The 126,202-nt window shown below is 43.2% G+C and overlaps 8 protein-coding genes and 1 pseudogene across 13 annotated transcripts; 4 read left to right on the forward strand and 5 right to left on the reverse strand.

Moving 5' to 3' along the window:
- Nucleotides 1–227: 227 nt before the first annotated feature.
- Nucleotides 228–5,089, forward strand: LOC311129287 (DEP domain-containing protein 4-like; the record flags this gene model as incomplete). Its single annotated transcript, XM_084161573.1, has 7 exons — nucleotides 228–661; nucleotides 810–955; nucleotides 1,196–1,412; nucleotides 1,513–1,754; nucleotides 1,894–2,030; nucleotides 2,230–2,355; nucleotides 3,086–5,089. The coding sequence occupies 7 exons, from the start codon at nucleotides 228–230 to the stop codon at nucleotides 3,149–3,151; spliced, it is 1,368 nt and encodes a 455-aa protein (XP_084017699.1). The 3' UTR covers nucleotides 3,152–5,089.
- A 228-nt stretch (nucleotides 5,090–5,317) lies between these two features.
- LOC311129457 (SCY1-like protein 2) lies at nucleotides 5,318–26,589 on the forward strand. Its single transcript, XM_084161747.1, has 18 exons — nucleotides 5,318–5,434; nucleotides 7,748–7,949; nucleotides 8,197–8,354; nucleotides 14,147–14,291; nucleotides 15,413–15,562; nucleotides 16,986–17,207; nucleotides 17,542–17,658; nucleotides 17,986–18,111; nucleotides 18,378–18,554; nucleotides 18,952–19,074; nucleotides 21,256–21,369; nucleotides 21,552–21,684; nucleotides 21,857–21,975; nucleotides 22,059–22,159; nucleotides 22,915–22,987; nucleotides 23,165–23,254; nucleotides 23,896–24,015; nucleotides 24,351–26,589. The coding sequence occupies exons 2-18, from the start codon at nucleotides 7,773–7,775 to the stop codon at nucleotides 24,969–24,971; spliced, it is 2,766 nt and encodes a 921-aa protein (XP_084017873.1). The 5' UTR covers nucleotides 5,318–5,434; nucleotides 7,748–7,772; the 3' UTR covers nucleotides 24,972–26,589.
- Nucleotides 26,590–27,602: 1,013 nt separating this feature from the next.
- Nucleotides 27,603–33,565, reverse strand: LOC311129459 (uncharacterized protein). Of its 4 annotated transcripts, none has more exons than XR_014613280.1 (14): nucleotides 33,469–33,565; nucleotides 33,218–33,249; nucleotides 32,880–32,943; nucleotides 32,625–32,757; nucleotides 32,206–32,350; nucleotides 31,812–31,932; nucleotides 30,895–30,982; nucleotides 29,924–30,035; nucleotides 29,668–29,773; nucleotides 29,508–29,586; nucleotides 29,206–29,275; nucleotides 28,962–29,076; nucleotides 28,282–28,583; nucleotides 27,603–28,009 (listed from the first exon to the last, which is right to left on the reverse strand). XR_014613280.1 is itself a non-coding variant. In XM_084161750.1 (13 exons), coding segments are annotated over exons 1-13 (1,125 nt in total). In that variant the 5' UTR covers nucleotides 33,470–33,560; the 3' UTR covers nucleotides 27,603–28,524. The 4 variants fall into 4 exon arrangements, 1 of the variants encoding a protein (XP_084017876.1); XR_014613281.1 differs by having other exon boundaries at nucleotides 28,199–28,583; nucleotides 33,469–33,560; XR_014613282.1 differs by having other exon boundaries at nucleotides 28,177–28,583; nucleotides 33,469–33,560.
- A 5,610-nt stretch (nucleotides 33,566–39,175) lies between these two features.
- On the forward strand, nucleotides 39,176–42,509 carry LOC311129288 (annotated as a pseudogene). The gene is made up of 4 exons: nucleotides 39,176–39,478; nucleotides 39,682–39,753; nucleotides 40,885–41,470; nucleotides 41,502–42,509. The product of its transcript is annotated as an uncharacterized misc_RNA (transcript).
- Nucleotides 42,510–47,719: 5,210 nt separating this feature from the next.
- LOC311129458 (uncharacterized protein) lies at nucleotides 47,720–60,579 on the reverse strand. Of its 2 annotated transcripts, none has more exons than XM_084161748.1 (9): nucleotides 60,482–60,579; nucleotides 56,476–56,636; nucleotides 55,907–56,192; nucleotides 55,104–55,248; nucleotides 54,754–54,889; nucleotides 54,350–54,470; nucleotides 49,244–49,322; nucleotides 48,873–49,096; nucleotides 47,720–48,677 (listed from the first exon to the last, which is right to left on the reverse strand). In XM_084161748.1, exons 1-9 carry the CDS (start codon nucleotides 60,501–60,503, stop codon nucleotides 48,622–48,624), a joined length of 1,230 nt encoding a protein of 409 aa, XP_084017874.1. In that variant the 5' UTR covers nucleotides 60,504–60,579; the 3' UTR covers nucleotides 47,720–48,621. The 2 variants fall into 2 exon arrangements, with proteins under 2 accessions (XP_084017874.1, XP_084017875.1); XM_084161749.1 differs by having other exon boundaries at nucleotides 47,721–48,677; nucleotides 56,491–56,636; nucleotides 60,482–60,557.
- Nucleotides 60,580–66,952: 6,373 nt separating this feature from the next.
- On the forward strand, nucleotides 66,953–74,612 carry LOC311128986 (uncharacterized protein). The gene is made up of 4 exons (XM_084161218.1): nucleotides 66,953–67,120; nucleotides 67,392–67,485; nucleotides 67,624–67,711; nucleotides 73,155–74,612. Exons 1-4 carry the CDS (start codon nucleotides 67,018–67,020, stop codon nucleotides 73,767–73,769), a joined length of 900 nt encoding a protein of 299 aa, XP_084017344.1. The 5' UTR covers nucleotides 66,953–67,017; the 3' UTR covers nucleotides 73,770–74,612.
- A 288-nt stretch (nucleotides 74,613–74,900) lies between these two features.
- Nucleotides 74,901–89,842, reverse strand: epyc (epiphycan; the record flags this gene model as incomplete). Its single annotated transcript, XM_084161574.1, has 7 exons — nucleotides 74,901–75,071; nucleotides 75,378–75,473; nucleotides 75,690–75,892; nucleotides 76,007–76,165; nucleotides 79,626–79,788; nucleotides 89,350–89,548; nucleotides 89,796–89,842. 7 exons carry the CDS (start codon nucleotides 89,840–89,842, stop codon nucleotides 74,901–74,903), a joined length of 1,038 nt encoding a protein of 345 aa, XP_084017700.1.
- A 10,433-nt stretch (nucleotides 89,843–100,275) lies between these two features.
- On the reverse strand, nucleotides 100,276–101,480 carry kera (keratocan; the record flags this gene model as incomplete). The annotated part of the gene is made up of 2 exons (XM_084161575.1): nucleotides 100,276–100,445; nucleotides 100,613–101,480. The coding sequence occupies 2 exons, from the start codon at nucleotides 101,478–101,480 to the stop codon at nucleotides 100,276–100,278; spliced, it is 1,038 nt and encodes a 345-aa protein (XP_084017701.1).
- Nucleotides 101,481–111,549: 10,069 nt separating this feature from the next.
- Nucleotides 111,550–115,909, reverse strand: lum (lumican). Its single transcript, XM_084162123.1, has 3 exons — nucleotides 115,517–115,909; nucleotides 113,653–114,533; nucleotides 111,550–113,217 (listed from the first exon to the last, which is right to left on the reverse strand). The coding sequence occupies exons 2-3, from the start codon at nucleotides 114,524–114,526 to the stop codon at nucleotides 113,063–113,065; spliced, it is 1,029 nt and encodes a 342-aa protein (XP_084018249.1). The 5' UTR covers nucleotides 114,527–114,533; nucleotides 115,517–115,909; the 3' UTR covers nucleotides 111,550–113,062.
- Nucleotides 115,910–126,202: the final 10,293 nt, after the last annotated feature.

Raw genomic sequence — 126,202 nt, forward strand, 5'->3', positions numbered from 1 at the left:
AGTTAAACGACCATACTAGAGGCTAGTTATTAACATCATTGGAGTGAGTGGTAGCTAACTAACTTGCAAGGTGACGTCGTCACACAGCGGGGCGACATGAACTGACAACAGCGGGAACTGACAAGAGCCAACAGTGGCTGTATTGGCAGATTTTTAACGCTTTCGTGGTGTTTTTTTTGCATGCAGTCGCCATACTGTTAATGATATATGACTGTCTACTATCTTGAATGTGTCATCACATAGGATTATCGTGGCCCTTCCACGCTACACAGCTGTGGCATAACATCATCCAGGCGCTGCAGGCACAGGTGGAGGTGCGACGACGGCGGCGCCACCTGCGTGTCCACCCTGACTGCTTCACGGGCTCGGATGCTGTAGATGCTGTGCTCAGCTACCTGATGCAGAACGTCTTATTCTGCGCCAGCGAGGTGTCCCGCCTCAAGGCCGCCAGGCTCTGCCAGGCGCTCATGGAGGCCAAGGTGTTTGAGGCGGTGGGGACCAAGCTGTTCCGCTGGGACAAGGAGGTCTCTTTCGAGGACACGGGCTGCAGCCTCTACAGTTTCCAGGACTGCGGCTCGCTGCCCGGCTCAGCCAGGAAGGATGGGGACACAGAGAACATGGCCCCCGAGGACTTAATGGGCAAGAGGAAGAAAGGCTCCAGGTTTGTCTGAGTCACAAACATGCACACACACATACATTCTTATTCTTTCTGTGTTTCTCTCTTACACACACACACACTTGCTTTTACTGTACCTCACTACATCATCACTGCCCTTGATGTCGATGATAATCTCTCCCTCTCTCTGCAGACTGAATGAGCTGAGGACCATCTCCAACCCCCTGGCGCTGGGCCCCTCAGACCAGAGGGTGGAGAGGCTGCTGAAGACCATCAACCTGCAGCTCTTCCTCCCTAAGGCCATGACCAAAGCCCCCACCACCTTCCTCTCAAAGACGGGTGAAATGTCAAAGCCTGGCTGTCTTCACCTGGCCATGTTGAAAAGTACTATATTGAAAAAGGAAAAGTTAATGTACTTGCTCACTAGTCCTGTCCCCTTTTCCATTCTCTGTATCCCTTCATCCCTCTTCCCCCCCTCCCTTTCTCTCTCTTCCTCTTTTTTTTCTCGCTCCATTTTTTTCTCTCCCACTCTTGCTTCTCATTCTACCCCCCTCTCTCTCCCTTCCCCTCTGTCCTCAGTGGTGGTGGAGGAGGTGTGGAAGCAGCAGACGCTGCTCCAGCTGCTGCAGACGGTGGATCTGCCCGTGCTGGACTGCATCCTGGCGTCCCTGACCCGGGGGGCCCAGCCCCACCCCCAGGCTGCAGCCCTGCAGCCGCTGCAGAGCCACCACCAGGACCTGGTCATCTCCAACACCTGCCTGGACCGCGAGCTGCCCCAGAGCCTCAACCTCCCAGAGTTAGTACCTAACCAGCCGCCATAGAATGACTGACATATTGAGCGTACCCATGAAGGTGCAGTCAAATTGCTGTGGTGTGAGGGCCTTTTGCCGTTCAAGTTATTCTGTTTATATGTGGCTGGTGGCGGCCGCTGACTGCCTGGAGCTCTTCCCTGACCAGCTGATCGTGTTGGCGGGGGAGCACCTCCTCCAGCAGGGCGGTACCACTGGGGCAGAGAGGATGGCCGGCCAGAAGAGACTTCTGTTTGACACCATGGCTAAGCACTACGGAGGCCAGGAGAGGTCTCGGCTGCTCACCGGACGCTACCTGGACATCCACACGGCCATACTGGACCTGCTGGGTGAGACTGGCTGGTTGAGGAAGTATGGTGGGGTGTAGCGTTAGTGTGTTTTCATCATGTAGATCCCTGCGTGTGTCTTTGACACACACCCACTCACTGTCTCTCCCTATTTTTCCTCTTTGTGTGTGTGTGTTCTCAGACGGTGGGAAGGTGGATGATGCTGTCAGGGCCTATCAGCTGTGTCTGCTGGAGCCTGCTGGGAGAGATGAGCTGAGGAGACTCCTGGCCTTCATGGCCACAGCAGCCCATCCGGATGCATGCCGCCTGCACAAACAGGTAATCTCACTCCATACACACACCATTTTAAAACGATTGTTTCTCAAATAATGGGTCAGGGCCCAATGATAAATACTATATACATCAGTGGTGGGCAATCATACCATGCGACGCGGCTGTGGGTGCAGGCTTTTGCTTCAGCCAAAGTGGTAACACTGGTGGTCCACTGTGTGACTGACCACTCTGTATGTCCCAACAGACAGACAACAGGGCCCTGGTCAGCAGGACATTTCTGAAGGCCATCGTGCAGAATAAAGAGCTATCTCGTACCCAGAGCGAGAGGCTGCTGCTGTTTCTGATGGACAACTACACTCAGCTCTTCAAGGTAGGCACATGAAATCCCTGATCCTCTTCCCTGGCCCTCTTCTGACAGATCCTCGCCTGCAGTCCTCCAATACCAAAATAAACAAGTTGTAGGGCCGCATTGTTGAACGGAAATAGTAGCTACAGAGGGAGGAAGCTTTAAAATCAGGATTCGGACACCCTGCCTTTTTTAAAGTCAGGCATCTGACCCTATTCTCAAGGGTGTAATCTGTACTACAGTAGGGAGGAGGTACTACAGTAGTTTCAAGCTCTTTTGTTGTCTTCAATTTGTTTGCTGTATTTCTGACATTGCATGATGCATTAAGTGCAGCATGTATATGATTTGTTTATGTGAATAAAATAACCTTTTTATCAACCCTTCTCTATCCATAATGGGAATAAACCCCCACATCGCTGATTTGAAGCTGTGAGGAGAACGCTGCAAATCCTGCAGCAAGTCCCACTTGATACATAATTTTAGGACTTGGTGATATACAGTATATGCCTTTCTGTGCTGATGCTATTATCATAACAGTACTACATAAGATAATGCGTCATCCCTAATCCTCAATAATGGAATAAACCACCATCAGTGTCGTGTTCACTAGGCACGAAATGAAAGAAAACCGACTGAAACATGCAGGGACTACCAATGAGAAGCTAATTTCCTTTTTCCGTTGCAAAATGTTTTCTGATGCATTCCCTAATAAATACACCCCCTGTATTGACTCCCTTCTCCTCCTGTGTTGCAGTGTTCACGTTCTGCCAGCAGGTGTCGCTGCAGCAGTATGGGGACCAGCGCGAGGCAGCCAACCTAGAGAGCTTGACGCAGCTGATCAGAGACATCAGCCTGAGCGAGGCCCTGTCTATCAAGGAGAGGAGGAGGCAGGTCAAGGACTTCCAGAAACACCATCCCATAGTCTTCCTCCAGCACTTCTCCTCCACCTTCTAGGGGGGAAAGAAATGTAATGAGTGGTGGTAAACCCAATCCAAAATCAAGCCTTACCCCTGCCATGCATTTGTAGATTTGAAAGGATTGGATTAGTTATAAGCAATTCAAGGTATTAAGTATTCCACTTACCCAATCAGAGGGTAAGGTCATTCCAGGGCCATGTTCAGTTGCAGATTGAGATGTGATTCCTTATTCTACATGTCAGAGGCATGTTTGATCTACATAGTGTATTTATATCTAAACGTTCAATCCTGTTGAACATGCCCCTGGTCTACACAAGGGCATACTGCATAGGGGGTGGGCCTAGGGGTTGATTTTGGAATTGGGCAGTAAGGGATCCTTGCCGCCTTTAATAAGTGCTTTTGTTCTTTGTTATGCAAACAGTTGTCACAGTGCTGTGTGCTTTACGTGGGATGAAATATCTATTTTGATTTGATGTAGGCCTAGTTTGTGTCATATTTTAGTGATGTTACTCTCACGAGGCTTTGCTTTTCAAGAGTTCTTATGCATCCGGCTTCCTAATGCATTTGCACTAGTTCCTAGGCCATAGTAAGTTCTCATCAACACTAGATGCTAGTGGTATGATAGTAGCAATTGTTTTGTTCTAACAAGAAGAGATGCACTTACCCAGGTGCCTCAAGAGTTTATTTCTGGGGAATGAGAGCATTCTCTGCTTTCCTTAGCTGATGCCTGTCCGGAAAACTCTTGATTTCATTGAAATCTACATCTAATGTTGGTGACACATTTGCACATATATTTGTTTCCAACTAACAGGCATAGGATCTGGGAATTAATTCAAGGGTTGTTTTGGTATCAAGTAGCTAGTTTTCTCAGGTAGATTTTTATTTAGGTACTGTGAATAGAAGTTTAGACTGTAGATTAAGCTTGAAGAGAAATTGCTTTAGACAAATAAGCATTACACTATTTCTATACCTTAATTGAAATGTAACACTTTTATTGTGTTTTTAAGACAGTAATTTAGCAAATCACGTATTGTTTTGAATTTCGTCAATTGCATCTTATAACTGGTAAGGGAATAATGCTGGTAGCACTACTTTTATATTTGTACATTTTCTGTAGGGGACATTTCTGTTGAAATGGTATTTATCTACTGTAGTTATTTGTGGAACTGTTTCCCACACTTATCAATAACCTATTACATATATGTTGATCACATAGTTGACACTAACTATTCTAATAATATTGACTTGTAATAGGCTTTGAGCGTATGCGTTTGTAAGTTGAATCATGAATTGGTAAATGAAGGTGCAATGTTTAACATGCAGCCAAGCTTCAAGTCTTTACTTTTGTAGTTTATTGGTGGTCTTACAAATGGATGATTTGTCTCTAAGTGCCATATGTTTTTAGCTCAACTTGAAGGTTGAGTGAATTAACTTGTTGAAATGAGTGTAAATCATAGAATCCAGGGGTGTATTCATTAGTTGCACACCCTAGCAAAAAGTTGTGCAACTTAAACTTTTCGCAACAAAAATGAGTTTCTATTGGACAAATTTAAATAGGTCCCTCCCTGTTTGGTTCTTAGTGAATACACCCCAAGTTACTTGTTGTGAATGTTACATTGTTAATTAAGTTGTTGCATCATTGGTACTATGTTTTAAATTCAAGAGCATTTTCTGTTTACTGTGCATGTTGCTGCCTCCTTTGAGGTTTACATATCTTAGTCAACAGAATAGTATACATGACATGATCTGTAACGTTGCCTATTGAGGTTTTATGGTTAATGCATTGAATTGTTTTGAAATGCACTTTATGTTGACTACAGTACAATCAAATAATTTTATTGAACATCATTGGAAGTTCCAGTAGTCATTTGAGCAACCATTGGACGTATGGATATGCATGAAATATACAATATTCAAACACTATACAGAACAGAAATGTGCTATACAGAAGGGTATAATAATGAGAAAAGTACTCTTAAATCAACACGCAGCGCACGACTTATCTGCTAGAGTAGCCGGAAGTGACGCTAACAGTAAGTGGCAAGCTAGCTTAGCAAAGAAGCCAAACAGAAATTTTGACTCTGGAAGAGATGGAGGCTGTGTACCACAGCAATCAGTGACAGCTGTTTTGCTATTTAACCGCGACTTGGAATCGTAAAACCACCTACATCGCCTTCGTGACACAGGTAAGCGTGATACAGTTGGTTTCAGACCCAGAAACACCACACGGCATTTCAACAAACATGTCAAAAGTTTCGTCCCCCTTTAACTAGTCTACTGCTACGCGATAGCTAACTAGCTAGCTAACTGGGTAGCCACATGAATAAAAACAATTTGGAAGTCGGGTGAGGCCCAAACCGGTTAAACAAACAGGACAGGTATTGGTTTAGCCAATACGGTAGCTAGCTAAATTATATGGTGTAGCAAGCTAGCTAACCATGTCACACAACCGTGTTCCTCCTTCAGCAATTGCTCAACTGGCCTCTGCAGACTCACTGGTATGGATAGCCTATCATAGGAGCCAGCTAACGTTTGCTAGCTGCTTGTGTTTGTTCAGCTTCAGCTACCCTACCAGAGTCACGTGTATTGTCTACTTAGCCTGCTACTCAGACGGTGAGGTGAGGAAGTGGAAAGTCACTGTTATTGGCTCTTTCACATTTCCAGTAGGAAATGCATCCAACCAATTGTAACAGCTTATTGATTCCACTTTTATAATAAAAAGGACCATATTGAAACGGAGAATGTTACATGTAGACTAACCTATGCAATATCCAGAGACCGAGAGAGATACACTTTGGCAATATCATATTCCAACGTTACATTGCATTTTGCTTAGGATCTAGCTAGGTCTCGCAGCTTGCAGACATACATTTTGGGCTAATTCATAAATTCATTGAGCGCTATTTCAATATCTGTCATCAATGTGAGAATCTCAATAGTACAGTGCTGGTTGAATACAATCGGTCAGCTCTTCTCGCCACTTGAATAAGGGCCAGCCATTTGTATGCCCAGTCATTCTTTTTACCTCACTTGCTCGCCTGCTTTTAAGGAGAGATTCTGGGAATTGAAATACTGTGTATTGAAATGACAGGACTGCATACAGGAATAATACTGTGTGATTCATTTCTCAGCAGACAGACCGAGACTTTGATACTTTTTAGGCAACATCAATCTTGATTAAGGAGGGGATTGAATGTCTCTGCTGTAACCAAGAAGCTTGATCTTGACATGTAGCCACTTAGCTAGCAAGTTAGAAAACCAAATGCATAGCTGGAGCCCTGAGCTGGATATAATTTGATTTCTTATAGTTTATATTTAACTTACAGTTAGTTATAAGCAGTGGCATAGCACCCCAACCCCCACCCCCGTAAACAAAAAAAGATATATATTTTTGAACGGTTTTTTAAATCATACTGTCTGTATTTCAAAATACCTTGGTATATTTTGTTTGGCACTGAATTTTCAGTTCTTTGTTATGGCAACCGATGTGTGAATCATCAGTTTGTTTGTTCAACAATTTATGTCAGGAGGGATTTGGCAGCAATGAGACAGAAAGTCAGACACACAGAGAGAGGAACACACTGATTAAGTAATGGGTTTTATGGACCGGTTGGTTTCCTCCCTGCTCAAGATTAAAGCCCTTTGCTTTGTCCATGTCAAGCAGTGTCCACTGACTCAATTATGGCTGTTGGCAACTACATCAGCGCTAGGCCCAGGTGTTGAGGAGAGCAATGACATTATACCCTGCCTGCAGGAGACCGACTTGTACAGATACAGGCTTCAGACAGTAACTCAATGAGGTTTATAATTAAACATGGGATCAATGGCTTCCTCACTAGTCTGTTGTTTGGGGTGCGAACCCACATTTCCAGGCTGCGTCCCAAATGGCATCCTATTCCCTATATAGTGCACTACTTTTGTCCAGAGCCAATAGTGCACTAAATAGGGAATAGGGTGCCATTTGGGACGTAGACCCACTGCTTGATATGCTAATAGGATATTGTGTCTGAATGTGTTCATTCACTCTGATTCTATTGTTGCTGTGCCGGGGTTTGGATAGCGCTTGTCGGGATTTGTCAGACGCGAGTGCAGACAATGCATACTAATAATACAGAAATATTGACTCTGTTTCGGATCTGTCTCTCTCACTTCTAAGTCACTGTGATTTAGGAGATTTGTTGGGATTTGTTTGTTTGTGTGTGTATGATCGCACATGCCCACTGTGTGTACTCTGTAGTACTGTGTAGGTGGATGTGCATATTGTGTGTGTGTGTGTGTGTGTGGCACACATCAGAGACCTCGACAGCTCTGTCTACAGCCATTACAGGACACTTTCATGTGTGATTTTGCTCTCTGTGGCAATCTGGCAGGTGCGTCAATGTGTGTTGCTAATAGACTAGTTTTTTTCCCATACGAAAGTTGTGTGTGTTTGCAGCCTCTATTTCAGTACACCATATAGTTGAACCCTCTGTGACCTCTTTCTCTCTCTTCACCCCCAGGGGTCAAAGGTCAGGCTGAGTCACCATGGAGTCCATGCTAAACAAGCTCAAGAGCACTGTCACCAAGGTGACGGCCGACATGACCAGCGCCGTCATGGGCAACCCGGTGACGCGGGAATTTGAGGTGGGCCGCCACATCGCCAGCGGCGGGCCCGGCATGTGCTGGAGGATCTACAACGGAACCAAGAAGTCGACCAAACAGGTGAGGCTGCCTGGGGGCTTCATGGACTGATAAATATAGGCCTGTTCTATACTTAACTTGCTTAACTAGAGCAGTGTCTCCCAACCCAGTCCTTGGGCTCCCATAGCCTGAGGACTTACACATGTTTGTTTTCCACCATTTGTTCAAAGGATGGATGGGACTCATTTTACCATCTCCAACTGACACAAACTGTCAGTGGTTGTCCTGATGCAGATGGTCATTCCTGTTTTATTCTTTGTTCTTCCAGGAGGTGGCTGTGTTTGTGTTTGAGAAGAAGATGGTGGATAAGTATCAGAAGTTTGACAAGGACCAGATCATTGACTCTCTGAAGAGAGGCGTGCAGCAGCTCACCAGACTGCGCCACCCTCGTCTGCTCACTGTCCAGCACCCGCTGGAGGAGTCGAGGTGGGTTAAGCTTACTGTATGCTTCCCAGTCGAAACAGTTTGCGCGTATATTCAGACTACGTTTTTGTTCATTTTGGTGTTTGGCAACGTTTGGCAGTTTTTTTTTCCGTCAGTTCGAGCACATTCTTTTCTTTGTTGAGGCTTGTCCAAGTTCAGTAGCCGAAGTCTATGCCCTTTCGTCTGTAATTGGTCAACATTAGGGATTCTTCATTGAAGTGTTTGTTGTCATTCAACGACAGACCACTCGTTTTCATGAAAATTCTTTCACTTGAGAAATACTGTATCGAACATCTTGGTTAGATGTAAAATTGCGCGACTAAGACCGCCTCTGCAAAAACATACAAATTATAATTACAGACCTCTTGAGTTATCTTAGATGAATTCAGACTATTTTAAGGATGTGTACTAGTTGCTACGGTGTCTCAAGAGGGACAAACAGTATTATTGCTGCTTTTTTTCAAGTTTTTCAAGTGAGTTACAGACGTTCACTTCGCCTAGCTGAGTTCTGCTAGGAGCCTTTACACACTGACACACACGCATAACACACACACACAAACGCAAGTCATGCATACACACTCTGAGGCATATATCTGTACCTGGGGCAAAAGTTCAGGATACCACCGGGTTGCTTCCCGAGGCTGTGAGTCTGTTACCGGGGGCTGATACTGTCATGGTTCATGTGGGGTCAAATGACATTATGAAGGGCAGCTCAGAACAGCTGAAGATGGATTTTAAAGAACTAATTGGGTCTCTACTTGACACCAACAAACGCCCCATAATATCTGGCCCTCTGCCCTCCCTAAATCGTGGCATTGAACGGTTCAGCAGACTTTTAGTCCTCCTTAACTGGCTACGGGACTATTGCAGCTCAGTGGGTGTAACATTTATTGACAATTTTGATACCTTATGGAAACAAAGCTTGTATAATAAGGAGGATGGGATCCACCCAAATATTTTGGGTTCCTGGATCCTTTCACAGCATTATAAGGCTGCGTTGAGTCAATGACTCAAGTCCAGCTCATTTAATCCCTACCATTGTGTCGCTGAGTTGTCATAATGATTCAGCAAATGTACATTATCCTAGGGGCGTTGGAAGACACAATGTAAATAACCTAATTTATGTCCATCTAACTGCCCGGAATGCCTCTGCTCATCCTACAGCTATTGTATGCAGTAATCATATGCCTATGAACCAGAGTAATACTGTTAGCACTGAGGTGGTGTGCCCTAGTAGGAAGTCCACTGTGTGCAGCTCACCCTGCACTAATAAAAATAACCAGAGTATGTTTACCTCTGCTAAACTTCCCAGTAAAGCAAGACAAATAATCAAGCATCCCAGAAAAGTGTTAGAAATAGCCCACATTAACATATGTAGCTTAAGAAACAAGGTTCATGAAATCAATAATTTGCTAGTAACAGATGACATTCATATTCTGACAATCTCTGAAACTCACTTAGATAATACCTTTGATACAGTGGTAGCAATACAAGATTATAACATTTACAGAAAATACAGAAATGCCAATGGGGGCAGTGTTGCGGTCTATATTCAGAACCACATTCCTGTAAAGCTTAGAGAGGATCTCATGTTAAATACTGTTGAAGTAATATGGCTACAGGTTCACCTGCCTCACCTAAAGCCCATTCTGGTGGGAAGCTGCTATAGACCACCAAGTGCTAACAGTCAGTATCTGGATAACGTGTGAAATGCTTGATAATATATGTGATATCAATAGAGAGGTATACTTTCTGGGTGATTTTTAAATATTGACTGGCTTTCATCGGGATGCCCATTCAAGAGAAAGCTTCAAACTGTAACTAGTGCCTGCAACCTGGTTCAGGTTATCAATCATCAGCCTACCAGGGTAGTTACAAACTGTACAGGAATGAAATCCTCAACATGTATTGATCATATCTTTACTAATGCTGCAGAAATTTGTTTGAAAGCAGTATCCAAATCCATTGGATGTAGTGATCACAATATAATAATAATAATATGCCATTTAGCAGACGCTTTTATCCAAAGCGACTTACAGTCATGCGTGCATACATTTATTTTTTTGTGTATGGCTGGTCCCGGGGAACGAACCCACTACCTTGGCGTTACAAGTGCCGTGCTCTACCAGCTGAGCTACAGAGGACATATCTAGGAAAACCAAAGTTCCAAAGGCTGGGCCTAATATTGTGTGTAAGAGGTCATACAAGCAGTTCTGTAATGATTCCCATGTTGTTGATGTGAAGAATATTTGTTGGTCTGTGGTGTGTAATGACTAGGAACCAGACGCTGCTCTTGACACATTTATGAAATTGCTTATCCCAGTTACTAATAAGCATGCACCCATTTAAGAAAATGACTGTAAAAACTGTTAAATCCCTGTGGATTGATGAGGAATTCAAAAATTGTATGGTTGAGAAGGATTAGGCAAAATATATGGCAAATAGGTCTGGCTGTACAACCGATTGGCAAACGTACTGCAAATTGAGAAATAATGTGACTAAACTGAATAAAAAGAAGAAGAAACTACACTATGAAACAAAAACAAAGATAAATGACATGAAGAATGATAGTAAAAAGCTTTGAGCACCTTAAATGAAATTCTGGGCAAATTGAATCAGATGAATCAGATGGCTCATTCATCACAAAACCCACTGATATTGCCAACTACTTTAATGATTTTTTTCATTGGCAAGATTAGCAAACTTAGGCATGACATGCCAGCAACAAACGCTGACACTACACATCCAAGGATATCTGACCAAATTATGATAGACAAGCATTGTAATTTTGAATTCTGTAATGTAAGTGTTGATAAGGTGAAAAAAGTATTATTGTCGATCAACAATGACAAGCCACCGGGGTCTGACAACTTGGATGGAACATTACTGAGGATAATAGCGGAGGATATTGCCACTCCTATTTGCCATATCTTCAATTTAAGCTTACTAGAAAGTGTGTGCTCCAGGCTTGGAGGGAAGCAAAAGTTATTCCTCTACCTAAGAATAGTAAAGCCCCCTTAACTGGCTCAAATAGCCAACCAATCAGCCTGTTACCAACCCTTAGTAAACTTTTGGAAAAAATAGTGTTTGACCAGATAAAATGCTATTTTACAGTAAACTAATTGACAGCAGACTTTTAGCACGCTTATAGGGAAGGACATTCGACAAGCACAGCACTTACACACATGACTGATGATTTGGCTGAGAGAAATTGATGATAAAAAGGTTGTGGGGGCTGTTTTCTTAGACTTCAGTGACATTATCAATCATAGTCTGTTGCTGGAAAAACGTATGTGTTATGGCTTTACACCCCCTGCTATATTGTGGATAAAGTTACCTGTCTCACAGAACACAGAGGGTGTTCTTTAATGGAAGCCTCTCCAACAAAATCCAGGTAGAATCAGGAATTCCTCAGGGTAGCTGTTTAGGCCCCTTACTTTTTTCAATCTTTACTAACGACATGCCACTGGCTTTGAGTAAAGCCAGGGTGTTTATGTATGCGGATGACTCAACACTATACACGTCAGCTACCACAGCGACTGAAAGGACAGCAACACTTAACAAAGAGCTGCAGTTAGTTTCAGAATGGGTGGCAAGGAATAAGTTAGTCCTAAATATTTCAAAAACTAAAAGCATTGTATTTGGGACAAATCATTTACTAAACCCTAAACCTCAACTGAATATTGTAATGAATAATGTGGAAATTGAGCAAGTTGAAGAGACTAAATTGCTTGGAGTAACCCTGGATTGTAAACTGCCATGGTCAAAACATATTGATACAACAGTAGCTAGGATGGGGAGAAGTCTGTCTATAATAAAGCGCTGCTCTGCATTCTTAACAGCACTATCAACAAGGCAGGTCCTACAGGCTCTAGTTTTGTCGCACCTGGACTACTGTTCTGTGGTCAGGTGCCACAAAGAGGGACTTAAGAAAATTGCAATTGGCTCAGAACAGGGCAGCACGGCTGGCCCTTGGATGTACACAGAAGAGCTAACATTAATAATATCCATGTCAATCTCTCCTGGCTCAAAGTGGAGGAGAGATTGACTTCATCACTACTTGTATTTGTGAGAGGTATTGACATGTTGAATGAACCGAGCGGTCTGTTTGAACTACTGGCACACAGCTTGGACACCCATGCATACCCCACAAGACATGCCATCAGAGGTCAAGAACAGACTATGGGAGGCGCACAGTACTACATAGAACCATGACTACATGGAACTCTATTCCACATCAGGTAACTGATGCAAGCAGTAGAATCAGATACTAAAAAAAATAGATACAAATACACCTTATGGAACAGTGGGGACTGTGAAGAGACGCACAGATACATGCATACACACACACAATAACATACACACGTACACATGGCTTTTGTGTTATAGATATGTGGTAGTAGAGTAGAGGCCTGAGGGCACACACTTAATATGTTGTGAAATCTGTTATGAATGTATTGTAATATTTTTAAAATGTATAACTGCCTTAATTTTGCTGGACCCCAGGAAGAGTAGCTGCTGCCTTGGCAGCAGCTAATGGGGATCCATAATAAATACAAATACATGCAAAAAATGGATACGTACATACACACAACAGGTGACGCATAAACACATGCAGCAAGGTATGATCAAAAGCTTTGGGCCTCGCTCTACAGACTTGGCACTGAATAATACATACACCTGCCAGAGGAAGTGGAACGAGAGATACTCACTCAGTCTTTCTCTCTCTCTCTCACACACACTACATCTTTCAATTTCAATTCAAAGGGCTTTATTGGCATGGGAAACATGTTTACATTGCCAAAGTAAGTGAAATAGATAATAAACAGTAAACATTACACTCACAAAAGTTCCAAAAGAATGAAGACATGTTGTAATGATGTGCGAATAGTTAAATTAACATAAATATGGGGTGTATTTACGATGGTGTTTGTTCTTCACTGGTTGCCCTTTTCTTGTGGCAACAGGTCACGAATCTTGCTGCTGTGATTGCACATGGGTATTTCACCCAATAGATATGGGAGTTGATCCCCCCCCAAAAAAATTGAATTCTTTGTGGGTCTGTGTAATCAGGTGTGGGTCAGGTATTCTGCCACTCTGTTTACGGCCAAATAGCATTTTAGATTGTTCTGTTTTTTTTTGTTAATTCTTTCCAATGTGTCAAGTAATTCTCTTTTTGTTTTCTCATGATTTGGTTGGGTCTAATTGTGTTGTTGTTGTCCTGGGGCTCTGTGGGGTCTGTTTGTGTTTGTGAACAGAGCTATAGGACCAGCTTGCTTAAGGGACTCTTCTCCAGGTTGATCTCTCTGTTGGTGATGGCTTTGTAATGGAAGGTTTGGGAATCGCTTCCTTTTAGGTGGTTGTAGAATTTAACGGCTCTTTTCTGGATTTGATAATTAGCGGGTATCTGCCTAATTCTGCTCTGCATGCATTATTTGTTCTGTACGCAGTCTCAATTTGGTGTTTGTCCCATTTTGTGAATTCTTGGTTGGTGAGCAGACCTCACAACCATAAAGGGCAATGGGTTCTATAACTGATTCAAGTATTTTTAGCCAGATCCTAATTTCTCTCTCTCTCTCTCTCTCCCTCCCCCTACCTACCTACCTTCTTTTATTACTCACCTTCCTCTAGTTCACCATCATCCCCCCTCTCTCTCTCTTTCTTTATCTAACTGTTCCTCTTCTCTTCTCTGTCATTCTTAACACACTCCTTCTTTCTTCATCTTTCTTTGTTTGTAATAATTGACACACTAATGTGAGCATTGAAGTTGAATTCTCTCTCCCTTCCTCCTTCAGGGACTGCCTGGCGTTCTGTACAGAGCCAGTGTTTGCCAGTCTGTCCAACGTGCTGGGCCAGTGGGACAACCTGCCCAGCCCCGTGCCCACAGACATCAAGGACTACAAGCTGTACGACGTGGAGACCAAGTATGGCCTGTTGCAGGTGAGACCCAATACACACGCAAGTGTGTAGATACACATTCACACACACGTCTTGTTGCTATGTGTATTGCTTGGCAGATGTTTCAAACCCAATTGGACTAACCACATGTTTATTAAGTTGGGTCCCAGGCATATTTTTTTTAGGATAATTGATTAGATTGTGCTCCCATGCCAAGTCACACAGCTACTTAAAAGGGCAATCTGTGATTGCTACTTCAATTTTTGGACTTTTAAATTAATTATATGTACCCATTGATTCTTGAAGAATATAACTTAATGCCTCATGAGCTTAGTTCAACTGTCGTACACCTTCAGAACCCAAAGCTTGTTTTACTAATTTGTTTGTAAACAATGTTATTGTAAACAAACACTAGCCTCAAAACATGGTTAAAACTATGTTGATTTCATGGATGGTCAGTTCTTGCATCCATAGCTCTGTCTAGGAATTTGGGAGTGGTAAAAAAATCAAGCTCCACCCTTCAGCTTTTTACAAAAACATTGGTATGAAAAAATGTATGCACTCACTAACTGTAAGTCGCTCTGGATAAGAGCGTCTGCTAAATGACTAAAATGTACATGTAAAAATGTGGGGTTTCACTGTTTGAACCGCAGATTGCCCCTTTAAGGAGGAATGCTGTGAAATGTCACTGCTGCATAATTGATCTGGGTTGGAGAAAAAAAACTGTCAAGTACAGCTTGAATTTGTGTGTTATGGTGTGAATGTTTTTCTTTGTAAGTGTTATAAAATGCCTGGAACAAGCGAGATGAGATGAAATAATTAGACTGTACTTTATTAATCCCCAAGGGGAAATGAGTTTGTCAGTAGTTAGTATCACAGATTGTCTTTCTGTTTCTCTTGTCACTGTTTTACCTCTCCTGTATTTTATCTGCTTCATGCCTCTTTCTTCTCCTCTGACTACTCTCCTCTGACTACTCTCCTCTCTCTCTCTCTTCTCCCTCCCTCTCTCCCCCCCTCCTTCTTTTCCTCTCCTCTGACTACTCTCATCTCTCTCTTCTCCCTCCCTCTCTCTCCCCCTCCTTCTTTTCCTCTCCTCTGACTACTCTCATCTCTCTCTTCTCCCTCCCTCTCTCTCCCCCTCCTTCTTTCCCTCTCTCCCTCAGATCTCGGAGGGCTTGTCGTTCCTCCACAGTGGGGTGAAGATGGTCCATGGGAACTTGTGTCTGGAGAACGTCATCCTCAACAAGAGCGGAGCCTGGAAGATCATGGGCTTTGACTTCAGCATCTCCTCCACCAACCCCTCAGACGCCGAGGTGAGATGGTCAGCACAGTACAGAGAGAGGGAGAGTGTGTTGGTGTGTGTGTGTGTGTGTGTGTCTGTTGACCTCCTGTAGTTGAGTGTGTGTGTGTGTGTGGCCTGTGAGCACCTGTATGTATCTCTTCCTCTGTGTGTGTGTGTACAGTTGAAGTCTGAAGTTTACATACACTTAGGTTGGAGTCATTAAAACTAGTTTTTCAACCACCACACATTTTTTGTTAACAAAATATAGTTTTGGCAAGTCGGTTAGGACATCTACTTTGTGCTTGACACAAGTAATTTTTCCAACAATTGTTTACAGACAGATTATTTCACTTATAATTAACTGTATCACAATTCCAGTGGGTCAGAAGTTTACATACACTAAGTTGACCTCAGAATTTTTTTTGTAGACCTCCACAAGTCTGGTTCATCCTTGGGAGCAATTTCCAAACACCTGAAGGTACCATGTTCAGCTGTACAAACAATAGTACGCAAGTATAAACGCCATGGGACCACAGCCATCATACCGCTCAGGAAGGAGACGAAGACAAAGATCGTACTTTTTGGAGAAATGTCCTCTGGTCTGATGAAACAAAAATAGAACTGTTTGGCCATAATGACCATCGTTATGTTTGGAGGAAAAAGGGGGTAGCTTGCAAGCCGAAGAACACCATCCCAACCGTGAAGCACGGGGGTGGCAGGATCATGCTGTGGGGGTGCTTTGCTGCAGGAGGGACTGGTGCACTTCACAAAATAGATGGCATCATGAGGAAGGAAAATGATGTGGATATATTGAAGCAACATCTCAATACATCAGTCAGGAAGTTAAAGCTTGGTCGCAAATGGGTCTTCCAAATGGACAATGACCCCAAGCATACTTCCAAAGTTGTGGCAAAATGGCTTAAGGACAACAAAGTCAAGGAATTGGAGTGGCCATCACAAATCCCTGACCTCAATCCTATAAAAAGTTTGTGGGCAGAACTGAAAAAGCGTGTGCGAGCAAGGAGGCCTACAAACCTGACTGAGTTACACCAGCTCTGTCAGGAGGAATGGGCCAAAATTCACCCAACTTATTGTGGGAAGCTTGTGGAAGGCTACCTGAAACCTTTGACCCAAGTTAAACAATTTAAAGGCAATGCTACCAAATACTAATTGAGTGTATGTAAACTTCTGACCCACTGGGAATGTGATGAAATAAATAAAATATGAAATAAATCATTCTCTACTATTTTTCTGACATTTCACATTCTTAAGATAAAGTGGTGATCCTAACTGACCTAAGACAGTGAATTTTTACTAGGATTAAATATCAGGAATTGTGAAAAACTGAGTTTAAATGTATTTGGCTAAGGTGTATGTAAACTTCATACTTCATCTGTATCTGTCCTTACATACCTGTCTCCACCCCCTTCCCCGTCCTTCCCTCTCTCCCCCAGCCCAAGTATTCCTGTAAGGAGTGGGAGCCCAACCTGCCTCCGCTCTGCCTGCCCAACCCAGAGTATCTGGCCCCCGAGTACATCCTGTCGGTGAGCTGTGACGCTGCCTCGGACATGTACTCGCTGGGCGTGGTGATGCACGCCGTCTTCAATGAGGGCAAGCCTGTGTTCCAGGTCAACAAGCACGACATCTTCAAGAGCTTCAGCCGACAGCTTGACCAGGTGAGGGGAGGGTGGGAGAGATAAAGGCTTGATGGCCAAAACATGTCGACGTGACTGCTGATCAAAATACAAATTAATCAAAATTAAAATGAAGTTGAGTGCTGGTCCTCTTCATAAAGTTAGATTTCTCTTGAGCGACAGCACCAAGGACTCATTCAGGCGACAGACCTTAGTTAGAATGTATCACGTCTTATTTAGCATTGTTGAGCGATATTAACACCATAGTTCACTGCAATATCTGTAATGCATCATTGATTCCATACCTTTTTAAATTAGTAGATCTCACCCGCTCTCTCTCTCCCCCCCTCCCCATCCCCTGTCTGTCTGTCCATAGCTCAGCAGACTGAGCCCCACCATGTTGAATAAGATTCCTGAGGAGGTGAGGGAGCACGTCAAGATGCTGCTGAGTGTCACGCCCAACGTCCGGCCTGACGCTGACCAGATGACCAAGGTCAGATCACCCCAGTGTCACCACATATGACCTTAAGTCACTAATACATCAGGATACACTTTACTTTTCACATATATTAAAGCAGGATCACCAAGTCAGCTAGCTAACTTTGATAAATATTTAGAAATACCTTTAGATTTTCTGATTCATTTAATCAAGCTAAATTTGAATATGGGTTTTTGGTTGAATCAATCCATGCCCGTATCAAAATCTTCTTCCTAAAAGGTTATTTCAGAGCATTTAAGCAAGATGAACTCATTGATCCTGCTTTATGACATACCACCCAGTTCAGTTTAATAATCCCTTCTCTCCATCTGGGTGCTTCAGATCCCCTTCTTTGATGACGTGGGGGCAGTGACGCTGGCCTACTTTGATTCCCTCTTCCAGAGGGACAACCTGCAGAAGTCCCAGTTCTACAAAAACCTGCCCAAGGTCTTGCCCAAGCTACCCAAGGTTAGTGTTCACTGTGTGTGTTGCTCTTACAGTGCATTTTAGAGTGGCCTAGCAGTACATTCCTACAGTAGAATGCTTCATGCTCAGTGTACAGGTAGTTTGGAACGCGGTCTTCAATAATCCAGTCAAATTGTGATTTGCCATTTTTTGGTTGTCCACTTTATTCAACCGCAAATATGCGTTCAAAAGTGACCTAATAAAAATCATTCTGATTAAAGCCACTATTCCTAACCCCTTTGCGTCCTGTCTCTTCTTCTCGACCCCAGAGAGTGGTGGTTTACCGTATCCTCCCAGCCCTCACCTCAGAGTTCGTGAACCCAGACATGGTGCCGTTCGTCCTGCCCAACGTCCTGCTGATTGCAGAGGAGTGTACCAAGGACGAGTACGTCAGACTCATCCTGCCGGACCTCAGCCCTGTGTTCAAGCAGCAGGAGCCTGTCCAGGTACACACACACACACACAGTGTATCCCCATACCCAGTTTTTAGGCCTACCTTCTATGTTTGCTTGATGTGTGTTACAGGGATGGCATGGTTAGATAACAGACTAGAGGATGCTGTAAACTTTATCTGGTGACAGGGCTGTATGTATCATACTGTTTCTCTCTGTCTCCTTTCCATGCCTTCAGGCAAGCAATATGGTGAGTGGTCTTTGCTAAGCGTAGTTGCTAAGACATTGCTTGTGCGTCGCGCGCGCGTGCGTGTGACACCCTAATGCTTAAAAAAAGAGCTCACTTTATTCCTAGTTTCAATTCACTGGTAGTTACACATCTCTCTTTGTATCTGTCACTCTCCCATCATTAACCCTGGATGAACCGCGTTTAACCCTCTGTGTCTATCAGATCCTGCTGATCTTCCTGCAAAAGATGGACCTGCTGCTGACCAAGACCCCACCAGAGGACATTAAGAACAGCGTTCTGCCCATGGTCTACAGAGCCCTGGAGGCACCCTCCATCCAGATACAGGTACCACAGACAACCACATCATGATTGTACGACGTGTTTATTCCACCGGCAGAAAGAGAACTGCAATACAGTTGAAATGCAAATGAAATAAGGTTAGGTTTAGGATTGAGGTTAAGGTTAGGTTTAGTTTGAGTATGATTAAGGTAAGGGTACATTAGCATACTGTTGTCCGTTGCCATTCATTTTCTGCCGGTTAAATATACACTGGCTTGATTTAATGCATAATTTGTTGGCCGGGTACTGTGCATTGTAAAAGAGATCTCTATTTACCTATCCAAATAAGTCAGTGATGTAGTGAAGGAAGTAAAGGGAGGTCAATTGCGGCGTTAACGACTAACCACTGACCCCATATCCTGAACGTACACTACCGTTCAAAAGTTTGGGTTCACTTAGAAATGTCCTTGTTTTCAAAAGAAAAGCAATTTTTTTGTCCATTCAAATAACATCAAATTGATCAGAAATACAGTGTAGACATTATTCATGTTGTAAATGGCTATTGTAGCTGGAAACGGCTGATTTTTTTTAAAATGGAATATCTACATAGGCATACAGAGGCCCGTTATCAGCAACCATCAGTCCTGTGTTCCAATGGCACGTTGTGTTTGCTAATCCAAGTTTATCATTTTAAAAGGCTAAACCCTTTTGCAATTATGTTAGCACAGCTGAAAACTGTTGTTCTGATTAAAGAAGCAATAAAACTGGCCTTCTTGAGACTAGTTGAGTATCTGGAGCATCAGCAATTGTGGGTTCGATTACAGGATCAAAATGCCCAGAAACAAATAACTTTCTTCTGAAACTCGTCAGTCTATTCTTGTTCTGAGAAATGAAGGCTATTCCATGCGAGAAATTGCCAAGAAACTGAAGATCTCGTACAACGCTGTGTACTACTCCCTTCACAGAACAGTCTCTAACCAGAATAGAAAGAGGAGTGGGAGGCCCCGGTGCACAACTGAGCAAGAGGACAAATACATGAGTGTCTAGTTTGAGAAACAGACGCCTCACAGGTCCTCAACTGGCAGCTTCATTAAATAGTACCCGCAAAACACCAGTCTCAACATCAACAGTGAAGAGGTGACTCCGGGATGCTGACCATCTAGGCAGAGTTGCAAAGAAAAAGCCATATCTCAGACTGGCCAATAAAAACAAAATATTAAGATGGGCAAAAGAACACAGACACTGGACAGAGGAAGATTGGAAAAAAAGTGTCATGGACAGACAAATCGAAGGTTGAGGTGTTCGGATCACAAGAAGAACATTTGTGAGACGCAGACCAAATTTAAATGATGCTGGAGGAGTGCTTAATGCCATCTGTCAAGCATGGTGGAGGCAATGTGATGGTCTGGTGGTGGTAAAGTGGGAGATTTGTACAGGGTAAAAGGGATCTTGAAGAAGGAAGGCTATCACTCCATTTTGCAACGCCATGCCATACCCTGTGGACGGCGCTTGATTGGAGCCAAATTCTTCCTACAACAGGACAATGACCCAAACTATTTAGGGAAGAAGCAGTCAGCTGGTATTCTGTCTATAATGGAGTGGCCAGCACAGTCACCGGATCTCAACCCTATTGAGCTGTTGTGGGAGCAGCTTGACCGTATGGTACGTAAGAAGTGCCCATCAATCCAATTTGTGAGAGGTGCTTCAGGAAGCATGGGTTGAAATCTCTTCAGATTACCTCAACAAATTGACAACTAGAATGACAAAGGTATGCAAGGCTGTAATTGCTGCAAATGGAGGATTTTTTGACAAAAGCAAAGTTTGAAGGACACAATTATTATTTATATTAAAAATCATTATTTCTAACCTTGTCAATGACTACATTTCCTATTCATTTTGCTATATTTCCTATTCAAACTCATTTAATGTATGTTTTCATGGAAAACAAGGACATTTCTATGTGACCCCAAACTTTTGAACGGTAGTGTATAACTAACCATTGAGAAGATAAGAAAAACCTGACCCTAGACCAGCGGTTAGCAGCAAATTCAACCAACTTTGTAAAGCTCACATGGGAACCTCCATAGAGATTCTATAATACGCCTGACCAAGACAGACAATATTTTGCCGTTGCTATGATCCCAATGTCCATTCGAGAGTTCTAGGCTATATGTGATTCTATGGAAACCGCTGCCATTAAGTCATCACCAATGCTGTGCCCTATATTTGTGTGCCCCCCCCCCCCAGGAGCTGTGTTTGAACATAATCCCCACGTTCGCCAACCTGATCGAGTATCCCTCCATGAAGAACGCACTCATCCCCCGCATCAAGTCTGCCTGTCTACAGACCACCTCACTTGCAGTCAGTCTCTCGCTCTCATTTGACTCTCTCTGTCTCTCTCTCTCTCTCTCTCTCTCTGTCGCTCTCTCCCTCTGTCTCTCTCTGTTGATCAAATGCACATGGTTGTTTTTGACTGACCATTGATTGCCAGTTAATTGTACAGAAATATTCTGATTGTGTGTATGTTTGACCTGTGTGTGTAGGTGAGGGTCAACTCCCTGGTGTGCCTGGGGAAGATTCTGGAGTACCTGGACAAGTGGTACGTCATTGACGAGATCCTGCCCTTCCTGCAACAGATACCCTCCAGAGAACCAGCCGTACTCATGGGGGTTCTAGGTAACGGAACATCTAGAACGTTTTAGAATCTAGATGATAGTCCTAGGGATAGTTCTAGGCTAACACTTAAAAACATGAACTATCCATTTAACAGTATTGATACATTTTCTGTTGATGTTTGTTGTGGCTCTGATCTATTGTGGAATGGTTGTATGATTGTTTCCACCCATAGGGATCTATAAGTGTACCTTCTCCCATAAGAAACTGGGCATCCCCAAAGAGCACCTAGCTGCCAAGAGTCTGCCTCACCTAGTCTCGCTCAGTATAGACAACAACCTCAACCTCAACCAGGTAGGTAGATAAGCGCGCACACACACACACACACACACACACACACAGAGGTTTTATTCAAACCCTCTCTCTGTGTGTTTCAGTTTAACTCCTTCATGGCTGTGATCAAAGACATGCTGACTCGTATGGAGGCAGAACACAAGACCAAACTGGAGCAGCTACACAGCATGCAGGAACAACAGAGGTATCAATCAAATCACTCTTTCCCTCCTGTCTTCCCCCTCATGTTTTAATGTCAGGTGCACAACTACAGTGAAATGCCTTTCTTGCAGCTCTAACCCCAACAAAGCAGTAATCAATAACAATGTAATACTCAAAATAACAAGGTAGAACAAACACACATGAGATATAAAAATAAGAAAAACACGATAAAGTAAGTAAGCATACTATATACAGGGTTAGTCAGTTCCAGTACCATATTTACAATGTGCAGGTATAGTGGTTCAATAGAGGTATAGGGGTAAGGTGACTAGGCATCAGGATATATGATAAACAGAGTAGCAGCAGCGTATATGATGATTGTATGTGAGTGGGTGTGTGTAGAGTCAGTATAAATGTATGTGCATATAATGTGTGTGTGAGTAAATGATGGAGTGTGTGTTGGAGTATCAGTGTGTGTAGTGTGTAAGGCCCTGTGAGTGTGCATTGAGACAGTCCAACCTTTTTGTATTTTATTCTTATTTTTGCACTGTCAATGCACACTCACAGGGCCTTACACACGGTATAATGTTTTAGACTGTTCTGTTCTTTCTGTATTTACTATATCTTCCTACTTCTCATTTTCTTAGTCAACAATGACTCAGGAAATACTGTCTGTGATGCAAATTAATGTTCAGAATCTGATTAGAAAGATGAGGGTTGAGTAATGTTTGATTCTGTTTGTGTGAGACAAATTCCCTTGAATGCAATAGTTTGAGCTATTCTGTCTGTCCTCCTCAGGAGTATGAATATCAATACCAGTCAGACGAACCACTCAGAAGAGACGAAGCGCACCCCCAGCCCTGGCAACCAGGTGAGAGGTCATTTCCTTGACAACAATGAGAGAGGCGATTGCCCAGATGAGGCAAAAACGTGTGCATGAAGGCTTGATGTATGTGATTTCATATACTTGTAGGGCCAAATGTATAATAAAAATGTATCTTGGCATGGGTTGGTGTTATGGCTTATTGAAACCGTTGTCTTTTTCCAGATTGATGATGTCTTTGGAGGGAGTTCTGGGAGTGCAGGGTTTAATGGGAAAGTGAACGGAAGCTATGCACCAGCTCCCCAACTCAACAGAGTACGTACTCAGCATCTTATTCAGTAGGCACAGACCGGAGCAAACGTATTGCAATGGAAGTCAGTTAACATTCCTATTAAATAAGCTTGGGTGGTGCATGTTCTGTTTGACTCTCTTTTTGTGATTGAATGTTACCAAACCCATCTTATCTATCCTAACCTTGTATAGCTGCTAGTGTATATTTCTGTTCTCTCTCTCCCTGTCCCTCTCTCTCTCTCTCTCTCTCTCTCTCTCTCTCTCTCTCTCTCTCTCTCTCTCTCTCTCTCTCTCTCTCTCTCCCCGTCTCTCTCTCTCTCCCCGTCTCTCTCTCTCTCCCCGTCTCTCTCTCTCTCCCCGTCTCTCTCTCTCTCCCCGTCTCTCTCTCTCTCCCCGTCTCTCTCTCTCTCTCCCCGTCTCTCTCTCCCCGTCTCTCTCTCCCCGTCTCTCTCTCCCCGTCTCTCTCTCTCTCTCCCCGTCTCTCTCTCCACGTCTCTCTCTCTCTCTCCCCGTCTCTCTCTCCACGTCTCTCTCTCTCCACGTCTCTCTCTCTCTCCACGTCTCTCTCTCTCTCCACGTCTCTCTCTCTCTCCACGTCTCTCTCTACGTCTCTCTCTCTCTCTCCCCGTCTCTCTCTCTCCCCGTCTCTATCTCTCTATCTATAGATGTCTCTGACTCTGGAGGAGAAGCAGCGGTTAGCCAAGGAGCAGGAACAGGCAGCCAAACTAAGAAACCAGCCAGCACTAGCCCCCCAGAGTATCAAACCAGCTACTCCTTCTACCCAGGTAGTAGACACATACATATACACATACATACATACATACATACATACATACATACATACATACATACATACATACATACATACATACATACATACATACATACATACATACATACATACATATATACATACTCGTGTGAAAATGTATAGTTTCTTACTTGGTAGCCATCCATGGTTACACTTTTTTAACTCCTCATATAGAACAGTCACAATTACATCTGCATCATTTATTAGTTTGATGTTTAGATCGATGTAATCTGCTTTAGTTTCCACTTCAAACCTGCCACCTATTTGTCATTGAGATGATAAGCTGATTTGACCTGATGTGTTTGGCAGGCCAAGGACCTGACTAGCAGCCTGCTGAACAATATGACACCCCTGGGCAGCCTGTCCCTCACCTCTCCCCCCAGACCAGGCATCGTCCAGGGCAGCACCATCTCCTCCTCAGCCTACCCCTCCACCACCCCCATGGGCTCTATGGTCAGCAACGGTTACAACCCAACCATGGGCTTCCAGACAGGGGGGATGGGCATGCGGCCCCCTGGCCCCGGCCTCTACGGAGGGATGGCCACCACCACCAGCACCCCTAACTTTGGTGCCCTGACCCAGAACCAAGGGTGCACCAAGACCCCTGACATGTCTGCCTTGGACTCCTTATTCACTTCCAACAAGCCCAAAGTCGGCCTCAACCAAATGGCTCCTCCCAAGCCCACCCCCGGGACCACCGCCACCCCCTGGCTTAATCAGTTTGGTTCGGCCCAGCCCAGTCAGACTGCCCCGATGCAGGGCGCACCATTAGCCATGGGAGGGGTGGCCAGTGGGTTCGGGATGCAGGCCAACCCTTTCTTCAGCCCGCAGAACTTCTCTCAGCCCACGGCCGCTCCCGGAATGAATGCTGGTGGTGGGCTCAGACACAGTGCGTCCGTCAACAACGACCTGAAAGACCTATTTGGCTGAAAACAACTTTCCCCACTTTTAATGACGACTGATGGAAGGGAAGTTGGACTTTTGAACTGCAAACAAGAAGAAAGAAAAATATACTTTTTGGACCGACTGTGAAAATTATGATGAATCCACTTGATATTTGTTGCTATTTGTATTTTAATCTGCTGTGGTTTGGGTTGCAGTGTAGTTCTTAAGCTCCCATCGGACTGGACACTGAAGACCCAGCTTTTCGATCTGCACGAGGATTCCAAAACTTGACTGGAGAGAGAGGGAAAAGACTCATGTTGTGTGCTGCTCTCAGTAATGCTTGTGGGGGTTTCATATCGTTTCTTACCTGAGACACTGGGGTGAAAGGTTTATTCTAGAATACATATCTTCTCCATAATCCCTATTCTATGTGATGGGATGAGCAGTGGCATAGAGAGCAGTCTTTCTCAATCCATTCCTTTTTAGCCCAGCACTAACACATCTGTTATTCATGCTGCACATCTCAACAGCCTGCTATATCATATCAATGTGGTTCCTGAGACATTCAACACTTCTCCAGAGTGGACTGCAAAAAAACAGTACCCAAAATGCCACTCTTGATTCGTTGAATCAGTTATTAGTGCCGGTCTAAATCTAAAATGTGTGGGTCCTTTTAGTGGGGTCCTGTTGTCGCTTTGAGGACGACAATCCAAAAGAGCGGTAGAATCGCCGGCTAAACCGCACGGCCGGAAAGGCCAAGTCTCCATGGAAACGATCTCCGCAGTAACACCCCACTCCATTTTGGGATTTTTAGTACCTATGCTTTCTGTTCTCTGCCTCGAATGAGATTATGAATAAGGATTCGACAGTGATGTCATAAATGTCAAGATTCTTAAAGTATAAATTAATCCAAATAAAACTGGATGGAAGTGAAAATCAAATCTAAGTTTATTGGTTGCGTACACAGTTTAGCAGATGTTATAGCGGGTGCAGCGAAATGTTACTAGCGCTTCTGCGGTCTCTACATCTGACCTAAAGAAAGGGTATTTTCCGAGCAGAAATCCAATTCAACGAACAGTTTGAAAAGGGAGGGGTTGCTGTCCACACAGAATTCTGTGCGTGAATACTGTGAGGGTGACCGTTACATACGGCTATCTTCTTAATTGAATGAAGTAACTCACCTGTATATGTACTGAATGGTTTGCTGTAAGTGAGTGATTGGTCAATATATATATATATACTGGGAATTGTGAATGAATGTGAAGGAGTATACGTAAATGGGTACATAATGAAATGTCAGTGCAATCATAATCCATTTAGTTTGTTTGCCCGGTGTCTGGTAACTTTAACCTTACGTGTCCCTGTCTTGTAATACCCCCTCTTTCCTTCCATCATGTTACTGACCTGACCAATGGGAGACCACAAACGATTTGTTTTATCCACTGACTGCACTGCTAAATCAGTGATTCTGTTGAAATGTAGTGAATTTAGTAATTAATGATTTTATTCCACGCATCAAACCAGGCTGCTTTCAACAAAGCAAGCAGACCATGTATTTTAAGTTAATCGTTGGACATATCAAATGTACTATCAAATGAAGGTATATCAGTCCTTTATTTATATATATATATGAGTTGAACACTTTTTCATTAAAGGGGACCTGTCCTGCATTGTTGATATATAAAGCTATTTAAAATGGGAGCTTAAAGGGGCTCTTGTATTGTTGTGCTCTTGTGATGATGAATGAGAGGCCTTAGAGGAGAGCTGTGTGCAATAATAATCCATGGGGGTGGAACTAAGTCTGGGGCTGCATCTCAATAGTAAAAAAGTAGCCTCCTTTCCTCATCCCCTTTGCTTATCTCCTTCCCTTCATCTGCACTGATCTGAAATCCCAGGATAGGTGAAAACCCTATGGGCCAAATGGGACAGGAGAGTGTCATCTCACCTATCCACCTGTTGCAGACTAGTGCAGGTGAAGGAAGGAGACGAGGAAAGGACGCCGTTGTAGACTTTTGAGACCAACCCCCTTGTGTGAATCCTCACTGAATGCTGTTTGCTGACTGGGAGACGTAGGTTTCGTTAGTTAACAGAACACATGCTAACTTATATTCACAGGCCTTTGTCGGATAGTAAAAAAAAGAAGAAGCTTACTGTCCACGACTAGGTGAGCTGTCACTGAGTTGGCACAATGATAATGTCATTGGCTAGTGTATAACAAAAAAGCAGGGGCCTTCTGGGTTCTAAACCTCTTTCTATTGGACACAAGTGATGGAGGTCTGTCCTGTTTGGGCAAAGACCTCTTTGACGCCCATATTTCACGAAAGGTAGCCGCAATGTTCATGCGATTGTAACTATAATGACGGAAGCTTTTTGAGGGCGAGAACTGGATTACATTTCCTGCCATCGTGACTCGTGCGCTTGGACGCGAGGACAAAAAACGAAAGCCTATTCTTCTACAAGAGTTCTGATCCTTTGTATACTACTGCTGTCATATGTGTAGTGTGGCCTCTATGAACTTTGTATTGTGTGGTGTTTTCTGAGGTGGTTCAAAGAAAATCTGTACATATATATGAAAATACACAATCTAATATTCTCTATGATGTCTGTATTTGAGTCTGAACCAGAGATTTGAAGAGTAACTTTGAATTCTGGAATAAGATGACCTCAATCAGTACATACTGGAAAAGCACCTTTATTGGAAATAAAGAATGACAATGAAAATGTACATGGCAGAACCGGCTCAAAAGGCTTGTTGCTTTTGTACCATTGGCAGTGATAGGGGGGAGTGTTATTTTTCCAGTTCACATTTCAAAAAATATTGTGCATATTGTCAGAAGCTACTTTTATAATAATAGTATTGGTTTTTAAGTATATGCACAATGTCGAAAAAATTACAGTAATTCCATGAATACATATGGAAACACATTTTTTTCTTTCAGTATCTCATCTTTAGGAGGAAGTGGAATAGAAGGGGTTCCATCTCAGTACTCTAAAGTGACTTCATCTTCACTGTGCACATGAAGAAATGGAGTTGAGAGGAAGCCACTTTAGACAATTGCGATTCACCCAGGGTACAGTGGAGGCTGGTGGGAGAAGCTATAGGAGGACGGGCTCATTCTAATGGTTGGAATGGAATAATGGAACGGAATCATGTGGTTTCTATATGTTTGTGTTTGATACCATTCCATTGATTCCATTCCAGCCATTACAATGAGCTCGCCCTCCTACAGCTCCTCCCACCAGCCTCCACTGCCAGGGTATTGGACAGAGACAGAGGATTAGGTCAGTTAGGAAAAGAGGAGTGTAAGGTTGAGGTCAGAGGTCACCCACTACCCCCATCAACATAATAGCAGGCTGTGTCTCTACATTCTAAAGTAGTCTCCTCTCCTCTATGTAGTTGTACTGATCCAGAGGGCCTGGACAGCCAAAAACACACCCACCTGTAGTTCTCTGCATTTCTCATTATAAAAGAAAGGAAGCTACTTTAGTGTATTGTGATACAGCCGCAAAGCAGTTTTTGGCTGAGTGGGACAATCTCAGTCGTCATATCATACAGGGAATCTTCGCCCCTGACAGAGGACAGTGTCGTGGGCAGTGACTAGTTCAGACGTCGAACAGATCGGGTGGTCTGAGTGGACAGGTTTCTTTGGGTCAGGGCTACAAAAGACAACAAATCAAACCAACCAACTGTTAGGTCCTGACAATAATGTTCTCCAACACAGGAAACTATATTGGTTTGGAGTTTGGATTCATCAAATCAATTAAACTACTCCTAAATCTTCAATCAACCGCTATCCTTCACCCGCTAGGCACTTGTCAAACTCGTTCCACAGAGGGCCGAGTGTCGGCGGGATTTCGCTCCTCCCTTGTACTTGAATGATGAATTAAGGTCACTGATTAGAAAGGAAGTCCCCTTACCTGGTTGTCTAGGTCTTAATTGAAAGAAAAAAACAGCAGACACTAGGCCCTCCATGGAATGAGTTTGACACCCCTGCCCTAGGCCCTTGTGAAGTTCTGAGAAGATGACATATTTACCCGAGAAGTCCAGTTGATAGCTGAAGCTCCTGGTAGTGAAGTTCATAGTTCCATTTGGGTTCTGCTGGTACTGGGCTTCAATGTCCTGGCTGGATACACTGCAGGTGCCGCTTCTCTACAGGATTAAGTCAACACACCCACACACACTGCTTGGTCATAAGAAAGTATGTGTATTTAATGTAGTGGTATGAAGACTTCTCTTATGGAGTCTGATGAGAGAGACCAGTAAAACGGTTCATCTTACTTTGGCAAAGTCTTTCCAGCTTCCATCCACGTCTTGAAATTGCCAACGGGACTGTAAATCCATTCCTCCACTGTGAGAGGAGGACACAGTTTTTCATTATTTGTCACATTGCACAATTGTTACACATGGGTTCTCTAGCAGGTCAGAAAGGCCTTGACTAATGGCCAGGACTTCTTCCTGACCACATGACCAGACCAGGAAAAACTCTTGGCCCTAACCTATAGGGACAATACTTTTTCCTGGTTAGGTTACATGGTCAGTAAAACTCCTTGCTCTAGGTTCCCAGCCTGTTTTATCCATACCTGCTCATTTGTTGAGCTTCACATTGAGTTCTCCTCACAGTTCTTTTGGTCCCGATGCGAACGTTGGTCTGACACATGCCTGGAAGAGACAGAGAAAACTTCAGGAGTGTTCCTAGACAGGTCACATGTTATGGTACACCAGTATTTAACTCTGTCTTACCTGAGAAGTCGAGGGTGTAGGAATATCTCCCAGCTTTGAAGCGTATCTGTCCCTTGGGGTTCTTCTGGTAGTGTCTCTCAATCCCAGCACTGTCCAGTGAGCAACTCTGGAAATAGCCACATATTACATGCTGCTATACCATGATTGTCTCCCTCCTCCATTCTCACCTTAATGAGGGCCTGAGTTGAACATATACAATCTGTCTTGTAGTGTGCTATTTGCAAGGGTTCAAGGAATAAAATAATGTCCCACTCACTGGAGTCTGGTATTCTGTCCACACCCCCTCCACACCCATGAATTCCCAGGTGTAGCCAGCAGAGGGAGGTGGTGAGGCAATTACAGTGGGGGCTGATGGGGAAATGGATACACTGCAAAGAAATAGACCCACAAATACTGAATTACACTTACATTTACATTTTAGTCATTTAGCAGACACTCTTATCCAGAGCGACTTACAGGAGCAATTAGTGTTAAGTGACTTGCTTCAATGTTGCTGTGACAAGAAAGTAGGTATGAAACTATAGATGATCACATTTGCATATGTCAGGAATGTATGTAAAGTTATCTTGACACTGAGTTGAGGTCGAAGGGGAAACCAATCACACTAGAGAGAAGCTGGATTTTGTTGTTGTTATAAATAATGTATATTTAATGCTATTATTATGTTGTGGCTATATTGTTTTTGGTGTTTGTAATTTTTTCTGTATAGATTTGATGAAGATTTCGATTTAATAACATCTACAAGATTCCTATAGGCCAGTTTGTATACAGAAAGGCTGCGTTCCAGGCTGACTACATCGCAGACGCCTTCCAGATCTCACAACACCTGGATAGGTGTTTAATTAATCAGCTAACCACATCATATAATACAGCTGCCTGACTGCGCAGTCGATGATGCAATACAACGAATGCAATGAAGTTGGCCTGGAGCTCACCCATTCAAATAACTTTGGCAACACTACCATCACACAGGTTAAATTAATGAGGCAAGTGCCTAACGGTGTATATAGATGAGGCATCATAATAACTGCTGTTCATCGTAGGCCCTAGGGGCAGAGGCTAGGGGCCAAAATACCTGCTGTTCACCGTAGGCCCTAAGGGCAGAGGCTAGGGGCCAAAATACCTGCTGTTCACCGTAGGCCCTAGGGGCAGAGGCTAGGGGCCAAAATACCTGCTGTTCACCGTAGGCCCGAGGGGCAGAGGCTAGGGGCCAAAATGGAATAATACCTGGCATTCCCTGAGACGATGGAGTTGAACTTTGGACGCCGCCGGACGTTTCTCTGTACCCGGGTGGCTGAATTGGTCTGTGTCATAGCTGAAGAAGACATACATATGGTAAGAGAAACCATTGTATTGTAAGGGAAAATGCAGTCTGGCAGGACATGCAGAGTATTGTCAATTGCTCTACAAAAAAAAAGCTTAAAAGTGGCAATCAGCAGTTGAAACAATAACAAATCGTTCTCCACGCCCCTGTTTTGGTAAAAAGGTAAGGGAGGAAGCTGGAGAAATGTGACCAATCTCAAATTCATAGACAGAGCTATGATTGCAAGGACTGACCATCCATGATATCAAAATTATAGTTTTAACCATGTTTTAAGGCTATTAAATGTTTCTTTACATTTCCTTTGTTTACAAACATTGGAGTAAAGCAAGCTTATATTTTGGGTTCTGATGGGGAACAGCAGCTGAACTAAGCTCATGAGGCATTTATAAGATATATTCTTCAAGAGTCAATAGGTACATATCATTAAGTCCAATAATGGAGGTAGCAACTGCAGATGTACCCTTTAAGGGCTCGATTCAATCCATAGCCTTGTAGCACGGTTGACATTTAAAGGTCATTTATGATTGAGCCAAAATATGCAGTGTTTACCGTGAATGTAGTCTCCGCGAATGTGGTAACATTGCCTTTAAATGTAAATCACGCTAAAACGCAGATCTTCCACGCAAGGGATTGAATCAAGCCCCAAGTGCCAGATCTCAACCCCGGTGTTCCCTATATATGCTACTGGCTACATGCTCTGTCACATCACACTGTATGTGTTGGGATAAGGGGTAAAACAGTCCATAATTGGGAGGTATTATCTGAACTGCACGTTTTGCTACAGTGTGACCTAATGAATACGGCCCTGTGTGGAGTCTACCTGTGAAGTCTAACGTGTAGCTGGTGCTCCCCACAGTGAACTGGAAGGTCCCCTGAGGTCTGAGGATGTACTGTTGTTCCACATTACCACTACTGACTGAGGACGAGCCCTGACCTGGACCCTGGGGTTAGGAGAGAGATGAGGGAGATTGGGTGGGGGGGAGAGAGGTGACAAGGGGTGGGTGAAAGCAGAAAGAGAGAGTGCGCGAGAGAGAGAGAGAGAGAGAGAGAGAGAGAGAGAGAGAGAGAGAGAGAGAGAGAGAGAGAGAGAGAGAGAGAGAGAGAGAGAGAGAGAGAGAGAGAATTGAAATATGCAGGGAGAATTTCATTTTTATTTAATTCCAATTTAAAACTTTGTATTATAGGACCATTTGGGAACTTTCAGATTCACTCACCAAAGAACCGTATTCACGCCATATCCGATTGTCTTTGAAATACCACCCGATGTCTTCACTTTGACCCTGAGGTAGGAACGTGAGTCGCCGTACACCCATGGCAGCATTTTGAGCCTCAATCTGATCAAAATCTATATAGACCTGCCTAGAATACACAGAGCAGAAAGGCTACATACACAATCCACCTGTGTTAGTTCAAAAACACGTCAGACCTTAGGTTACTGAACTATACATACAGTATAACAAATAAATCATCAGATCCTAGGTTAGTCTTAATACTCTTAAAATGCTTCCTCTCCTGTTCACCTCCTTGAACCAACATTATCTATCAAGGAAAGGGGACAAGGAAAGAACACCATTCAAGACTATTGAGATGCAGCCGTATAAAAAAATTGCCACTAAACATCTACAGTACAGACCCCATGTGTGATGGGTAGATGTTCATTCCTTTGGCCCCAGGCTGGCAGTAGTGGGTCTCGATCACATGGTCATTGTCAATACGCAGCCACCGCTGTCCTTCATACAGCTGCCACTGAAAGTGGCTCCCCCTGGCTGTCAAAATGAGGAATAGCAATTGTGCATAATCTGTTGTGTAGAAGGAAGTTGCCCCTATAAAGTTGCCCCCTTTGCACTGATCTAAGGTCAGTTTATGTAGCTTTTGCCCTTTAACTTACCTGAGGCAGACTGGCTAGGTGTGCTCTGCCCAAAGAAGTCCTCTTCCTCCTCCTCCTCATGTTCCTTCAATAAGGATTAGACTGGTAATAAACACGTCTGAAACTATTTCTTATACATAATGATCTACCGGCAGGTCTATGGGTTCTTATTCATTGTTAAATACTTGATTTTTTGCTGTGGCCTATTTATTGCTCAAGTAGTCAGCGGTGACATCAGCATTAGGCATTTGACAAGAAAGTGTATTGTTGGTGTGTTATTTACAATAGCCTATGCAAGCAATATTGTAGATAATGAGGTGCAACTGAGCAATTTTGACCTGTAATGCTCGTAAACTTACCAGATAACTATTGCCAAACCCACGTAATGACACTGTAATTAACAGATATAAAATGTAATCATTATAACAAACAAACTGAAAAATCATCTACTGTAAAGTAACGAGACGACTTGCTTGCTTTAGTACGAAAGAAAAACTCCCAAAAGCTTAAATGCGAATTAAATCATGTCTAGAAAAACGTTTTTTAAAAGGCAAGTTATTTAAATATAAATACAATAGTAAAATAGTTTTATATAAATAAAACGTCTTACTTTTAGTTGAAAATGTAGAGTGGAAGTTTTATTCGTCTTGACACATCAGTCATGACTTTCTTTTGTATTGTTTTCACTTTCGTTTCTTGGGCAGGACGGGCGCGGCTCTGTTTTGCATAAAACATACCCTTCCAGATTGGAGAAAGATAAACAAAGGGATGATGAAACGCAGACGTAGTAGAACCAAGAACAAACACGCAAACTACCAGAACACAAAAGCATTCAAACATTTCAGATTTTATTCTGCAATTGATCAAAACATTATTTTATCGAAACATACAGTTTTTATCTTTAGTCATTGTGTACAGTAACAATATATCAGTTTAAGCTTTCAATCATATTGAGGTATATAGGACAAGCGTCACCCCATTTTCAGGAACATTTTAAGGCAGTGGATGTTATTCCAACATTCACACCACTGTAGATTGCATTGCATTGATTTTTATGAAACGTAAAATATTTGTCTTGAATTAATCAATTAATTATTGCAAAACGTCTAACTGTGCGTTACAGGATTTGTTTACTCACAGTTCTTCGGAAAATGTATTGCACCAATAAAAAATTCACTCATCTAGGGGTAAAGTACAAGGCAGTCAGTGGGCTGTTTATTTAGAACAGCCATGTTAGAAATTAACACAAGCGAGATGACGAATGATGTATACAGGTAAAAGTCAGTAAATTAGAATATTTTGAAAAACTTGATTTATTTCAGTAATTGCATTCAAAAGGTGTAACTTGTACATTATATTTATTCATTGCACACAGACTGATGCATTCAAATGTTTATTTCATTTAATTTTGATGATTTGAAGTGGCAACAAATGAAAATCCAAAATTCCGTGTGTCACAAAATTAGAATATTGTGTAAGGGTTACATTTTGAAGACACCTGGTGCCACAAAATAATCAGCTGATTAACTCAAAACACCTGCAAAGGGCTTTAAATGGTCTCTCAGTCCAGTTCTGAAGCCTACACAAACATGGGGAAGACTTCAGATTTGACAGCTGTCCAAAAGGCGACCATCGACACATTGCACAAGGAGGGAAAGACACAAAAGGTTATTGCAGAAGAGGCTGGCTGTTCTCAGAGCTCTGTGTCCAAACACATTAATAGAGAGGCAAAGGGAAGGAAAAACTGTGGTCAGAAAAAGTGTACAAGCGATAGGGATCACCGCGCCCTAGTCAAGATTGTGAAAAAAAACCCATTCAAAAATGTGGGGGAGATTCACAAGGAGTGGACAGCTGCTGGAGTCAGGGCTTCAAGATCCACCACCAAGAGACGCTTGAAAGACATGGGTTTCAACTGCCGCATACCTCGTGTCAAGCCACTGTTGACCAAGAAACAGCGCGAAAAGCGTCTCACCTGGGCTAAGGAAAAAAAGAGCTGGACTGCTGCTGAGTGGTCTAAAGTCATGTTTTCTGACGAAAGCAAATTTTGCATTTCCTTTGGAAATCGAGGTCCCAGAGTCTGGAGGAAGACAGGAGAGGCACAGGATCCACGTTGCCTGAAGTCTAGTGTAAAGTTTCCACCATCAGTGATGGTTTGGGGTGCCATGTCATCTGCTGGTGTCGGTCCACTCTGTTTCCTGAGATCAAGGGTCAACGCAGCCGTCTACCAGCAAGTTTTAGAGCACTTCATGCTTCCTGCTGCTGACCTGCTCTATGGAGATGGAGATTTCAGGTTCCAACAGGACTTGGCGCCTGCACACAGCGCAAAATCTACCCGTGCCTGGTTTACGGACCATGGTATTTCTGTTCTAAATTGGCCAGCCAACTCCCCTGACCTTAGCCCCATAGAAAATCTGTGGGGTATTGTGAAAAGGAAGATGCAGAATGCCAGACCCAACAACGCAGAAGAGTTGAAGGCCACTATCAGAGCAACCTGGGCTCTCATAACACCTGAGCAGTGCCAGAAACTCATCGACTCCATGCCACGCCGCATTAATGCAGTAATTGAGGCAAAAGGAGCTCCAACCAAGTATTGAGTATTGTACATGCTCATATTTTTCATTTTCATACTTTTCAGTTGGCCAACATTTCTAAAAAATCCCTTTTTTGTATTAGCCTTAAGTAATATTCTAATTTTGTGACACACGGAATTTTGGATTTTCATTTGTTGCCACTTCAAATCATCAAAATTAAATGAAATAAACATTTGAATGCATCAGTCTGTGTGCAATGAATAAATATAATGTACAAGTTACACCTTTTGAATGCAATTACTGAAATAAATCAAGTTTTTCAAAATATTCTAATTTACTGACTTTTACCTGTATATACACATCATTGGAGATGACCCTCGATTTAAAGTGCTAATATTTTAAGTGTGTATGCAAATTCCAATAAATGATTAAATTAAAATACTTTTGAAGGCTTATTTAATTATGGCTTTGAATATTCACATATTTTCGAACAACACCTGAGATAAAAGGTATTATTACCTACATTTCAACATCATGCACACAAATGTTATCTAACTAAATGTCCCAGTTACTTGAGCATGGCAGTCTGCTTCAGCATTCATCATATACAGTTTAAGTCGGAAGTTTACATACACCTTAGCCAACATCATTTAAACTCAGTTTTTCACAATTCCTGACATTTAATCGTAGTAAAAATTCCCTGTCTTAGGTCAGTTAGGATCACCACTTTATTTTAAGAATGTGAAATGTCAGAGTAATAGTAGAGAGAATGATTTATTTCAGCTTTTATTTCTTTCTTTGGAAGTATGCTTGGGGTCATTGTCCATTTGGAAGACCCATTTGCAACCAAGCTTTAACTTCCTGACTGATGTATTGAGATGTTGCTTCAATATATCCACATCATTTTCCTTCCTCATGATGCCATCTATTTTGTGAAGTGCACCAGTCCCTCCTGCAGCAAAGCACCCCCACAGCATGATGCTGCCACCCCCATGCTTCACGGTTGGGATGGTGTTCTTCGGCTTGCAAGCCTACCCCTTTTTCCTCCAAACATAACAATGGTCATTATGGCCAAACAGTTCTATTTTCTGTTTCATCAGACCAGAGGACATTTCTGCAAAAAGTACAATCTTTGTCCCCATGTGCTGTTGCAAACCGTAGTCTGGCTTTTTTATGGCGGTTTTGGAGCAGTGGCTTCTTCCTTGCTGAGCAGCCTTTCAGGTTATGTCGATATAGGACTCGTTTTACTGTGGATATAAATACTTTTGTACCTGTTTCCTCCAGCATCTTCACAAGGTCCTTTGCTGTTGTTCTGGGATTGATTTGCAGTTTTCGCACCAAAGTACATTCATCTCTAGGAGACAGAACATGTCTCCTTCCTGAGCGGTATGACGGCTGCGTGGTCCCATGGTGTTTATACTCACATACTATTGTTTGTACAGATGAACGTGGTACCTTCAGGCCTTTGGAAATTGCTCCCAAGGATGAACCAGACTTGTGGAGGTCTACAATTTCTTTTCTGAGGGCTTGGCTGATTTCTTCCGATTTTCCCATGATGTCAAGCAAAGAGGCACTGAGTTTGAAGGTAGGCCTTGAAATACATCCACAGGTACACCTCCAATTGGCTCAAATGACGTCAATTAGCTTATCAGAAGCTTCTAAAGCCATTACATATTTTTCTGGAAATGTCCAAGCTGTTTAAAGGCACAGTCAACTTAGTGTATGTAAACTTCTGACCCACTGGAATTGTGATACAGTGAATTATAAGTGAAATAATCTGTCTGTAAACAATTGTTGGAAAAATTACTTGTGTCATGCACAAAGTAGATGTCCTAACCGACTTGCCAAAACTATAGTTTGTTAACAAGAAATGTGGTTGAAAAACGAGTTTTAATGACTCCAACCCTAGTGTATGTAAACTTCTGACCTCCACTGTATATCTGTTAACTATAAGTCTTTGGATAAAATCATCCGCTAAATTACCATATTGCATGATATCATATTGTTCACACTTTTTTTCCCGCATACTATTTAGTACGGTAGTATGGGTATTCAGACATGGCCAGGGTCTTTCTCCCCTTTTTTTTAAACATCTAAATGTTTAATTTTAGCTCCAGATTGTATCTACTAAAATAGTAGCTTGATATATTGACGGGCTTAGTTCTGGCCTTCTGACACTGGGCTGAGGTAGATGGAGTGTGCCCCTGACGGTTTCCTGCTGCATCACTGTCTGATTCCTCTTCTGTAGCACTACTCTCAGAGTTACTCTCAGAGCAGCTGAAGTCCTCCTGGTAGCTATTCCCTTGACTAGGGTCTGGACAGGGAAAATAGAATAGAATAGAATAGAACAATAGGAAATAGAAGAGAAGCTGTAATTACAGTGTGATATTGGACCAGTGTGATATCAAATTGTGTTTTGTAAACTGTAAAAAAAATCCTGTAATTGTCACGGTAAATAACTGTATAATCAATAGTAACACACTGTATAAGCTGAATACAGTAGGCTACCGTAAATTACATTGCATTGTAGGGAAAAATTAAATGACTGGGAAATATTTTAAGTATTTTGTACCGTAAAAAATGCTACGTAAAACATTTCACATCATGCTTTACTGCAGGTAGATTTTTAATATCTGTGTTTTTGCATGTACATTGATTGATTCATTTTACGCTACACAAAGATGAATAACATACATGTTTCTAAACTAATCCAATTCGTTAATTAGATTTTTTGCACCCGTTACTGAAATGGTCATTTCAGATTAAATGTCTTAGGTAGTCACCTCACAAATGTTCCTAACCCTGACAATCATTTTGAATGCAGGTTGTGGGTGAATAAATTCCAACTGTTGGATATCCTTACTCTGGCTGGATTCCAGTAGGAATTACACATCACTTTGCAAATCAGCATAATGTTACATGCAGGTAGGGTTGCAAAATTCTGGTAACGTTTCCAAAATTCCCCAGGTTTTCCAGAAATCCTGGTTGGAAGATTCCTGGAAACGGGAGGGAATAAGCAAGAAATTCGGATTCGTTCAACCAGGATTTCTGGAAAATCTGGGAATTTTTGGAATGTTACAAGAATTTTGCAACCCTACCTACAAGTAACATTATAATAATTTTGCCACCCTACTTGCAGACCTGATGTGGCCTGTAAACCACACATTTCAGGCCTGTGGGGGCAGTTCACAGGGGAAGTCATAAAGGACATGTGCAGAATGTTGAACATTGAGCAGAAGTTCCATGTTGCATACCGGCCTCAGGTGGCGGGATTTATCGAACGCACAGATTTTCTTAAGGAATCATTGTCCAGACAGATTGCACAGCATAAAGGTCAGTGGATAGCTCTTCCCACAAGTGTTTTTTTTTTTTTTTTTTTTTTCACCTTTATTTAACCAGGTAAGCCAGTTGAGAACAAGTTCTCATTTACAACTGCGACCTGGCCAAGATAAAGCAAAGCAGTGCGATAAAAACAACAACACAGAGTTACATATGGGGTAAAACAAAACAAAGTCAAAAATACAACAGAAATACATATAATATACAGTGTGCAAATTTAGCAAGTTATGGAGGTAAGGCAATAAAATAGGCTATAGTGCAAAATAATTACAATTTAGTATTAACACTGGAATGATGTGCAAGAGATGATGTGCAAATAGAGATACTGGGGTACAAATGAGCAAAATAAATAACAATATAGGGATGAGGTAGTTGGGCGGGCTAATTTCAGATGGGCTGTGTACAGGTGCAGTGATCGGTAAGGTGCTCTGACAACTGTTGACGGTGATGAGGGCCACACCCTCCAGGGCCACAGGAATCAGCCTGTACGAGTTGATGACAGGAAGAACCATGAAACTTCCCATTGACCCAGATGTGAACACAGCTGAGCTGGGGCCTATGATGTTTGCAAAGCAGCAGACTGTGTTGACTCACTTACAGGACAGGCTCAAGGTCCAGTATGCACAGGCATCTCTGAGGCAACAGCAGTCAGACAGAGCAAACAATGCACTGTTCAATCTTGTGGTTGAAACCAAGTTCACAGAGGGGGACATGGTCATGGTGAGAGTGAGAGTGACAGTGAGAGTGAGAGTGAGTGAAAGAGAACGCTTTTGCCCCAAGATGGCATGGTCCTTACGAGGTCAAGGCTGCATGTAACAGCTGCCTGGCTGTTAAGGCCCAGCAAAGGTTTAAATGGTTTCACATGACACAATGTAAACCATACCGGGGTCAAATGCGATGAAGCAATGTTTTGACTTGTATGATCTTTGTTTTTTCTATTTCTGTCTTAACAGAAGGGTGGTAGCTGTTCCCTGGACCCCAGAGGCCAGGACAGTGACGTGACCAACCTGCATCGAATTAGGACAGCGAGTAGAGCTTAACCATGCTCTGGGGTGCCAGAGATGGGTATGGAAGTATAGTGGGCCATACACAAACAACCAGATTCCACTTTATCCTAAACAGATAGATACATGGCCCCCTGGGGTTACCTCAGGACCAGATTGTGCCATGCAGATCTGCTGTAACATAGGATCCAGCCATCTTCCCGACCGCATAGACAAGAGCTTTCCCATTCACAAAGGTATCAAGATTAATCCTGACATTTGTTTCCAATACAACAGAACAATCTGGTTCCAGTTATTGGATACATCAAATACACCCATAGACATACTGAACACATTTTATTCTGTTTATAACAATGGCAGAGATCCCAAAAAGTGTTACAACACGACAGATCTACTTCCTGACATCTATAGGTGCAAGCATGTTGCACCTCATAACAGGACGCATCATAACATTATTACTGCATTGTTTAATCTAACTTTTCCTATAGGTGACTTCTACAGACCCAGATCTTTCATCTGGACAGAACGAAGGGAGGGTATGTACTGTGTTGGTTCGTGTGCTGCTAATTTCACAGCCTGGACAAATGCAAGAATTGTTCATGGTCAACTAAGTATTGTTTTAACCTTACTACATGCACCTATCACAAACCAACACTGTTCAAAACCATATCCAGTCTCTAAACGTGGTCTTGTTAAAGGAAACATTAACAAGATCCTCTTGCATGATGTTAATCCAGTTATGGTCCATGTGTCCTACAACATATCTGATGTTCTGTCAGCATTCCAGGCTCGTTGTAGCAGTAATGATAGAACATGCTAATGGTAGCAGACACCTACTGAGGATTTAATTTCAGATTACAAGGGCAGACTTGATGTCCAAGCCACAGACACACGTACAAGGCGTGGCTTAACCACCGGTGTGACTTGCCTCTTTGGGTGGTAACTCCGGGTTTAACACATATCAGCTGGCTAAGCATTCACAATACACTGCATGGATTTCAAATCAAGTAGTGACTGGTTTTCAGCACCTGAAGCTCGGTGATGATAGTATCATCAAGGCAGTCAAGTCAGAAGCTGAGACATTATTGAAGCTTAATCATGCTTTTTGACCAAACGCGCACTGTGAAACATAATATAGCTTGTTGAACTTAGGCACAGGTCTTGTTCACAGCTGCACGGCAGGAGATATTGGATCTCGGCCTGGGTAAGGCACCACGCCATGCGCTGAATGACCTTATTGGCCTGGGTAAGGCACCACGCCATGCGCTGAATGACCTTATTGGCCTGGGTAAGGCACCACGCCATGCGCTGAATGACCTTATTGGCCTGGGTAAGGCACCACGCCATGCGCTGAATGACCTTATTGGCCTGGGTAAGGCACCACGCCATGCGCTGAATGACCTTATTGGCCTGGGTAAGGCACCACGCCATGCGCTGAATGACCTTATTGGCCTGGGTAAGGCACCACGCCATGCGCTGAATGACCTTATTGGCCTGGGTAAGGCACCACGCCATGCGCTGAATGACCTTATTGGCCTGGGTAAGGCACAACGCCATGCGCTGAATGACCTTATTGTTTCACTTGGACTAGAAAAATGGTTCAAGTCAGACAATATTCCGAATATTCAATATGCTGAACTGTTAGCCACTGTGATGATGTACAATTCTAAAGAATGTGCAATATGCTGAACTGTTAGCCACTGTGATGATGTACAATTCTAAAGAATGTGTTGGTTGTATTGGTTAATATGTAACTTTCCCTTTTATTCTTCCGGACCAAGTATTTCCAAACTCAAGCTCCATTGCCCCCTTTGGGAGTGGTCGTTAAAGACCAAGTCATGAAATGGGATCACTTTACTGGCTATTTTTGTGTGAATGGTACTGATACGTTGATACGTTGTCATGAGACTTCAAGTTATGTAATTTGCAACTGTAATACATTACAATCTGTAACTTTTAACGCTACCAAACTGATGAGTGTACGATCATTGCGCGGCTATTCTGATGCTATCCAAGTATCTCATACCCAGTGGTGTGTGATAAGTGAGATGGACTATTTCTCCAACGGGGGCCTGTCCGGCTAACCTTTCTGCTTGGAAGTGACTGAAGAGTTCACAATGCGACAGCTGAATATTCTAGGCAGGGAACCCCTGGACACTGACATTGCAACCTGGTGGGAGGACACCTTCTATGAGGAGAGCACCAGGTCACTGACGGACTCCATGGCCATGGTACAGGAACTTCTGCAGGATACCAGCTACTATCTTGCACACGCCCAGGTCGAAGTCAACCTGGCCAAGAAGACAGCCATTATCCTGACCAGCGCCTCCACTGCCTCGGCCAAAAACGCATACACCTGGTGGGACTGGGTGTCTCGCGCGTGCTTCTTGGCGAGCCTGCTCGTGGTAACTACAACTTTAGTACAGTGTTGCTATTTTAGACATTTGATCACCTCTCTTGAGAGTGAACAAATGTGAAGAATGAAGGCCAGCGATGAAGATGAGTCTAGCGACTTGCTGGCCCCGAGGCCCAGCGTGATGACTCAATCACGATTTATTACATTGTTTGGATGGCTGACCACCTGTGGGCTATCATAGGGGGACTGTGGCTTTCTCAGTGCCATGACCTTCCCATAGAACCCTGGGAACACTGACACCATTGGAGGTGTGAAGGCTGATGAAAACTTTTATTGACGAAATGAATGTTACTGTGTGAATTAAATGGTCATGTTTGTATTGTTTCAAGAGTTACAAACTTTGATATGTACAGTGGGGGAAAAAAGTATTTAGTCAGCCACCAATTGTGCAAGTTCTCCCACTTAAAAAGATGAGAGAGGCCTGTAATTTTCATCATAGGTACACGTCAACTATGACAGACAAAATGAGAAGAAAAAAATCCAGAAAATCACATTGTAGGATTTGTAATGAATTTATTTGGAAATTATGGTGGAAAATAAGTATTTGGTCAATAACAAAAGTTTCTCAATACTTTGTCATATACCATTTGTTGGCAATGACACAGGTCAAACATTTTCTGTAAGTCTTCACAAGGTTTTCACACACTGTTGCTGGGATTTTGGCCCATTCCTCCATGCAGATCTCCTCTAGAGCAGTGATGTTTTGGGGCTGTCGCTGGGCAACACGGACTTTCAACTCCCTCCAAAGATTGTCTATGGGGTTGAGATCTGGAGACTCGCTAGGCCACTCCAGGACCTTGAAATGCTTCTTAAGAAGCCACTCCTTCGTTGCCCGGGCGGTGTGTTTGGGATCATTGTCATGCTGAAAGACCCAGCCACATTTCATCTTCAATGCCCTTGCTGATGGAAGGAGGTTTTCACTCAAAATCTCACGATACATGGCCCCATTCATTCTTTCCTTTACACGGATCAGTCGTCCTGGTCCCTTTGCAGAAAAACAGCCCCAAAGCATGATGTTTCCACCCCCATGCTTCACAGTAGGTATGGTGTTCTTTGGACGCAACTCAGCATTCTTTGTCCTCCAAACACGACGAGTTGAGTTTTTACCAAAGAGTTCTATTTTGGTTTCATCTGACCATATGACATTCTCCCAATCCTCTTCTGGATCATCCAAATGCACTCTAGCAAACTTCAGACGGGCCTGGACATGTACTGGCTTAAGCAGGGGGACACGTCTGGCACTGCAGGATTTGAGTCCCTGGCGGCGTAGTGTGTTACTGATGGTAGGCTTTGTTACTTTGGTCCCAGCTCTCTGCAGGTCATTCACTAGGTCCCCCCGTGTGGTTCTGGGATTTTTGCTCACCGTTCTTGTGATCATTTTGACCCCACGGGGTGAGATTATCAGTGGTCTTGTATGTCTTCCATTTCTTAATAATTGCTCCCACAGTTGATTTCTTCAAACCAAGCTGCTTACCTATTGCAGATTCAGTCTTCCCAGCCTGGTGCAGGTCTACAATTTTGTTTCTGGTGTCCTTTGACAGCTCTTTGGTCTTGGCCATAGTGGAGTTTGGAGTGTGACTGTTTGAGGTTGTGGACAGGTGTCTTTTATACTGATAACAAGTTCAAACAGGTGTCATTAATACAGGTAACAAGTGGAGGACAGAGGAGCCTCTTAAAGAAGAAGTTACAGGTCTGTGAGAGCCAGAAATCGTACTTGTTTGTAGGTGACCAAATACTTATTTTCCACCATAATTTGCAAATAAATTCATAAAAAATCCTACAATGTGATTTTCTGGATTTTTTTTCCTCAATTTGTCTGTCATAGTTGACGTGTACCTATGATGAAAATTACAGGCCTCTCTCATCTTTTTAAGTGGGAGAACTTGCACAATTGGTGGCTGACTAAATACTTTTTTCCCCCACTGTATGTAGGGGTAAAGTGACTGCACAGATAATAACAGTGAGTAGAAGCAGTGTAAAAACAAAGAGTTGGGGGGTGTCAATGTAAATAGTCCGGGTGGCCATTTGATTAATTGTTCAGCATTCTTATGGTAGAAGCTGTTAAGGAGCCTTTTGGACCTAGACTTGGCGCTCCAGTATCGCTTGCCATGCGGTAGCAGAGAGAACAGTCTATGACTTGGGTGACTGGAGACTTTGACCATTTTTTGGGCCTTCCTCTGACACCGCCTAGTATAGAGGTCCTGGATGGCAGGAAGCTCTTGATGGTGCAGCTGTATAACTTCGTGAGGATCTGGGGACCCATGCCAAATATTTTCAGTCTCCTGAGGGGGAAAAGGTGTTGTCGTGCCCTCTTCATGACTGTCTTGGTGTGTTTGGACCATTATAGTTTGTTGGTGATGTGGACACCAAGGAACTTGAAACTCTCGACCCGCTCCACTACAGCCCCGTCGATGTGAATGGGGGCGTGTTCGGCCCTCCTTTTCCTGTAGTCCACGATCATCTCCTTTTGTCTTGCTCACGGTGAGGGAGAGGTTGTTGTCCTGGCACCACCCTGCCAGGTCTCTGACCTCCTCCCTATAGGCTGTCTCATCGTTGTCGGTGATCAGGCCTACCACTGTTGTGTCGTCAGCAAACGTAATGATGGTGTTGGAGTCGTGCTTGGCCACACAGTCGTGGGTGAACAGGGAGTACAGGAGGGGACTAAGCACGCACCCCTGAGGGGCCCCCGTGTTGAGGATCAGCATGGCAGATGTGTTGTTGATGTGTTGTAGACAGAGACAGAATTTCTAGGACTGAACATCCATGGATATCAAAATTATAGTTTTAACCATGTTTTGAGGCTATTAAATGTTTGTTTACATTTCCTTTATTTACAAACATTGGAGTAAAGCAAGCTTATATTTTGGTATCTGATGGTATACAGCAGCTGAACTAAGCTCATGGGGCATTTGTAAGATATATTCTTCAAGAATCAATAGATACATATCATTAAGTCCAAAAATGGATGTAGCAACTGCAGATGTACCCTTTAAGCGCTCGATTCAATATAGAGCGCGGAAGACCTGCCTTGTAGCGCGGTTGACGTTTTAAGGTCATTTATGATTGAGCCAGGAGGGAGAGAGGGTAGTGGGGAGAGAGGTGACAAGGGGTGGGTGAAAGCAGAGAGAGAAATGAAATATGCAGAGAGAATTTATTTTATATTTCATTCAATTTAAAACGTTTTATTATAGGACCATTTGGGAACTTTAAGTCAGAACTTACAGGCTACTGAACTGTTGTGTAACAAACACATTTATCAGATCTTAGGTTTGAATCTTAATACTCTTACAACGCTTCCTCTCCTGTTCACCTTTCAACAGGATATGCCAATTAACAGTCTAAAAACCACTTGAGGGCAATTAAATCAGGTTTGACTGTTCAAACACAAGTCACATGGCCAGGAATCAGATTTTTACCTGACAGAGGGAGGTGGTGAGGCAATTATGGTGGGGGCTGATGGGGCAATGGATACACTGCAAAAAATTGACACACAAATACTGAAATGTCAGATTCCATGTGCTTTTTGGCTGTTCAGACTGCAGGGAAAAAGTACAGATTGGAATCGGAATTCTATTCTGCTATTGATCAAAAACATATTTTATGGAAACATAGTTTGTCTTTATTCATTGTGTACAGTAACAATATGGCAGTTTAAGCTTTCAATCATATTGAGGTACATACGACAAGCGTCAATCCCCTTTTAGGAACATTAAGGCATTGCATCAATTTTTATAAAACATATGTAAAATATGTCTTCAATTAATCAATTAATCATTGCTAAAAGTCAAACTGTTCGTAACAAGATTTGTTTACTCACAGTTCTTCTGAGCATTTATTATTGCACCAATACATTTTACTCATCTAGGGGTAAAGTACAAGGCAGTCAGTGGGCTGTTTATTTAGAACAGCCATGTTAGAAATTAACACAAGCGAGATGACCAATGATGTACTCTACCGTTCAAAAGTTTGGGGTCACTTAGAAATGTCCTTGTTTTTGAAAGAAAAGCAATTTTTTTTGTCCATTAAAGTAACATCAAATTGCTCAGAAATCCAGTGTAGACATTGTTTATGTTGTAAATGGCTACTGTAGCTGGAAATGGCAATTTATAATGGAATATCTACATAGACGTACAGAGGCCCATTATCAGCAACCATCAGTCCTGTGTTCCAATGGCACGTTGTGTTTGCTAATACAAGTTTATCATTTTAAAAGGCTAATTGATCATTAGAAAACCCTTTTGCAATTATGTTAGCACAGCTGAAAACTGTTGTGCTGATTAAAGAAACAATAAAACTGGCCTTCTTGAGACTAGTGGAGTATCTGGAGCATCAGCAATCGTGGGTTCGATTACAGGCTCAAAATGGCCAGAAACAAAGAACATTCTTCTGAAACTCGTCAGTCTATTCTTGTTCTGAGAAATGAAGGCTATTCCATGCGAGAAATTGCCAAGAAACTGAAGATCTCGTACAACGCTGTGTACTACTCCCTTCACAGAACAGCACAAACTGGCTCTAACCAGAATAGAAAGAGGAGTGGGAGGCCCCGGTGCACATGTGAGCAAGAGGACAAATACATTAGAGTGTCTAGTTTGAGAAACAGACGCCTCACAGGTCCTCAATGAAGCTGCCAGTTGAGGACCTGTGAGGCGTCTGTTTCTCAAACTAGACTACTTTCAGGGTGATGAACCATCTTACATTAAATTATAAAATACTGAATTTCCCCTTTAATGAAAATGATGTTGCATTTTTAGAGGATGTTCCTATTGTATAGTGAAGAAAAGTTGGTTTGTGTTACACCTGTGATGTTTGAACTGATGTCTAGTTTGAGAAACAGACGCCTCACAGGTCCTCAACTGACAGCTTCATTAAATAGTACCCGCAAAACACCAGTCTCAACATCAACAGTGAAGAGGCGACTCTGGGATGCTAACCTTCTAGGCAGAGTTGCAAAGAAAAAGCCATATCTCAGACTGGCCAATAAAAACAAAAGATGAAGATGGGCAAAAGAACACAGACACTGGACAGAGGAAGATTGGAAAAAAGTGTTATGGACAGACAAATCGAAGTTTGAGGTGTTGGGATCACAAAGAAGAACATTTGTGAGACGCAGACCAAATGAAAAGATGCTGGAGGAGTGCTTGATGCCATCTGTCAAGCATGGTGGAGGCAATGTGATGGTCTGGGGGTGCTTTGGTGGTGGTAAAGTGGGAGATTTGTACAGGGTAAAAGGGATCTTGAAGAAGGAAGGCTATCACTCAATTTTGCAACGCCATGCCATACCCTGTGGACGGCGCTTGATCTGAGCTAATTTCCTCCTACAACAGGACAATGCACAACTCCAAACTATGCAATAACTATTTAGGGAAGAAGCAGTCAGCTGGTTTTCTGTCTATAATGGAGTGGCCAGCACAGTCACCGGATCTCAACCCGATTGAGCAGTTGTGGGAGCAGCTTGACCGTATGGTACGTAAGAAGTGCCCATCAAGCCAATCCAACTTGTGAGAGGTGCTTCAGGAAGCATGGGTTGAAATCTCTTCAGATTACCTCAACAAATTGACAACTAGAATGACAAAGGTCTGCAAGGCTGTAATTGCTGCAAATGGAGGATTCTTTGATGAAAGGACACAATTATTATTTATATTAAAAATCATTATTTCTAACCTTGTCAATGACTACATTTCCTATTCATTTTGCTATATTTCCTATTCAAACTCATTTCATGTATGTTTTCATGGAAAACAAGGACATTTCTAAGTGACCCCAAACTTTTGAACGGTAATGTATATATACACATCATTGGAGATTACCCTTGATTCAAAGTGCTAATATTTTAAGTGTGTATACTAAGGCTTATTTAATTATGGCTCTGAATATTCCCATCTTTTCAAACAACACCAGAGATAAAATGTATTATTACCTACATTTCAACATCATGCACACAAATGTTATCTAACTAAATGTCCCAGTTACTTGAGCATGGCAGTTTGCTACAGCATTCATCATATATGTATACCCTATAAAGGCAAAGTGCACTATCTGCTTAAAATAATAAACTTCAAAATCTGACTTCAAAGTATTTTTCTGTCCAGACATACAGCAATTTCTGGTACTTCATGATATATTCTGACTAGCTTGTTCTTGTCAGGAAACTAAATGCCTTATTATCACATATTACACCAGGCCATTACAACAGATAAAACATTTTTTTTTACCACATTTTCAGATACTGCACTTTGCTTTTGCAGGGCAAAAAAATACACACAAAAAAAGGTAAACAGTTTTTTCTTGTGTGTGTATGTTGTTTCATACACAGTGTCTACAGGAGTATATCCAATATCTGTAGTCAAAAAGTATTATTGTTATTATTAAGTACAGTACAGTACAATACTGTAGGCCTTTTCTGCAATAGACGTGTATTTCGTTAGTGAGCTAATGGCAGGTTCTTGCATGTAAACAATAGCAACCCAACAATTCTACTTCCGCCTGATGTTGCGGGTCACCCTTGTAGACAGGTTGGTTTGCTTCATGGCTGCAAAAGACAGAGACATATAGAGAATGCTTCAAACAAGGCCTAAATACATATTGTCATTCCTTTTCTAGAAAATACTAGGCCTAAATACTACTATAAGAATGACTACCTTCAGAAGTGATCACACTAAAGTTGTCTCCTCGAACATGAGTTACACATCGTCTGCAAGGCTACACACATCTTGAGGCCTCCTACCTGAGAAGTCCAGCTTGTAGGCCTGTCCATTGACAGTGAAGGACATGGATCCATTGGAGTCCTGCTGGTACTGGTCTTCAATGTCAGCACTGGACACTGAGCTTGCACTGTCTTTGAAGGTGTGCCATCGCCCACTTTTCCCCCCAAACTGCCACTCTGGAGATCCACTCTGGCCCGCTGGGGACATCTTTATTCTCTGGAAAGCAGACGTCACTCGACCAGTTCTGTTCAATCAGAGAGACCGTTCCATTTACCTCAAGTAAATTATCAATACATTAAAATCAGCATATTCAAATAATGAGGGTTTTATCTATGGCACAGTCAATGTCTTCTCCTAAAGGGTAAATCCGTTCGATTGTGCTAGTACTTACAGATTTCCGCTTTGGGGTGGTTGGTACTTTGGACGACGGACAACTTTTCTCTTCCTCTTGCCGCTCACCTGTCTCATTTCTGACAAGCACACACACAAACAAATAATGAACAAAGAAACTAATAAGCAACGCAGAAAATGTAATCTTATTCACATACTTTCACTTTGCCAGTTACGTTGAGTCTTTCTGTTTTGAGTGAGTCACAGACATGAGTGAGTCACAGACTGGCATAAGCTTGGCATCGACCACAAGACGCTACAGAGGGTAGTACGTACTGCCCAGTACATCCAGGAGCTCTATAACAGGCGGTGTCAGAGGAACGCGCTAAAAATGTGTATACATACAGTGGGGGAAAAAAGTATTTAGTCAGCCACCAATTGTGCAAGTTCTTCCACTTAAAAAGATGAGAGAGGCCTGTAATTTTCATCATAGGTACACATCAACTATGACAGACAAATTGATTAAAAAAAATCCAGAAAATCACATTGTAGGATTTTTAATGAATTTATTTGCAAATTATGGTGGAAAATAAGTATTTGGTCACCTACAAACAAGCAAGATTTCTGGCTCTCACAGACCTGTAACTTCTTCTTTAAGAGGCTCCTCTGTCCTCCACTCATTACCTGTATTAATGGCACCTGTTTGAACTTGTTATCAGTATAAAAGACACCGGTCCACAACCTCAGAGTCACACTCCAAACTCCACTATGGCCAAGACCAAAGAGCTGTCAAATGACACCAGAAACAAAATTGTAGACCTGCACCAGGCTGGGAAGACTGAATCTGCAATAGGTAAGCAGCTTGGTTTGAAGAAATCAACTGTGGGAGCAATTATTAGGAAATGGAAGACATACAAGACCACTGATAATCTCCCTCAATCTGGGGCTCCACGCAAGATCTCACCCCGTGGGGTCAAAATGATCACAAGAACGGTGAGCAAAAATCCCAGAACCACACGGGGGGACCTAGTGAATGACCTGCAGAGAGCTGGGACCAAAGTAACAAAGCCTACCATCAGTAACACACTACGCCGCCAGGGACTCAAATCCTGCAGTGCAGACGTGTCCCCCTGCTTAAGCCAGTACATGTCCAGGCCCGTCTGAAGTTTGCTAGAGTGCATTTGGATGATCCAGAAGAGGATTGGGAGAATGTCATATGGTCAGATGAAACCAAAATATAACTTTTTGGTAAAAACTCAACTCGTCGTGTTTGGAGGACAAAGAATGCTGAGTTGCATCCAAAGAACACCATACCTACTCTGAAGCATGGGGGTGGAAACATCATGCTTTGGGGCTGTTTTTCTGCAAAGGGACCAGGACGACTGATCCATGTAAAGGAAATAATTAATGGGGCCATGTATCGCGAGATTTTGAGTGAAAACCTCCTTCCATCAGCAAGGGCATTGAAGATGAAACGTGGCTGGGTCTTTCAGCATGACAATGATCCCAAACACTCCGCCCGGGCAACGAAGGAGTGGCTTCGTAAGAAGCATTTCAAGGTCCTGGAGTGGCCTAGCCAGTCTCCAGATCTCAACCCCATAGAAAATCTTTGGAGGGAGTTGAAAATCCGTGTTGCCCAGCGACAGCCCCAAAACATCACTGCTCTAGAGGAGATCTGCATGGAGGAATGGGCCAAAATACCAGTAAGAGTGTGTGAAAACCTTGTGAAGACTTACAGAAAACGTTTGACCTGTGTCATTGCCAACAAAGGGTATATAACAAAGTATTGAGAAACTTTTGTTATTGACCAAATACTTATTTTCCACCATAATTTGCATATAAATTCATTAAAAATCCTACAATGTGATTTTCTGGATTTTTTTTCCTCATTTTGTCTGTCATAGTTGACGTGTACCTATGATGAAAATTACAGGCCTCTCTCATCTTTTTAAGTGGGAGAACTTGCACAATTGGTGGCTGACTAAATACTTTTTTTCCCCACTGTATATATATATATATATATACAGTGCCTTTGAGTTTTTCCACATTTTGTTACGTTACAGCCTTATTCTAAATGGATTGAATAAAAAAATGTCCTCAGCATTTACACACAATACCCCATAAGGACAAAGCGAAAACAGGTTTAAAGAAATGTTTGCAAATTTATTAAAAACAGAAATACCTTATTTACATACAGTACCAGTCAAAAGATGTGGACACCTACTCATTCAAATGTTTTTCTTTATTTTTACTATTTTCTACACTGTATAATAATAGTGAAGACATCAAAACTATGAAATAACACATATGGGATCATGTAGTAACCAAATAAAGTGTTAAACAAATCATTTTATATTTTAGATTCTTCAAAGTAGCCACCCTTTGCCTTTGCTTTGCACACTCTTGGCATTCTCTCAACCAGCTTCATGAGGTAGTCACCTGGAATGCATTTCAATTAACAGGTGTGCCTTGTTAAAGGTTAATTTGTGGAATTTCTTTCCTTCTTAATGCGTTTGAGCCAATCAGGTGGTATACAGAATATAGCCCTATTTGGTAAAAGACCAAGTCCATATTATGGCAAGAACAGCTCAAATAAGCAAAGAGAAACGACAGTCCATCATTACTTTAAGACATGAAGGTCAGTCAATCCGGAAAATGTCAAGAACTTTGAAAGTTTCTTCAAGTGCAGTCGCAAAAAACATCAAGCGCTATGATGAAACGGGCTCTCATGAGGACCGCCACAGGAATGGAAGACCCAGATTTACCTCTGCTGCAGAGGATAAGTTCATTAGAGTTACCAGCCTCAGAAATTGCAGCCCAAATAAATGCTTCACAGAGTTCAAGTAACAGACATCTCAACATCAACTTTTCAGAGGAGACCGCGTGAATCAGGCCTTCATGGTCGAATTGCTGCAAAGAAACCACTACTAAAGGACACCAATAAGAAGAAGAGACTTACTTGGGCCAAGAAACACAAGCAATGGACATTAGACCGGTGGAAATCTGTCCTTTGGTCTGATGAGTCCAAATTTGAGATTTTTGGTTCCAACCGCCGTGTCTTTGTGAGACGCAGAGTAGGTGAACGGATGATCTCCACGTGTGGTTCCCACCGTGAAGCATGGAGGAGGAGGGGTGATGGTGTGGGGGTGCTTTGCTGGTGACACGGTCAGTGATTTATTTAGAATTCAAGGCACACTTAACCAGCATGGCTACCACAGCATTCTGCAGCGATACGTCATCCCATCTGGTTTGCGCTTAGTGGGATTATTATTTGTTTTTCAACAAGACAATGACCCAACACATCTCCAGGCTGTGTAATGGCTATTTGACCAAGAAGGAGAGTGATGGAGTGCTGCATCAGATGACCTGGCCTCCACAATCACCTGACCACAACCCAATTGACATGGTTTGGGATGAGTTGGACCGCAGAGTGAAGGAAAAGCAGCCAACAAGTGCTCAGCATATGTGGGAACTCCATCAAGACTGTTGGAAAAGCATTCCAGGTGAAGCTGGTTGAGAGAATGCCAAGAGTGTGCAAAGCTGTCATCAAGGCAAAGGGTGGCTACTTTGAAGAATCTAAAATATATTTTGATTTGTTTAACACTTTTTTGGTTACTACATGATTCCATGTGTCATTTCATAGTTTTGATGTCTTCACTATTATTCTACAATGTAGAAAACAGTAAAAATAAAGAAAAAACCTTGAATGAGTAGGTGTGTCCAAACTTTTGACTGGTACTGTAAGTATTCAGACCCTTTACTATGAGACTCGAAATTGAGCTCAGGTGCATCCTGTTTCCATTGATCATCCTTGAGATGTTTCTACAACTTGATTGGAGTCCACCTATGGTAAATTCAATTGATTGGACATGATTTGGAAATGTACCTTTCTATATAAGGTCCCACAGCTGACAGTGCATGTCAGAGCAAAAACCAAGCCACGAGGTCGAAGGAATTGTCCGTACAGCTCCGAGACAGGATTGTGTCGTAGGCAGAGATCTGGGGAAGGGTACCAAAACATTTCTGCAGCATTGAAGGTCCCCAAGAACACCAATCAGGCCTTTATGGTAGAGTGGTCAGACGGAAGCCACTCCTCAGTAAAAGGCACATGACAGCCCTCTTGGAGTTCACTAAAAGGTACCTAAAGACTCTCAGACTATGAGAAACAAGATTCTCTGGTCTGATGAAACCAAGACTGAACTCTTTGGCCTGAATGCCAAGCGTCACGTCTGGAGGAAACCTGGCACCATCCCTACGGTGAAGCATGGTGGTGGCAGCATCATGCTGTGGGGATGTTTTTCAGTGGCAGGGACTGGGAGACTAGTCAGGATCGAGGGAAAGATGAACGAAGCAAAGTAAAGAGAGATCCTTGATGAAAACCTGCTCCAGAGCACTCAACCTCAGACTGGGGCGAAGGTTCACCTTCCAATAGGACAACGACCCTAAGCACACAGCCAAGACAACGCAGGAGTGGCTTCGGGACTGGCCCAGCCAGAGCCCGGACTTGAACCCGATCGAACATCTCTGGAGAGACCTGAAAATAGCTGTGCAGCGACGCTCCCCATCCAACCTGACAGAGCTTGAGAGGATCTGCAGAGAAGAATGGGAGAAACTCCCCAAATACTGGTGTGCCAAGCTTGTAGCGTCATACCCAAGAAGACTCAAGGCTGTAATCGCTGCCAAAGGTGCTTCAACAAAGTACTGAGTAAAGGGTCTGAATACTTATGTAAATGTGATATTTCAGTTTTTAATTTTTTATAAATTAGCAAACATTTCTAAAAACCTGTTTTTGCTCTGTCATTATGGGGTAATGTGTGTAGATTAATGTGGGGGAAAAACAATGTTAGAATAAGGCTGTAACCTAACAAAATGTGGAAAAAGTGAAGGTGTCTGAATACTTTCCGAAGGCATTGTATCGCCTCGTTATTGTTATTTTATTGTATTACTATTTCCTTTCCTTTTCTTTAGCAAATGTTTCATACTTTTTAACTCATTGTTGGGAAAGGGCTCATAAGTAAGTATTTCACAGTAAAGTCTATACCAGTTGTATTGGGCGCATGTGACAAATAAAAATGGATTGATTTGATTTGACATTAAAGTTTTAATGTCAACATTGGCGTAATGTCAATATAAGCATTTGTCTTAGGTTTCTTTCAGTCTGACTCACGTCTGAATCGGATCTCGAAGGTATCGGAGCCGATGTTGAACGTGAGAGAACCGTTATGGTTGCTTTGGAATTTCTTCTCGATCTCAGAACTCTGGATGGGGCCTGGGTTTCCCTTGGGATCCTGAGAGAAAAAACAAACTATCTTCCTGTCACTCAATAATGGTTTCTGTGACACTTTTTTTTCTCTCAATAACATTACATGTCATATGATATTACGTTTATAAGCTTAATTAAGTCTGGAGTAGAGGATTCCAGAGTTCCAAAATATGTTTCCATGGTTCAGTTTACTTCCTGAATTGACTGAATTGAAATGGATGGAATTGACCTCAACCCTGGTATCTTCCAAAGTTCAGCTTCTTAAGATAACGGTACACTTGGGGTTGTTGCCTAGTCTTCTGCTGTACCTTTTCTCCATACTTGGTCCAGCCTTTGCTATTAGAGTAGAACCAGATCCATTCTGTTTGCTGACCATCCAAACGCCTCACCCTCAGATTCTTCTTACCGCGGACTCTGATCGCCTTGAAATCAATACTCACTGCCCTACAGAGAGAGAGAGAGAATAGAGAGAGACAGAGACAGACAGAGGGGGAGAGAATGCGTCTCAATTACCAAAAGTATTCTTTCAAAGTCCTTGAAAGACTTTTGATCAGTCAACCAAACCATATTTGTCTGTATATATAGTATATACAGACAATGTATGTAGGCCCATCTGGCTCTGAACTAAACTAATACCACCAGGTGTACTTCCTCTTACCCATAGGGGGTGTTGTAGATATTGATGCCCTTGGTGTTGGGTTGGGAGTACTGTGCCTCCAGGATGTGATCGTTGGCTATGTCCTTCCAACCATGTCCATCGTCCAACTGCCATTTGTAGGGCCCGCTAAAGTCAAGCTGAGTCCCTGACAGGGTGGCACAAAATGGATACTAGTAAATTATACTCCCAACACACTCATTCATTGCATCCATACATATCTCTATTCATGGTCACAAACATATTAGCTTGATTATGCCATTGTTGGACTTGGTCAATGAACATTTCTAAACGTTTCAAGGTTTATGGATTGAATGGAAGCAAACTATTTTTTTCTCTTGTCCCATCGCTGCAACTCCCGTACGGACTCGGGAGAGGCAAAGGTCGAGAGCCATGCGTCCTCCGAAACACGACCCTGCCAAGCCGCACTGCTTCTTGACACACTGCTCGCTTAACTCGGAAGCAAGCCGCACCAATGTGTCGGAGGAAACACCGTACAACTGGCGACCGTGTAAGCGTGCATGCGCCCGGCCTGCCACAGGAGTCACTAGAGCGCGATGGGACAAGGACATCCCGGCCTGCTAAACCCTCCCCTAACCCGGACAACGCTGTGTGCCGCCTCATGAGTCTCCCGGTCTCGGCCAGCTGCGAAACAGCCCGGACCGAACCCGGGTCTGTAGTGATGCCTCAAGCACTGCGATGCAGTGCCTTAGACCGCTGCACCACTCGGGAGGCCGAATGGAAGCAAACTTGTCGACTCCCTCCCTCCCTCACTTGACCCTATTACAGCCTAGTACACGTCTCACCTCTAGATGAAGACCTTTCCCTGGCCCCGTCTCTGCTCGCTCCAGATAAAGACCTCCTCCTGTCCCTCCTTCCACCTCTTCCTCTCCCTCCAGATGAAGACCTCCTCCTTTCTCTCCTCCCACCACCTCCATCTCTGTCAGAGGAGGAGCTGGGGTGCTTGAGGCGACACTTGGTCCCATTGCGACAGTTGCCTTTCAGGGCGTATTTGCAGACGTGTAGGTAGTGGCACCTTTTCCCATCCTGGCAGTGACCACTGTTGTAGAACCTGCAAGGCTCTTCCTGATCCTGATCAAATATAACATAATCAATCAAACTGAAATAGATATGACAGTATGAATTACACAGAATATATCTTAACTATAAGTCTTTGGATAAAACCATCCGCTAAATTACCATATTACATGATATCATATTGTTCACACTTTTCTTTTTAGAAGGATTTATATGGGGTGCCATTTGTAAAGTTGAACAGGTAATTTGTACAGGCTATTTTATTTATTTTTTACATCTAAATGTTTAATTTGAGCTCCAGATCGTATCTACTAAAATAGTAGCTTGATATATTGACAGGCTTAGTTCTGGCCTTCTGACACTGGGCTGAGGTAGATGGAGTGTGCCCCTGACGGTTTCCTGCTGCATCACTGTCTGATTCCTCTTCTGTAGCACTACTCTCAGAGTTACTCTCAGAGCAGCTGAAGTCCTCCTGGTAGCTATTCCCTTGACTAGGGTCTGGACAGGGAAAATAGAATAGAATAGAATAGAACAATAGGAAATAGAAGAGAAGCTGTTTTTACAGTGTGATATTGGACCAGTGTGATATCAAATTGTGTTTTGTAAACTGTAAAAAAAATCCTGTAATTGTCACGGTAAATAACTGTATAATCAATAGTAACACACTGTATAAGCTGAATACAGTAGGCTACCGTAAATTACATTGCATTGTAGGGAAAAATTAAATGACTGGGAAATATTTTAAGTATTTTGTACCGTAAAGAATGCTACGTAAAACACAGTAGCAGTTCACTTACTGTATTTGGGAATATTCAAAATAGAATGTCACACAAAAAGCAAATGGGCAACAAAATCAAAGCACGTCCTCTGAAGCAAGAGAGAAAACGTTTTTGCAAATTATAATACATTTTATATTTTATTCCTAGTTAATTGTTACCTGTTTTGTTATATTATATGCATTACTTTGTTTATGGCAGTACTGTTTTATATTATACAAAAAATATACAATCAGAAAGGCACATCATACAAATAAATCAGTTTCCATTGTTAAAAGTAAACCACAAAAATAGGAGCTACATGTAAAACGTAGGGCCCTTGTGGAAATTAGGTGAATTACAACATCACTTCGCCTGAATTCAAACAACTCTCCTCCTTCCCTCCCACACAATAGATTACAGTACCAGTAATGGATTCCAGCCAGTGAGTTGCGGTGAAGAGAAGTGGACAGCTCGTGAGTTCTCTGAAGCCAAGCTACAAGTTGCTCCATGTTTCAGCTGTATTTGTGCGTGCATAATATGAGTGAGTATTTTCAATGTGATGTATACTGAGTGTACAAAACACTAGGAACACCAGCTTTTTCCAGGTGAATCCAGGTGAAAGCTATGATCCCTTATTGATGTCATCTGTTAAAGCTACAATATGTAACTTTTTTGGGGACCCGACCAAATTCACATAGAAATGTGTGTTATTGATCTTTCATTCGCATTGAAAGCAAGTCTAAGAAGCGGTAGATCTGTTCTATGTGTGCTATTTCTATGGTTCTCGTTCTTAAGTTTTGTTTTTGCGTCTTTTCCTTTCAGTTTTGTACACCAGCTTCAAACAGCTGAAAATACAATATTTTTGGTTATGGAAAATATATTTCACAGCGGTTTAGATGGTACAATGATTATGTACACTATACTTGCTTGTTTAGGTCACATAAATTGAGATTTGGCAAACTATTCAAATTTTAGCAATCAGGAAATGGCGTTGCGATTTTTGCATAGTGCATCTTTAAATTGAGACATGGATTGTGTATGTGTGCCATTCTGAGGGTGAATGGGCAAGACAAAAGATTGAAGTGCCTTTGAATGGGGTACGGTAGTAGGTGCCAGGCGCACCGGTTTGAGCGTGTCAAGAACTGCAACGCTGCTGAGTTTTTCACGCTCAACAGTTTCCCGTGTGTATCAAGAATGGTCCACCACCCAAAGGACATCCAGCCAACTTGACACAACTGTGGGAAGCATTGGAGTCAACATGGGCCAGCATCCCTGTGGAACACTTGACACCTTGTAGAGTCCATGCCCCGACGAATTAAGGCTCTTCTGAGGGCAAAAAGGGATGCAACTCAATATTAGGAAGGTGTTCCTAATGGTTTGTACACTCAGTGTATGTATTTATGTAAAAACTAGGGACCACAATATAAATAAGTCCTCGAATTCATAGTGCAATCCCAGTCACTTTTTAAAATATTTGTACTGTGTGTATATGTATAATTTCATTGTATATTACATGCTGTTGGGGGGGGGGAGAACTTTGTAAGATAATTATGTGCATTGTCATTATTAGCTTCCTAGCCAGTTAGCCAGGCTAACTAGCTACCTTTCCCCTGTGTCATACACTCTCTGTATTTTAGTCGTGATTGTGCCTTACTTGTAAGATGGTAATAGCTTTGTTAAAGTAGTTCCATTCTATGTAGAGTTCCTGTTATACTGTACTGCCTGCTCACTATTGCAGCAGCTTAATAACCATGTATAGCATGTTTAAGTTGGTTAATGAGCACTCTCGCTCTGTCCGCCATTAACTTGGTTTAGTGACAGTTTTCTCACTGTGCGGTGATCACGTGTACTCTCGGGCCACATTATACTTCACAGTCTATGTCAGCACATTGGATCTGTGTTATGTAGCAGTAAAGACAGCAGATTTATCCTGCTATTGTCATTCATATTTTTATATGCTGCATTATCATTCAGTTAAGTCAAGTTGTGTCTGTGTATAGCCTTACCCCTTTTACACATGATTGTGTATTATAATGTGTAGTTTATTTTCTACCCTTGTAGAACCACTATCCACAGTTATTACTGGTCTGTGTGTGTGTGTGGATCTTCAATAAACCCTCTTAATCTGGAAATACTGCCTCCTCAATGTTTTGGACGGACATTCTGTAGTGGTTACTACCTAATACCAGCACCTACGTTTTGCCCTATTTTAATGGTCCTTTGAATCTACAACCTAGCCAAATTTGCAGTCTGCAATTCGGGGCTTTTCTTGATGTGGTCGTTCCTTGATATCAGGAAACGCTCATTGGTGCCTGCCATTGGTCAGTTCCGGTGTTATGAGACAGATTGTTTCTCGACACAGATGATTTGTTTACATAGCTGGGTAGGATAACTAACGTGGCAGGTTAGGATCATTAACGTGGCAGGTTAGGATCATTAACGTGGCAGGTTAGGAAAAGGGTTAGGGTTAGGCTTAGCTACAATGCTACAGTTGTCAACAACTGTTGTCCCCGACGCGAATGAAGCGACCATGGACCAATGGCGAGCATCAATGGGTGTAACTTGATATCAACAAACGCCGATATCAGAAAACGCCCCTAATTGCGGTCTGCAATTACACCCTTCTCGCTGAACTGGAGGAGCATGTATTACTCCAGCCGCACACAAGCCTAAGATCACCATGTGCAATGCCAAGATTCGTCTGGAATGGTGTAAAGCTCGCCGCCATTGACTCTAGAGCAGTGGAAATGCGTTCTCTGGAGTGATGAATCACGCTACACCATCTGGCAGTCCAACGGACTAATCTGGGTTTGGCGGATGCCAGAAGAACGCTACCTGCCCCAATGCATAGTTCCAACTGTAAAGTTTGGTGGATGAGGAATAATGGTCTGGGGCTGTTTTTCATGGTTCGGGCTAGGCCCCTTAGTTCCAGTGAAGGGAAATCTTAACACCACAGCATACAATGATGCTTCCAACTTTGTGGCAATAGTTTGGGGAATGCCCTTTCCTGTTTCAGCATGACAATGCCCCCGTGCACAAAGTGAGGTCCACACAGAAATAGTTTGTCGAGATCGATGTGGAAGAACTTGACTGGCCTGCACAGAGCCCTGACCTCAACCCTATCGAACACCTTTGGGATGAAGAGTGGAGGCTGTTATAGCAGCAAAGGGTGGACCAGGTGTCCACATCCTTTTGGTAATGTAGTGTAGCTGCGTTTAGGCATCCTTCCTTGTTTATAGTCTACCAGTCTAATTTTAAGTCTACCAGAAATGAAAGTGAAAGCATGTTAGAATTTCCAAGAAACAAAATCCTACTATTATAGTAACTTTACCATAAAGACATCATACCTGAGAACAAAGTAAACATAGAAACGTGAGTTTTATATAAAACGCCTAAATTAACTTTAACGTGTTGTCAAGTCGGCTAGGAACTATTGAATCATAGCCGTCCGTCCGACACGAAACAACAACAATTCACGCATCATACCGCTTGATATGAAACATAAATATTACAAGGGAAGGGGATATAATAAAAGAAAACATTGTAAGGAAATAATCGAATCAGTTCATATTTAATGCGTCTTACCATTTACGTTGCTGGACGCCATGGGGAGAATAGTAATGGCTTTCGTTTTCCATTGAATAGCCTGCACACCAGTAAAGCTCGCTCAATCAGTTTACATTAGGGACAGGTCGAAAGTTAAGGGGCGGGGGTTGTCAAACTTTTTTATTTTGCTTTGGGGAGGGTTGTGTGTTTTTTTTAATTGGGCACAGGGGATGGTAGTGCGTTTTTTCCCCCTAGGTTTACATTCGCTCTTTTGCTATTTTTACTATATAATTCCTCCATCTTAGCCAAATGTCCCCATCTGCTTGCATGCGCCTCCCCTATAATCATGGTGTGTTGGTACTTCCCTTATGCACTACCCTTTTCCTTGCACTAACTTTGATTATAAACTGGGTGGTTCTTGCCCTGAACGCATATCAGACCATATACCACAGGTATGACAAAACATTACTTTTTACTCTTCTAATTATAAAAATAATAATAATAATATGCCATTTAGCAGACGCTTTTATCCAAAGCGACCCATACATTTTTACGTATGGGTGGTCCCAGGGATAGAACCCACTACCCTGGCGTTACAAGCACCATGCTCTACCAATTGAGCTACAGAGGACCAATTCTAATTATGTTGGTAACCAGTTTATAATAGCAATAAGGCACCTCTGGGGTTTGTGATATTTGGCCAATATACCACGGCTAAGTGCTGTATCCAGGTACTCCGCGTTGTGTCATGCTTAAGAACAGCACTTAGCCATTGGCCATATACTGTACACAGCCCCTTATTGCTTAATTATAAACTGGGTGGTTAGAGCCCTGAATGCTGATTGGCTGAAAGCAGTGGTATATCAGACCATATACCAGGGGTATGACAAAACATTTATTTTTACCCTTCTAATTATGTTGGTAACCAGTTTATAATAGCAATAAGGCACCTCAGGAGTTTGTGGTATATCAAATCAAATGTTATTTGTCACATGCGCCGAATACAACAGGTGTAGACCTTACCGTGAAATGCTTACAAGCCCTTAACCAACAATGCAGTTCAAGAAATAGAGTTAACAAAATATTTACTAAATACACTAAAGTAAAAAATAAAAAGTAACACAATAAAATTACATAACAATAACAAGGCTATATACAGGGGGTACCGGTACTGAGTCAATGTGCAGGGGTACAGGTTAGTCTAGGTAGTTTGTTGGGGGTAAAGTGACTATTCATACAGTTGAAGTCGGAAGTTTACATACACCTTAGCCAATGTCACGCCCTGACTCAAGGGACTTGTATTTGTTGAGTCAGGGTGTGTATTTTCTGTGTTGTGTTTGGCTTTGTTGATTGTCTATGTTAGATTCTAGTATGTCTAGATCTATGTTGGCCTGTGTGGTTCCCAATCAGAGGCAGCTGTCGCTCGTTGTCTCTGATTGGGGACCATACTTAGGCAGCCTTTTGGCACCTGTTAGTTATGGGATCTTGTTCCGTGTAAGGTATGTTGGTTGTTTGCTACCTTGGACTTCATGTTTCGTTTCATTTGTTATTTTGTCGTTGTGGTGTTTATTCTATATAAATAAACATGTACGCATATCACGCTGCGCCTTGGTCAGTCCCGTTCATAAACGATCGTGACAGCCAAATACATTTAAACTCAGTTTTTCACAATTCCTGACATTTAATCCTAGTAAAAATTCCCTGTCTTAGGTCAGTTAGGATCACCACTTTATTTTAAGAATGTGAAATGTCAGAATAATAGTAGAGAGAATGATTTATTTCAGAATGTATTTATTTCATCACATTCCAAGTGGGTCAGAAGTTTACATACACTCAATTAGTATTTGGTAGCATTGTCTTTCAATTGTTTAACTTGGGTCAAATGTTTCGGGTAGCCTTCCTCAAGCTACCCACAATAAGTTGGGTGAATGTTGGCCCGTTCTTACTGACAGAGCTGGTGTAACTGAGTCAGGTTTGTAGGCCTCCTTGCTCGCACACGCCTTTTCAGTTCTGCCACAAATCTTCTATAGGATTGAGGTCAGGGCTTTGTGATGGCCACTCCAATACCTTGACTTTGTTGTCCTTAACCATTTTGCCACAATTTTGGAAGTATGCTTGGGGTCATTGTCCATTTGGAAGACCCATTTGCGACCAAGCTTTAACTTCCTGACTGATGTCTTCAGATGTTGCTTCAATATATCCACATCATTTTCCTTCCTCATGATGCCATCTATTTTGTGAAGTGCACCAGTCCCTCCTGCAGCAAAGCACCCCCACAGCATGATGCTGCCACCCCTGTGCTTCACGGTTGGGATGGTGTTCTTCGCTTGCAAATACCCCCCTTTTCCTCCAAACATAACGATGGTCATTATGGCCAATCAGTTCTATTTTCGTTTCATCAGACCAGAGGGCATTTCTCCAAAAAGTAAGATCTTTGTCCCCATGTGCAGCTGCAAACCGTAGTCTGGCTTTTTTATGGCGGTTTTGGAGCAGTGGCTTCTTCCTTGCTGAGCAGCCTTTCAGGTTATGCCGATATAGGACTCGTTTTACTGTGCATATAGATACTTTTGTACCTGTTTCCTCCAGCATCTTCACAAGGTCCTTTGCTGCTGTTCTGGGATTGATTTGCACTTTTCACACCAAAGTACGTTAATCTCTAGGAGACAGAACGCGTCTCCTTCCTGAGCGGTATGATGGCTGCGTGGTCCCATGGTGTTTAAACTTGCGTACTATTGTTTGTACAGATGAACGTGGTACCTTCAGGCATTTGGAAATTGCTCCCAAAGATGAACCAGACTTGTGGAGGTCTACAATTTTTTTTTCTGAGGTCTTGGCTGATTTCTTTTGATTTTCCCATGATGACAAGCAAAGAGGCACTGAGTTTGAAGTTAGGCCTTGAAATACATCCACAGGTACACCTCCAATTGACTCAAATGATGTCAATTAGCCTATTAGAAGCTTCTAAAGCCATGACATCCTTTTCTGGAATTTTCCAAGCTGTTTAAAGGCACATTCAACTTAGTGAATGTACACTTCTGACCCACTGGAATTGTGATACAGTGAAATAATCTGTCTGTAAACAATTGTTGGAAGAATTACTTGTGCCTGGATTAGGACCTGTGCCGCTTTCTGTGTAAGGTAGGGTCGTACTCTACAAATGTTGTAGAGCATGAACCTGCAGGATTGGGTCACCGCTTTGATGTTAGCGGAGAACGACAGGGTGTTGTCCAGGGTCACGCCAAGGACAACACCAATGATCGAAGCTTGGCTGTCATTTGACAAATAAAAACATTCTCACACTTTTGTCCATAATAATCTCATCATGTAGTAGGCTATACCCGCACTGTATCTGCAAGCTGTTGACTAGAGTGCACCTGCCAATATCAGAGTGGGCACATTCGCTATACCTAAGCAACATTCTTGTGACAAAACCATCAGTTGGCCTAGAGTTGAAAATGTGATGGAAACCCATTTAACTTGTAATTTTTATGTATTTACACACAGACTTTTATCTAGAAACACAACTCTGATGTGAAAATGCGCATATTGCTTTTATGCAGATTTGGAATATTTGCATGAAAATCTGTAAATTGGATGGAAACCTAGCTATAGACACCCTAAAGCAGTGGTCACCAACCTTTTCTGAGTCTAGATTACTTTCGTAGTCAAAAAGCAAGCAGAGATCTACCACTCAGATTTATTTTTAAACATGACTTAAACAATGTAATATTAACCTAATAAAAACAGTTGTGTAGGAATGATGTTTGGGCAGTAGGCCTAACGCTTTGAACACACCAACTGGGTCATTGCATAAAATAGTATGCAGCATCATCTAGATATGTGTGCAACAAAAGTTGAACATTCACCTTCTGCTACCATTTCTGTCAACCCGTTTACACATACAATTTGACGCATAAATTCGATAAATCCAACGTCTGCACCACACAGAATGCACTGCAACTGCCTCTGCAACGCAATGCTGTAAGGCAAACGCAGCGTTCCATTGGAAATGAATGTACTTCTGGTGTACCAAAACCCAATGAGACAGTCAGTGTGTTCGAGGTGTAACGCTTTTTGTTGGTCGTTGGCACATCCGGTGGGTGGTTGTTTGAATAAATACAAAATATCTCAGTTGGTGTAGCACTTGGGAGGCACTGCGGACCATACATTGAAATAATTTGCTTTTTTATTTTACTGAACTGATGGTACCTGCGTTTGATGGTCATGGTGCTTCAAGACAACTGGGAACTGGAAAAAAACGAGGTCAAATCATGACATCAGTGAATTTCAGGTCGGAAAATCGAAGCTCTAGAAAGATTTCCGAGTTAAATTCCGAGTTGGATGACCGTTCAAAACGATTTTTCCCAGTCGGGTCTGAATCAAGTGCACCTACCTCCAACACGTCTTTTAACGTTGGGTTTTCTACAGAAATGTTTGGTGATCGACCGGTTGGCGACCACTGTCCTAAAGACTGGCAAGAGCGCTAGTCCAGTCATTGTCACTTTGATTACGCCAGCACATCCTGGGTCACCAGCAACCCCGAACATCTAAAGAAAAAGCTACAGACAACCCAAAACAAGAAGAATTGTACTTAACCCCCCCCCCCCCCCACCCCCAAAAAATTCATCTGGAGGTCGAGCATTCTATTGTCTGTATCTCTTTAATGTGTCTGTATCTATGTAATTGTATACACTCAGTGTACAAAACATTAGGAACACCTGCTCTTTCCATGACATAGACTGACCAGGTGAAAGCTGTGATTCCTTATTGATGTCACTTGTTAAATCCACTTCAATCAGTGTAGATGAAGGGGAGGAGACAGGTTAAAGAATGATTTTTAACCCTTGAGACATGTATTGTGTATGTGTGCCATTCAGAGGGTGAATGGGCAAGACAAAATATTTAAGTGCCTTTGAAAAAGGTATGGTAGTAGGTGCCTAGCGCACCGGTTTGAGAGTGTCAAGAACTGCAACGCTGCTGGGTTCAGTTTCCATGTGTATCAAGAATGGTCCACCACCCAAAGGACATCCAGCCAAATTGACACAACTGTGGGAAGCATTGGAGTCAACATGGGCCAGCATCCCTGTGTACCGATTTCGGCACATTGCAGAGTCCATGCTCCGACAAATTGAGGCTCTTCTGAGGCCAAAACGGGGTGCAACTCAATATTAGGAAGGTGTTCCTAATGTTTTATACACTCAGTGTATGTATTTATGTAAAAACTAGGGACCACAATAGAAATAAATTCCCGAATTCATAGTGCAATCCCGGTCATTTTTTAAAATATTTGTACTGTGTGTATATGTATAATTTTTTTAAACTGAAAAATCAAATCAGTCAATCAATCCAAACTGTGCAGCGGCCATTTGATGAATGGAAAGATACATATGTTACAAAACAGCCAAGCCTTAGACATTGGGTAGGCCTACAAAGTAGGGAGGGATGTATTTTCTGTTTGTCGAGATTGACATAGTCTATTTATCGTGGTGTTGAAAACGCAAACCATGATATTGGAGTGCCCGAAGTCGGTATGCTTTGTTTATTGGTTGTGTGGTGCATTGGCACAGAAAGCTGTTGGTGGACAATTAGTTGCATTTATATATATAGTACCAGTCAACTTTGGACACACCTACTCATTCCAGGGGTTTTCTTTATTTTTACTATTTTCTACATTGTAGAATAATAGTGAAGACATCAAAACTATGAAATAACACATTTGGAATCATGTAGTAACCAGAAAAGTGTTAAACAAATCAAAATATATTTGAGATTCTTCAAATAGCCACCCTTTGCCTTGATGACAGCTTTGCACATTTACGTCATTCAGCAGACGCTTTCATCCAGAGCGACTTACAGTTAGTGAGAGCATTCATTTTCATACTGGCCCCCAGTGAGAAACGAACTCACAACCCAGGCGTTGCAAGCGCCATGCTCTACCAACTGAGCTACACGGGGCCTTATTATTCTACGACGTAAAAAATTGTACAAATAAAGAAAACCCTTGAATGAGTAGTCCAAACTTTTGACTGGTAGTATATATAAAAAATGCCATAAAAATGTTGAATCTGATTTCCCCGTTATAGTATAATAACAATGGCAACAGATAATGTGAAAAACCCTAACCTGGGAACGAAAGAAATCATAGTTAGGTTACTTTGATTGGCCTATAGCCTACGGACGAGTAATCTAATTAGTAGAATTACAGAACAACGTTTTTTCTATTATATTTTAATTGGAATACAATACTTGGGTGGCAAATTATTTTGGAAAATGATAACTTCAAGCCTCCTACAGTGATTTCTGTGAACTGTATAACACAAAATTCGTCAAAGTTGTACATGAGCCGCTGCACATCTTACAGCTTTAGTAATAAAACGTTATGATGTAGGCAATGGCACTTGCGAACGTGAGGTGAGAAATGGTAGTATGTAGTGCGTGTGCACAGTCTGAACTGTGGGTGGAAGCAATACGCCTAGCGACTAGTCTGCGGCCGGAAACCAACACAAAGAAGAAGAGACGAAGGGCGGAAAAGACGAAGTGCACTCCATTGTGGTCCCTTCGTAGTGCTAGCTAAAATGGATGCTACCATGGAAAATATCGAACACACGCTACCGCTATACTCTAATAATGCAAAAAAGAAAAGTAAAAAGAAAGTGAATTCAGAATACACATACAAATGTAAGTAATCAAACTATCCTTTATATGTTTATTTCGGACTACAAATGAAGTAAGGAACTCCGAGCTAGTTAGCTAGCTAGTAAGCAAGCTGGCTACCTACAAAGGGGACATCATGGCGCCTTGTCTCGAATACTTGTTCTAGCAGATGCATGCGTAGAGATCAGACGGAGCGATCCACATTTGTCCTATTAGTCAGTTAGAAATGTGAATGTTATTTAATTTGAATTATATTATGCATGTTGTGATTTTCTCAAATGTTTCTTTATTTCAGTGTCTGAATATGAAACAATGGACTTTGTGAAATTGCGCGTATCAAATCGCTACATGTTTACGGGGAGGAGAAATGCCTCTCGATTGGCCTGGAGGTGAGATCAGGCTACTTAACCGAGATCCTCCCTGTACACGTTTTGTTAAATACGTTTTTTCGTTTTACCTGTCATTGAGACAAGTCAATGTGTATGTTTTTGAAATCTAAATTATCATTGTGTACCTTTTTGTTGCAGGGCCATCCTCAAACACATGGGCTTGCAGGGGAAGATGACTGCCAGTCAGGCAATGAAAAAATGGGAAAATCTCAAGAAGAGATACAAGGTAGCAATTGCAGCCAACATACACTAAATATCCAAAAGTATGTGGACACATGGTTGTCAAACATCTCATTCCAAAATCACGGGCATTAATATGGAGTTGGTTCCCCCTTTACTGCTATAACAGCCTCCACTCTTCTGGGAAGGCTTTCCACTAGATGTTGGAACATTGGTGCGGGGACTTGCTTCTGTTCAGCCACGAGCATTAGTGAGGTCGGGCACTGATGTCAAATCAAATTTTATTGGTCACATACACATATTTAGCTGATGTTATTGCAGGTGTAGTGAAATGCTTGTGTTCCTAGCTCCAAAAGTGCTGTAGTATCTAACAATTCACAACAAAACATACAAATCTAAAATAATGGAATTAAGAAATATATAAATATTAGGACGAGCAATGTCGGAGTGGCATTGACTAAAATAGAGTAGAATAGAATACAGTATATACATATGAGATGAGTAAAGCAGTGTTCCATTATTAAAGTGGCCAGTGATTTTATGTACAGTGGGGAGAACAAGTATTTGATACACTGACGATTTTGCAGGTTTTCCTACTTACAAAGCATGTAGAGGTCTGTACTTTTTATCATAGGTACACTTCAACTGTGAGAGGCGGAATCTAAAACAAAAATCCAGAAAATCACATTGTATGATTTTTAAGTAATTAATTTTGATTTTTTTGCATGTCATAAGTATTTGATCACTTACCAACCATTAAGAATTCCAGCTCTCACAGACCTGTTAGTTTTTCTTTAAGAAGCCCTCCTGTTCTCCACTCATTACCTGTATTAACTGCACCTGTTTGAACTCGTTACCTGTATAAAAGACACCTGTCCACACACTCAATCAAACAGACTCCAACCTCTCCACAATGGCCAAGACCAGAGAGCTGTGTAAGGACATCGGGGATAAAATTGTAGACCTGCACAAGGCTGGGATGGGCTACAGGACAATAGGCAAGCAGCTTGGTGAGATGGCAACAACTGTTGGCGCAATTATTAGAAAATGGAAGAAGTTCAAGATGACGGTCAATCTCCCTCGGTCTGGGGCTCCATGCAAGATCTCACCTCGTGGGGCATCAATGATCATGAGGAAGGTGAGGGATCAGCCCAGAACTACACAGCAGGACCTGGTCAATGACCTGAAGAGAGCTGGGACCACAGTCTCAAAGAAAACCATTAGTAACACACTACGCCGTCATGGATTAAAATCCTGCAGCGCACGCAAGGTCCCCCTGCTCAAGCCAGCGCATGTCCAGGCCCGTCTGAAGTTTGCCAATGACCATCTGGATGATCCAGAGGAGGAATGGGAGAAGGTCATGTGGTCTGATGAGACAAAAATATAGCTTTTTGGTCTAAACTCCACTCGCCATGTTTGGAGGAAGAAGAAGGATGAGTACAACCCCAAGAACACCATCCCAAGCATGGAGGTGGAAACATCATTCTTTGGGGATGCTTTTCTGCAAAGCGGACAGGACGACTGCACCGTATTGAGGGGAGGATGGATGGGCCATGTATCGTGAGATCTTGGCCAATAACCTCCTTCCCTCAGTAAGAGCATTGAAGATGGGTCGTGGCTGGGTCTTCCAGCATGACAACGACCCAAAACACACAGCCAGGGCAACTAAGGAGTGGCTCCGTAAGAAGCATCTCAAGGTCCTGGAGTGGCCTAGCCAGTCTCCAGACCTGAACCCAATAGAAAATCTTTGGAGGGAGCTGAAAGTCCGTATTGCCCAGCGACAGCCCCGAAACCTGAAGGATCTGGAGAAGGTCTGTATGGAGGAGTGGGCAAACCTGGTCAAGACCTACAAGAAACGTATGATCTCTGTAATTGCAAACAAAGGTTTCTGTACCAAATATTAAGTTTTGCTTTTCTGATGTATCAAATACGTATGTCATGCAATAAAATGCAAATTAATTACTTAAAAATCATACAATGTGATTTTCTGGATTTTTGTTTTAGATTCCATCTCTCACAGTTGAAATGTACCTATGATAAAAATTACAGACCTCTACATGCTTTGTAAGTAGGAGAACCTGCAAAATCGGCAGTGTATCAAATACTTGTTCTCCACACTGTATATAGGGCAGCAGCCTCTAAGGTGCAGGGTTGAGTAGCAGGGTGGTAGCCGGCTAGTGATGGCTATTTAACAGTCTGATGGCCTTGAGATAGAAGCTGTTTTTCAGTCTATCAGTCCAAGCTTTGATGCACCTGTACTGACCTCGCCTTCTGGATGATAGCGGGGTGTACAGGCCATGGCTTGGGTGGTTGATGTCCTTGATTATCTTTTTGGCCTTCCTGTGACATTGGGTGCTGTAGGTTTCCTGGAGGGCAGGCAGTGTGCCCCCGGTGATGCGTTCAGCATACCGCACCACCCTCTGGAGAGCCCTGCGGTTGCAGGCGGCGCAATTGCCGTATCAGGCGGCGATACAGCCCTACAGGATGCCTCATGAGGTTGAAGAGGTGCTGTTGCGCTGCCTTCACCACACTGTCTGTGTGGGTGGACCATTTCAGATTGTCATTGATGTGTACGCCGAGGAACTTGAAGCTTTCCACCTTCTCCGCTGCGGTCCGTCAATGTGGATAGGGCTGTGCTGTTTGCTGAAGTCCACGATCAGCTCCTTCATTTTTGTTGACGTTGAGGGAGAGGTAATATTCCTGGCACCACTCCTCCAGGGCCCTCACCTCCTCCCTGTAGGCTGTCTCATCATTGTTGGGAATCAGGCCTACTACTGTTGTCGTCTGCAAACTTGATGATTGAGTTGTAGGCGTGCGTGGCCACGCAGTCATGGGTGAACAGGGAGTACAGAAGGGGGCTGAGCACGCACCCTTGTGGGGCCCCTGTGTTGAAGTGGGGGTGTTGTTTCCTACCTTCCACCTGGGGGCGGCCCGTCAGGAAGTCCAGGACCCAGTTGCACAGGGTGGATGCTGAGCTATAGTCAATGAACAACATTCTGACGTAGGTATTCCTATTGTCCAGATGGGATAGGGCAGTGTGATGGCGATTGCATCGTCTGTGGATCTATTGGGGCAGTAAGCAAGTTGAAGTGGGTCTAGTTGTGTCAGGTAAGGTAAAGGTGACATGATCCTTAACTAGCCTCTCAAAGCACAGAAGTGAGTGCTACCTTTGCTTTCTTGGGTACTGGAACAATGGTGGACATCTTGAAGCAAGTGGGGACAGCAGACTGGGATAGGGAGAGATTGAATATGTCCGTAAGCACTCCAGCCAGCTGGTCTGCGCATGCTCAGAGGACGCGGCTAGGGATGCTAGGGTTAACGCGCTTAAATGTCTTACTCACGTTGGCCACAGAGAACGAGAGCCCACAGTCCTTGGGAGCGGGCCACGTCGGTGGCACTGTGTTATCCTCAAAGCGGGTGAAGGTGTTTAGCTTGTCCGGGAGCAAAACGACAGTGTCCATGACGTGGCTGGTTTTCCCTTTGTAATCCGTGATTGTCTGTAGACCCTGCCACATACGTATCGTCTCAGAACTGTTGAATTGCGACTCCACTTTGTCTCTGTACTGACGTTTTGCCTCTTACGGAGGGAATAACTACACTGTTCGTATTAAACCATACTCCCAGTCACCTTGCCATGGTTAAATGCGGTTGTTCATGCTTTCAGTTTTGCGCGAATGCTGCCATCTATCCACGGTTTCTGGTTTGGGTAGGTTTTAATAGTCACAGTGGCAACAACATCCCCTATACACTTCCTGATGAACTCAGTCAACGTGTCCGTGTATACGTCAATGTTATTCTCAGAGGCTACCCAGAACATATCCCAGTCCGTGTGATCAAAACAATCTTGAAGCATGGATTCTGATTGGTCAGACCAGCGTTGAATAGACCTTAGCATGGGTACTTCCTGTTTGAGTTTCTGCCTATAGGAAGGGAGGAGCAAAATGGAGTCGTGATCTGATTTGCCGAAGGGAGGGTGGGGGAGGGCCTTGTAGGCATCTCGAAAGGGGGCGTAGCAGTGGTCCAGTGTTTTTCAGAGCGATTAGTACAGTCAATGTGTTGATAGAACTTCGGGAGCATTTTCCTAAAATGTGCTTTGTTAAAATCCCCAGCTACAATAAATGCGGCCTCAGGATATGTGGCTTCCAGTTTGCTTAAAGTCCAATGTAGTTCCTTGAGGGCTGTCGTGGTATCAGCTTGAGGGGGAATATACTATAACCGAAGAGAATTCTCTTGGGAGGTAATACGATCGGCATTTGATTGAGGTATTCTAGGTTGGGTGAACAAAAGGACTTGTGTTTCTGTATATTATCGCAATCACACCATGAGTAGTTAATCATGAAACGTACACCTCCGCCTTCCTTCTTCCCGGAGAGTTCTTCATTCCTTTCTGCGCGATGTACTGAGAACCCAGCTGGGTTGTATGGACGGGGACAGTATAGCCCGAGAGAGCCATGATTCTGTGGAACAGAGTATGTTACAGTCCCTGATCTCTCTTTGGAAGGAGATCCTCGCCCTGAACTTGTCTACTTTATTGTTCAGAGACTGAACATTAGCGAGTAATATACTCAGAAGCGGTGGATGGTGTGCACACCTGAGTCGGACTAGAAGTACACTCCGAATACCTATTTCCTGCTGGTGGCGTCTTGGAGCAGCTTCTGGGATGAGTTCAATTGCCCTGGGGGGTACGAACAAAGGATCCAATTCGGGAAAGTCGGATTCCTGGTCGTAAAGCTGGTGAGTTACCGCCGCTCTGATATCCAAAAGTTATTTCCGGCTGCGAGCTTTACACCACTCCAGCTGACGCTTGGCATTGGGCATGGTGATCTTAGGCTTGTGTGCGGCTGCTCGGCCATGAAAACCAATTTCATGAAACTCCCTACAAACACTTATTGTGCTGACGTTGCTTCCAGGGGCATTTTGGAACTCGGTAGTGAGTGTTGCAACCGAGGACAGACGAATTTTACGTGCTACGCGCTTCAGCTCTCGGCGGTCCCGTTCTGTGAGCTTGTGTGGCCTACCACTTCGCAGCTGAGCCGTTGTTGCGCTTAGACGTTTCCACTTCACAATAACAGCACTTACAGTTGACCAGGGCAGAAATTTGACGAACTGACTTGTTGGAAAGGTGGCATCCTATGACGGTGCCACGTTAAAAGTCACTGAGCTCTTCAGTAAGGCCATTCTACTGCCAGTGTTTGTCTATGGAGATTGCATGGCTGTGTGCTCGATTTTATACACGTCAGCAGCGGGTGTGACTGAAATGGCAGAATCCACTCATTTGAAGGGGTATACACATACTTTCGTGTACCTCATGATTGAAACCTCATGAAATTGACCCTATAATAGGCATCCTTATATAGTTATAAATAACCCTGCCCAAGAGCCATCCTGTGCCTACTACTTTGTCCAAGCCTAACATCTACTCAACTAATCATCAAATCCTTCATTATCTGACTACCTACTAATACTGTTTATCCTTGTTTTGGGGACAGGAGCTGAAGTACCCTCCCCCAGGGGTGCAGGTGTTCCCCCACAGTTGGCGTTGGTATGATCTGATGAGTGATGCAATGGAGGGGCGTCTGGCAGGCTCAGCCCCCATCATCGGCCCACTACCCCCAGGCACCAGCGACAGTGATTTTCTCCCTGACGCCCGGCCCAGGAAGAGAGCCATGATGGGGGGGATAGGGGTGATGGGGATGCACTGCGACCTGGACGAGATGGACACCGAGAGGGCAACGCTAGAGACTGAACGGGCGGCATTGGAGGGCGAGCGAGAGGTGATGGGGAGAGAGCGGATGGCGCTGGAGAGAGAGCAAGCAGGGCTGGAAAGAGAGATGGCCAATCTGGACCGGGAGCGCGCCCAACTGGAGAGGGAGAAGGCGGCGGTGGAGAGAGAGAGGGGACTGATAGAGAAGGAGAAAGCGCAGGTGGCCAGGGATAGGCTTGCTGTGGACAGAGACAGAGCTCTACTGGCGGAGGGTAGAGCAGCGGCGGAGAACGGTGCGGAAGGACAGAGCAGTAAAACAGGAGGACAGAGGGTCGTTGGGTCATTGGAAAGAACCGAGAGATTCCTCAAGATGTTTGAAAAGTTGGTTGAACGTATGTGAAGAACAATTACATGTTTGTTTACACTAGACTAGGCTATTCAATTGAGAAGTAATTGGATATAATTTGTATTGGTTTTATTTTCTATGAATGTACAAAGTTTTCATTGACAAATCCTTTTTGTATTGCTGTTCAGAGATACCTGTATGCCTATTGTTAGCTGGGCTAGAAGCATTTGAACATTAACTGTCTAAACAGTTGTACTCAATCAGTTCATTTCAAAATCAGTTTGCAGTTACACACCTCACCGGTTAATTCTCAATGAAAAAGTTAAGCCATTGAGGTCATCAAAACAACTTTATTCAATTGTGGTATTTCCATACATAGCACACAATAGCAGGCTATTATTATTATTAACCCCATCCACACCCAACAGACCACCCCCTCCCCAGTCGTACAATAGTCTTGATCTTTATTGATATAGGCTATTGTGGTCAAAACAACAACTTTGAAATGTAATATACCAAATATTGCAGTTCATGTAAAAAAGTTACTTCAGAATATATTTTTATATTACAGTACAGACTTTACAACAAACGCTTGTTTAATTGCTTATTTTATTGCAATGATATTCAATTGACCATTCCAGTAAGCTTCAGCTTCAATTAGTTTATGCTAGTATAATTTTAATTTTTTTTTAAAAAATAGTGTTAGATTTCTGTAATATAATTTTTTTCCTTTACAAAAACATATTTAAACAATATTACTGGTTGTCATTGCCAGTCGTGAACAGACACGAAACAATGTTTGATTGTTGGATCAATAAAATGTCAAATTTTAATTGTCTCTTTGCATCAAGTTGCAGAACAGTTTGGCTTTTGACAAATAAAGTTATCTGGTGTGTATTTGTGTGTGTATGTGTAGGAATGAGAGATACACACCATTTCTCTCACTTGGTATGTGTTATGTATGCAATCAACAACCGATCAGGCTTAAATTAGGTAAGGTAGGTAGATTGTGTGTACTGGTATTTACTGTATGTGCAGATTGCCATTGAACTGATAGACGGGACAATTTTTAGGATCTGTCTCCGTAGGTAAGTGTGTGGTATGTACATATGTCTGATAGACAATGAGTTGAGCTGTGTAAGTATGCGTGTGTTAGAGTATTCACATGTATGTATCAGTGTGTGGTTAGATGTGGGCTCCGATGGGAACGCGGGGCAGACACACATAGGCCTGTGGGGTCCTGCTGAGGTTGATGGGGTTGCCGTCCAGGCGAATGTCCTCCAGTGCGTTCCTGATGTAGTTGAAGTCTTTCAGGTTGCAGAACGTGTCCTCGTGTATCATCTGAATGTTGTTGCGCTGGAAAACAAGGCATTGGAAGTCGGTAAGGAAACACCGAAACAACACATTCATTAAAACGATGAATGACGAGCTAATGCTTGTTTGAGATTCTGCACAGGTCTGACAGAGTGCTGGAGAAAAGTGCATTTTAAATATACAATAATTTGCCCAAATAACAAACTGATGGCAGAGAATTGGTCAGAATGTTTAGAAACAGCTTGCAGAAAGAGTGGAAAATCCCTCTAGTCACCACCAGTGTACAGTATGGAGGTAATCCTATAGTTCACCCACAAGAAGGCAGTACAGAGGCAGAAGTGCTGGTACCTGTAGGTGCAGAGAGCGCAGGCTATCCGGTAGGGGCACAGGGATGTGGTCGATGTGGTTGTCTGTTAGGTACAGGTACAGCAGACCAGTCATGTCCTAAACAAAACATAAGAAGCATCATTGTTTGCATTTACAGAGTCATTAATGCCAGACAGTCTTTCTCAATACATCCCTGTTTTTGTTTTATCCCAGCATTAACACACCTGATTCAACTCATCAAGGGCTTGGGGATTAGCCCAATAGTGGAATCAAGTGTGATAATGCTGGGAATAAGCAAATCAATTCTTTGTGATCGCTGTCAGACCTACATACCTTGAAAGCTTCTTTGTGGATGCCCGTGGCGCCAATGTTGTTGTGGCTGGCGTCGACGAGGGTCATCATGGGCGGAAGGGCAGGCAGCTGTGCCACGCCGTTCTCACGGAGCACCAGCTCCTCCAGCACCGGCAGGCCGGAGAACGCATCATCAGCGATGGACGCAATCTCGTTGGCGGTCAAGTCTATCCTCTTCAACTTGTCTGCAAGAGAGGGAAGGTAAAGTACTCCGACTGTTCCACATAGTTTCATTAATTGAAACAACCATTGAACAGCAGGAAATCTCATGGGCTGTGCCTTTAAAATGTTACACCTACTCATCTGAGCAAAGTCGCCCTTGTTGATCTTGGTGATGTGGTTGTAGCGGGCGTAGAAGTGAGTGGTCTCTTTGGGGAGAGGCGGCACGCTCGTCAGCTTCACATCATCACAGTAGACAGAACCACCCAGACAGGTGCACAGCAGGCAGGTAGGCATCCCTGGGACAGACGGAGGGACAGGAAGACAGACAGACAGGACAAGGAAGTAAGATGGAGGTAGGCGATACACTTGAAAGAACAGTTGATAGGTCTGACATGTTGTATGATGAAGTTTAGGCCACCAGCCTTAGATACAGTAACAATGGGTTTGGATAATGGTAGAGAAGTGTACTCAATGTTGATATGTTTGTTTTACCGTTTGCATCAAGAAATGTGTTTGGGACAGGTTACAACAACACATACGTTAGGTGAAGTTGATAACAGATGTTACAGACACATTGTAGAGCTACTTGAAAGTATACACATATGTTACAGACAGAAACATGATAGTGTTTGTGACAGGTTATGACAAGACATAAGTCGTGTAACGGACGTTACAGATACACTACCGTTCAAAAGTTTGGGGTAATTTAGAAATGTCCTTGTTTTCGAAAGAACATAAAAAAAAAAGTCCATTAAAATAACATCAAATTGATCAGAAATACAGTGTAGACATTGTTAATGTTGTAAATGGCTATTGTAGCTGGAAATTGCAGATTTTTAATAGAATATCTACATAGGCATACAGAGGCCCATTATCAGCAACCATCAGTCCTGTGTTCCAATGGCACTTTGTGTTTGCTAATCCAAGTTTATCATTTTAAAAGGCTAATTGATCATTAGAAAACCCTTTTGCAATTATGTTAGCACAGCTGAAAACTTTTTCTTTTCTTTCGAAAACAAGGACATTTCTAAGTGACCCCAAACTTTTGAACGGTAGTGTACATATGGCTTAAACACAGTTTGTGATCAGTTTTAATATGATGCAGATAAATATAAGATTCAACAACCCTATTCAATCAAAACCAGGGTTTCTGGGGTGAAATTAAAGAGACAACTCGTATGAAGATATGAGAAAATATGTTTCAATATGGGAATGTGATAGACCCCATATACTGTATAGTGAAGTAGAATAGACCCTATAACCCCAGAAGCCTGGTTACAGGTTTTGATTGAATAGTTAGCGTTTGTGCTGGATACTGACCTTTAATGTCCAAGTCAACCTCTGGCAACCCAGAACCCCCTGAGCCTACTGTACCTCCAGACTCCTGAGGGGTTTTTGGGGTAGTCAGGAGCAGTTCCTCCTCTTGTTAGAGATAGAGATTAGGTATTAAAGAGACAGGTTGGAAACAGCATGGACAGTGACACGACAACAAATGCTGTTTGCAACGGTGAGAAGTCACAAATAGCAAGGGAGTTATGTTGTTGTTGTTTATGACACATTTAACTGATTAAATTAAGTAATAGTTAAATGGAACCTTGTGAATGGATTTTGAGAGTTAATCAAATTATGTTATGTTGATATATGTTTAATATAAATAGGTACCTTGGAACACTATTCTTAGCTGGAATTGGAGATTATTCATACCACAAAGCCTATGAAAAGCATCTCTTGACCACATTATTTGGTCAACTTCCCTTGTCCAAATACAGACATGGCAGCAGAGCATGCTTTCTGCTCAAAGTTTTTGGGGCCTTTACCCCTGTTTTCCTTACACATATGGTACAATGGGTTGGTACCATAGAGATCTGTTTTCTTAGAGTTTCTTTATTTGGTGGTACTGACCTTCTTCAGGGTCAGGGATTAATATGACCTCTGACCCACCAGAGTCGGAGCCCCCAGGCCCTGAGGCCCCGGACTCCCCAGAAGCACCCAATGCCTCCTGGGGGATAATGTCGGGAATGAGGGGCAGCTCCTCCTCTTGTTAGAGCCAAGGGGAGGGGTTAGGAGACAGGTTAGTGCTTCTCATGGGATGGGATGGACTGTCAATCAAGCAATCATTTAATCAGCCAATCAATCAATCACACTCATATATGGTTTGACAGTGGGTTAGGTTGACAATGATTAGGAACTTATGGTAAGTAATGCCATGACAATGGTAGAACAACGGATGACGTTTACATTGACATTGGTAGGACAATGAGTGACGTTTACAATGACAGTTGGTATGAGTGACGTTTACAATGACAATGGTACTGTAAGTGACAAAGCAATGACACAGGGTTTACAATGTCGACAAGTAGCAAATCACAAGCAAGCATTATCAATCCACATTTAACCAGCACAAAGCAGTTAAATGAAAATGCAAATTTAGAAATGACAAGAAATCCCATATAGTCTGAGCATATCAATCAGTGCTTGGAACTGTACTAGGTTCACAAGACCAGTATAGGCCCAACCAACTATCTGTATACTTCTACAGTCTAGTCTGTAAAAGTATAGGTACTGACCTCCAGATATAATTATTATTCCTGAAGCCCCGGAACCCCTGGAGCCAGAACCTCCGGAACCTCCAGAACTGGAACCCAATATGTCCCCGGAACCACCTGAGCCTAGGAGGGTCCCGGAACCAAGATCCCCGTAACCCCTAGAGCCTCCAGAACCAAGGTCCACAGAACCCACAGAGCCTCCAGAACCAATTTCCCCGGAACCCACAGAGCCTCCAGAACCAAGGTCCGTGGAACCCCCAGAGTCTCTAGAACCAAGGTCCACGGAACCCACAGAGCCTCCAGAACCATTGTCCACGGAACCCACAGAGCCTCCATAACCAAGATCTCCGGAACCCCCAGAGCCTCCAGAACCAAGATCCACGGAACCCACAGAGCCTCCAGAACCAAGGTCCACGGAACCCACAGAGACTCCAGAACCAAGTTCCCCGGAACCCACAGAGCCTCCAGAACCAAGGTCCACGGAACCCCCAGAGTCTCCAGAACCAAGTACCCCGGAACCCCCAGAACCTCCAAAACCAAGGTCCTCAGAACCCCCAGAACCAATTTCCCCAGAAGCCCCTGAGCCTCCAGAACCCAAAAGGTCCCCAGAACCGGAAGCCAAAAGGTCTCCGGAACCCCCAGAACCTCCGGAACCCTCAGAGCCACTGGAACCTCCAGAACCCGTGGAACCCCCAAAGTCCCCGGAGATATGAAGGATGTCAATGGGACTCAGGCGCAGCTCCTCCTCTTGTTAGAGACAAGATTAGGTGTTAGAAGAGACAAGTTAGAGCAGAGTGGACCATGATTCAGTTTAGGGCTAGTGAGTCATGTTTACAATGATGATTAGGTGACATTACAAAAAGTGAATGAGATTTATGGTTGAGTACTACACATTTAACCAATATCAGACAGTTAAATGGAACTCATGCATTTGGAAAGGACAAAGGATGATTGTAAAAAGGGGTTGATTTGCATTGGTAGGTGTTAAGAGGGAAGATTGTGTATCACTGGCAGTACTGGACACATACCTTCATCTCCCTGTGTGTATGGGCTCATAGTGTGAGGTGACAGAGTGTATGTGCTGTGGGTGTGTGTATGTGTGTGAATGCTGGGTGGGTGTGTGCGCTGTGTGTGCGTGCTGTATGTGTGTATTATGAGTGTGTGCTGTGTATGTGTGTATGTGTGTGTGTGTGTGTGTGTCTATACAGACCTCCCTGTGCGTCGGGGCCCATGAGTACCCCAGACCCCCCTGAACCTTGGGGGATGAGCTGGGGTCTTAGGGGCAACTCCTCCTCCTCTTCCTCCTCCAGTGATGCAGGGCCCCCAGGGCCAGGGTAGTTATAGTCTGGTGGGGCCAGTGTGCCAATCTCTATCTGTGGGAAAGACAGTGACAGAGGGATTCAATGCTAATGCATGAGGTGCGCCACCAGAGAGCACCAGAAAGTCGTAGCCTCACTTTCTGAATAACCGGAGGCCTCAAAAACCAACTGTCGCTCATGGACCGTCTTTTGGTCTAGCCATACAGAGTGTGAAGCACTGATTTTGAGTTCAATACCAGAGGACAACCTTACGTATGACCATGCTCAATAGGCAATAAAGCTTAACAGCGACAAAACAAGACTGCAATATTTGGATACAACACAAGTAGCTAAAGAATGCCCAGGAAAAGGAGCAGGGACATGAGGACTTTTAGACATCCTGACATCTCCCATTCAGAGGGCAGAGAAGATCCAGAGACAGTGAAAGTATCAGTTATCCACAGGCATAGCTCCACAGGGGCACCTCAGGGCTATGCTGTTTCACCTCTACCATTTATATACAGATGACTGAAGAAGCAACCAGGAAAGGAGACACATCATTAAGTTTGCAGATGACTAAGTCATTATAAACCTCCTAAATGATCATGACACTGGTAATGGCAAAGTAGTGGAGGACTTTGTGTGTTTGTTAATATCTACAGGTGAACGTTGAAAAAAATGAGGACATTAATATTGATTCGAGGAAGACCCTCAAGGGTGTAAACAGACCCTTTCAGTGTGATGAACCAATTGACAACTTGTAAAATACCAAACCTCCCCTTTAACTGACTGTGACCACCCACTGTTTTTAGAATTCCAACTCTTGCCATCAGTAAAACAGTCCAGGATCCAAAACCAAGACTGCTAGAGCAAAAGCAGCACGAAACCCTGTTATTCTGTTTTACCCTCTGCCTAACATTCTATTCTTGCATACACAAAAAACCTAATAAATAAGCCTTGGTACAAGAACTCAGCCGTAGCATTGTTGCGGGTCTTCAACTTGGGGACTGCATAACCTGCACAGCAGGCTTACCTATGGTAGCGGTGTCTTGGTAGGACGCTCTGTGACAATCACTTCCCGGGTCAAGTGACAGGATATACTCATAGGGGTCACATTCAGACAGTACATACAAACAGAAAAATGGAATTACCCGTTGCAAACGGAGAAGTTAGAATAGCTACCGCGTGAAAATGTTGGAAACCTGTTAAACCTCACCCAGTTGAGATCGACTATGACAAATTGTAAAGAGGAAGTATGCCATTTACGAGCAGTTTGTGTGTTTCATGTGGAGTAATGGCCAAAGCAAAGAAACAGTCACACTACGAGGTAGGCCTACATGTAAAGAAAATCTCCTAACCTCAGTCACATCTTATCCTGTTGACCTTTCACCTCTCCATGTTCTCACACTCCTCAGAACACAATGACGAGTGTGCATGTGTCAGTATGAAAAATGTATGCACTCACTAATTGTAAGTCTGCTAAATGACTAAAATGTGAAATGTAAATATAAAATGTCAGATGGTCAAAGCATTTTGACTGAAATTGACCAAACAGACGGCCGAAATATACAATGTCAAGAGGACATTTTTAAATCCTAAGGGCAAACAAAGGCACACTTTGCAGAAGTGGTCTTTGGCAATAAAAGGGCCCCTACAGTTTGTACTGATAGTGCCTCACAGCAAAGCACGATACACTCATTGTTTTAATAATACCAGTTATGGTATCAACTACAACTGCATCCATCTACTGTGCTTTAAGCCATACATCTCACCTCTAAACAGATTAACATAATGCAAAACTTCCAACATAGCTACATGTCCCTATGTTTTGTCATGTGGAAGGGAGGGAGTTGTAAGAGTCCTTGAACTGTCATTTTTGTTTTGTTTTTCATTCATTTGTATGTTTGATGCAGATGCCATGTCTCTCAACTTATCATATTTGCATTTTCTTGCACGTAAAACAAATATCTGAAAAATCAGACAATAAAGAAATATATCTACTCTAATGTTAAGAATGTGATTGAGTCACTTCAAGGGGTACCTGCCTTCATTGCCCTATTCAGCAAACCATGAGAGCAATGACATGCACTTCTATTATTAGCCACACAGGGGCGCTGAAACCCCACAATGTGCCAAAGGCAATACCTGACTCTCTCACACACACCCATTGGCTGATTCTATCTTCCAAAAGAGGGAATGGTCCTTGTGGAACCAAGAGACACATGGTAGCTACAAAAATGCTTATCTTAACCAATGTTCAGCTGTCCATCGATTTTCACACCAAGTCCGACAGATTCCTAACCTGAGGTAGCCTAAGACTTACCTAAAGGTAATATACCTAAAGGCAACTCAACACAAAGTTTGTTTCTGTATTTTGAAATTCCTAAAATTAGATACATGTTTAGATGCAAGAAAAGGCATGTGCAGTAAAAAGAGGACATTTGTAAACGTAGCCACGAAGAACGGGTATGAAATTGAAAATGCACGTCTTGAGAGTTTGCCAGTGACAGAGTTTAGGAGACAACAAGGTAGGCCTTTGAGTAGTCTTGCACAGAGTTAGCTTGCTTGCTGCTGATCCCCCTCCTCCTCCTTCTCCCCAAAAAGCAAACATACAAACTCGGGGGAAACGAGAGGCGAAAGCTTGGCTACCCAAAAAAAAGAAAAAAACTCTGGGAAACAACGTGGGAATACAAAATGTGCAGAGAGAGAGTTTTGAAGTTCCATGATGTGAAATAGAGGAGCTGCTTCGAAGCATACAGATCTTTCTATGTAGCACTGCACTCTCGCTCACTCGCAAACATAATTTTCTGGTCTATCTTGCGAATGCATCTCTTCAGAAACTTCACAACTCTAGAGAGATCTATGCATAATACCATGACTCTTCCAAACCAAGCTGTGACACCCTAAAATACGTCACGAAACCAACCAAGGAATCCCATTTTGCCACAAAGTCCTAGACTCACAGAATGGTTTATATGTTAGGCCATTGTCAGTGTGTATACCACACACGCTCACCCATTTGGATGTAGTTTATTTGCACAGATAAAAACAATAAGTTAAAAACAATGTGCAGCAAGAGGCTAAATGGGCTTGTCTAGTGAGTCTTCTAGTGGTCAGACAATATCAAGCTAATTTAAGACAAAGAAAATAAACAATGGAACCCAAAACAGGCAAATGGAATGAATAACTTTAGAAGATATGTATTGGTACTCTCTACGTCATGCACATAGGGGTGAAGTGGTATGTTGGAAAGGGATTCTTTACATATAAACAAGAATTTTAAACAAATATGGGTTCAATGGCAGGCATATGGGAATGTACACACGTACATCTGTAAAAATACTGTCCATCTGCCTTTGTGTAACGTTCAGCGTGTCTTTTTCAGGGCCCACCACCCCTCTCTACAAAGGCCAGCTTCGCTCAATAATGGCTTCATGATAACACAAGATACATTGCAGCCACACTGCATTAAAAAATATATATATATTACCTAGATTTTGTGTTGTATTGAGATAAGGAAGTTAACAGAACTTGTTTTGAGTTTCTCTCAATCACCCAGAAAATGCATTTACTTGTTTTGAGTTGATTATGCTTGCCCAGGAACTGCAAGATAATTCAAACTTGTTTCAAGCCTTTTTTAGGTTAAAGTAAGCAAAATTATCTGCCAGTGCACTAAGATAATTTACCTTGGTAAGACGTCAAGTTAATGCATTCTAATGGTAAGAGATACAGTGTCTAGGTAAGATCAAAACATTTTGCAGATTGCATGTTGACAATATGTTGTCCATTGAAAGGCTTTCTGCTATATAGTTTGGTGACCTAGTTGCACGTGATGAAAGACTTAAACACTTGCTTAGCTCCCTGGGCTCACATCTAGGCTTTAGCTAAATGGGCTAATAGGGACTTGTGGTGCACAGACCAACCGGGTTCAGCATGCGTGACCCACAAGTTGGTGAATACACTAATCCCTGTCCACATGCAGCAACTGCCAATGACAAGGTCATAGGTCACCTGAGAGATCAGAGGTACATGCCTATGTTTGTTTTCAAAACAACAGCACAGACTTTAATTTGAGAAATAGACTAAATAATGGCAAGGTTGTCATGTATTATGACATAATCAATTAAATGCATATCCAATTATTGTAATTTGTATTACTTTCGTGGAATTGCAGTATAGATCAGACTTGTGTAAAATATTGAGATGAGCTTGATTTAACTTTAAATTTGACATTTTGGGACTATTCTATTGGTTCTATTGTAATGGGCAAACTAAATTAAGTGCAGGTAAAGTATTTGAAAGTATTTTCCATACGTGTCTGTATTTGACCCAGGTCTGGTATAAACATTGTTAAAGACACCACTAGAGGCTAATGGCAGTCAGGTAGAACGTGAAGACTTAAAACAGAATAAAGCTACTGATTGTTACTACATAACTTCACTTGTTTTCCAGGAGTGGCCCCTTATGACCGTCTCTAAAGCTGCTATTCTGAAACTGCTTAGAGATACCATTAAACAGACCAAAGAGAGCATTAAAAGCTGCCATTTGCATGTTGCTGGTGCAATGTCACAACAGACAGATACGCTACAGTGCTCTAAACCAAGTCAGCACCTGTTCTAGGAGTGTCTGCAAAGAGCTTTAAATGCACCAGACCAGAAACTCCGGCCTTGGATTACAGTTTGCAGCAGAAAAGTGTGAAGCTTCTTAGGGTTAGGGTTAGAGCTGCAGAATAAAGAGAGGCAATAGAGAGCTGGAAAGACAAAGCAGAGATCATTGCTCTGAGTCTTCCCTGACTTGCTGAGGGAGGATTCCTTCCAGTCTGCATGATCCCCTTTCCCCCTCTACATACCCCCTCCTTATTCCTAAATCTGCCCTCTCGCCCTTCAGTAGCCTACTGTATCAAGGGTAAGTGCTGCCACACACTAACAAATATTCTATAATCTCACTGAACATTTTAATCATATGAGAGCGATCTAGAATATATTTTCCCCAGCACACACACCACTGCAGAGAAGGCGTGAAGGGAACTGCTAGACTTTTTCCTGTCTTCTATCTACACTATTGTCAAGGGTTTGTTTTCTCCTGTATCAGGTTCTCTTTCTCCTGAATCATTCCAAGGCTTTTGGATCATATGGACTATACTCAATCTGTCATGTTTATATTGAGAAGAAGAGTTTTAATTGGGCCAATGTAAATTTGATTTAATTAGCTGTAATTGTTTGAAATAAAAATGTGGTAATTTAACAGACGTGATTATCCGAAGCAGCACACACACGCCCACATGCACACACATACACACACATACACACGCACACGCTATGCGTTAACATCACCTTCCTCCATCAAACTGAGCCATTAGAACATTCTCTGAGATGATGTAATCTGCAAAACGAATCAAATCAAATCACTCTCATTAGAGAAAGAAAAGTTATGATATCACATGCACATTGATAAACCAACACACTAATGCAAGACTACAATATTGTTTTGTGCACAGATCCCTCATGTCATAATAGCCAAATGTGCATTGGATTGCGGGACTGACTTGGATGGTGTCATACCACATCGGGTTCAGTTTAAATGGTTTGGCTCAAAGGGAACAAGTCGAAAATCTGATCCCGCTGTTTAGCCTCATGCCAGCCTGACATCGTTTTGGCATTGTGTCTTTGTTACGAAAGAAAATAAACGGGAACATTGGCTGAAATGGGCTGTTTTAGTGTTCCCTGTCCAAACCTGCATTGCAGACTAGTTGCATCACATCCAACTTGGGCCGAGTTGAAGGCTACTTCTGTCATGGGCAGCGCTCTCTCTGCTCTCCTCTTTCGGCCATTTTTCAGTCAATTGAGTGCTTTTTATTGTTCAGATTGTTTAATGTCCGACAGAACCCTCTGGCCCACTAGAAACCCACTGGGTTCTGGCTAGCACAGGAGGATGATGAGCTGATGTCAGACCTGGGCCAAATGTGGGTTAGAATTGAACTGAACAAAAAAGACTATAATATCATTTGCCACATTGGCCATCAGCATCTACAGGAATTAGCTAGAAGCTACTAACACCTCTCACAAAGAGCAATGCCACTAATTTACTTTGACCCATACTTTCCATACTAGTTCCATGTCTAATGTAGTTACATTCTTATCCTAATCATATCCCTTCCCCTGTCCTTTATGCATACAGTACATGCAAGTGAGTTGAGAGGCTCAAATCCTGCAGCTGTATTGCTCAATGCATACATTTCAATCTATCACCCCCTCCCTTCCCCCAGCCCCAACACACAAGCACAATATTTTCATGCATTCTTTTCTTCTCCCCACAGGCAATTTGAAATATTCTGAAAAACAGCCAGTTTAAACCAGCAGTGACAGTAAATCAGATGTCTTGTTTTGTAACGTTGATAAATAACTGATCTAACCGACACAAAGGCATACATATCCAGGTGGTAATGTCTTTCAGACAAATAGATAAAACGATGAATGACTACAGTAAAACAAAATATATATATTTTGACCCTAGGGCCTGCCCCCTATTGTGGATGAAGGGTTTGACCATGCAAAATGCACAACGATGAAGTTGATAAACCCAGAACCAACCAAGTAGTAATCCCAAAGGGGGGAAAGATACACCTGCTTTCAGAGTGCGATTGAGTACTTGAGTCTGACAAATGATAAAGTTGCTTTTCCACATAGATGAATAAAATGTCATTATATGCATTATTCTCTGTCTGAAGGTACTGTGAACGAAAAATGTTCACTGAGCCCATCAAGTCATGTCTACAGACACAGGAACTGCAGTATTTGACTCCGAATGCTACACAGCTGTAACAGGCCTAGATGTAATCTAATAATCAGAGCTGAGAAGCATGGAACCTCCAATCCCTCCCAACTCAAAACTTAACTTCTCCCTTCAACCATTGCTCTTCATAGAATAGTTAATTAGATGCCTCTCAAACATTTTCAAGACTTGCTAGTTGCAGCCCATGCATACAGTACAATCCATCAGTGCCAATCAGTCCTTGAGGGGGAGTGAACGAGTGCAGTTTGGAGAGAAGGGGGAGAAATGGGATACATGGAATTGGGCCAAAGTGACAAACGTTAAAAACTACAGTCAGCCATGAGCCTTCAAACTAATGAGCAGGACATTTGTGAGGTTCTATCTGACATTTTGGTTAAAAAAAATTAAGAAATCACATAGCTGCTCTTTAAGTGGTCCTTTACATGTGAGATATGTCAGAAAAAAAAAAAAAGTGCATTTACAATAAATAAATAAAATCTGAACGTTCTATCTGCGCAAACAGCTTTTAATTTGGTGCTATAAAGTTATATATGCAATCCAATCACTATGCTGGGTTGTCAATCAAAAATAATTGTATGTAAGGTGATATACTCATTGAGTCATGAAAGAGGAAGACATCACAAAACAGTTCTGAGATCTGGGACTAGAAAATACAAATAATCTCAAAACAATGCATTTTGCAGATAAAAACGTATAGTCCCAAGTCCTTGGGTCTCAAACTCTTCCAATGTTTCAGTAATGCAGATTCCATCATCGAGGCTCAGGAGACTGTAGGGTGTAAGCCATAATAAGCCTCCATCAACCAATTAACACACCATCTTTCACAAGATAGAATGTCAATGCTTTATCCACTAACTTTGACATCTGAGTCAGGATATGGAGCTAGCTTAGTGCAGGCAATATCAACCAAGGCAAAACAGTAATGTGATACATAGGGTGTACAACATTTTATAAGTAATACATTCATCTTCAAAACATAGGAAGTCTATGATGTGAGGTTCCTTCCCCTCTTCTTCCCTGTTCCTCCCTCCTGTCACTGACCTGTTATGACTGAGTCACTGACAGCTATAGTACAGTTGAAGTCGGAAGTTTACATACACCTTAGCCAAATACATTTCAACTCAGTTTTTCACAATTCCTGACATTTAATCCTAGTAAAAATTCCCTGTCTTAGGTCAGTTAGGATCACCACTTTATTTTAAGAATGTGAAATGTCAGAATAATAGTAGAGAGAATGATTTATTTCAGCTTTTATTTCTTTCATTACATTCCCAGTGGGTCAGAAGTTTACATACGCTCAATTAGTATTTGGTAGCATTGCCTTTAAATTGTTTAACTTGGGTCAAACGTTTCGGGTAGCCTTCCACAAGCTTCCCACAATAAGTTGGGTGAATTTTGGCCCATTCCTCCTGACAGAGCTGGTGTAACTGAGTCAGGTTTGTAGGCCTCCTTGTTCGCACAGGGTTTTTCAGTTCTGCCCACAAATGTTCTATAGGATTGAGGTCAAGGCTTTGTGATGGCCACTCCAATACCTTGACTTTGTTGTCCTTAAGCCATTTTGCCACAACTTTGGAAGTATGCTTGGGGTCATTGTCCATTTGGAAGACCCATTTGCGACCAAGCTTTAACTTCCTGACTGATGTCTTGAGATGTTGCTTCAATATATCCACATACTTTTCCTTCCTCATGATGCCATCTATTTTGTGAAGTGCACCAGTCCCTCCTGCAGCAAAGCACCCCCATAGCATGATGCTGCCACCCCCATGCTTCACGGTTGGGATGGTATTCTTCGGCTTGCAAGCAGCCCCCTTTTTCCTTCAAACATAACGATGGTCATTATGTCCAAACAGTTATATTTTGTTTCATCAGACCAGAGGACATTTCTCCAAAAAGTACGATCTTTGTCCCCATGTGCAGTTGCAAACCGTAGTCTGGCTTTTTTATGGCGGTTTTGGAGCAGTGGCTTCTTCCTTGCTGAGCGGCCTTTCAGGTTATGTCGATATAGGACTTGTTTTACTGTGGATATAGATACTTTTGCACGTGTTTCCTCCAGCATTTTCACAAGGTGGCACTTTTCGCACCAAAGTACGTTCATCTCTAGGAGACAGAACACGTCTCCTCCCTGAGCGGTATGACGGCTGCGTGGTCCCATGGTGTTTATACTTGCGTACTATTGTTTGTACAGATGAACGTGGTACCTTCAGGCGTTTGGAAATTGCTCCCAAGGATGAACCAGACTTGTGGAGGTCTACAATAATTTTTTTGAGGTCTTGGCTGATTTCTTTTGATTTTCCCATGATGTCAAGCAAAGAGGAACTGAGTTTGAAGGTAGGCCTTGAAATACAGCCACAGGTACACCTCCAATTGACTCAAATAATATAAATTAGCCTATCAGAAGCTTCTAAAGCCATGACATCATTTTCTGGAATTTTCCAAGCTATTTAAAGGCACAGTCAACTTAGTGTATGTAAACTTCTGACCCACTGGAATTGTGATACAGTGAATTATAAGTGAAATAATCTGTCTGTAAACAATTGTTGGAAAAATTACTTGTGTCATGCACAAAGTAGATGTCCTAACTGACTTGCCAAAACTATAGTTTGTTAAAAAGAAATTTGTGGAGTGGTTGAAAAACAAGTTTTAATGACTCCAACCTAAGTATATGTAAACTTCCGACTTCAACTGTATGTAATGTGCTAGTTGCTTTCACCTATCACACCGATTAGTGATTGGTTCAAGGACGTGTGGATAGAGGGATACATTCTTAGAATGTTCAAACAGGGTCTGAGGTCAAATCTCAGTATCTCAGTCACCCATCCCTCCAATTTCCCCCCAGTCTCTTACCTGAGGTTCATCAATAGTCAGTCCATCTTCATAATCATAGACATCCTGGTTTTCCAAATTCAAGTTTTCTAGATCCACATCGTAGTTGGCGCTGTCGTACGTGTCTAATTCCACCTGCCGGGCAAATCTGGGGCTGGCCACCACCGCTTTGAGGACGAAGAGTCCCAATATGAGCCTCGCTAACATCCTCATAGTCCACCTGGAAACACAGGAGGAGAGAGACATGTCAACCAAGCACTGAACAAAGAGAGTGAGACCATGAAGAACCAACCCTCATATAGTGAAGCTGAACACTGATAAAGAAACAATTTGATGAAGCGTTCATAGTACACAAAGAAGACATATTGTTTAAACCTTCAGTATATTTTATTTTACTGAGGAAAAAGGAAAATTTATTTTTCTACTGAGACTGAGATTCAATCATTAGCATAATCTTATGAACCAACCATAAGAAAGAAGTGAGCATTTTTATGACAAAGGCTGTGTCATCCATCCTCAATCTTCAGAGACAACACAGGAAGTTCAAGTTACAAATGTCTTTGCCATGTCTTTGCTAAATGTCACATGGCATTCATACAATGCATATACTGTATATGCAGGCCTTTGAAGAGAGCACCAGCACACACTGGACAGTCACATGTCTGTGTTGGATACAGCTCTAATAGCCATGGTACCAATCATATCCAAAGGAAAATTATTTGTTTGGCCATGTTACAGTACCTGCAGGGCAATTTCATTGTAACAGAGTGATGCTGAGACTCAGATTTTTCACTTTAAAATGTATGCCAAACAAAAAACTATAATTGCAAAGTTTAACAAACCATGCAACTCATTGCACAATGACGACTTTTAACAATTTCCACATTTTTTTAAACGAAAACACATTTACTTGAAGAATAGTGCAGATGCAAGTTTGGTAACAGAATGGAGGCACCAACAGCACAAACAGTCATTGTTACCAAACTTCGCATCTGCACTGTTCTTCAAGTAAATGTTTTTTTTTGTGCGGAAATAGTTAAAAGTAGTCCTTGTGCATATGGTTTGTTTAACTTTGCAGTCATTGGTTTTTGTATGACAGATTTGAAAGACTCTCAGCATCACTCCGTTTGTCACGTCCTGACCTTAGAGATCAACTGTATTCTCTGTGTGGTTAGGTCAGGGTGTGATTTGAATCTAGTTTATTCTATTTCTATGTTGGCCGGGTGTGGCTCCCAATCAGAGGCAGCTGTCGATCGTTGTCTCTGATTGGGGATCATACTTAGGCAGCCATTTTGCCTACCTTTAGTTGTGGGATCTTGTTTCTGGTTAGGCTTGTTGCTGTTAGCGGTCTGAACTTCACGTTCAGTTGCTTTTGTTATTTTGGCAAGTGTTTATTTAATAAATTAAACATGTACGCATACCACACTGCACCTTGGTCCGATCCTTTATACAACGAACGTGACACTGTTATCCACTGCATGGGTGTGCTGTGGGTCCGGCTTGGACATTTGGTTGGTAGAACACACATTTTTGAGGTCAGGGAACGTCCATTACCAAGGTGCAGACAGCCTAAATAAATGAAATGTGATGACAGCAAATTCCCCTGAAACCTCATCTTGGTTTTAATAATTGGCTGCCCGTGGTGTGTCAAAGGTGAAGGGTCTGAGTTGATCTGGTAAATGCTACTGTACCTGGGATTATATTCACTGGTCTCGTGGGAACATGTTTTTTGCTGAATCTGTCAGAAAATGGTTTACAAGGTGCTGGGAAATATGGGTCGTTTCCCCCTGTTCATTTTTGGAGCATTGTTTCTTACTGCTGAATCACTCTAGTTTTTAAATTCCCTACTAGAAAATGTCACAACATTTTGATTATGTTATCATAAGAAGTTTTGGCTCAGTTGAATTGGCAAAAATGTATCATGTGTGCTTTTCCGGGTTGTGGTGCAGAAAAGTCAGTCAGACCTCTTTCTCTTTCTCTCTCTTTCTCTCTCTCACCACCTCCTTGGACGAGAGCTTTGACGCTAACCTTCCTACTTAATTCCTCATGCTGTAGGCTAAAAGGACTATCTCTGGACACTATGAAATAAAAAAAAGCAAATTCCAGGTGGGCTGTTGGCTGGGATGTTTATACTGAGCCCAGTAACAGAAAAGGCCAGTCAAAATGATCTTCACTAGATCATTAACAGATATATTCTGTCATGTGTACTGTAGAAGGACCAGACAGCAACTTGTGAGTGCAGTCTATACAGTAACACAGGGTCTGACTTTGGGCTGAACTGAAACAGGCCAGTCAAAAAAGGCCCTGGAAAACAAGAGGAGAGAGAGCATAGGCGAGAGAGAGAGTCCTCTGGGCCGGCAGGGAAACGGAGAGCGAGGGAAGAGAAGAGAGGAGCAGCGAGAGGAGTGAGAGAGACGTGGACGAGACCCTGGCCCTCAGGGTTAGCTGGAGAGAGCGAGGGAAAATAGCGCTGTGAGAGAGAGACAGAGAGAGAGAGAGAGAACTGACTTGCCCCCTCGGCCTTCACAGAGGTTCTTTATGAGTCCACGTCCCGGCCTGTCTCAGCACTCACACTCGAAATTCCACCGAGGTTTGTGGACAGGATGGCAGTGAGTTACGACTGCAAGGAAAACCTGAATTCAATGCGCGCGCACACACACACACACACACACACACACACACACACACACACACACACACACACACACACACACACACACACACACACACACTTAAACACTGACTCACACAAACACCACCCTCACAGAGACACACACATACCTATCTTTCAGAAAGAACATTGAGTCCCTATTTTTGGGATGAGCGCTGATAAAAAAAACAAAAAACGCTTATTTTAGTCATAAATCCATTCTTTGTTGATATGGGGTAGAGAGTCATCTAAATATGGTTTTATCTGTCTGCTATTTACAATAGCACACTTTCTACTCTTTATTGGTGCATAGAGAAAGGTCTGGGATCTGTCAGTTTTCATAATGTCAAGAAACCATGACAACACATGGCAATGGTGAAAGAGGGACTATACTAAAGACAGAGGCGTGCTTTTATACGCGCCATCACAGCACACAGTGTGTTTGTGTGTGTGTGTATGAGTGTGTGTGTAGCCTACAGACTGCCTGTGTGTTTTGCTTGGCTCTGCGTTGGGCATTCCTGATATTCAGTGATTTTACTGTTTTTTTTCTTCTTCCCAATAGCTGGAAGCAAAGCTGATTTATTTTACACAGACTTCCCATACAAAATTAGCAATGAGACTAATTTGTGCAAAACTGAAGAGCTAAAAGTATAATCAATTACTGTAAATTGAAATTGAGGCAAAATTGTCCAGGTGTTACTGGATGAACTATGCAAAATGATGAATTGCCAAATTGCCAAATCCAATATCTCCAATCTCTTCAACCTGCTGATTCCAATCCAGGGTGACAATATCCCTGTCACCACAATGGTTATTAGAAGGAATCAAAACACTTGATACAACGCGCTAACAATCCAATTAAAGGATCCAATCAAGAGCGTGCTTAACTTCATCCCTAAAAAGGGTAAGTCAACCACTGCTCTGTTCAGTATGAAATTTGACATCGGATCAAATGTTAAGGTCAAAATGCAACAAAAAGTGCTGTCGCTACTCCTCAAAGTTACCTGTTCGCCCATACCTGAATGGTCACAATTACCAAGCCAGTTGTGCACTAAGCAAGCAATAAATAAATATCATCACTTTATATGATCAGACACTGGTCATACAAACAAAGAATAAAAAAAAAAATCCCAAAGCAATTCAAATATCAAATATCAAAACCTCTATTAGCAATACACCAAGGTAGCAATTAGCCAACATGTCCATGCACTGTACAAACTCCTGTGAACAGCACTTTTTGGAGGGGTTAATTTTGCTAGTGTGCCTTGCAAATCCTGCGTACTAAAACCCATAGCCCATAGTGTAGATAGCACCCAGAAGGCTTACCTCTGTCTCCTGTTTTCCCGAATGGTCCCTTCAGCCGTGATGGAGATGCTGAGGGCTAGGGGACCTGGCCAATGGTGAGAGGTCGCTCAGGGTGCCGGGAAGAGGGAGGCTGGGTGTGTATAGGTGTGTATGTGTAGGTGTGTGTAGGTGTGTATGCTCTGGCAGACCAGAGCAGTGTGCCCTACCTTGTGTGTGTGAAGGTAGGCACTGAGAACGACCGGAGGGGAGCGGACTGCTTTTGGTCACTCGGATTTAGGCTGTGCACCCACCCCGCACCATGAACACTTTTCACACACCCACACTCACTCACATAGAGAACCTGCTATAACAACAGACACCAGATAGACACACACACAGAGAGAGAGAGAGAGGCACCCCAATGGCTGAAATATCTTTATCCCTAACAAGAGTAGCCTTTATCTTTCTAGAGGAGTGCGTGGCTTAATCAGACCTGCAGTCTGACTCTGAAATATTTGTCTTCCTTTTGCTAAGGTGAAACTCTGGCATGTGCGGCTTTCATGTGTGGTGAGGGATCTACGGGGCCCCAGCACACAATGGGGCCTCTGTGAAGAGCCCCTGTTAGCACGATGCCGAGAGGAAGTCCCTGCCTGGAGGAGAACGGCCGCAGCTCTCCATCCACTGGTAGCGCTCAGATCAATAGTCAGTTTTATCTTTACTTCCTATTGTTCAAGACTTGGACTGGAAAATAAAATCCTCTATCTGTGGTTAGGTCTTGGTGCAGCACAGTCAAGACCCAATGAAGGCAGAGGTTGGGACTAAATGCAGATCCAGGATCAACTCACTCAATTCTAATTCCTAATGTTAAACCGATAGGAGGGAAATACAAACTGACCTAGGACCTGCTATTCCTACTTCCACCCAGGCTGGAGCAGTAGACACAGACAGGAAGTACCTTACTAGCTTTCATATGTCAGCTTTATCTTACGTTTCTGGTTTTCTGGCCTGAATTTTCACTCGACCCCCCAACCTCTCTCTTTCTTTCTCCCCAAGTAACTGGAGCTTTTGCTGAGTGAGGGAAATTGAACTATGCTGGAATGCTGGGAATCGTTGGGAATTGTGCTACACCTGCTACCAGGAATAGTGGCATACACTGAGTGTACAAAACATTAGGAAAACCTTCCTAATATTGAGTTGCACCCACTTTTGCCCTCAGAACAGCCTCAATTTGTCGGGTCATGGACTCTACAAGGTGTCGAAAGCGTTCCACAGGGATGCTGGTCCATGTTGACTCCAATGCTTCCCACAGTTGTGTCAAGTTGACTGGATGTCTTTTGGGTGGTGGACCATTCTTGATACACACGGGAAACTGTTGAGTGTAAAAATTACCAGCAGCGTTGCAGTTCTTGACACGCTCAAACCCGTGCGCCTGGCACCTACTACCATACCCTGTTCAAAGGCACTTCAATCTTTTGTCTTGCCCATTCACCCTTTGAATGGTACACATACACAATCCTTGTCTCAATTGTCTCAAGGATTAAAAATCCTTCTTTAACCTGTCTTCTCCCCTTCATCTACATTGATTAAAGTTGATTTAACAGGTTTCATCAATAAGGGATCATAGCTTTCACCTAGATTCACCTGGTCAGTCTATGTCAAGGAAAGAGCAGGTGTTCCTAATGTTTTGTACACTGTATATCTATGGTCAGGTGGAATTGTGATTTTACTAACCCCAGCATGATTCTGAGAAGGGATTGGTTTATGATGGTGGTAATTGATTCATCTTTTAATCTGAGACTGTTACCAGCTAAAATATACAGTGAGGGAAAAAAGTATTTGATCCCCTGCTGATTTTGTACGTTTGTCCACTGACAAAGAAATGATCAGTCTATAATTTTAATGGTAGGTTTATTTGAACAGTGAGAGACAGAATAACAACAAAAAAATCCAGAAAAACGCATGTCAAAAATGTTATAAATTGATTTGCATTTTAATGAGGGAAATAAGTATTTGACTCCTCTGCTAAACATGACTTAGTACTTGGTGGCAAAACCCTTGTTGGCAATCACAGAGGTCAGACATTTCTTGTAGTTGGCCACCAGGTTTGCACACATCTCAGGAGGGATTTTGTCCCAGTCCTATTTGCAGATCTTCTCCAAGTCATTAAGGTTTCGAGGCTGACATTTGGCAACTCGAACCTTCAGCTCCCTCCACAGATTTTCTATGGGATTAATGTCTGGAGACTGGCTAGGCCACTCCAGGACCTTAATGTGCTTCTTCTTGAGCCACTACTTTGTTGCCTTGGCCGTGTGTTTTGGGTCATTGTCATGCTGGAATACCCATCCACGACCCATTTTCAATGCCCTGGCTGAGGGAAGGAGGTTCTCACCCAAGATTTGACGGTACATGGCCCCGTCAATCGTCCCTTTGATGCGGTGAAGTTGTCCTGTCCCCTTAGCAGAAAAACACCCCCTCAAAGCATAATGTTTCCACCTCCATGTTTGACGGTGGGGACGGTGTTCTTGGGGTCATAGGCAGCATTCCTCCTACTCCAAAGAGCTCGATTTTGGTCTCATCTGACCACAACACTTTCACACAGTTCTCCTCTGAATCATTCAGATGTTCATTGGCAAACTTCAGAAGGCCCTGTATACAGTGGGGAAAAAAATATTTAGTCAGCCACCAATTGTGCAAGTTCTCCCACTTAAAAAGATGAGAGAGGCCTGTAATTTTCATCATAGGTACACGTCAACTATGACAGACAAATTGAGGAAAAAAAATCCAGAAAATCACATTGTAGGATTTTTTATGAATTTATTTGCAAATTATGGTGGAAAATAAGTATTTGGTCTCCTACAAACAAGCAAGATTTCTGGCTCTCAGACCTGTAACTTCTTCTTTAAGAGGCTCCTCTGTCCTCCACTCATTACCTGTATTAATGGCACCTGTTTGAACTTGTTATCAGTATAAAAGACACCTGTCCACAACCTCAAACAGTCACACTCCAAACTCCACTATGGCCAAGACCAAAGAGCTGTCAAAGGACACCAGAAACAAAATTGTAGACCTGTACCAGGCTGGGAAGACTGAATCTGCAATAGGTAAGCAGCTTGGTTTGAAGAAATCAACTGTGGGAGCAATTATTAGGAAATGGAAGACATACAAGACCACTGATAATCTCCCTCGATCTGGGGCTCCACGCAAGATCTCACCCCGTGGGGTCAAAATGATCACAAGAACGGTGAGCAAAAATCCCAGAACCACACGGGGGGACCTAGTGAATGACCTGCAGAGAGCTGGGACCAAAGTAACAAAGCCTACCATCAGTAACACACTACGCTGCCAGGGACTCAAATCCTGCAGTGTCAGACGTGTCCCCCCGTCTGAAGTTTGCTAGAGTGCATTTGGATGATCCAGAAGAGGATTGGGAGAATGTCATATGGTCAGATGAAACCAAAATAGAACTTTTTGGTAAAAACTCAACTCGTTGTGTTTGGAGGACAAAGAATGCTGAGTTGCATCCAAAGAACACCATACCTACTGTGAAGCATGGGGGTGGAAACATCATGCTTTGGGGCTGTTTTTCTGCAAAGGGACCAGGACGACTGATCCGTGTAAAGGAAAGAATGAATGGGGCCATGTATCGTGAGATTTTGAGTGAAAACCTCCTTCCATCAGCAAGGGCATTGAAGATGAAACGTGGCTGGGTCTTTCAGCATGACAATGATCCCAAACACACCGCCCGGGCAACGAAGGAGTGGCTTCGTAAGAAGCATTTCAAGGTCCTGGAGTGGCCTAGCCAGTCTCCAGATCTCAACCCCATAGAAAATCTTTGGAGGGAGTTGAAAGTCCGTGTTGCCCAGCGACAGCCCCAAAACATCACTGCTCTAGAGGAGATCTGCATGGAGGAATGGGCCAAAATACCAGCAACAGTGTGTGAAAACCTTGTGAAGACTTACAGAAAACGTTTGACCTGTGTCATTGCCAACAAAGGGTATATAACAAAGTATTGAGAAACTTTTGTTATTGACCAAATTCTTATTTTCCACCATAATTTGCAAATAAATTCATTAAAAATCCTACAATGTGATTTTCTGGATTTTTTTTTCTCATTTTGTCTGTCATAGTTGACGTGTACCTATGATGAAAATTACAGGCCTCTCTCATCTTTTTAAGTGGGAGAACTTGCACAATTGGTGGCTGACTAAATACTTTTTTTCCCCACTGTATGTGCTTTCTTGAGCAGGGGGACCTTGCGGGCGCTGCAGGATTTCTGTCCTTCACGGCGTAGTGTGTTACCAATTGTTTTCTTGGTGACTATGGTCCCAGCTGCTTTGAGATCATTGACAAGATCCTCCCGTGTAGTTCTGGGCTGATTCCTCACCATTCTCAGGTTCATTGCAACTCCACGAGGTGAGATCTTGCATGGGGCCCCAGGCCAAGGGAGATTGCAGTTATTTTGAGTTTCTTCCATTTGCGAATAATCGCACCAACTGTTGTCACATTTACGTCATTTAGCAGACGCTCTTATCCAGAGCGACTTACAGTTAGTGCATACATTATTCTTTTTTTTTTTCATACTGGCCCCCCATGGGAATCGAACCCACAACCCTGGCGTTGCAAACGCCATGCTCTACCAACTGAGCTACCTCCCTGCTGGCCATTCCCTCCCCTACCCTGGACGACGCTTGGCCAATTGTGCGCCGCCCCATTGGTCTCCCGGTTGCGGCCGGCTACAGCAGAGCCTGGATTCGAACCAGGATCTCTAGTGGCACAGCTGGCACAGAGTTTACCTTCTCACCAAGCTGCTTGGCGATGGTCTTGTAGCCCATTCCAGCCTTGTGTAGGTCTACCATCTTGTCCCTGACATCCTTGGAGAGCTCTTTGGTCTTGGCCATGGTGGAGAGTTTGGAATCTGATTGATTGATTGCTTCTGTGGACAGGTGTATTTTATACAGGTAACAAGCTGAGATTAGGAGCACTCCCTTTAAGAGTGTGCTCCTAATCTCAGCTCGTTACCTGTATGAAAGACACCTGGTAGCCAGAAATCTTTCTGATTGATAGGGGGTCAAATACTTATTTCCCTCATTAAAATGCAAATCAATTTATAACTTTTTTGACATCCGTTTTTCTGAATTTTTTGTTGTTATTCTGTCTCTCACTGTTCAAATAAACCTACCATTAAAATTATAGACTGATCATTTCTTTGCCAGTGGGCAAACGTACAAAATCAGCAGGGGATCAAGTACTTTTTTCCCTCACTGTAAAGCTCCAATCAATTAAAAACACCAACCATGAAAAGGAAAGAGATAGATATAGAGAAAGAGAGAAAGTTCTGAAGAAAGCGATATGAAGCGAGAGTGATCGATCACAACTGACGTGAGGAATGCTTGCTTCTGGCACACAACAACAATCCCTGTCAATCCTTGCACATTGTTGCATTATTGAGTGTGTGTGCGCCACTGTTGTGGTATTCCTGCAAGAATAGTATTCTGACTGTACTGTCGATTCCATCGACCAAACATTGGATATAGTAGAATGGTGGAAATGTGTCCTGAGAGAGACCTTAAAGTGACGACACTTTCATGATATCATGGCCAGGGCAGTGTATTAAAACTCACAGATGTATCGGCTGACTCAGTGTTTTCTCTGGTCTTCAGAATGGGAGTGCATTCTGGGAGATCTTAGCTCTCCAACTATTAAGCGGTAAGTCATAGAGACTACCGCAAATATGCACTCAAAGAATGTGTGGTTTCTAGGTCTCTTTGTGAGTGTAATTGAGTCTCTCTGTCTGTCTGTCTGTGTCTGTCTGTGTGTGTGTCTGTGTGTGTGTGTCTGTCTGTGTGTGTCTGTCTGTGTGTCTGTCTGAGTCTGTCTGTGTGTGTGTCTGTGAATGTGTCCATAAAAGGAAAGGTGTTTAATGCAACATATTTCTTCCTTTACAAATTCGCTCTATTTCTTTTCATGTTTTTCCAGAAATGTGTTTTATTTAAATCTGAGACTGTATAAGGAATTCACAACAACATATTCTGAACAAAATGTAAGCATTCCAAAACTGTGTTGGCATTTCCAAAATATGTTAGATGACAGTACTACAAAAAGATTGACCCATTGAGTAAAAAATGGAATTTCACATTTGAGACAGTGATCAAGAATTCAGTGAATGATTTTAGATTTTTCAACAAAAAAAACGGACAATTAAATAAATTACCTTAATGTAAAAGAACAAACAATTGCATGTTTGTGGAATTGCATGTGTCTAAAGTTAGCTAAACATATTCATATTCCCAGAGAACTTGAAAATAAAATAATTTGCATTTCATTTGGTTTCAAGTCTGATATCAACTCGAGTTATTCTATCAGAAAGGAGCAGTAGAAAACGTTTCAAAAGTATTATTTTGGCTAAGCATTCACAAATGATTCTCTTCCATTCAAAGAAAGAGAATGAGGACAATGAGTCGTCAGAAGATTCAACATGTCTTAAATACATTCTGTTTCTAAACAATGTTCCTCTTATCTCATCCCAATCACATTGTCATAGTCAATTATTGTCTTTTTTAGAGTTTCAGAAAAACACAGCACACTCATCCATACTGCACTGTTTCATTAAGCACTTGTGACTATAGGACTAACATAAGGCACAACTAGTGGTCAGAAGACAGTAGTGCAGTCCAATCAAACTATCTACATATTGTCAGGTGACCTTCACCCAACAAGTTTGAGGTCAATTCCATTCCCATTCTGCCAATTCAGGAGACTCAATTCAAGATTTTAAAATTGTCCATTATTTTCTATTGACCAATTAATTGCATTCATTCTTAAATTAACAGAGTTTGATTTGACCCCAACCCTAGCGTCTAATATGTGGTTTTCAACATAATTATGCAAATGGTAAAATCCACAGATCAAAAGTCCATATAGATTAGCATAGTCACTTCCATTCGTTAGTAATCATCTGCCCTTGGATCCAGGAGACTATAGCTAGATGTGATTGGCTGGTGGAAGTGTCTTCTTTATATGACGATGGACCTGAGGAGACGGAAGCACACCATAAGGTCTCTGGGGATTGGTGGCTTGATCTCATTGCCATCGAGACGGAGGTAGCGGAGTTTAGGAGCGGTCTCAGTGGCATAGTCCTCCAGAGCATCAGCTGACACAGGGCAGATATCAGATCCATTTACACCTGCAATTGCAAATACACCATCTTAGCAAAACAGTACTCCAACTCATCAAAGACAATTTACACTGATTATAATAATACAATTATCTGGATTTTAAACCAGTCATCAGTTAACCATCCAGGCAGTCAGTCAATGTATCAATGAAACTAGAACACTGTCAAAAACGTACTCTTGATCTGGTTGTGGTCCAGGTGGAGGTGTTCCAGGCCTGAGGGGATGATAGGAACCTGAGTTAACTGGTTATGGGACAACTGCAGGTCCAGGATGCTGGAGATGTTGAACACGTTCTTGGGCAACCCATCGTTTCCCAGCTTGTTGCGGTTGAGCCTGAGGAAGGCCACCTTGGGCAGACCCTTGAAGTAGTCGGCGGGGATCTTCTCAATGGCGTTGTTGTCCAGGAAGAGCTGGGTGAGGGTGATGGGGAGGCCCAGGGGCATGGTGGTTAGCTGGTTCTTGGCCAGGTTGATCTGGATCAGGTTGCTCAGGCCCTTCAGGCTCACCTCGGTCACCGCGTCATCCTGGAGCTTGTTCCCCTGCAGTTCCAGCAGTGTCAGCCGATCCAGACCTGAGAACACCCCGGCGGGGATCTTGGAGATGCGGTTGCGGGAGAGGCGCAGCTGCTCCAGGCTGGAGGGCAGGTTGGCTGGGACAGAGCTCAGCAGGTTGTCATCCATGTAGAGGTGAACCAGGCGGAGCATGGCGGCCAGGGCACCCTCCTCCATGCCCTCGCTGGTGATGCGGTTACGGTTTAGGTTGATCCAGCGGAGCTGCGTGGCGTTGCGGAATGCGTCTGTTGACAGCACGTCGATGAGGTTGTTCTGCAGGTACAGATACCAGGTGTGTGGGGGGATGGTGGGGATGCGCTTCAGCGCCTTGTTGTCGCAGTAGACAGCGTTGGGGAAGCTGGGCGGGCAGCGGCACTCTTTGGGACAGGCCTGTACCTGGGCCATGTAGTCTTCGTAGGACATGTCCGGGCTCTGGGCCAGAGCGGGACCGACCAGAAGGAGGAGAGAGGAAAGGGCCAGGAGAAGCGTCATCTTAACACTCAGCCTGGGTTAGAGGAGGGAGAAAACACATGAGATGAGACTGACTCTTATGCAAAAACACAGACACAAATACAGGCACAGACACAAACACTGAAGACAAGCTCAAGCACGTGGTTGAACAAACACACATTTTTTTTCACCTCACCAATTTGGTCTATTTTGTGTATGATCATTACATGAAATCCAAATAAAAATCCATTTAAATTACAGGTTGTAATGCAACAAAATAGGAAGAACGCCAAGGGGGGTGAATACTTTTGCAAGGCACTGTACACAGATGATGAGATCTCTGCATGTTCCAAGAAAACAGAAACACTACGCAGATAGATCAGATAACTCAACATGGACCGGATTGAGGACTAGGTATTAGCACCACATTGTGACCTATCCTGTTTTTTTTAGGCGAGTCATGATTCCTCTCACCTTATTTTAGATTAAGTGCTTTCAAGTACAGATAAGCTTATTTGCATTGGACATGGTGCATTAAGTGCTGAAGTGTTCATCAAGCTGCCTTAAATTCATTCACATGCAAACAACAACGATTCCAGGTGGCTCATTCATTTAATCCCTTATTGAAAACATTGCCATTCCTTTCAGATCTCTAGCAATGTAGCCCTGTGCTCCGAGTAGCCATTGGCTAGCCCAAACTAGCCATAGCTAGCCTCAATCCCCCTGCATTAACGCGAAGGTCATTAGCATTCGAGTATACATTAAGTTAATGAGCGTTGGCACATCATGTGGTCAGGCCAGCTGTCCACTGGGTCCATGGGAGATTATAAGATTTCTTAAGGACAGGATGCAGTGCCAGGTCAACTAATGGCCTTACACGAATATTCCTGACTGGAAGCTAATCTGTAAAATCGGCACATGCAGGAGGCAGTTGAGGTTGGCCTGGGGTTGGGTGTTCCTTTAGGAGTAAAACACAGAGCAGACCAAATCCACCTGACTGTGTTGTGAACTAAGCACTATCTGTTAAACCTGACATTGGCAATGAATGAAAATTCCCACCAACACACCTAGCCATGGAATGCCATACATTTTACATTTACATTTACGTCATTTAGCAGACGCTCTTATCCAGAGGTGCATACATTTATTTTTATTTATTTTTTCATACTGGCCCCCGTGGGAATCGAACCCACAACCCTGGCATTGCAAACGCCATGCTCTACCAACTGAGCTACATCCCTGCTGGCCATACCCTCCCCTACCCTGGACGACGCTGGGCCAATTGTGCGCCGCCCCATGGGTCTCCCGGTCACGGCCAGCTACGACAGATCCTGGATTCGAACCAGGATCTCTAGTGGCACAGCTAGCACTGCGATGCAGTGCCTTAGACCACTGCGCCTGTGTACTGTATGCAAATATTTATGCATGCAGTACACAGATGCGTATAAAAGCAGTTGAATTCTCCATGCAATCATGAAAGAGAAAGTGGAATTAACCCACATAGAAGAGGCAAAACATTGAGAAAAGAGGAACTGGGGATGATAGTGAGACAGGAAGCCAAAGTGACAAAGAGATTGACAGAGGCAGACAACAACTCAGAGGCACTTAAACTCTGCCTTAGCACATCCACCCATCCTGTCCCAGAATACTTGATTCCTCTCAACTGTCATCTGGTGCTGGTTTAAATTCTTGGTGTCTGCTCCACACATTGGTCTGGAACTCATTTTCAACAGGCCTGGCTTTGCCACGGCTGGGCCCACATCAAAGACGTGGCCACCTCACCTGGTTCTGGGGCCCCTGGCACCTCGTATCTCACTGTATGGGGCCAAAGATCATTGAACCCACCCCACTATGGAACATCATGTGTCCATGCCCCTAACCTTAGAGACACAACTGTTGAGTTAAACTTTCCACATGACCATAATTAGAGCTGCTAGTATTTAGTGTGGCCAAGGTCAGGAAAGTAGGCATATAAGTTACTTCTACTTATCACATTTGTCAAATGTGAAATTACAACTGACAACTGGTTAAATACATATATACCTGTTAAGCAAACTGCTGTATAACCACTTAAAGACCATAACTGGAATCTCTCCAGAGCCTCACTCTTTCAAAGCATCAAAGCCATTCACAAGCTGTGGCTTTTCAGTGCAAGATTACCTATAGTATAGTACAAATGAATGCAGAAAATGGCCAAATAAAGGTCCAGCCAATGTTCCCCAACGGTCACCTCCCAAAACTGAACTCACATTGCCTTTGAAAAATACCATAGTTTGCAAGCAAAGTCCCATCTATACCTACTTTCCCCCAAACTGGAAACCCAATTCAATCGTCCACTAGAACCACACGTACCTTTGAGTTCAAGTGATTTTCCAAAGTCTGTCTTTGCGTCCTGTTTCTGCCTTGCTCAAGAAATGTGGTAGTAACTGCAGTCCCAAACTCAGAGAAACACCGCTCACCTCCCCTGTATTTGTACCATCGGTGCCTTCATTCAGTTGGTGGGAACCCTTCATTGACAGTTACACTGTAGTCCCTCTCGGCCAATCAGAGGCCTGTAATCAGAGGTCATAATCCATGCAGTGACATTTTCCCTGTTAAGCCTGCGGCGGTGTGGTAGCTGAGGCCTCAAGACTTGGCCCACTTCAAAATCAGGCTAATACGGGCCTATTCTCACTATGAAACCACCCTAACCCTTCTGTGCACTCCCCCTTCTCCCACGGTTGGCACTAGGCACCATCTCTCTGTTTATGTCCTTCAGGTAAATATCCTGCTGAGATCTCTAATGTTCTTAGCGTTAATCAGGCAGCGATGTCTGAATGGAACGACTCCACTCTGTTTGAAAGAAACACATTTACGTCTTCTCCCCATCTTTCTGTGCAGAATGGTGTGATAGCAATCCAACGTGTTCCTCATAATAGTGACTTAGCCATAAAAACCCAGGAGAAATATGGTTACAGTGACTCCTTGTGTTGGCACGATAAGGGATATACTCACGACAATTGGATTGCCCTACTCACAACGTATGGCTTTGGAAATGTCTTTCAGACCTTGCAGTTATCTGAATTGGAATTCAGAGAACTGCAAGCAAATGATACACTGTGGGAACAAATAGGCTTATGCTAATTATTCTGATTTGTTCATATCCTCTCTGATGCGGACCCACCAAGAATCTTCTAGCACGATCGGACAAAATTAGACTCTGACCTTAAAAGACATCAAACCCACTACAATTAAGTACACATTGGTCTGTCCAGACTTGAGACTTAATGGGGTGGGGTTAGAGTAAAAATAAGGGGATTTAAAAGGTGTAGACTGGGTTGGCAAAGTGTTGTCAAGTTAGCATTGGGGTTGGGCTAGCTAGTTAAGTTGGGGTGGGTAGGTTATTTTGTTTAGCTCATTCTCATTTCCTTTGACGCTGCCATAGGCCCACCTAATACCTTGGGATAATCCCATCTGATTGGCTTGTCCCAGGTTGGAGCTAGCCTTAGACCATTAGGGATTGTCTCGTGTCTGGCAAGGTGCTAACGTACACTACAGTCACTCCTCAACACAATGGAAACACTGGAGCTGCGAGAGGTATAAACAAGACTCTAATCCCTTAAGAGAATTCAGCTACCTTTAATCCCCAACACATTTAAACTGACTACACATCAAGGGTCAAAGGGTAAAGGGCAAGGTACTGAATGTACAGTGACTGTGCGTCAATCATGGCGCCCATCTCCTCACAGGGTCTGTTACCTCAATGGGAACAGACAGTACCGTACATGTTGCTTTCACTAAAAAATAGAAAAATCCTAAAAAGACTTAGCTGTTGTCAAAACCTAGAAGTTGCAAATCAGTGACGCATATTGTTGACGTCATGTCCATTTATAACCAAAATATGTCAGTATCTGTATCTGCACAAAAATAAAAAATACTATCCAATCAGTCATTGGCATATACGGCATCCCATCTCACATGCTATCAGATAACGGTCTACAGTTTGTTTGACCTCTATCTGCATCACAAAACACCTTACTCGTGAATAGACAGCCTCGGCATACGCCCACCGCTCTATAGTGGTAGCAGTCTAGCAGAGCTGGTATATCAATAAAGATGGAAAAAGGCGCAGTCATTGCCAGAGATAAGTGCTCCACACCCACACATCAACCCCAGCTTCCAATTGGCTCATTCATCCCCCCTCCTCTCCCCTGTAACTATTCCCCAGGTCGTTGCTGTAAATGAGAATGTGTTCTCAGTCAACTTACTGGTAAAATGAGGATCAAATAAAATATAAAAACATCTGTTTCTCTTTAGAGACACTTACACATCAGCAGTAACTACATAGTAAAACTGGTCATGAGAAATGTGCATGAAATCGACACACAATAACAATTAATGAAGTGTTCTGCACTGCAGACCCACTACAGTTACTTGGCAATATTTCAGTCATGTTTTTACCTTGTCTTGATGGAAATCAGAGTTCTCTAATCAAATGAAAGATTAGACTGCAAATATGCACCACAAGGGAATCCATCCATTAGGATTTTAATTAGTAAAACTACATTACTTTTTTATTTATTTTACTAGGCAAATCAGTTAAGAACAAATTCTTATTTACAATTACGGCCTAAACCGGCCAAATCCGGACGACGCTGGGCCAATTGTGCGCCGCCCTATGGGACTCCCAATCACGGCCAGTTGTGATACAGCCTGGAATCGAACCAGGGGGTCTGTAGTGACGCCTCAAGCACTGAGATGCTGCGCCACTCGGGAGCCCTACTATTGAATTAACGGCAAAGCGACAACCAAGTTTTCATATTCTTCTGACTTAGGGCTTCTCACTATGTTACAGAATGAAACAAAATAGGATTGAAAACAAATGTTGGCCACTTCCCTGTTTGACAATCTAAATGGAAACATGTGGAGGAATATGATAATATGAATTTCCTGGAAGGGGTTTCCAGTCAAAGCCAGCTATGTTAATTAGTTAAAGGACTGTGTTTGCACAGGCTTCATTTGGGTTCAGTTCTACTTGATGACTGAGCTGAAATGCAATTGACTTCCCTATAGCATTGAGCAGAAGACATCCAGCTAAGCCACTGCTGTGTTAAACAAGCCCTGTGTTTACATAAGAATACAAGGCTCTGGAAAACAGAACTATGTCTGGCATTGGAATATCAAACATTATGCAGTTTTTATCTCTGCAGATTTTCCAATAGTATCTATGGATATTTACAAGAGACTGATTATGGAAGAAACTCTTCTCCTTGAAAAGAACAGAGGCCCGCACACTGAATATGCTCTCAATTTACCATCTTCTAATGACCTGACACAGATCCGTGTTGGATCGAAAAGTTGCCAATAAAAGGTTGTAAATTGGGAGCATATTCATTATGCGGGCCTCTGTTCTTTAGTTTAATTCTTTAGCCCAGCACCTACGTTTTTAAGGTTGTGCGTATGACCACAAACTTTTCTATAAACTCTTACACTGCTATCATAATTAATCTGTCACTGCATTATTTCTTTCCACTAACAAACTTATAAGCATAGGTGAAATCTACTTTTCAAGGAAGACATTTAGACAACAAAACAATCTGGGAGTACACTTGTGCCAAAAACTTGTTTAGTTCTAATTGAATGACACACCTCTGCAAGACTGCAGCAAACTGCACAAAATACTGCCAGATCTCTTGAACGCATTGTTTGTTTTTGGAACAGAAACTGGCACGCAGCACAAGATCAAAGGTAAAGACCTGAATACTTCTATCAATCTCCCCAGATGTAAATAATGCCCCCCAAAAGAACAAGAAAGGATGACCCATCCACCCCATTTAGCCTTTCACCCCTACTCAGGAAAAACAATACCTGCTTCACCAAACGGTATGTGTTGGTAGTGTATGGCCAGGTGATGCTTGGCTCAGGGGTAGTAGTGGTCATCTGGTCCTCCAGTACTCTTCTCTGGGTCTGGTCCACAGTGCTGTAACAGTCTCAGTGGCCCTCTGCAACCGAGGAGGAGAGAGACAAAGCCCTATTAGATTCTGTATTGTTTTTAATATTATTCCCTCAAGGCTGTACCTTTGACATCCACTGGTGGAGCAGGGAGGATGGGTGTGTGTGTGTGTGTGGGGGGGGGGGGGGGTAAGGGTGGGGGTAGAGGTTTGAGGAGATTGTCTTTTCACCAGGCCAGCAGTTTTTTCTCCCCTCTCCGTCTTCTCTTTTGTGAAAGAGTTGAAGTCATCACTGTGCTATGGTGGGGGTGCGGGGGTTAAAAAAGCAGAGCCCTCACTCATAGGTGGCATGGACAATGTTAACCCTGGCTTCTGTGCTGGAACTAGGGCCAGGATAATACCAGTATCGCGATACTCCTTAGTATGGTGGCAAGGAAACAACACATTAAGCGGATTTAACTTTAGGAAAATATCCCTAATGTTGGAAACAAACATCATTATGTTGTCATCCAGTCACATTTATTTATTTTCCAAGCTATATCACACAATATTTTATATACAGCAGGTTTTTAAAGGACCAAAGAGTTTGGTCTGCTTTGTGTTTTCATTTTTGCCATGGAAACAATATTGCGATACTGGTATCGTCACAGCCCTAGCTGGAACGTCAGCCTGTACCCCATCATCATCGCCATAGCAATGCACATGACCTCTCCATAGGTCATTTAGGCAGACAGGCCTGGGAGCATGTTTATCATAGTGTCAGTCCAGGACTGAGTGGAGCTTAGGGAATCCTTCAGGCACCTTGACAACCAAGAATGTAAGGCTACTGAGGACTGACACTCACAGGCACTTAGTGACACACACAGAGCAACATGCACGCACGCACACAAATAAAATTGACAGGGTTAACACTGCAGCCCTCTACCCCTCTCTCTACTCTCCCTCTCCATCCCTTCGGGCCCTCTGTTTCTGTATTCCGTTCTCTCTCTCTCTCTCTGTGTGATAAACAGGGCAGGACAGGAGCAGAGAGGGGACATTTACATTTACATTTTTAGTCATTTAGCAGACGCTCTTATCCAGAACGACTTACAGGAGCAATTAGGGTTAAGTGCCTTGCTTAAGGGCACATCGACAGATTTTTCACCTAGTCGGCTCGGGGATTAGAACCAGCAACCTTTCGGTTAGTGGCACAACGCTCTTACCCACTAAGCTACCTGCCGCCCCCAACATCTGGATCCTGCTCTCTGTGGGGAGAGAAAGGGGGAGAATAGAGGGGGTGAGAGAATAGAGGGATATGGGAAAGAGAGTAGGGAGAACTTGCACCCCAAGTTTTCTGAGCAAATGATTTTGTTTTATTCAAATATTATATATGTTTGGGCTTCTTGCAATCAATTTGCTGTCTACAAATTATTTGTAATTATGTTCCAGCCCCCCGACCATCTGCTCAATAAATAAATCGTCCCATGGCTGAATCTAGTTGATGATCCCTGGAATAGACTATTCAGACAGAGAAAATAGAGAAAGGAGGGAGGGAACAGAGGAGGAAAGAAAGCGGAGAGTGAGAAAAGCTGGAGAAGGTCCCTAGGTTGGGCCTTTGAGCCGAACGTCCTGGCCAGGCAGCTGATTAAACTTTCATTAAACATTTCCAAAAGCAGAGGAGAGGAAGTGCGGGCCATGGCTTTATGAAGGGCTTTATTGTCTAGACATGGCAGCACGAGTTCCAAGCTATTCTCCAACTAAGGAATGGCGAGGAGGAAGAGGGGGAAATTGTATTTGATTTGGGATCAGTAAGAATGGTTGTGCAACAACACAGTAAGACGTGAGCAATATTGTAAAGACAAATATGATACATGTCATCTAGGTAATGATAGGAGTTTTATAAATCCTGCCACCCATGCCTAAATTGGTTCAAATTTCCTTAGGACGTCTTTTAAGGTAGGTCTCTTGTTTAGGGTAAAGAATATCCAGGAATATTCTAGAGTGACTAGACATATAGAAGCACCGCCAGAATAGCACTCAACCTAGAGTGAAAGAAAACCACTGTGTCATATATAATATAGCCCTCTCAACGATATTATTTGTGCAAGAGGAGCAATTGCAAGGTGTGATTGACTCTAACCGTGGGATCTTATTACGAGTAACAGGCCGGAAAAACGGAACGTCTGGCAACCCGTTCAGTGATACTCGCTAAAGCTAATTAACTGACCTGGAGCCTGTAGAAAGTGTCTGCTCTAATTAGGCATGACCGAGTCGGTCCGACACCACTGATCCCAGCACAGATCCCATCCCAAATACGACTTTAGATAGGCAGCATGCTAACAGTTCACTCCTACGACATATTAAAACAGAAATGTCTTAAGTATAATTACACAAGAAAACCAACAGATGCATATTTCCACATGTGAGGGAGTAAATGTTTTAAATTAAAGTATCCCTTCCGCAACACCGGCACTTTCGTGATTTCTCAGCCTCGGCATTTGAACTGGAAGCATTGTTGTTCCTCACTCTGGACGATATCTTTTTTTGTGGACTGTCTGCGTCAGGAATTTGCCATGTCTGGTCTGTGAAAAAGATGAGGAGGAGTGTGTGGGCTTACAGCTTGGTACAGCTTGGTACAATGTGAGAAACGCATTAGTCCACTGGTTCTGCTCATCCTTCAGCTCTTCCCTGAAAATCCCCTCCTCCTATCCCAAATGGACTCCCCCAGTCCCACCCACCCTGGACACTTTAGAGAGGTTGTCTACATCTGCAAAAACATCTGTAGATTCCTCCATGATGGTTCTCCATTGTGCTTACACCTGTTGGTAACACGTTGGCACTGGTTTACGTGTTTATGTAATTCTGTTGGAAAATCACCACTGGGCCATACTTTAGTTGTGATCCTGTGTTGGAGGTGGTGCACACTGCACAAATTACTCTCAAAGCACTGAGTGTTCTTTCACAAAATGGCCACCAAGCATCACCCAGGTGGCTGCTTGACTTGTTTGGCGTTACTTACTGTTGATTAAGCTACAGGCATCCTTCTGTCAAATCACCATTCAGCATTAGGTAAGGAACACCAAAAACCTGTTTAACACACATCATTACATCAAACAAAACTAACTGTGTGGATAGTTACAGCTACCTCAATTGAGCATTTCAGCTCTGGTTTCCAGTCAAACCCTGCAACCCCTGCAGCCCTCAAGGACCATAGGATCTCTACATGTATCCCTACATGCCTGCACTAGCACTACATCCACCCACCCAACCAAGGAGAATATGCAACAGATCAGAATGTCCCACTTGATATTCATGTGCAGAGACACAGCATGACACTGGGAGAAGACCCATTTCCTGCAGGAAGAGAGTTGCCAACAATCGTGGTGCAGGCCCAAACACAACACATAAACCCCTAAAACACAAACCACTCAGATAATGGTAAGACGCAACATAAATGTGTCAGTGTAGGGCCTGGGAGGTAAGAGACTAGAGAGAGATCCCATTCTTCCTTCTCTCTCTCTTGCTCTCTCTCTCTCTCTCCTCTCTCTTCTCTCTCTTCTCTCTCTCTCTCTCTCTCTCTCTCTCTCTCTCTCTCTCTCTCTCTCTCTCTCTCTCTCTCTCTCTCTCTCTCTCTCTCTCTCTCTCTCTCTCTCTCTCTCTCTCTCTCTCTTTCCAGTCCCCAGACTCTGATTCAAGGCCTTCATGGTCACGCCAAAAGGCTAACACACTACAGAGACCGCTTGAGAAGCATGCTGCAAGCCCTGATTAATCACACACAGAGCCTCCAGTTTCTGCTTCATGTCAAGACTCATCGAGCCCAGAGCAATACAGTAGGATGAATCTTTAGAGATGACACTGGAAAGTATAGTATCGGACTGGTGATAATTTAAAATTATGCCTGCTTTATGTTGAGCCCGCCTCTTTATAGGAGGTATTCAGTGTATCAGAATATTAGGCCTTATTTATCCATCATGAACAGCACAAATGTGTACTTAAAGTCTTTGTATGAGCATTTCTGCATTTAGCAAAGTTTTCATAGCTTGAACAGGTAAACAAACAATTTCAAAAGTGTAAGTAACAGTTGATGTATCTCAAGTGGGGTTTGTGTATGTTTCCTCAGGAAACAGTATATGGTAAATGTAGTAATTTGTTTTAATCATCTGCTGAGTATTATAGGTTTAAAACAAGCATTTACCACACGTGAGTATTGGAAATGTAGTTTATTCAAATGTATTTTATGTCCTCACAGTAAATTCACCAGTGATTACTGAGTCAAAAGCCATGATGAGAATAAATCCGGATATACTCCAGTGGAGGCTGCTGAGGGGAGGACGGCTCATAATAATGTCTGGAACGGCGCAAATGGAATGGCATCAAACACCTGGAACCATGTGATTGATGTATTTGATACCGTTCCACCTATTCCGCTCCAGCCATTACCACGAGTCCATCCTCCCCAATTAAGGTGCCACCAACCTCCTGTGATATACTCTGCCCTAATAGCACATGACATTCTGCCAACGTTGCCACAACATTAGAGCAAGATGAAGTTAGCGTCACAACAAATTGTTGTTATTCTGATAAAGCTATACGGGCAAAAGCACATATCAAACATGGCAAACAAGGTAACCTTAAAATGCTAGCTTTTATTATCATACATAGTTACCATGAGATGCATGCAAGCAATGCAAATGTTGTATAAATGTTGGCATAACAACAGTGATCTGCAATGAATGGGCGATTGACTCTTATTTAACTGCATAATAACTCCTCATTAAAAAACAGTAAATTACTTCAGCAGAGCTATTCAGTGTCAAGCCTATTAATCTTGTCAATAAGGATTATTATTTTTTACTTTCCCCCCAAACATTCATACAGAAAGATGGGTAATATGCCATAGCTTTTGGCATGACATATGAGCTTTAATTTGGTTCCAAAAGTGTTCCACTGTTCAATATTTCCCCAGTAGACATTACACCAGAATACACAACACAGCTCTCTTAGATACTCCTATTCCTTACCTGCAGGTCTTTTGCACAGCAATATGATTATTGGAGTGTACTGACTAAATAAAAGAAGCCTTTAAAAAACATAATAACAAACAGACAAACATAAAATAGAGGAAGTGAGATTTATTCCAATATTCCTCAATGTACTTGTCTCAAAACAACGTGCCACTACTTTGGAATGTTTGAAGTGTGTGAGCTGCTTTTTCATCAAAAGCACGTCATTTAGAAATCACTAAGTTCCTATATTGTCTCTTTTGCACAAGAAAATGCATCAGTTTTTTGAAAAAAGTACAGACAAGTACAGTTGAAGTGCTTTTTATGAGGCACCGTTACATTATATTGTGGCCGATTTGGGTAAAACTATTGGTACAAGGCCAGCCATTTGCTATGGCCAAAATACCCTATGGTTGTCATGAGAAGACCATGATGCATTGCAAAATAAAAGGTCTCTCCAGGGTTTTCTAACCTTTCTTGGTTTGTTATTTCTAAGTCTGTGTTTACAGAAAGGACTACCGATGAGTTGGCAGGGGTGACCTCAATTTCGCCGGTAGGGGGAAGGAGACGTATTTAGGGTCGTTGCAAACACTGTCACTCGGTTTTATTATCCACACTAACATTCCACTTAGAATAAAGAAACATATTGGGCATATAATCTGAGTGCAGGGGGAGGGTCACAGAGGGAGACTCGTGGATGAGGGGATGGTCCTTAGTCGAAGATGATGTCAGATGCCTGACGCAGGCAGTTGGAGGAGTCATGTGGTAGGTCGGCGTGTGTGATGTTGTTCCCATCCAGACGCAGGTGCTTCAGTCTGGAGTAGTTCAGCGGGCTAGAGAACTTGCAAATATTCCCCAGGTCGAACTCTGGAAGGGGGGGAAAGGGTTTAGTGAACTGACTCATACATGATTCATCATTTCCTACTGTGTGCACACTTCCTACACCGATTACCTGACAGTTGCTGGAGACAGTATAGACTTGAGGATGGATATGACTGAATTCGATTTTTTTGTAATTGCAATGAAGAAATAGAGAAAGAGAATGGGGGAACAGGTAGCTTAGTGGTTAAGAGCGTTTTGCCAGTAACCGAAAGGTCGCTGGTTCTAATCCCAGAGCCGACTAGGTGAAAAATCTGTCCTTGAGCAAGGCACTTAACCCTAATTGCTCCTGTAAGTCGCTCTGGATAAGAGCGTCTGCTAAATGACTAAAATGTAAATGTAAAATGAAAGAGAATGGAGAAAAAGAGAGAGAAGGGAAAAGCGAATGGGAAAAAAAGAGGAACTATAAAGAAAATCACTCACTGTTGATCCTGTTGACCTGCAGATAGAGATGCTCCAGCTGTTCGTTGATCTCAGGGATGGACTGCAGCTTGTTGTAGGACAGATCCAGCTCAATCAGGTTCGTCACATTGAACACGCCTGCTGGAATCCCTGCATCTGTCATCTGATTGTAGGCCAACCTCAGGTACGCCAGCTTGGGCAGCTCTTTGAGGTCACCGGCGGCGATGCTGTTGATCTCATTGTAATCACCATAGAAGGTCTCCAGCGAACTGGGCATGCCTGAGGGCAGCTTCTTCAGCTTGTTGTTGGTCAAGTCTATGGACACCAGCGAGTTGAGGCCCTTGAAGACCCCGTTAAGAGATTTAGAGGTCAGCTCGTTGTTCTGGAGGTGGACCGAGGTCAGGTTCTGCATGCCGGCCAGACTCCCTGCGGGGAACTTGGACATCTGGTTGTTCATCATTTTCAGCTCGTCCAAGGACTTGGAGGGAGGGATCACTGCTTCAGTCAGCTTGTTGGAGCTGAAAAAGAACTTATGAAGTCCGGTCAGCTTGTCAATGGTTCCCTTGGCCACCTTCTCATTGGTGATCTGGTTATGGTCCAGAACCAGCCAACGGAGGTCAGCCGTGACGTTGTCGAAGACCCCAGCTTTGATCTCCTCGATCAGGTTGTTCTGCAGGTACAGGTACTTGATGCCTGAGGGCACAATGGGCACGAACTTAAGCTTGCGGGAGTCACAGTACATGGCGGTGGGGAAGTTGATGGGGCACTCGCACTCCTGGGCACAGTTGGCGCTGGACGGGCCGTACTGGGAGGCTGGCTGGTAGTCGTAGTCATCGTACTGACCCACGGTCAGGCTGACCAGCACGGCAAAGATAGGGACACGGAGGTGAAACATAGCTCTACTGGGGAGAGGAAAACAGACAGAGGGAGAAAGGGAGACAAAGATGGAAAGAAAAACAAGTAAAGTGAAACGGGGGGAGAAAGTCAGCAAAAGTTTGTCTACCGCATCTTGAACATTCCATACATAAATAGTCTTATCTACTATTATCCTGAGTGGTACTTTGATGTAAAATCTACAGAGAACAAACTTGGAGCCTTTCTCTATTTGAACAGTTAAATACATTACATTTCGATTGCATGATAGACGACGTAAACTGGTAAAGAATGGACTTGTTACAGATTCCAAGTTAGAAACATTCCTCTCAGGCTACTAGGGTCCCCTGAGAGAGAAAAAAAAAGGAATTGAAAAAGCTTCATTGACCAAAACTATTAATGATTCACCCTAAAGCAGCAATCTGGTAATGCCAGTGAACTGCAAATATATTTTAAACCAGAGGCAGATCCCTACTATAAATACTCAGAACTGTCTATGAACCAACAATGCAGGTTTTTCAGTGAACAAACACTTTATAATTTCCACAAATAAAGGCAATAAATATCATCCTAACATATTGCCACTTTTAAGATGATTTAGCTCAATGTGTTGATTTAAAGTATGACATGTAATCACATGATAATATCATACTGCAAATGCAAACACACTAATGCCTTTGACTAACAAGACTTTCACTAACAATACTGTGCATCAATACAGTGCATCAATACTGTGCACATCAATACTGTGCATCAATACAGTGCATTCCTTTTATAAATGCAGTCATGCCATGGTGCAATATAAGAACAACACATTGTCCAACGCAACATGAAAAGCATCAGATAACTTTGAAGTACTAAAATCTCTCCGCTCCTTTCCCTGGACTAGTTAACCCTGTATCACACACAATCCTCCCCCGGAGTTTAGCTGGGACTGGGATAGCTAATAATCCCAGCAGGGAAAGCCCAAATACCCAGGGACAATCGAGCAGGAACACTACATTCCTCTTACCTTTCTCTCTCTCTCTCTCTTTCTCTCTCCCTCTACGTGTGGGATGGAAGGTCAGCAGGTAAGAAGACTGTGGTTGCTCAAAAGCCAGATGTCTCTGGAGAGGGAGGAGAACGAGGGAGAAAGGGAGAGGGTGGGGGAGATAAAGAGAGTGAGAGAAAGAGAGAGCGAGAGAAAGGGGTGGGGAAGCTTCTGCTTCTTCAGATGTCTGTGGTCCCGGATTGACGGGAGGCAGCTGCCCAAATTGAAGTCACACTGTAGTATAAAACGACGTTGGCATCAACATGGGTTTTTAAGGCATGGAATCCGAGAATTATGGGCTCTGCCTAACCAGTCACAGGTGCACCAGTGCAGCCTGGGATACGAAGTCCGCCCTGTGCCTGAATGAGGATGTGAAGCCTCACAAAGGACACATGGCACCATATATACCTGTTGTTTTCCTCCCCCTCTCCCCCTCTCCACCAAACAACCACCTCCCTTTCCTCCTTTCCCTTACTAACAAACAACCTATTGGTTAGGATGGCAAACTAGACTCACTAATAGTAGCCAGCACAAACTGTTTGCTTGTAAAAAGCTAAGTGGATACAAGTTAAAACAAAAGGTTCCTGGAATGGTAAAGAAAGTGTGTGGAAAACATTATGATAAAAAAAAATGTGTCTGCAGCCAGAGCCAGCTGCTGATTATCATTCTGCAGCATGAAACCGTAAATAGGGCCTCGGAAAAAGTGAGGAGGTCTTAGAGTGGGCCAGAAAAGGATTATAAAACAGCCTATGCTGAATCCCAAACTGACCCCTAGCCCCTAACCCCTAACCTAACGTGGCAGACGTAAGAAGACTCCTGAGCAGAGTCCCCACATCCGTTTGTTCAGGGGAAACGGAAGTTAGGTTGAAAATACTGTATCCCAGAAAACCGGAAACATCCGGTTTCTTCCGACCTAGCGGAGAGTGCCTAGCCCCTAAACCCTAGCCTAATTTGCCTCTTCATGGTAAACACATGGTACCGTAATAGAGGAAAGTAAGGTGAGGCAGATGTGAGTCCAATGAATTCCATATGTCCCCACCAGAGGAGGCTGGTGGGAGGAGCTATGGGAGGACGGGCTCATTGAACCCATATCAAACACATCAAACATATGGAAACCACATGTTTGACTCTGTTCAATTCATTCCATTCCAGCCGTTACAATGAGCCCGTCCTCCTATAGCTCCTCCCACCAGCCTCTTCTGGTCCCCACTGTAAATCACTCAAGTGTAATCAGACCCCCTCCTTCTCCTCCTCTCTCCATTTATCTTCACACACTTCAAAGTGCTCTTCATCTCCTTCCATATCCAACGATCTGTCTGCAGACTGCACTGCATCTACACGTTTCTAGACAATGACTCTTCTAGAAGATTTTGTTGAAGTTGCTGAAGAAGACGGACACTGTAACGGTTTCCCAATGTCACCTTTCTTTGTTTATGTTCAATTCTTGCGTCACTGCAGGGCTGTCATCTGGATTCAATTGGTCACAGTCCCATGTGTGTCTTCACGCACAGGACTTTTAGTCGTCACTAGTTACCCCAGCCACAAAGTCATAAACCCCACCCATTTCTAAAAAGTATCTTCTTACAATATGATGTTTAACCTAACCTTAACCCTAACCTTAACCACACTGATAACTTTATGCCTAACCCTAACCTTAAATTAAGACCAAATAGCTCATTTTAGTTTTCATTAATTTTTACGATATAGTCAATTTTGACTTTGTAGCTGTGGTTACTAGTGGAAACCATGCCTTTCTGGTGGCCATCTTAGATTGCAAAGACTTCACACTTCAACAGTGGACTGCAGAGATGATTTGAGGAGGAGCATGTGTGTACTTTTTCGAGTGTTTCCAAGAGAACCACCGTGGCCTACAAAAACCCATGATTCATTTGACAATGAACATTCTTCTTACTCACACCCTGGTTTTCTTGGAAACAAAACCACTGTGGCCTACTGGGAAGCTTATGGCTACAAAAACCTATAATTCATTTGACAATGTACATTTGTTCAACTCACACCTAACCGAATTGCTCAAGATTATTGACTTGACAAATTGCAGTAGCTTCCAGACACTTCTTATAAGACTATAGAGTCCTCGTAAACTTTGACCATATGTATTGCTTTCCAACTGTTTTAAAAAGCCATGTCCTTGCTTGCTTCTGTGTTCACCTCCAACCTTCTTGTCTTTAGATCATCTTATTCCTCATGTCCCCCATGGTCATCCCAAACTAAAGCAACTGTTCCTTGATATCTCCTCCATCTCACTATCCATCTAGTTGAAGGCCTAGGTCATGGTTTTAGGTGCCATGATACTATACTGGACTTGGGGTGTGCTGACCTTAGAAGCAAGGGAAAGTTACACAGTTAGCTGGACGGTTAGGATTAAACTAATGGAAAGAGCTAATTACTCATTGCATGCATGCCTGTTGCAGGTCTAAGTAATGCATAATGTTTATTTTGGAAGGAGCATCCTTTTTGGCAGCTTTGATTCTGACACTGACACATTCTGCAGTAGACATGAATATCAGTTCAGACATCTGAATCCATGCCTTCCACTCTGCACTAGTGGTGGCCTTTACACATGACTTTTACATGTTGATCTGGTCTCCTAATTAGACAGTCGCCTCTACCACCTCCTCTCTGCATCTTGCTTCTGCTATTCTAAGTAACCGGAGACAGACCCCCGAAAGAGTTGGTGCTCTTTATGCTCACTAAGCAATTAGCATGACTAATTAGGGGTCGAGAATGTATTACCTCTTAACGGTCAGTAAACACAGTCATTAGATATACTGATCAACTTTGGGGCTCAGTGGTTAAATGTGTTATGTTTATCCAAATTCGTTCCCTTATATTGTCTTGGCTGACAACAATCAAAGGGGTCATTCTGGCATTGTACCAGTTGCCAATTTATTGTTTCAATCATCCCTCGAAGGGCAAAACATTGACAAAAGTTGGAAAATATACTGTTTTGAATCCGCCAGAAAACGTATCCCACTTGTTGAATCAACGTTGTTTCCACGTCATTTCAATTAAATGTTGAATTGACGTTTGTGCCCAGTGGGATGTTTCTTAGTGCTTTCCGTTGTCCAGTCCTGTCCTTCTGGGTTGGTTTACCACCTCATCATCAGTTCTGTTATTGCTACACTTTCCTTTGGAAAGACTCCCACCCCTATTTAAACCCTCAAAAGTGTGGAAAACAGATATTCTGCCCAGTCACCTTGCTTCCTCTGTTCACTTTGATGACGTCAACCCTGATGCTCTCACATCCTCTCCACGTCTAAGAACTGAGCCAATGGTTTGAAAATGATGGGTATTGGCTCTAAGGACTATTTTCCCCATTTATATTTCAGTAACATTGGTTTTCCTTTTTTTTCTGGTGTTAATACTGGCCAAGTTCTAAGTGCCTAACGGATGGCACTGGAACGTTATGTCATCAATTGGCAAAAGCTGTTTCGGTACAGAATCCAACCTCTGTTTCCAGTCCCATTTTCTTCCCAAACCAGTAACCCACAGTTCTTCCCAATTAACTATTGCAATATATGTAAACAAGTCAAACAATGGCTGTGTTATTGATGTAAACATATCCTTTTGCTTTCTCAGCAACTTCTTAATTACATCTATACATTTAGATGAACTGCAAGACTCTGCTCCAACACAATGAAATAGGTATTTATACCGTTTGGTATTACGCCAGCTTATTTAGCTAATGAGCTAAATCACTCTATTTCTGTAGGGTTATTGATGTCTAGCCATTAGATACATCATATATGGTTTCAATTAACCATGTAAACATGTATACAGAACATTATGTCAGGTCAGTTAAACAATGCATCACAACTTTATACAGCCAATCCAGAAATAACAAACTCCATTCTGTTCTGTTTATTGGAATGCTAAAATTTTCCAGACGTTCCAGACATAACACTTCCATATGTAAATGTAGCACACACGCGCACACGCACATACACACGCACACACAGACACACACAGACACACACACACTGACACGCACACAGAATGGTACGTCCACTACCGGAAATACACTGGTACCTCTCCTGAGAAAGCAACAGCTTGTTAACCAGGTCATGATCTTAATTATGATCTCATGCTAAACCTTACTCTGAGCTAAGATGATAAATCTTACGATAATCATTATTATTGGATGACACACACACACACACACACACACACACACACACACACACACACACACACACACACACACACACACACACACACACACACACACACAACACACACACACTTCACCTTTTGTTCTCACCCTGTGTTTAATTCATCTTATAACAGACTGGCTCATCCCTGACCAGATCAGCCCATCCCCTCATCCTGGCGCTCACACACTGCATGTGGTACTACATGTTCAGCAGGACCATTGACCAGCGCTGACCGATCATTAAAAGGGCAACCAATAGATATCCCTTAATGTAAGATAGACTAAGCTGGTTAACATGTATATACACCACACACTAACATAGACACACGCACAGAGCATTTGATTTCTAGGATTTCAAATCAAAATCAAATTTTATTTGTCACAAGCTTCGTAAACAACAGGTGTAGACTAACAGTGAAATGCTTAGTGACGAGTCCTTTTCCAACAATGCAGAGTTAAAGATAAAGATAAATGAGATAAAATAGAAATAGTGACACAGGGAATAAATACAGTGAATAACAACAACTAGTAAAAATACATGGCTATATACAGGCAGTACCATTAACGTGCGAATTATAGGGGGCCAGGGGGGGCTCAGCTTCCCTGAATGAGATGTTAGCTCCCTTAAATGCAACAAAAGTCGAACTTTGGGGGGTTCTCTAAATAATTCAGTGGTAAATATGAAAATCTTCCACTGAAACTAACACCCCTACCTCTCTGTCATGGTTTAAACCATTTATTTATATGTGGCAGTGCCCTGTATGCATAGATTTTCCTTTGGACTTCCTAATTTTTGCCATTTGTTTGACATGCGTCCTTGATAAAACAAAATGCCTTTATTCCAATGCGTTAGATTTATCAGTTGATTTATCATGGTTTGCTTTTGTCAGTCAGCTGTTTAGAGTGCTCATTGCTTTGTTTTTCAGGTTCATGCGGGTATTGCTGTTCTCCGTGCCATCCGTGGCCAGAAGTAGTAGACCATTTATTATTTTATATCAATATTTGTTTTCTTTCCTGGATCACCTGATGATGGTCTACAATATCACTAGACAACTAGCCTATAGCTAGACACCAATGCACATCCAATCCATCCAACAAGTATATGTTAATGACAGTAGGCCTATAGTTGACTCTTTTGGTTAGAAGCATTCAATTTTGCAATGGCATAGGCATACATTTATTATGGATTTGTGTGCCCATGAGAACTGTTTTCCCAGCTAAACATAATTACATGTTACATAGGCATAGTTACACTTACAGTGCATTTTTCAAGATCTCCAAGATCCATGATTCGTACAGGGTTTAAGTTCAGTTTTCTAATTCAATTATTAAATGCTTAATAATGACAAATAACACTGTCATAAATGTCATTAATGTAAGGAAAGAAAGGTTGTGTTTTATGTCACACGATCTGTGAAGACTCCAAGAATTCAACTCATGAATTATCGACAACTCATGAACTAGGGTGTAAAACATGTTTTAATTCAACTCATGTATTATATTGAATGTAGACTACCTATTCTGCATGTGTTCATGTGTTTAAAATTGCCTTGGCTGAGAGGGTAGACTACCGGTAGTGGTATAGGCCTACTGGAGGGTAAACGTTGTTACCCAACTTTAGGTGTTCAGCCCCAGGGTCCTGAGCTTGGTGATGAGTTTGGAGGGGACTATGGTGTTGAATGCTGAGCTGTAGTCAATGAACAGCATTCTTACATAGGTATTCCTTTTGTCCAGGTGAGGGCAGTGTGGAGTGCAATAGAAATTGCGTCATCTGCGGATCTGTTGGGTCTGTATGCGAATTGGAGTGGGTCCAGGGTGTCTGGGATGATGGTGTTGATGTGAGCCATGACCAGCCTTTCAAAGCATTTCATGGCTATAGATCTGAGTACTACGGGGCGATAGTAATTTAGGCAGGTTACCTTGACGTTCTTGGGCACGGGGGTGGTCTGCTTGAAACAAGTTGGTATTACAGAACGGGTCAAGGATAGGTTATTTCTTATTATTTTGTTCTACCTTGTGTTATTTTTACTGCATTGTTGGGTTTAGAGCTTGCAAGAAAGGCATTTCACTGTACTTGTGCACTTGACATTAAAACGTGAAACTTGAAAATGTCAGTGAAGACACTTGACAGCTGGTCAGAGCATGCTCTGAGTACGCATCCTGGCATTCCGTCTGGCCCCGCGGCCTTGCATTCCGTCTGTTTAAAGGTCTTACTCACATCGGCTATGGAGAGCGAGATCACACAGTCTTCCGGAACAGCTGGTGCTTTCATGCATGGTTCAGTGTTACTTGCGAGCATTGAAGACATTTAGCTCTTCTGGTAGGATCGCGTAGTTGGGCATCTCACGGCTGGGTTTCCCTTTGTAATCCGTGATAGTTTGCAAGCCCTGTCACATCTGTCGAGTGTTCGAGCCGACGTAGTATGATTCGATCTTAGCCTTGTATTGACACTGCCTGTTTGATGGCTATATATGTTGTGCTCATTCCAGGCAACATGTTTGTCATGCAAAAGAGCACAGTTCTGGGCAAAAATACCATAACATTTCAAATAGACAGAAATGCACATTATTCAGTGTGTGTTCCAAATACTGCCACTCGCAATTACATCACATGCAGTTGACTTAACTTAAAATAATCATGATGCAGAGATTATTTTATTGTATTTTTTTGCACAGATATGTGCTCTTTTGCTTGACAAAAATGTCACCCTCTATGTGCAGTGATGTTTTTTGGGGGGGGATTGGCCCAGTACAGGTGGGTATTGAGCATGAATATACTGTATATCTTTTACACAGCTATGCTATATATATATATATATATAGCATAGCTGTCATATATATATATATATATATATATATATACAGTGGGGAAAAAAAGTATTTAGTCAGCCACCAATTGTGCAAGTTCTCCCACTTGTCACGATCGTCTGAGGAAACGGACCAATACGCAGCGCGTGGAGTGAACATGATGACTTTATTTAAATAAAAGCAACCACGAAAACAACAAACAAATGACGAATGTGAAGTCCTACGGTACACTGACCAAAAGGAACAAGGAAACAAAAACCCACAAAACCCAGGTGAGACCACACAGTATAAATATGGCTCCCAATCAGAGATAACGAGCCGACAGCTGACACTCGTTACCTCCGATTGGGAGTCATATGACTAATAAAGAACAATTTACCCAAACATAGAAATGCACAACCAGAAATCCCCAACATAGAAATACACCCAAACAATGAAAATGAACAACCCTGGCTCAATAATAAAGTCCATGGAGCCAGAGTGTCACAGTACCCCCCCCTAAAGGTGCGCACTCCGGGTTCACCAGCCCACAGTCTAGGGGAGGGTCTGGGTGGGCGTCTGTCCACGGTGGCGGTTCTGCCCCTGGTCGTGGTCCCCACCCCACCTTAGTCACCAGCTTCCCTAGCCTCCTCCACATTACCCCCCCCCCAACTAAACCCCACTGGGTTAAGGGGCGGCCCCGGACTAAGGGGCAGCACCGGACTAAGGGGCAGTACCGGACTAAGGAGCAGTACCGGACTAAGGGGCAGTACCAGGCTAAGGGGCAGCACCGGACTAAGGGGCAGCACCAGGATAAGGGACAGCACCAGGATAAGGGACAGCACCAGGATACGGAGCAACACCGAGCTAAGGGGCAGCACCGGACTAAATGGCGGATCCTGGCTGGCTGGCTCTGGCGGATCCTGGCTAGCTGGCGGATCCTGGCTGGACGGCTCTGGCGGATCCCGGCTGGACGGCTCTGGCGGATCCCGGCTGGACGGCTCTGGCGGATCCCGGCTGGACGGCTCTGGCGGATCCCGGCTGGACGGCTCTGGCGGATCCCGGCTGGACGGCTCTGGCGGATCCCGGCTGGACGGCTCTGGCGGATCCCGGCTGGACGGCTCATGGCTGGCTGACGGATCTGGCTGCTCATGGCTGGCTGACGGATCTGGCTGCTCATGGCTGGCTGACGGATCTGGCTGCTCATGGCTGGCTGACGGATCTGGCTGCTCATGGCTGGCTGACGGATCTGGCTGCTCATGGCTGGCTGACGGATCTGGCTGCTCATGGCTGGCTGACGGATCTGGCTGCTCATGGCCGACTGACGGATCTGGCTGATCCTGTCTGGCGGAAGGCTCTGGCTGATCCTGTCTGGCAGCAGGCTCTGGCTGATCCTGTCTGGCAGAAGGCTCTGGCTGATCCTGTCTGGCAGAAGGCTCTGGCTGATCCTGTCTGGCGGAAGGCTCTGGCTGATCCTGTCTGGCGGAAGGCTCTAGCGGCTCCGGTCTGGCGGACGGCTCTGATGGCTCATGGCAGACGGGCGGCTTTGCAGGCTTTGGGCAGACGGGCAGTTCAGGCCCCGTTGGGCAGACGGCAGACTCTGGCCGTCTGAGGCGCATCGTAGGCCTGGTGCGTGGTGCCGGAACAGGAGGTACCGGGCTGAGGACACGCATCTCAGGGCTAGTGCGGGGAGAAGCAACAGGGCATGCTGGACCCTGGGGACGCACCGTAGGCCTGATGCGTGGTGCCGGAACTGGAGGTACCGGGCTGAGGACACGCATCTCAGGGCTAGTGCGGGAAGCAGCAACAGGGCATGCTTGGCCCTGGGGACGCACCGTAGGCCTGATGCGTGGTGCCGGAACTGGAGGTACCGGGCTGAGGACACGCATCTCAGGGCTAGTGCGGGGAGTCGGAACAGGGCATGCTGGACCCTGGGGACTCCCATAACGCCTAGTGCGGGGAGCCGGAACAGGGCATGCTGGACCCTGGGGACTCACCTCACGCCTAGTGCGGAGAGCAGGAACAGGCCGGGCTGGGCTGGCGACGCGCACCGTATCCCTGGTGCGAGTGGCCGGAACAGGCCGGGCCGGGCTGGCGAAGCGCACCGTCTCCCTGGTGCGTGGAGTAGGAACAGGCCGGGCTGGGCTGGCGACGCGCACCGAATCCCTGGTACGAGTGGCCGGAACAGGCCGGGTCGGGCTGGCGTAGCACACCGTGGACCTGGTGCTTGGAGTAGGAACAGGCCGGTCCGTACCGGGAACACACACCACTGGCCTCAACCGAGGATCAGGAACGGGCCGGACCGGACTGGCAACACACATCAGTCCTTCACGCCGTGCCACACACACTTCCCTCCTTCTACTCGCCAATGGCTCCCGTACTCCGTTAGCCTTCTCTCCTTTTCTCCCTGTGGCAGCCTCCTGCTGCCCAGCCGCCCAAGCCATGTGCCCCCCCCAAAAAATTTCTTGGGGTTGCCTCTCATCCACGGGCCTCCAGCCTCGCCTTCTTGCTGCCTCCTCATACCACCTCCTCTCGGCTTTGGCTGCCTCCAGCTCTTCACGAGGGCGGTGATATTCCTCCGGTTGTGCCCAAGGACCCTTTCCAGCCCGAATCTCCTCCCATGTCCAAAAATCCTTAGGAGGCGTCCATAACTCCTGTGTAGGTAGGTCCTGTTGCCGCTTGTTACGCTGCTTGGTCCTTTTATGGTGGGTTTTTCTGTCACGATCGTCTGAGGAAACGGACCAATACGCAGCGCGTGGAGTGAACATGATGACTTTATTTAAATAAAAGCAACCACGAAAACAACAAACAAATGACGAATGTGAAGTCCTACGGTACACTGACCAAAAGGAACAAGGAAACAAAAACCCACAAAACCCAGGTGAAACCACACAGTATAAATATGGCTCCCAATCAGAGATAACGAGCCGACAGCTGACACTCGTTACCTCCGATTGGGAGTCATATGACTAATAAAGAACAATTTACCCAAACATAGAAATGCACAACCAGAAATCCCCAACATAGAAATACACCCAAACAATGAAAATGAACAACCCTGGCTCAATAATAAAGTCCATGGAGCCAGAGTGTCACACCACTTAAAAAGATGAGAGAGGCCTGTAATTTTCATCATAGGTACATGTCAACTATGACAGACAAAATGAGAAAAAAAAATCCAGAAAATCACATTGTAGGATTTTTAATGAATTTATTTGCAAATTATGGTGGAAAATAAGTATTTGGTCACCTACAAACAACTGTCATAGTTGACGTGTACCTATGATGAAAATTACAGGCCTCTCACATCTTTTTAAGTGGGAGAACTTGCACAATTGGTGGCTGACTAAATACATTTTTTCCCCACTGTATATATATATATTATACCATAGACTCAAAGATAGGGTTGGATTGAACCCTACTCTAATAAGAGCTACAGTACATGCACAAATGCAATTTTAAACCTATACTGTTTATACAAGGCTAATGAATATTGAGTGCTCTTATCAGGTTAATGTTGCTCATATTGTCAATAAGGAAAGAGGATACCTAGTCAGATGTACAACAATGCATTCAACCAATATGTGTCTTCTGCATTTAACCCAACCCCTCTGAATCAGGGAGGTGTGGGGAGCTGCCTTAATCAACATCATTGCCGCCCGTGGAGCAGTTATTGTTGAGGGTAAAGAACGAACATATCAATAATAT

The sequence above is a fragment of the Coregonus lavaretus genome, assembly GCF_964263955.1.
Source record: "Coregonus lavaretus genome assembly, chromosome: 5".
Lineage (NCBI taxonomy): Eukaryota > Metazoa > Chordata > Actinopteri > Salmoniformes > Salmonidae > Coregonus > Coregonus lavaretus.

Coding starts and splice junctions, on each gene's coding strand:
- LOC311129457 (XM_084161747.1), top strand. CDS start 7,773: ATGGAGTCCATGCTAAACAAGCTCAAGAGCACTGTCACCAAGGTGACG. Junction 17,208..17,541: donor TCAGCCGACAGCTTGACCAG/GTGAGGGGAGGG, acceptor GTCTGTCCATAG/CTCAGCAGACTGAGCCCCAC. Junction 18,555..18,951: donor AGCAGCAGGAGCCTGTCCAG/GTACACACACAC, acceptor TGTGTCTATCAG/ATCCTGCTGATCTTCCTGCA.
- LOC311129459 (XM_084161750.1), bottom strand. Junction 32,351..32,624: donor ATCTACCCATCACACATGGG/GTCTGTACTGTA, acceptor TGTGTATTCTAG/GCAGGTCTATATAGATTTTG. Junction 29,276..29,507: donor GAAGCTCAACAAATGAGCAG/GTATGGATAAAA, acceptor CTCCTCTCACAG/TGGAGGAATGGATTTACAGT.
- LOC311129458 (XM_084161748.1), bottom strand. CDS start 60,503: ATGGCGTCCAGCAACGTAAATG. Junction 56,637..60,481: donor GGCGTCCAGCAACGTAAATG/GTAAGACGCATT, acceptor TTCCCTGTCCAG/ACCCTAGTCAAGGGAATAGC. Junction 55,249..55,906: donor GGAAAGGTCTTCATCTAGAG/GTGAGACGTGTA, acceptor CCACCCTGTCAG/GGACTCAGCTTGACTTTAGC.
- LOC311128986 (XM_084161218.1), top strand. CDS start 67,018: ATGGATGCTACCATGGAAAATATCGAACACACGCTACCGCTATACTCT. Junction 67,121..67,391: donor TTCAGAATACACATACAAAT/GTAAGTAATCAA, acceptor TCTTTATTTCAG/TGTCTGAATATGAAACAATG. Junction 67,712..73,154: donor ATCTCAAGAAGAGATACAAG/GTAGCAATTGCA, acceptor TTTTGGGGACAG/GAGCTGAAGTACCCTCCCCC.
- lum (XM_084162123.1), bottom strand. CDS start 114,526: ATGTTTCACCTCCGTGTCCCTATCTTTGCCGTGCTGGTCAGCCTGACC. Junction 113,218..113,652: donor GCAGGTCAACAGGATCAACA/GTGAGTGATTTT, acceptor CCCCCCTTCCAG/AGTTCGACCTGGGGAATATT.